At 42.9% G+C, this 144179-nt stretch overlaps 5 protein-coding genes and 1 pseudogene across 8 annotated transcripts in view; 5 read left to right on the forward strand and 1 right to left on the reverse strand.

The window, feature by feature from the left end:
* Positions 1-173, forward strand: part of LOC114427221 (interferon-inducible GTPase 5-like) — a 2591-nt gene extending 2418 nt beyond the window's left edge. The window contains exon 3 of the mRNA XM_028395120.1: positions 1-173. This exon is cut by the window's left edge and continues 764 nt beyond it. The gene's annotated coding sequence lies outside the window, so the exon portion shown is untranslated.
* A 6577-nt stretch (positions 174-6750) lies between these two features.
* On the forward strand, positions 6751-9200 carry LOC114427220 (tripartite motif-containing protein 16-like). Its single transcript, XM_028395119.1, has 2 exons — positions 6751-6987; positions 7427-9200. The coding sequence occupies exon 2, from the start codon at positions 7479-7481 to the stop codon at positions 9147-9149; it is 1671 nt and encodes a 556-aa protein (XP_028250920.1). The 5' UTR covers positions 6751-6987; positions 7427-7478; the 3' UTR covers positions 9150-9200.
* Positions 9201-17215: 8015 nt separating this feature from the next.
* On the forward strand, positions 17216-25191 carry LOC114427854 (interferon-inducible GTPase 5-like; annotated as a pseudogene).
* Positions 25192-32781: 7590 nt separating this feature from the next.
* LOC114427065 (interferon-inducible GTPase 1-like) lies at positions 32782-40247 on the forward strand. The gene is made up of 4 exons (XM_028394814.1): positions 32782-32919; positions 33154-33288; positions 38014-38506; positions 39024-40247. The coding sequence occupies exons 1-4, from the start codon at positions 32890-32892 to the stop codon at positions 39116-39118; spliced, it is 753 nt and encodes a 250-aa protein (XP_028250615.1). The 5' UTR covers positions 32782-32889; the 3' UTR covers positions 39119-40247.
* On the reverse strand, positions 40145-114286 carry LOC114427064 (disheveled-associated activator of morphogenesis 2-like). Of its 4 annotated transcripts, none has more exons than XM_028394810.1 (26): positions 114126-114286; positions 85523-85808; positions 77325-77414; positions 70164-70238; positions 66725-66819; positions 59624-59957; positions 58894-59004; positions 58433-58536; positions 57853-57919; positions 57654-57771; positions 57424-57562; positions 55222-55280; positions 54934-55118; positions 54391-54693; positions 54022-54129; positions 52582-52611; positions 50913-51019; positions 49961-50045; positions 49776-49882; positions 48966-49054; positions 47374-47542; positions 46931-47038; positions 46783-46843; positions 46432-46563; positions 43699-43869; positions 43393-43605 (listed from the first exon to the last, which is right to left on the reverse strand). In XM_028394810.1, the coding sequence occupies exons 2-26, from the start codon at positions 85688-85690 to the stop codon at positions 43393-43395; spliced, it is 3228 nt and encodes a 1075-aa protein (XP_028250611.1). In that variant the 5' UTR covers positions 85691-85808; positions 114126-114286. The 4 variants fall into 4 exon arrangements, with proteins under 4 accessions (XP_028250613.1, XP_028250611.1, XP_028250612.1 ...); XM_028394811.1 differs by lacking the exon at positions 114126-114286 and adding an exon at positions 96599-96835; XM_028394812.1 differs by lacking the exon at positions 114126-114286 and having other exon boundaries at positions 40145-43605; positions 85523-85690.
* Positions 114287-125574: 11288 nt separating this feature from the next.
* The window catches only part of LOC114427672 (kinesin-like protein KIF6), a 21063-nt gene continuing 2458 nt past the window's right edge, over positions 125575-144179 (forward strand). The window contains 12 exon segments of the mRNA XM_028395856.1: positions 125575-125658; positions 127124-127212; positions 128117-128191; positions 131206-131243; positions 131246-131352; positions 131432-131541; positions 133110-133155; positions 133157-133240; positions 136873-137079; positions 137863-138006; positions 138168-138254; positions 143098-143201. Of these exon segments, the coding sequence (XP_028251657.1) occupies positions 125575-125658; positions 127124-127212; positions 128117-128191; positions 131206-131243; positions 131246-131352; positions 131432-131541; positions 133110-133155; positions 133157-133240; positions 136873-137079; positions 137863-138006; positions 138168-138254; positions 143098-143201 (1175 nt within the window).

Consider the following 144179-nt stretch of genomic DNA (forward strand, 5'->3'; position numbering starts at 1 on the left):
CTATGATTCATGTGTAAAATGTGGAACATACTGAGTATTGTTGTGATGCTTTTTCTATGTCTTCATTTGGCTTTCACATGCACCATATTGATGATGATACTTTTCTTCTTGCTCTTCCTGTACCTTGCATTGTTAAGAAAAAAACAATAAACAATCAATTGTAAATGAAAAAAGCACGGGAGCATTACAACAACTACTTACAGCTCTGCTAGCCAATGAAGCATTCACCACTTAAGAGACAGAGACAGAGCTTGGAAGTGGAACTGTAAACTTCATCACTACATCCTGTAGCAAAACATTTGCGACCCCTTATCCTTATTAGCCTGGTAGTTGGCAAAACCAGCACAGCAGGTTAGCTAATGCTATTGTCGGACTTCTACAATGAGAGGGGCGCAACAGCTGCTCTGGTCTAAAGACAGCCCCTCATTGGCATATTAGGAATGAAAATAAATACAAAACAGTGAGAAATAAAAACTATTTGGAAATAAATGTCTAAATTAGTAAATACATGAATACAGCGAACATACAGCTTTCCATAGTAAACAACCTGCACTACAATATGGGTTAAAGCTCAGATTTAAGAGTTTAAACGGTCTCATATACTAGCTGATTAACTGGAAAGACGGAGCAGAAGTCAGAAAACAGAACTAAGGTCACTAACAATTATTTCTATATCAATTAATCTATGGACTAATTTATTGATTAATCAGTTAATCGAAATGTTTAATTGTCCACAAAAACAACAAAAAACCTCAGCATGAAGAAAAAGTGCATAACAGTATCAGCACAGCACAGCACAAACTGGTGATGCAAAATGCAAAAGACCAAAGTCTTACATGGCTTTGCCTGCAACTGAAAGAAACAGAGAAAACAAATAATTAACATTTGATGAGACTGGAGAAAAAAAGTCTAATTAAATTATCAGACATTCTTTTAGGCACACTTTTCATAGTGTACATGTCAGGGTTTCAGGTTTTTTGTTTTGTGTTTTGGTTTTGCTTGTGTTATTTCCTGTTTCCTGTATTTTGGCATTTCCTGTTTTGTTGTTCACTGACTCTCCCCTCGTTTCAGGTGTCTTGACTTCCCCCTCCTTGTGTTCTCCCTCCTCCTCCCGGTGATTACCTGCTCCTCCATCATGTGTCCCACCTGTGTCCAATTGTTCTCCCTGATCCCTTTGTACCCTTTGGTATTTAGTCTGTCCTCCCTGCACTCGGTGCTAGTCACTTTGGGATTGTGCTTGTGCCTTGCCAGCCTTAACTTCAGAGATCTCCTGGTGACTAAGCCTTGCTTTGGTTTTGTATTATTGTGAATCTATGCTAAGAACTTTTTTCCACGCTTCGTGTGATCCTTAGTTTGTTGGTATTTTTGGTTTTTGCCCTGCAAGTGTAGTAAAATAAAAGACTGTTTGCTTTACCTGCACTGCTCTCTGCATCTGTGTCCACACTGAAACACAACCCTGACAGTACATGCATTTGTTAATTGTATGCATTCAAAGCAATGCTTCAGCTGCAGCAATCAAACTTGTTAGCTTATGTACTTGTACTAATAATAATAAATCATTATAAATGCTTGTGCCAGCGTCCAGCTTTAACAGGAGGTTTAGTAACTTTTGTTTCATTTTCTCATATTTTCATTGTTGCTCTTTCATAGGTAGGTTGTCACACCACAAATGCTTGGTAAGGTTTTGGAAAGGATGATGATTTGCATAAATTCTCAATTTTCAGAGTCACCCAGAAGACCAGCATTCACATGAGCACAATGCGTCACTCAGGTAGTCTGTGTTGCTTTCTATTTATCACTCATCAGAATAGATGATGTTGCACCTTCTGGCCTATAAAAGGGTAAAGGATGGTTGTACTGGCCATCATCATGACATGGAGCACATCTAATAACTGATAACCCTCAATTGGGCTGAGGTTGGCTTCAGTCACTGTCTTGAAATAGATTAACCTATAATATGAAAATTATAATGTATGATATACAGTACCTCTGACAAGAGAAGATCTGCGTATCCTTCTCGTTCCTGAGGTTCATGTGTGATCCACCGAATGATGGCCTCAAACACAGCTGCCTCCTGTCTCACATTGAGGTCGTCACTGCTGATGATGTCAATGACATCCTGGGCCGAGAGCTGCAGGAACTCTTCGCCGAAAGCCACTTCCTCAAAGTGACTGAGGACATAGTGGAAAGCCTTGAGGTGCAGTTCAGGGACGTGGTAGTTTTTTGTGAACTGCCAGATGCCGGTGCAGTTGTGTGGGCAGAGCGTCTTTTCAAAAAAGTTGCAGCATATTTGCACCAGCTTCACTATATTAAGGCAATCAGCTTCCATGAAAAGTCTCCGTGCATTGGACTCTGTCACGTTAACAGAGCCGGTGTATGCAAACTCAAGGATGAGCTCCATCATGTCTGAGGAGAGGTCAGGAATACTGTAGACTTTCTTGTCAGCTTCAGACGAACGTGTGAAGAGAACTCTGAAAGACACAGAAAAAGTTCCACAACATTATACACCACTTTGATGCATTTCAGTTTTTAAACAGACACTAAAATTAGTCACTAAGTCACTGGTGGAGTTGGGTTACTTTATTCAACAGTCTAGTTAAAGATCTAAATCTGATTGCTGTAACATTATATAATTCACTGATGACTTCTAAACTATACATCAAGTTTAAGTTTAAGATAATAATTATATAACTAGACACACCAGCTCACGCATATCCCTAAACTGTGGACGGGCCGGCTTTGTTTTTGCCTTGAAAGTTATTGAGAGTTAGAGAGTGTGAAAATGCCCTCTGAGTGATGTCATTGGAGGACACTGAACCCTTGTTGTGTTAATTAGAGCTCAATGAAATGATGAGTAGGAGAAAAAAACAGAATGAGATTGCAGACTGTAAACCAACCTGGTCAAATGTATAAAGAATTATTAGTTTGGTTGCCACAGCAAGTTTGTTTTTACCAAAAAACAAACTCTGCTGTCACCATGGTAACAGCAGAGGAGACCTCAAAAATCCCCTGCCATTTGAAGATGGAGCTGAAAGTAGCATCAGTCTGTCACCATGGTAACAGAAGAGGAGACCTCAAAAGTCCCCGGCCATTTGAAGACGGAGCTGAATTTCCAAATTCTGTATGCAAGTTTTGAAGACCAAGATGTTGGAAGTATTTTAAGCTTCGAATGGTTTCTCCATCTTGTAATTTGTAGGAGGAGTAGCATTTTGCAGAAGACATGGAAAATGTTTAATATCTTTAATATAATATTTGCAGTTATTATTGACGGTTTCCGGGAATGTCCTGAATGAGCTGAATCTGTTGATGTTTGAATGGTTTGAATCGGCCCATGCATTCTGAAGATATGCTGAGCCAAAGAACGTACAGAATAATAATAATAATAACCAGTAATTCAGAGAAGGAACAAAGAAAAGTGTGACAAGGGTCAATGTGTGGGTCCTATAACTTGCTTGTATACCCAGTCGATCACTATCAATAGTAAAGAAACAATAAATATGAGCAGCAAAGAGAAAAATGCTGTGCTCAGATTACTGAGTTGAGCTCCCTTGCTGTGATGCAGGAAGACTTTTGATGTGAGTAAACATATCAAACACACTCAGACGAACCACCACAACATCTGAAAGACTTCAGAAGACAGGTCAGGAGCCAGAGACATTTTGGACTTCTCTCAAAAATGTTGTGGCCGCGGCATTCTTCTTCTATAAAAGGCAGGTAAGGTGAATCCAAAAGGAGGGACAGAAGCCAGGTTGTTGTAATACTTTACATGAGTTCTCTTTATGTAAATCTTAAAACAATATTATAAACCAACCCAAGGGAGGGAACCACAGAGCTAGTCACAAAGGCCAAGTCGTTGTCATAACTTTAGCAAAATATTCATATTCTGTTTAGGCTTGTGAAAATGTAATTTGTCAGTGGCTAAGAAACAAGATTGTGATCAGTAATATGTGGCCAATTCCCAGTGTTTGTAATAAGGTTAGTATAAATACCAACACTAGTATACGAGACTGGTGCATGAGTACTGTAGTGTTCCCTTGTGAATGAATAGTAATTTTCACAGTGCTGTTCACAAGCAGTGTGTCCCAAGAGAAACGTAGCCTAAAAACCTGGCTTACCCTCCTTTCTCACTGGCCTCAATTTCTTTGCTCCCACACACATGCATTCCCAAGGCTTTCCTTGTGAACAGCTACAAGGTCTGGAAGATCACGATAAACACAGCCACTAAACTGGATCAGCCAGAGCTACTACAACCCATATTTGCTTTAACCTTCTCGCCTTTCTTATCCTCAAGGATGTTCCTTATCTCATCAAGGATAAAGACTTCTCCACCTTTTCAAGAGTAAATTAACTGATCAGTCAATAAACTGTTTTGACATATCTCAAAGGCTGATTTAAAGTCATACTGTATCTACTTTATCCACTTATTACTCATTAGTTAGGTAAGATAAAGCTAAATTAAAAGACCTGTTGTCAGTCTGTGCAGTCTTGTGAGTTAGCAAAGCTGAGACAATGTTTTGCAAATTAAAAATTGCAATACTCATATACATGACATTTCAAGCAATTAGCTGACATTTGTCCGAAGCGATGAGTGAGCCAGCAGCATTGGTTCACTGATTTCCTCATGATGAGAGTGAAATTAGCTGCAGCTTGAATTTAGTGAGGCCAATTCATTAGTGATGACTGTGGGTTCATTCTGGTGATCTTAGTCTGTGTAAATTGGGCACCCTGCACATTGTTGTTGTTAAAGGGGCATTATGACAATACAGTATCATTAAGAAAAACACTGCTATCCTATATATGATCAATAAATTAATATTGGAAATCTGTTTTGCTTAGAAGGAATTCTGGGAAGCCTTTGCAGTTCCCATTCAGAAAACAATATTTATTTCATTATGGTGCATTCAAGGGCACTGGCACAAATTCATTTTGATTCCAAATGGAGTGCACGGTAATGTAGCATCCATTCAGGAACAGAATGTTTTTCATGATGTGGGGGTTTTGCAGAACTGCTCAAACATGAATATCCATCTAAATAAGCACGCTTAATAGACACACACAACCTGCACAAACACATGCAAACAAATGTCAAAACCAATTGCACATCTACCGTAGGACTGAAGGACTGGAAATGGTAGCTGTGATGAATAATGCACAGGCCTTACAAATAGGTGAGGACTGATTTAAATGTATTACTTGTTGAATTTTTGTCCAAGAGGCTTATTTTCTTGTCACAAGGCGATACATCAGTGTACCGAGTTTCAGGTCTGTAGCACTTGCGGTGAATATTTTCACACTTTAGGGGGGGCTGTAGAGCCATGCTCAGGCCCTAATTACTCCCCCATGAGACCTCCCTCTGAGCACTAAATGCAGTATACCCACAACCACTTATGGCCAACTAGTCAAGTCTGTGTCATGGGGCAGACTGAGAAAGTGAAGAGAAAGGCTGCTAAATGGATGATAACAAATGGTAAAGAAAAATTCCCCATTATTATTTATTTTATAAAAATAATAGAAGGCTTGTACACTAGAATTAATGTGTGATAACTGTGTGATGGTGCAGGCTGTGGGCATCATGTGTAGAGAGAGGCTGCTAAATGATCATAATAAAAGGCAATTAGAATAGAATAGAATAGAATAGAAAATACTTTATTCATCCCAAGCTGGGAAATTTCACTGTTGCAGCAGCAATAAACAGTCACTCAAGCATACCAAAAAATAAAAAAATATACCTCTAATGGTAAAAATTAAACAGTATAAACATCATTTACAGCAAGATAAAAAAATAAACATAGGTGCAGAACCATGTCTCCAATCGGATTGTGCAGTTTGGTGTGAAATGATATGATATACAAGAACAACAGTGTGCAATTTGAAAATCTTGTGCAAAACCTGTTCCTTACAGCAGTGAGTCTGTGTTATCTCTGGCACAGAGATGAGGTGTTTTACAGTCTTACGGCATGAGGCAGGAAAGATTTCTTGTAGCGTTCTGTGTGACAACGAAGCTGTCTGACTCTTTTGGAAAAGACGCTCCGTTGTCTGTCCGGTACAGGGAGGAGAGTGTGGTCAGGGTTATCCAGGTGCTCCTCTCCACCACTGCTTCAAATGTCTCTTGTCTGCAGCCAATGACAGAGCCAGCCTTCCTGATTAGTTTTTCAGTCTATGAATCATATTTATCTGACAGATTTCACTTTGTTCATGCTAACGATGTTTCTTCCACAGGTAAAAGGGCTAATCATGGTGTTCCACAGGGTTCTGTACTCTTCTGCCTCCCAGTGGTTGTACTGTGTATGACACCTTGCTGCACTGAAGCCTCTGTTTACTGTGAAGTTGTGGATGTAAATACATGTTGTGTGTTTGACCATCAACAGACCAGACACCGACTGAATGAGGCCGAGATGTTCCGTTATGTTCAGATGTTGACTGTTGCCATGATAACTAAATCTGAACATAGACATGTCCCAACATGTCTGTGACCCCCCCCCCTTCTAAAGACACCGGTTCACTTGCTCATTCGTTCACGTCTTATCAGGCACATTTTGTGGAGACTGAGTGAATAATGATCAGCTGACATGTTCTTTTATCAAAGGCCATGAGGAGGCTGGATCAGTGTGTTGGACCTCCTTCTTGAAAGAGGCGCCTGCGGAGCTGCGCCCTCTGTACTCCACGGGCTTCCGTAGTTCCCTCCGTCACGTGGAACCTTTGCAGGAAGTGACAGCAGCTGAACGTGCTGCAGTAAAAGGCCGCTCTCCAGTGTCCATACTGGAATTAAAATGTTTTAGATTGTTCGCGTTTATATATGAATGTAACCGTGTTGCATGTACTTCATCACAAAATGTTTGTTTTGTGATTTTTGACGTCATCAACAGCGCGACGGTTCTCAATCAGGTCGTCAGCAGACCTCTTTATCGCGCCTTTTCTTCATTTCTCTGCGGTCAAAGAAGAGTAAGAGGACTCGGACAGTGAAGCTGTTGCTGCTACAAGTGCTCTGTAAGTTCACCACTTTGTTCACATGTTAGCTACAGTTGGACCAATCCATTATTCACGTTCTTACCCGAGTTTATCACGATGTATTTATGACTTATTGATTATGAAAAAGCTGAACTCTGCAGCATGTTCTGACTGTTTGTATTGTCAGTAACAGAGGAGTCAGACTCTGCAGCAGCTGGAGGCGGTTACACTTCCTTTATTTTGTCCCTTTACTAACTGACAATGAAACATGAAAAGAAATAGCGTGTAGTTCTGATCTTGCTGGGCTTCCGTAGTTCCCTCCCTCACAGGTAGCTTGTGCAGGGAGCTGATGGCAGCTAAATGTGGTACATTACTGTGAACTGAGGGTCAGAACTTCCCACACTGTTCCAGGTGCACCAGGTTAAATTCTACATCATGACTCACTGAAATAATCGATTTATTCTGCTGTCTTCTGCAGGTGCTGGTTTAAGTACAGTTCTTCATCTGTGTCCCTGCTATCAAGAGCTGACATGAACCACAACAGTGTTTGTCTGGAGCGGGAAGCTTTCTGCTGCTCCATCTGTCTGGATCTACTGAAGGATCCGGTGACGATTCCCTGTGGACACAGCTACTGCATGAACTGTATTCAAAGCCACTGGAACAGAGAGGACGAGAGAAGAATCCACAGCTGCCCTCAGTGCAGGAAGACTTTCACACCGAGGCCTGTCCTGGTGAAAAACACCATGTTAGCACATTTAGTGGAGCAGCTGAAGAAGGCTGGACTCCAAGCTGCTCCCGCTGATCACTGCTATGCTGGACCTGAAGATGTGGCCTGTGATGTCTGCACTGGAAGAAAACTGAAAGCCTTCAAATCCTGCATGCAGTGTTTGGCTTCATACTGTAAGAAACACCTGCAGCTTCATTATGATGTGCCTCGACTGAAGAAACACAAGCTGGTGGAGCCCTCCAAGAACCTCCAGGACAACATCTGCTCTCGTCATGATGAGGTGATGAAGATGTTCTGCCGCACTGATCAGCAGTCTGTCTGTTATCTCTGCTCTGTGGATGGACATAAAGGCCACGACATAGTCTCAGCTGCAGCAGAGAGGACTGAGAGGCAGAGAGAGCTCCAGGAGAGTCTGCAACAAATCCTGCAGAGAGTCCAGGACAGAGAGGGAGATGTGAAGCTGCTCCAACAGCAGGTGGAGGCCATCAGTCGCTCTGCTGATAAAACAGTGGAGAACAGTGAGAAAATCTTCACTGAGCTGATCCGTCTGATCCAGAAAAGAAGCTCTGATGTGAAGCAGCAGGTCAGATCCCAGCAGGAAGCTGAAGTGAGTCGAGTCAGAGAGCGTCAGGAGGAGCTGGAGCAGGAGATCACTGAGCTGAAGAGGAAAGCTGCTGAGCTGGAACAGCTCTCACAGACAGAGGACCACAACCACTTTGTACACAACTACCGCTCACTGTCAGCACTCAATGAGTCCACACACTCATCCAGCATCAACATCCGTCCTCTGAGGTACTTTGAGGATGTGACAGCAGCTGTGTCAGAGCTCAGAGACAAACTACAGGACACTCTGAGACAGACGTGGACAAATGTCTCACTGACTGAGGTGGATGTTTTACTGTCAGAACCAGAGCCACAGACCAGAGCTGGATTCCTACAGTATTCATGTGAACTCACACTGGATCCAAACACAGCATACATACAGCTGAAACTATCAGAGGGGAACAGAAAAGTAACATGTGTGACACGACCACAGCCTTATTTTGATCATCCAGACAGATTCACTGACAAGTTTCAGGTCCTGAGTAGAGAGAGTCTGAGTGGACGTTGTTACTGGGAGGTGGAGTGTGGAAGAGAACGGTTAGTTTTTGTAGCAGTCACATACAAGAGTATCAACAGTGAAGGGAGCTATAAAGAATGTCTATTTGGACAAAATGACAAGTCCTGGGCTTTATATTGTTACCCAAGCGGGTACGGATTTTGTCACAACAACATCTACAAAGAGGTCCCAGTTTCTCGTTCCTCCAGAGTAGGAGTGTACCTTGATCACAGAGCAGGTATTCTCTCCTTCTACCGTGTCTCTGAAACCATGACTCTCCTCCACAGAGTCCAGACCACATTCACTGAGCCCCTCTATGCTGGAATTATGATTTATCATACTGGATCCTCATGTGAGTTGTTGAGAGTGAAGTAGAACAGATCAATCATAGAGGTCATGAGTGAATAAAGGATTGTTTCATCATTATTCCATGTGTCAGTCTCACAGTCATTGTTTTAGGGGCACTTCTGCCCCCTAGTGGTTGTACTGTGTATGACAACTTGCTGCACTGAAGCCTCTGTTTACTGTGCAGCTGTGGATGTAAATACATGTTGTGTGTTTGACCATCAACAGACCAGACACTGACTGAATGAGACCTTGTACCTGCAGTTGAAAGAACATCAATAGTATCAATATATAATGTAACATTAAGAGATTTTTTTACTTTTTTATTTTGTCAACTACAATGTTTTCAGTGAGGTCATCACTGGGCGTTGCTAACAACACAATCGCTATTTTGCTTCACGTCATTGAAGAGCTTGAAGCAGGTCAGCTGGACTTGTTAAGGATCCTTGAAGCTCCTCTGCTCCTCCAAGCAGCTTCATTAGTTCTTTGGTGGGGGTGGTGTTTTGGTGGGGAAACGTGATTTATGTGGTGGAGGACCTCAGTGGGTGGCTCTGGGTCTAATGAAAATGACCTGGATGGCTGAGAATACTGTGATTTTATTAAAAGTTATTTTTGTTCGTTTCTTTGGGGACCTTTTTCATTTTCCATACGGACTAATGTACTTTAGTTTGTTTATGGATGGACCGTCATTACCTGCGCACTAAAACATAAGGAAGAGATGGATGACGCTGTGAAGTCTGTTGCTGTTTTGGAGGAGATACATTTGGCAGATGACCCTCGTTGAAAGGCTCTCTCATAGACTTCAATGTTAAATGGCTTTTGAATTTTTTTTTAATATTTTGAAAACGAAACATATTTGAACAAATCTGAATACAAGTTTAATAGCCCTCGAAAAGCTGAACAGAGTGATGTTTGAACGGTTTCTGTAGCTCAAAGCATGTGGAACTAGTTACATGTCAAAGTTGAAGGTGGTTTTGAAGGCTCCTCCATAGACTCCCATGTTAAAAACGACGCATAAATTGCTTAATATTTGAAAAACTATAATTTTTTTAAAAAAAAACTTGTTGACCCAGAATGTCCTCTGTGAGATGAACATTTTGTGTCAATTATTAGTTTCATTGCTGCAGCAAGCTATCACTGTCTGTTATTATTACTGTTGCGTGCACCAGGCAGCTCTTACTGGTAAGAATGATTAAGGCTACATACTACATTTCATCCTGCCGTGCAGGAACATCATTGATTTATGATTAAGGCTTCTCTGGACTGTATAAACAGGATGTACGGTGTCTGCCTCTTACACTGGGCCCAGGTGCTTTCGCATCAATTTTGATGATATTGTCTGGTTGTTGACAAACAATGTTGTGTATTTACCCCTCAAAAGCAATCTGCAGTCCCCTCTGCCTGGCTCTTTCAGGTACTCCACTAGTTTTCCAAAAGTTGTCCATAAATACCTTTGGGATATCTGTGCTAGTGTTGCTGAGGAGGGCAGGGTTTTCTGTAAGGTCAACTGTGCTTTTGAGCTCGAGATTCACCTGAAGCAGAGCTACAAAACAGGACACATGTTAAGGTGAAACACAGTATTTTGTATTCACATTTAAAAACAAACAGTGGTCTGTAAAGTTTTTTTTGTTTTTGGCGAAACGTTTATGGCAAATAGTTTCCGATGATGTCATTGACGGCTGTCGCCAACTGCTCATATGTGGCTGTTTTCACAAATGTGCTCTCAGTGCACAGCTGGTGGCCCTCTGTTGTAAAGGAAAAGGAAAGTGTGGTATCTTCATTGTTTGTCTTTTAAAAATAGAATTTTTAGCTTTAGTGAACCTCGGCTGATCCCTCTGGAGTAAGCAGAGGTGGATGTTTGCAGTTTTTCTTTCAAGGCCTGGGGACAATCCTACCGTTTCCAAAGGTTTGTTGTGACAATCTGTAAAATGTTGGAGTCGTCCTTATTACACTCTGATTTCTCCAGCAGATTTTGAGTAGTCTGCACCGCCTGCCTGTCCACCTTTCAGCATGTCTTTGAACTCAGCACTGACATACTGAGAACCTGAGATGACAACATCAGGAATAACATGCCTGAAAAACATGTCTTTTATAATGGCAACCATGACACTGATTCTAGTGGTGTCTCTCGGTTTGGGGACTTCAGGGAACTTTCAGCAGGTCTTGCTACATTGCAAACATACTCATGTATGTTGTGAGTTTGAATAGCCTGATAACCCTCCCTCTGCTCTGCTGCCAGGCAAAGGTAATAATCTCTTCAGAGAAATAACATTTCACATATGCCATTAGAACCACGGATATAAGATAAGATAAGATAAGATAAGATAAAACTTTATTAATCCCAAAGGAAATTCTTGTGCCAGAGGTATTAAGTTACATTAAATGCAGTTAAGTACAGAGTATAAGTATAAGTGTCACTATAATCCAAAAAGAGTACAGTACGCGGTATGAGCACAATATATGATACATGGATACAATATGGAGATGTAAGGTGCTAAGTAAACATAATATAGGAATGACAGTGATGCCTGACATGATTATCTAGCGCTTCTCCCTACAGAAAGGGGAGGAGTTATACAGTCTGATGGCCACTGGCAGGAAGGACCTCCTGTGGCGTTCTGTGCTGCTCCTCTGTAGTCTCAGTCTACCACTGAATGTGCTCCTGTAGGACAGCAGTGTGTCGTGCAGGGGGTGAGACGTGTTGTTACGAATACTGAGGAGTTTCCTCAGTATCCTCCTCTCCGTCACCTCCACCACAGACTCCAGCTCCACTCCCAGCACCGAGCCAGCCTTCCTAATGAGCTTGTTGAGTCTGTTGGTGTCGGCCGCCTTCATCCTGCTGCCCCAGCACACTACAGCGTAGAAGATGACGCTGGAGACCACCGAGTGGTAAAACATCTGCAGCATGGTCTGGCAGACGTTAAAGGACCTGAGTCTCCTCAGTAGATACAGGCGACTCTGTCCCTTCTTGTATATTGCCTCTGCGTTTGTGGACCAGTCCAGTTTGTGGTCAATGTGGACACCCAGGTATTTGTAGCTGTCCACAATGTCCACGTTGGTACCCTTGATGCTGACCGGGTTAGGGAGTGTCTGGTGCTTCCTGAAGTCCACCACCAGCTCTCTTGTCTTTGTGACATTCAGCTGCAGGTGGTTCTGTCCGCACCACTCCACAAAGCTGTCCACCACACTCATATACTCCGCCTCCCGACCTCTGCTGGTACAGCCCACAATGGCAGAGTCATCCGAGAACTTCTGCAGGTGGCAGGACTGTGAGCAGTGTCTGAAGTCCGATGTATAGAGTGTGAACAGGAATGGAGACAGTACCGTGCCCTGGGGTGCCCCCGTGCTGCTCACTATCGTGTCCGAGACGGTGTTCCTCAGCCTCACAAATTGTGGTCGACCTGTAAGATAGTTAGTGATCCAGGTGACCAGTGGGGTCTCTACCTGCATGTCCAGGAGCTTCCTATTCAAACGGGCAGGCTGCACGGTGTTAAACGCACTGGAAAAATCAAAGAACATGATTCTAACAGTGTTACCTGCCTCCTCCAAGTAGGTGTGTGCTCTGTGCAGCAGGTAGATGATGGCGTCCTCCACTCCAATACGGGGCTGGTAAGCAAACGGCAGGGTGTCCAGCGATGGTTCCACAACAGCACGCAGGTGTTTCAGGACCAGCCTCTCCAGAGACTTCATCACATGTGAAGTCAGAGCAACTGGTCTGTAGTCGCTGGGTGTGCTTGGATGTTTGGTCTTGGGCACAGGAACAAGGCATGTTGTCTTCCACAGGGCAGGGACGGTCATCAGGCTCAGACTCAGGGAGAAGATGTGCTGGAAGACCCCACACAGCTGTGTGGCACAGTCCCTGAGTACTCTGGGGCTGAGTCCGTCCGGTCCTGCAGCTTTTCCCGGTCGTAGTCGACTGAAATCCCTCCTCACATCTTCTGTGGTGATGGCAACTGTGGACACAGAAGAGCAGAGAGAGAGATCTGATGGGGGAGGGTGGGGGGTTGTTAATGGAAGGTGGGGTAAGGGGGGCAGGGTGATGTTATTGATGGGAAGGTGAAACTGGTTAGTATGGTTAGGGGGAGGGGGAGGAGGAGGTACATTGTTGTTATAGACAGGTGTTAATGGTGCATCACAGGGAGGGGGAGGGTGGTCAGGGAGTGGACTATCAAACCTGTTGAAAAACAGGTTCAGCTGGTTGGCCTCCTGCAGATCTCCATCCATCAGCTGGTCGGAGATCCTATTGTGGCCGGTGATGGTTCGCATGCCACTCCATACCTCCCTCAAGTTGTTCCGGGCAAGTTGGCTCTCCAGCTTCCTCCTGTAGCTCTCCTTGCCCTCTCCAATCTTCTCCTTCACCTCTGCCTGGGCCCTCCTCATCTCCTCTCTGTCTCCACTCAAGAAGGCTGTCTTCTTTCTGTTGAGTGATGCCTTGATGTCCTTTGTCACCCATGGTTTATTGTTTGGAAAGCAGCGTATTGACCTGGTGGGGATTAGAGAATCTGTACAAAAATTAAAATATTCTGTGATACAGTCTGTGAGTGTGTCTACATCTTCACCGTGAGTGTCACAGAACACATCCCAGTCAGTCACCTCAAAACATCCCTGCAGGGTCTCCAGGGCTTCCGGTGTCCACCTCCGTACAGTTTTGGTGGTCACCGGCTGCCGCTGTACTTCTGGTATATACTGGGGTTTGAGGTGGACTAGGCTATGGTCTGATCTGCCCAAGGGAGGGAGAGCTATGGAGCTGTATGCCTCTTTAACATTAGCATACAGTAAATCTAGAGTTTTATTTTCTCTTGTTTTACAGTCCACAAACTGCTTGAAAGTGGGCAGAGTTGATTTCAGATTAACATGGTTAAAATCGCCAGAAATCGCTATGAAGGCATTAGGGTGCTGGGTCTGAAGCCTCGCGGTCACAGAGCTGATGACGTCAGTAGCCCGCGACGCCTCAGCCGAGGGAGCAATGTAAACAACGAGTACAATGGCGTGAGAGAACTCTCTGGGCAAATAATACGGACGTAGACTCACCGCTAGCAGTTCAATGTCCGGGCTGCACACACGCTCCTTTACCGTAACGTGTCCCGGGCTGCACCACCGGTTATATATTAAAAATATCAAACATTTCCCACCTTTAAATTGCCTTCTGGAAAATGCTACTCCTCCTACAAATTTCAAGATAGAGAAACCATTCAAAGCTTAAAATACTTCAAATATCTTGGTCTTCAAAACTTGTATACAGAATTTGGAAATTCAGCTCCATCTTCAAATGGCAGGTGATTAAAGATGAAGTGGTTTTTGACGTCTCTTCTGAGTTTAACATTAGTGTGTATTGGGTGGAACGTTGGGAGCCAGAGTGGGCCGAATCTTCAGCAGAGTGGAGAGAGGCTGAGGAGATGCCTAAAAAAATCTCTAACCTGTGCTCAGGCCTGAACCTTCCATCTAACTGGGATCATTTTTATATCGGTTCGAAGGAACACTCGTTAGCTTTCTGACGGTGTGACTCTTAAAACTGAACACCAGACCGTTTTGCCCTGACAGCCAGCTGTTCGAGGAGAGTGCCGGTCAATCTTCCATTAAGACATAATGTAAAACCAAAAACCAGGAACCTTTTTGTGACGGTCCTATACTTCCTCATCTGTGTGTCCCTCCTTTGAACACTTCTGGTAGGTGCTAAACTCTAACCAATGCCACAAAATCTAATCTTTAAAAATAGGAACCTAGTAGAATGTCCTGTTGACTTGTGCCCTTATTGGTCAATGCATAAGGCACCTTGACCCTACATTTTTACTACATCAGAATCAGAATGTCAGGGTTCGTCTCAGGAGGAGGACACAGATGCAGCACACAGTGTGGTTAGCTTGCTAGGAGTCTTTATTCAAAGCCACACGGACAACAGAGCAAAGACCAGAACACAAAAACACACTTGAAGTGGTAACTCAGGCTAAAAGTCAAAAACTTAAACTAACTTAGCATGGTACATAACGTGGCAAGATAACAAAAGTAAAACAAGAAATCTAAATCAGACTAGAACCTAATCTGAGCTTAGTGCAAAATGAAACCAAAAAACAGGCAAAAGGCCCAACGAGATCATAACATGGCACGGCAAACATGAGATGAACAAGGCATTGCATTACACCTGGAGTCATGGCAGGGACAATCCCTCAGAAGAGCCGAGGACAGGAACAAACCCTCAACAGAGACAAGACGAACTAGCACCCGGTGCAAGGAAGACACAGACTAAATACATGGGACCAGGGAAGACAACGAGACACAGGTGGCACACATTAGGGCAGGTAATCACACAAGGAGGAAAACCACAGGAAGTAAAGCACAAGACAAAGCACAAGGACAGGACTATCAAAATAAAACAGGAAACACGAGACAAACACCCCAAGGACAAACACCCCAAGGACAAAGACTAAGGAGCTAAACAAAAACCCAGAGAAACTAAACACAAGCCCACAACTACCAGGATAACAACAATAAGTGAGCACAAGATAAAACAGTAACTCAAAACAAGGAAAACAAAACACAGGGTCATGACACAGAATCAGAATCGTGTTTAGTAAAAACAAAGTAAACAATGTAATCTAAAAATAAGGTAATACAATGACATATCAGACAGATCATACAGATCATACACTTAATGATTAAGTAATCCCAACAAATAATAGCTTATGTATTCTCTATTGTTTGGATGATAATGATGATGAACGAATGATAAACTGAAATGTGAATGTTACAGTCAAAGCTTACCATCTGCAGTGTTGCACCAACCACTGTACTTCCTGTTGGTGTAACTAATGTGGTTGTTTCTGTTAGTAACATGGCTTATTTTGTTTCTCAGTCACAGCACAATCACCTGTAGTGCTTGCATGTTTTAGATGATCAGAAGTTCAGTGATAGCAGTCATACTGTTGAAGATTAATGAAGGATTATTTGCACTCACTACTCACTTAAATATTATTAGTCTGTGTTTTGTACACTGGCTGTATATCTAAACAACAATGAAGTGTGGCTCTGTCTAAGTGTTAAGTCTTTTTAAAGGATCACAACTGGAGAGTGACTGAAGTTCAATGATGATCTATTCCACAAGAGAATGCAGCAGCACAATAAAGTGTAGTGGATGCATCATTTTCCAACATCCTCATCATTTATGAATGGATGTTATTATTTTAAGGGGTCTTCTAAGATCACTTTCTGTCCTTGTGTGCAGGTTAGTGTGTGTTCACTAACTGTTAGCAACATTTTCTAGTTTCTGTCATTAGTTTGTCAATCAATAGATAACAGCTCATTTCCTGTTTGTCTCCACCTTTTGTTGAAGAAGGACTGAAGAACAAATTGAACCACAGATATTGCCAGAGAAGACACCACCCCTGTGTCATTTGCAAACACATTATCAGTCACAAAAGTGAAACTATTGTTTCAAACCAGACGAACCCACTGCTGTGGAAGGACTCATAAGTTTGGATCCAGGCGAGTATTATCATGGAATTTACTGATTTTACACATACGGCCTCAATATTTGATGAATTTGTTCTGATGATAAAATTAAGACCACTCACACTGTTTTATGAATTAAAGTGCAATTGACAGGCAGTCTGATTATGGTATATTTGAGTTTGTTTCTGTGTCTTCGGTGCCCTGTGTTTAACATGCACACAGAGGTGAAGCAGCTGATAGCTGACGTCTGTCTGTCTGACCTTATGTGGCAAAAATTAACCATGACCCAACACTGTGGACTGAAGTTACCTGTTTTAACTTGGCCTGTATTTTACTATTACCGGTACTATTAATAGTCCATCCCACTAGGGGTTAGATTGTTAATTCCTTTACCACAGTATCAGGTCATTAACAAATTTACAGACACAATGTTGATGAAGATTCTCAGTCATTCAGGTCGTTTTTATTCAGAAGGTTGAAGACAGGCATCTGGACTTGTAGAGTTTCCTTGAAGACATTTTGCTGATCCACCAAGCAGCTTCATCCGTTCTACAATGTATCAGGCAGGACATTAAGGACGACTGTCTGCTATGTCATGAAAGGAAATGATTATGTTTACCTCTGTTTTACTGCAGATATTAGTTCTCATCATGGAGGCTGAAACTGATGCTGAAATTAGACAAATACTGCAGAACAGTGATCAAAGCCTGGCTGCTGCAGAGATCAATGAAGTTTTGGAAAGGCAGAACAACATTTCACTCAACATTGCCATCACTGGAGAGACTGGCTCTAGTAAATTTCACCTTTGTTAATGCCTTTAGAGGCATAAATGATGAAGATGATGGAGCTGCACTCACTGGTTGTAAGGAAACTACCAAAGAGGTTACAGCATACCCCCATCCAAACTATCCTAACGTGACCTTCTGGGATCTCCCTGGTATCGGTACCACCAACTTTCCAGCTAAAAAATACAAAAAGAAAGTTGGACTGGAGAAGTTTGACTTCTTCATCATAATTTCAGCTAACCGCTTCACAGAAAATGATGTCAAACTCGCTCAGGAGATCAAGAAGATGAAGAAAAACTATTCACACTCGCACGCACACCTACAGGCAATTTAGAGTGACCAATTGACCTAACATTCTAAAAACGTGCTTGTTAGAATAGAATATTCTAAGAAGCGCAACTTTAGAATTGGTCACTCTAAAGAATGAGGGAGGAAGCTGGAGAAAACCCATGCATACTTTGTCCGCTCAAAGATCGACAGTGATTTAGATAATGAAAAGAAACGCAGGACCAACTTCAACAGAGAGAAGACTCTGACAGACATCAGAAACAACTGCATTGAAGGCAAGTTTTCTGTTTTCATATTTAATCTTATTAGTAACTGTTAACTGTTGGAGCCAGATTAATTTAGAATTTACTTAAATATGTTTACAATCAGAATTTATGTTGCTACTGATTAAATTATGATTTGAATTATTTTTATAGATAAAATTCACTGATTGTATAGAATGAATGGATCGCTCCTCCCTGGCAATCAGCTCTAAAACACCTGCAGACAGGTGGGGCAAGGTGTGTGTAGGAGAAGGAAGTCAGGAGGAGGAGAGATACGGTTTTGTTACCGCAATTTGATTTAATTAGTTCTTATTTTTAATTACTTTTTGTGAAGGACAACTACGGAGAAAATCATTTTTTGTTAATAAAAGAGACAAGAAAAGCTGTGGATCTCTGCAAGTCACAAACCTCCTCCAAACAAAGGGCCATCCACTGGCCGTAACAGACACTCCACTCATGTTTTTGTCAACTAGAGTGAAAGTTATTATTAATGAATGATTGTAAGTGTTGTATTTTGTCCTTTTTGTATAACACAGGTCTTAAAGATGCAGGTCTGGAGTCTCCACAGGTCTTCCTGGTGTCCAGCTTTGAGCTCCATGAGTATTTCAATCAGGAGAGACTAGATGTTCAGATGGGAAAGAATTTATTGAAATACAGTGAATGAATGAATTAAATGTGCTTTGGCGTTCTAGACCCCGATGCGATGACCGACATCCGAAGGGGGAAAGGACAGGAGATGAGGCCGCTTAGGCAGGAATCCCCCGGGTCTAGACCTGGTGGCGGTGGTGAAGGAGCAGAAGAGCAGGGGATGAGAGGCCTTGTCCTGATGAGGAGCTGGTGGAGCTTGGGGTGGAGGAGGGTTGCCGAGATCGATTCGAAAGACAGCTGGGGAGGAGACGGGGAGATTTTTAAATGAATTGCTGAGCGGTGATTGGGCAGGAGAGGAGCGAGGGAGTTGCTCTCTATTACCCAGCTGATTAGGTGAGAGGCAGAAAAGAGCAAAGGGGCGAGGGAGCAGGCGGGACAGGAGTGAGGAGGACGAGAGGGAAGCGGTTGGAGGGAAGTGATGAAAGAGAGGAAATAGTCTTCCTGATTGAACTTGCGCTAAGAGCTTCATTTCAATCAGGAGAGACTAGATGTTCAGATGGGAAAGAATTTATTGAAATACAGTGAATGAATGAATTAAATGTGCTTTGGCGTTCTAGACCCCGATGCGATGACCGACATCCGAAGGGGGAAAGGACAGGAGATGAGGCCGCTTAGGCAGGAATCCCCCCAAAAGAATTAGAAGCAGACGGAGGAAAAGAATTGATACTTACAATACTCGTGGCTCTAAATGAGAACCGGGGAGAGAGAGAGAACATGGTTAGAGACAACACAGAAGGATGATTAAACCTGCCAGTAAAGCAGGAGAGAGCTGTGTGAACGTAAGTAGGGTAAAGTGTAGGGGAGCAAGGCCTGCGGGCAGCCCGGGGCCGAGGCAAGGGTTGTGATCTGGGCGGATTGGAGCCCGCTGGCCGTGACGATAAGGGGTTATGAGAAACGGAGCCCACTGGCTATGACCTTAGGGGATAGGGTAGCGATCGAAGCCCACTGGCTGTGAGAGTGAGGATATGAGAAACGAGCCCACTGGCTGAGACATTAGGGGGTGAGTTAGCAATCGGGGCCCACTGGCTGTGAGAGTGAGGATATGAGAAACGAGCCCACTGGCTGAGACATAAGGGGGTGAGTTAGCAATCGGGGCCCACTGGCTGTGAGAGTGAGGATATGAGAAACGAGCCCACTGGCTGAGACATAAGGGGGTGAGTTAGCAATCGGGGCCCACTGGCTGTGAGAGTGAGGATATGAGAAACGAGCCCACTGGCTGAGACATAAGGGGGTGAGTTAGCAATCGGGGCCCACTGGCTGTGAGAGTGAGGATATGAGAAACGAGCCCACTGGCTGAGACATAAGGGGGCGTGTTAGCAATCGGGGCCCACTGGCTGAGAGAGTGAGGATATGAGAAGCGAGCCCACTGGCTGAGACGTTAGGGGGTGTGTTTCGCAATCGGGGCCCGCTGCTGTGAGAGTGAGGATATGAGAAGCGAGCCCACTGCTGAGACATTAGGTGAGTTTAGCAATCGGGACCCACTGGCTATGAAAATGAGCATGTGATTAGCAAAACGCAGCCCACTGGCTATGAGAAATGGGGGTATGATTAGCGAACTGAAGCCCACTGCTGGGAAAATAGGGTTATGATTAGCAAACTGAAGCCCACTGGCTGCTAGAATGGGGTTATGATTAGCAACTGTCGCCCTCTGGCTGTGCAAATGGGGATATGCGAGCGGGCGAGATAGAATTGCGACCAGCCTGATGGCTGCGAAGGGGGGGCAGGAGGGTGCATACTTCGGCCGCAGCTGATGGAGAGAGAGAGCTCCAGCATAACGGGACGGCGTGCTTCGCCAAACCACCACCACCAGTAGATGAAGAGGAAAAGAGGAACTCACCAGGGACGGAGAGATCTTTGAACCGCGAGGATGTGATTAGTGTCTGGGCGGATGTAGGATGCGAAGGCTGAGGAGGACCATCTGCCCAGTAGTTGCAGGGATGATGGAGGAATACCTTGAGCTGCCGCTGACATTGTTGCTCCTATTCTAAATGAATGACCTGAATAATGCTTGGGGGATAATTGAGATCTGACGAGCAGCTGTTTGAAGTGGGCAGAAAACCAATTTCTGGACAGAGGGAGGTTACCCGGGACGAGGAGAAGGGGAGCTTGAGAATCTGTATGGGGGCGGACCCGTAAATAACGGACCATGGATATGAATGGACAGAAGGGTGAGTCGGTGCGGGCTACGATCACGGAGCAAGCGCCGCTGCATTTGGTATGTTTCAGAGTCAGCTTATAGTGATCGGGATAAAACACTAGGTCTGAGAAGGTTACGTCTACTGAGGGATCGAAAGAGAGGGAGGCTGTGGAGAATTCGCCTATTCTGAGAAACCCATAGAAAGCTAGGAGGCAGGTAGCTTCCAGAAGGGAGTCGATGTAGGGAGTGAATACGCCTGATCTGATGGAGGAAACCAGTTTGTGCAGGAGAGAGAGGGTTAGCGGTCGCCTGCTATCTATGGGGGGAGGAGAGGTCTTTGATATACCTTTAAGTAACAGTTTCACTGAGGGGTTAGTGAAAAAACCTGGAGAGGATGGATCGAAGCATCTAACGTTGAACTGAATGCCAGATAGCAGAGATTTAATGTATGGTAATTTGAAATGGCGAACCTCCAAGCAATAACAAATGAAGGCACAGATAGTGTTAATTAGAACGGGTTTGAGGGGGACATGGACAGATAAACAGAAAGAGGCAAAAATTTTCCAGGCAAAATCATAAGATTTCAGAGTGGATGAAGCTAGACCTTTCCTCATGTAAAAGCTAGCAGAATTTAAATAGTGGTTGAGGGGATCGGAGTTTAGGATAAGGCTAGAAGGTGGAAAGGAGGGACCGGGACCGGTTGGGAGTTGGCTTCGGGGCAGATACTCCGGAATGTCTGAAAATTGAAACGAGACAGAGAGTCGGCAAGTGAGTTAAAGTGACCGGGCACGTGACGAGCTGTGACGATGAAGTTGTGACTGACCGAGGACCAAGTGATGCTTCTCATAAAAGGCATGATTTCTTTTGATGAGGAGCGCCCTTTGTTAATTATTTCGGTGACCGCTTGGTTATCGCAGAGAACGGAGATACGTTTGCGCCGCCAGAAGTGACCCCAGATGTGGCAAGCGGCTGCAATGGGGTAAATTTCGAACAGCGCCGAGGAGGCGGGGAATTTTGAAAATTGCGAGGGCCAGCTGCTTGCGAACCACTGGCCGTGGAAAAACCCCCCAAAACCTACGGATGGTGCGGCGTCTGTGAACAGCCTGAGAGAGTCGGAAGATTGAACTACGTCATCGTAAAAAAAAGAGACACCGTTCCAATGCTCTAGCAGGCTGGACCAGAAGCGCAGATCTGAGCGACAGCCCTCGTCCAGTGACACGCAGTCATGCAGGTTAGGGACCGAAGAAGCTGTGTCTAGGAGACGGGAGATGAAAGAGCGGCCCTGTGGGATGACGCGCGTGGCGTAATTTAAGTGACCCAGGAGGGAGAGTAGCTGCTGTTTGGTGATTAGGTGTTTACGGCAGAAGGATTTGGAGATATCGCGGATACGATCTAACTTCTCAGATGGGAGAGACGCTTTCATTTCGACCGTGTCTAGCATAATGCCGAGGAACTCCAGGCGGGTTTTCGGGCCGAGAGTTTTTTCCTCGGACAGCGGAACGCCTAGGTGGCTAAAGCAGGCTTTTAGCTTTAACAGGGACGAACCCGTGCCGTCCTGGGGGGGATCTATGAGGAGAAAATCGTCCAACAGGTGGATCACGGAGGGAATTCTGATTTTGTTCAGCAAGATCCAGCACAACGCCTCCGACACGAGATTGAATATAGCGGGGCTGCTTCTGCATCCGAAGGTGAGACGAACAGCGAAGTAGAATTTTTTGTCCCACTTAATGCCCAAAAGATTCCACTGCGAAGGGTGAACGGGGACGATTTTGAATGCGTCGGTAATGTCGGCTTTGGAAAGCCAAGCGCCCTGCCCCGAAAGCTTAATGAGTTTTATGGCGTTATCTACCGAGGCATAATGCAGGGAAAAGGGGTCGGGTGGAATCATGCTGTTCACGCTGGCGAAGGAGCCGGAGCGGGGTGCGGACAGATCGAAGATTAATCTCTTTTTTCCGGAGTATTTACGAGTGGCTACGCCGATGGGGCTTGTACGAAAGGGATAGAAGGGGGGGGGAGTTAAAGGGACCCACTATATAGCCTTTGCTTAATTCCTTCTCCAACAACTGGATGACTACAGCCTTATCAGTAAGAGCGGATTGAAGGTTTTTTGCCACGTACGAGATTGAGAGGGGAGCGAGAACTCCGATTTGAAAACCTTGAGAGAGACCAGAGAGCAGGTGATCGACGAACACAGAGTCTGGATGGGAAGACAATTCTGCCGCTAGGCGAGAAATGTTTATTGGTGTGGAAGGGTGGCTTTTCAGAATGTCTTTGAAGCTCTCCGGTTTTGCAGCAGCGGAGGAATCCGAGCCGGTGGACGGCGGGGGCACACGGACCTGGGGTGCGCATCCTTGCATGTGCTGCAGATGTGGAGGAAATGACAGCCGGGGTGAGTACAGACGTTTTCGTTGAAATTATTGCATATGGGCATGTTGTTAAGATAGTGAACCTGACGGCCTTGTTTGTCCGAAGCAGGGCGGACGGGGGCCGGATGCAGGGAGCGGGAGGCAGAGGGGTGAAAAGGCACTGAGGGACACAGGATGGCTGTGTGGCCGGGGGTACCGCAGGAATTACACGAAATCATTTGCGAGCCGCCGACGACCATCACCAGTAGCTCGGTGTCCAGGACGGACCAGTCCAGGCGGGTATTGAAGTGGGAGATGTGGAGCGCTGCCTTGCTTGAGAATGCCTTGTGATAATGGTAGAATATGTTTTTCCCGTATTTGATGTGGAGGTCTGCAATAATAGCCAGATAGTAATCCAATTCTGTGCGCCTGTCGGGGAAGACTGAGCAGATGACGTCACGAAACACCCCAAAAGCCACCACGAACTGCCCCATCGTCAGATCATTATTGAGCCGGGGATCGGCTGATTTCAGGATGGCCGTGAAATTTTCTCCGGAAGCCACTGATTTTTCGCATAGCGGGGAAGGAAGAATGAGGCTCACCAGATTAATGTCCCTGCCCTGCAGGATTTTTGCCCTCAGGCACGGAGAAATATTGGCAGAATGAGATATAAATGGCCTACCCAGAGAAGGAGCGGGCCGGGCTGAAGCCAGAGTGTGAGCGGAGGAGGCTGGTGGAGGTGAGCGGGGGGTGGCGGCGGCTGACTGGATGGCGGAGAGTGGAGGAGGCCGAGCGGCTGGAACGGCCGGGATGATTGGTGAGGGAGAGATATGCGCTCCTTCTAGCGCCTGCAGGCGGAGGTCGATGGAGTGAAGGGATGAGGACAGGTGTTGGAGCGTGGTGATCAGCGCATTTGAGGGCGAGGGAGGAGGGGCAGCAGCAGCTGCGGGAGCGGCGATGGCAGCCGAGGGACGTTGACGTTTAGCCCGAGGGGCAGAGGTGGAGGCCGGCTTTTTCCCCTTTTTTCGACCGCGAGCGGTCGCCGGAGGCGCTGGGGCAGGGGAGTCGGAATCAGGTTGTGGAGGGGGAGACTGCTCGGAGAGAGCAGGAGAGGCGACTAACAGCAACAGACCTTGAAGCTGGGAGTTGGAGAGGTCGGGAGCGGGATTGATGCCGGCCTCCCGCAGGGTGGAGCGGCGGGAGCTGCGGCGTAGAATCACCGGTTCGTGATCTGAGAGATCCTCGGGGACGAAGTCCGATTCGGCTGGGGGTGCTCTGCGAGCGGAATGGGCCATGATAATCGAAAAGGCGAATGATAGAACGTGGCTGACATTTGCCGAGATCGATTCGAAAGACAGCTGGGGAGGAGACGGGGAGATTTTTAAATGAATTGCTGAGCGGTGATTGGGCAGGAGAGGAGCGAGGGAGTTGCTCTCTATTACCCAGCTGATTAGGTGAGAGGCAGAAAAGAGCAAAGGGGCGAGGGAGCAGGCGGGACAGGAGTGAGGAGGACGAGAGGGAAGCGGTTGGAGGGAAGTGATGAAAGAGAGGAAATAGTCTTCCTGATTGAACTTGCGCTAAGAGCTTCATGACTTCTCTCTGCTACAGGAGACATTAGAGAAAGAACTTCCTGAACACAAGAGGAACGCTCTGCTGATGACCACACCCATCACCAGCCTGGAGATCATTGAGAGAAAGAAAAATGCTTTTAAGTCTCAAATTAAATACTATGCTGTTGCATCTGCAGCTGGAGCAGCTGTTCCTGTTCCTGGTCTTTCTATTGCTGTTGATGTAGGCATACTGATTGCTGCTATCACACAGTATGTACATGGGTTTGGCCTTGATATTCCAACAATGAAGAGGCTTGCTGACAGAACACGTATGTCATATGATGATCTGCGTGATGTCATTGTTTCACCACTGGCTGCAGCAGAAATAACTAAGGAGCTAATATTGAAGGTGCTGGCCACTCTGTCAGGCACAGCTTTTTTAATGGCAGCAGAGGAAGGGTCCAGGTTCATTCCATTTATTGGAATTCCTGTAGCAGCGGCTCTCTCTTCTTTCACAACCAGCAGAGTTCTGAATTACATCCTCAACATGCTCGCTGAAGATGCACAGAGAGTCTTTAAAAAGGCCTTTTCACAGTTGACTTTACTTTAACAAAAATTTGTTGTCTCAGAAAAAAATTACCTTATAATTAAAACTAAATCCTAGTAAAGATAAAAGAAGGCTTAAGGTAAAAAACTGTGGAGAGGAGGACTTAGGAGGACTTAACTGTATACAGTAAATTCTTCTGTCGTTTTGTATGTAGTGTTTGTGCAACTTTGTGTTGGTTGGGGATGGGAATGGGATGTACACTGTGTACATTGTTTTTGTGGGAAAAATAAAATAAAGTGTTACCGTGTATTTTCATGTTCTGAGTATAAAAACAATATTCTCAAATATTTTACAACACACTTATGTATGTATGTACTGTCTGTTGTCAGTGTAACACTGAACCAAAAAACCAAGTCATTGGAAAACACTCCACCAAACTCCACTCCGTTTTACACTTAGCACTTCAGTGTTCAGCTGGTTCTTATAGATGTCTAATCATATGATGGTTTGTGTGTGTCATTTGAAAACATAAACCCATTTTGAGAAGAAATAACATTGTTTAGAATGTAATGTTTCATTTTGCAGGAGAATTGAGGGGTTTTGCCTATAGTGTGTGTTATTTTTGAATGTGTGTAAACAATTGAGAAAAACTGTAAACATTTGTGAGTCTGTAACAAACGTAATGAGAGTTTGCTGACCTCTGGTGGTTTCTGTGGAGAACAAGTTTACAGTTTTTATATTTGGATATAGTGGTTTGTTCTGTCATCACTGTTCACTTAGATATTACTAATACACAGGGTCGGCCCAAGCCTTTATGGGGCCCTAAGCAAAAATTTCACCTGGGCATCAGATGCTTCATCATCCTATAGGCTGCACTGTGTGCACGCTACTGAATGTGTAATATCATCAAAAATAGAAAATAAATATATTTTATCATGGACTTTTGGTGTTAGGGAGTTAGGAAACCGTCTACTGGAGGGAGACAGAGACAGGGTTTGTGTTTTAATGGTACCTTATATTATGGACTTTGCAGACAAACAAACAGACATGAAACAAAGAATCTGAATGGCCATTTCAAGTTGTTATCAATTTCAACATTACATGGTTACAATCGAAGTGATTGTACCTTGAATGTTATTCATTCAACTTCACTCATCTCTCCCAATGTCCATATGAAACAGTGTGGAAGTTGTCTGTGTGGAGAAGGACGTGGCCTCTCCTACCAGCCTAGCTTGGAAAGGGGACTCCTCAGGCTTGAGGTGGAAAAGTCTTTTCCCATCTTGAGTTGAGATGAATTGAGTTCAGGCTCTAGGCCTTATCAGTAGCTCGCCATCAAAACCTGGCCTGGATGAGACACAGGGCCAGGGTTTCAGTGTGCACACAAATAACAGTAATTATTACTAGCTGCATTAAATACATTTGATACAATGATTGAAGGAGTGAGAGCTCTTACCGTTAATACAAGATCATCAAACAATCCATATGCAGTCTCGTCTTTATTTACGTTTAGTTTTATTTTGAAAGTCCATGTTTCCACCTGTGTTTTACTTCCTTGTTTCCCGCCTTTAGGATTGCTTGCCCTGCCCTGATGTGACTCACCTGTGTCTTGTTACCCTTCTGTATTTAAGTCCTGTGCTCCCCTTTGTTCTTGTTAGTCCGTCCATGGCGTGTTCCTGTGTGTGACAGCTCAGATCATAGAACATCACACCATCAATTATCACACCTATGCAGACGACACAGCTTTATATATCAGTGTCATCACATGACTACAGTCCCTTACACTCACTAAGTAAGTGTACTCAACAAATCAGTGAGTGGATGAGCCAGATCTTTCTCCAGCTCAATGCTGACAAAACAGAGATGATTGTTTTTTGCCCCAAAAATGAAAGAGCTAAGATCGGTGCTTACCTTGACTCCATGTCACTGAAGTTCACAGACCAAGCCAGAAATCTGAAACCTGAATTTTAACACCCACGTAAAAGCCATTACTAAGTCTGCCTATTACCACCTGAAAAACATTGCTAGGATCAAGGGCTTTCTGTCCAAACAAGACACAGAAAAACTTATTCATGCATTTATTTTCAGTAGGCTAGATTATTGTAACGGCATCCTCACAGGTCTGTAAAAAATCAATCAGGCAGCTGCAGCTGGTCCAAAAATGCTGCTGAGAGTATGTTGATGAAGATTCTCAGTCATCCAGGTCATCATACGGGAAGATTGAAGCAAGGCATCTGGACTTGTAGAGTTTTCTTGAAGACGTTTCACTGCTCATCCAAGCAGCTTCATCAGTTCTAACTGTTTGGTGGGGAAACATGGTTTATATGTGATTACAGACCTCAGTGGGTGGGTCTGGGTTTGTTTTTATGTTGCCCTGTGATGGACTGGTGACCTGTCCAGGGTGTACCCACCTCACCAGTAGTTAGCTGGGATAGGCTCCAGGCCCCCGTGACACTGCTCTGTGTGTGTGTTGTCGGGGGGCACAAACATGATCCACTGAGAAGTTTCCCTCTCACCCTCTGACCTCTCCTCTACTCTCCTTAGTCTGGCTCATACTGGGTAATATCATCTCATAATCTGTGTTTACTGTCTTCCTGGTAGTTTTGTGCCTCGCTCTCTCTCTCTTTGCAGGTCTCAAGACCTGCATACTGACCTGCAGTCCGGCCCCTGATCTCTCCTGTGCTCATTGACTTTATTAGCCCCTGCTGCTCATCTTTGCTTTGATTACTATCAAATTACCATTACTACTTATGGACTGACGATATATAGATATCCATTATAATATAATCACTGTTTCATCTTGCTGTCATGTTTGCTCTGTACTGTATCATGTTTGCTGCATGTTTGCTCCTCTCTCTCTCTCTCTCTCCTTCATCCTCTCTGTCCTGTCTCCCTCTTCTTCTCCTCCTCTACCCGGCCGACTAGCAGCAGGACTGGTTCCTCCTTAAGTAGACGGGTCCTGCTCAAGCTTTCTTCCTCTTAAGTTTTTCCTTGCCACAGTGCTCTTAGGGGGTTCAGGCTCTGGGTCTCATGCTCTGAGTTTCTGTGAAGCGCTTTGAGACAATTTCTGATTGTAAAATGCGCTATATAAATAAAATTGAATTGAATTGAATTGAATTGAATGCACACAAACTGAAATCATCAATTTGACATTCATGCTGCTGTTCATGGAAGAAAGATGTATCCCACATGATGTGTGTTTAGTTGTGCCAAAAAGAGATAGAGACAACACACACACAGACATGCCTTTATTTAGCCTAAAACAATAAGTACTACAACAGAGCTGAACATATTCATACTCCAGTGTTACATTTTCTTTAGAAATTAAAGTTTATTAATTTCATTACTTAGATCCATGCCCCTGGATGGTAACTGGCCTCTCATCTTTATTTTCATACATTTTGTTACACTGAACGACAATTTGGAGGAAAGGGGATATGAATGACCCATGATCCTCTGTTAGATTAACAACAGAATATGTGCTTCCAGCTATTAAATTTAAGCCTGACATTCAATCATTTTGGTCTGTCTCTATAAATAAAGATTTGCTTCTTCGACTGATTAACACATAAATGTGTTGACCATATATAGCCTGTATATAGTCTCTAACTTGTACCAAGGTCTATGTGCTGTTCTGTGCTGTAGGTGATCCATGCACTGTGTATTTTAGCACGAATATACTGTATGTTTTACCTCTGTTAGCACTCAAAGCGCTTACATTGAGATGCATTATTCATTCACACCACATTCACACAGTGGTAAACTACCAGTGGTAGCCCCTGGGGGAGACTGACAGAGAGGTGGCTGCCAAGGTGCGCCTACGGCCTCTCTGACCACCGCCATACACATTCATACAATGCGGCAATGGGTAAAGTGCCTTGCTTGCTAAAGAGCTGGACAACCCTGCTCTACTGAGCCACTGCTGCCCATGAGACCTTGGAGAATAAGTTTCCTGGATATAAGAAGAACGCTCTGCTCATTGCCATGCCAACCATCAACCCAGAGAAAAAGAAAGAAGCTTTCCATTCCCAAATTGGTTGCTGGTTGAAGTTGTCACTTAAAGTTTTCTGATGACTGCAGTTGTTGGGTGTATGTGGTAGACTGGAGGAGAAGTACAGGAGGCTGGTGGACAGATTTGTGGAGTGGGCTGGAGGGAATCACCTACTGCTTAACCAGAGCGATGGTGATTGACTTCAGGAGGAAGGGAACAGCATCGCTGCCCCTTTGCATCTTGGGTAAGGATGTACAAGTATCTGTGAGGGACCATCGAGAGCAGACTCAGCCGGAAGACTGTACCATGTACAAGAAGGCCTGCCACAACTTTCGTCATTTTGAATTCTTACCTTTTCCTCCTTTTAGATGCCACTGAGATCAGGAGAGACTAAGGTGATTGAATGAAAAATATTTTTTTGAAATACAAATAACATATAAAATGTGCTTTGGCGTTCTAAACCCCGATGCAATGACCAACATCCAAAAACGGAGGAAAGGGCAGGACGTGAGGCCACTTTATCAGGAATCCCCCAGGTCTAGACCTGGTGGTGGTGAAGGAGCTGGAGAGGTGGGAATAGGAGACCTGCACTGTTGACCAAAACATTTAAATGTATTTGCTGAGCTGTGATCGGGCAGGAGAGGGACAGATCGACAGCTGATTGGTGGGGGAGGTGCTCTAAATTAACCACCTGATTAAAGTAAGAGGTTAGACTGAGAGGGGATATGCGAGAAGAGAGATAGCGCGTGTGGAGGATGAAGAGGGAGAGATCGGAGTGGCGGTTGGAAAATGATGAAGATGAGTGGTAGTCTTCCTGATTGAACTTGCGCTAAGAGCTTCATAACAGAAATATACCTGGAATAATACCAGAAGAATGGCTGCCTGTTTAATTAGTCTTAGAAACACAAAAACTATGCACTTGCAGCACCAAAGTTATATCAAGCGGTAGCTTGGAAACTTACACAACACATAACAGTTGGCGAAGGGTCAAATTTGTGACGGCGCCACAGCCACTGCTGCGTTTTTGATAACTTTTGGTCCCCAACAGTGGTGGAACTTAACATTTTGTACTTCGTTACTGTACTGAATGTGACGGAGCTCAGGAGGGAAGGGGAAAACTATTTAGGGTGCTAACAATGCCACCTGGGGAGGCGAGGGCCTCAACCCAGGAAATAAGAAAAGGACACATGCAGGTTCGAATCATACGCAGGGCAAGGATCGGGTACCACAAAAAAAAAACAAAATTATTTAATTACAGAAATCAAGAGTAAGATCCATAGACCATGTTTAAAAATAATTATAAAATATGTTGCCAGTTCAGCGAGATGGGTTGGGATGGCCCCGCAAAATAAAATACTGACAAGGCTGTGGCTCACCAGGGGCAGAGGAACAAATCAATAAGGGATCAAACTTCACACCCGTGGCACTACACTCCAAATGGAAAATCGTGAAGAAAACCCACCACCAGGGAAGGGGGACCACCACCGCTGGGCCACAGCTCCTGTACAACACACAAATAAAATTAATCACAGACCACAGGAACAACAACCACATCGACAAAATAGCAACACAGCAGCGCCCATCCACACTCACACACAAATAACCCCAAAATAAAGACAATAAAATTAACCCAAAACAGCAATCCAAACACTCAGCAACTCAGATTTATGCAGGTGTGGATGCGGCTATAAACTTGCTGGCCCAGAATCCACGAACGAGGACCAATAAGCAGTGGCGGTTCTACATTGAATTACTCCCCGGGCAAGACCCCCCAGGACCAGAACAGCAGCACCCGTCGGTGCAAGGATGAAGCAGAGGGGGAGGAAATCCACACCACGCTGTGCAGCCACACTGAGCTCTGGTGCGCCAGTCCCGCCACCACCACTGCAGCAGATCAGAACACCGTCAGCACAGGGAGATCTCATTAATTACAGGAGTGTGACAACTCACCACACCAATGCCACAGGTGGAACCAAGGCAAAAGAGGACCGCAACCCCCGCCGCACACACGCTGCCACCATACACTCTACAAAAAGTCATGCGGCATTGAAGTTCATCTCGGTAACCAAACATAACTCACATGACTCGTATGCCGTTCGAAGCACTCAACTGCTTCAAACGTCACTGAAGTGGTTCAAACGTCACTAGTCACGTGACCGAGGCAAGCCTCGGCACAGTGGTTCGAAACAATTGCTTCATGAGCTACCGTGCATGTGTCGGAGCCTCGGGTGTCAGAGGACCATCCTTAACTATAATTACCTTTAATTTAACACTGTCTTCAACATAACACTACACAGATCAATTCAACTTTATGACCACACTTTTACAGTGTCAATCAACATGCTTAAAGTGTCTTTATGAAATTTACCAACACCTGTGTGTCAGTACTTCACCAAACTGGAAGCATAAGATGCAAGACTGCAAGAGGTCCACCTCAGTCTGCATAGCCACATAGGTGGGGAGGGGGCCTTAGCTCAACCACCCAGACCTTCACCTGCCTTACTATTAGCAAAAACACATATATACCCCCCCTAACTGCGCTCCTCACTGATGGTGCAAATCATGACGTGTGTCTTGTGGATCTGTCTTCATCACTCACAGTGTTTTAGTTAAGGTTACTTGAGGCTGATGAGGTTAATACTTCCTTCATTAGAACGTTTTATTAACTTTGTAAGTATATATTTGGTGTGTGAGTACTTTTACTTTTAATACTTTAAGTACATTTAAAAGTAAGAACTTAAGACTTAAGTAGGATTGTTGATGTAGCACTTCTACTTTTACTTGAGTATATATATTGCTGGGTATTTGTACTTTTACTTAAGTAACAAGCTTCAGTACTTCCTCCACCACTGGTCCCAACTCCTTAAGGGCAAGCACACAAATTTTCAGCTTGATGGGACATTTCCCCTAGGAGGAGTTTGCAAAAGTTAAAAAAAGCAAAACATAAACTGACTGTCTATGTAGGGACAAAATGTACTGAGGATTCAAAACATTCAAAACTAACATGGTGACTTTAGCTTTACCCAACTGCTGTAGCTAGTTAGCCTGCAACATCGCATGAAATATTCATAAATATATAAACAGTATTTCAATCATGACAGACTCACTGTCATTCTGAACAGAGTGCAACAATCACTCATCATTTTCCAACATCCACATTTATGAATAGCTTCAGTTATTTTAATGTGTCTTCTTTGACAGTCTTCTTAGACCAGGGGTGTCCAAACTTTTTGGCTCAGGGGCCACATTGGTGTAAAAACAACAAATTGTCATGGCATGAATTTTACATGCTGGCAACCGGGAGATTGCTTTTTTATATTTTATATTTATTTTGTTTTTTTTTCACTATGCATTGTTGATCTAAAAACGGTCTGACTTGGATACATGACGGTTAAAATAAATAAATAAATTGAATGCAATTTTTTTACAGTGCATTGTGTCATGTTCTGCGTCCAGATACCCGATTGGCCAGTGTCAATCAAACTCCTCCCGTCCCGTGTCTCCTGTAGTGCAGAATGCGTACTGAAAACAGGTTTTGATCTTTGGTTTCATTCTATAATACTGGACCTAATTTTCTATGAAGGTTTGAACTCTGACAGTGTTTAATAAACAAGAGAGAAAAGTGTGAGAATGTTACTGCCTGTCTGAGAAAAGTGTATGTAGTGAGTTATTTTACAGCCTTAAAACATCGATAATATCTGTAAAACAACAAAGCTGACTACTTCACGGATTTCGGGTTATTTTTGGAACTTAACCCCCGCGATAAACGAAAGATGAAACAGATCTCAGCTGCAGTGAATCAGGTCTGTCTCAAGGTCCTAATGCGCAAGATGTCACGCAAGTGGGAGTCACTTAGTCTTTGAGTTTGCTGCCATCTTGTTGTGAAATATTAATTTGCTTTTTTAAACTCGTGTATTTTATACTGTGGACAACAGCGGACCACATATTATTGATTTTATGACGGAGGCTTCTGGCCAGTGAAAATATATGAATATGGACTTGGACACGTCTGTCTTAGACTTCCTTTCTAACCACAGATATTGCCAGAGAATGCCACCGCCCCGGTGTCATTTGCAGGTTATTGGCCACAAAGTGAAACTACTTTCAAACCAGACGAGCCCACTGCTGTGGAAGGACTCATAAGTTTGGATCCAGGCGAGTGTTTTAAGAAGGTAAATTACAAGCTAACATTTTTATATTTATTATTATTTTACACATACCGATGGGTTACATTATAACCTTGGTTCTCTGAGTGGAGAGACTATCTCTCCACCCTACATATTCCATATGTACAGGGAGCTGGAGAGATAGTCTCGACACGAAAGAGAACGTATTATCCGGACTATAAGTCGCACCAGCCAAAAAGGACACAGGCTTCCCTGAAAGCCTACTTTGAGAACTTTAGGGGGCAGCGCCAATAAGTCAAATAAAAGTTTCCAGTAAGAAATAACAGTGAATAACCTACGACGGCGTATTAGGGCCAATGTAAGAAAAAAAAATACTGACCCGGAAGAGGAGGGGGGGGCAATATTCTGAGATTTAAAGTCGTAAATTTACGAGAAAAAAAGTCGTAGATTTACGAGAAAAAAACTCGTAAATTTACGAGAAAAAAAGTCGTAGATTTACGAGAAAAAAACTCAGAAATTTGCATCTGTTTTTCCTGGTCATGGAATTATGTCGCGTTTCCATACATGCATACATGCACACGGTTTATGTACAGTTTACATATGTGTAAACTGGATAAAAAGCAACTGTTTAAAGTTTTTAGTTTTTATCACGGTGTTGTGAGAGTTGTAGGCCTATATGCCTTATAATAGGAAGGCAGTGAGTACGTGTGTGCTTACCTGTGTGTGAGTGTGCAGGATACAGGACAGCGTGTTTGTGTAGGAGTGGAAGAGAAGATGACTTGTTAGCTTGAGAGAGGGGCGATTTATTAACAAGAAGTATATGTACAGCGTAAAGAATATGAGAACAAAGCTGCCGCCCTGCAAGGACATGAAAGTGCTCTGGTCCTTCAGCTGTTTGTGACGGTGGGGGTTAACCACGAGCACCGTAGCTCGTCCTCTGTGCTCCCTGACTATGGTCGGGAGGTTGAAGCAGGAAAGGTTATCCACGGTGCTGTCTTCTTCACAGCATTGTCACAACTTGATGAGCTTTTCCACGGCGACCGTGACAGCATGCAGCGTGTCTCCAGATTTGCGACTTTATAGCCTAATGTCAGAGAATATCTGAGGTCTTCCCGTAAATTTGCGAGTTTTTTTCTCGTAAATCTACGACTTTTTTTCTCGTAAATTTACGACTTTAAATCTCAGAATATTGCCCCCCCTCCTCTTCCGGGTCAGTATTTTTTTTTCTTACATTGGCCCTAATACGCCGTCGTAGAATAACAGTGTATAACAGGGGTATGCAGAACAATGCACCTTCCGGCTGAGATAACAGTCCGCTACGCGTCTATTATTGTGTTCAGAGCCGCTTTTCAGATGTGTAGACGACTCAGCTAGTTAGTGGAGATACTTCTCTTGTCTTCAGAAGACATTTGATCTTTTGTATCTTTGATACACCACGTCAGAGTAGAGAAGATTGAAGCAAGGCGTCTGGACTTGTAGTTTTCTAGAAGACGTTTCGCTGCTCATCCAAGCAGCTTCATCAGTTCTAACTGTTTGGTGGGAAACATGGTTTATATGTGGTTACAGACCTATGTGGGTGGGTCTGGGTAAAACTTAAAAAACTTAAAAACAATAGCACTAAATGTTTCCATACTTACCTGTGATGTTCTGGCTGACTGGGCCAGGTGTGTCTAACGACTGGCTAACAACTATGAGACTGCCGGAGGGGGACTGGTTGACAGCCCTTTGTTCTTACTGTGAGTATGTGCAAACTTCCTGGGAATGGATGGAATCACTGCATTGTATGTGGTAGAAAGATGATGTCTGAGGCCACCACCTCTGTTAAGGGAAGGTTTTTCCAGATTAACATAGATGGCTTCCTTAACTCCTCTTTCATACCACCTTTCCTCCCTGTCTAAAATGTGAACATTGTTGTCCTCAAAGGAGTGTCCTTTGTCTTTGAGGTGGAGGTGAACAGCTGACAGCTGGTAGGTAACACACCACATCACATCCACAACTCTCAGGACTTTGTGAACAAGGTGGAGAAGATCCTAATGGACCCAGATGACACCATGGTCTCATTTGATGTCACCTCCTTGTTCACTTGCATCCCTACATCAGAAGCCACAGAGATGGTAAGGACGTGCCTCACACATGACAGCACACTCAAGGAGAGAACCAACCTAACACCAGACCACATCTGTGACCTGCTGGACCTCTGCCTGACCACCACTTATTTCCAGTACAATGGGAACTTTTACAGACAGAAGCACGGCTGTGCGATGGGATCACCTGTGTCTCCTATTGTGGCCAACCTCTACATGGAAGAAGTGGAGAGAAGAGCCCTGAGTTCCTTTCGTGGAACCACCTCCACCCACTGGTTTAGATATGTGGATGACACCTGGGTTAAAATCAAGACCAACGAAGTGGAACGGTTCACAGAACACATCGACGCAGTGGATAACAACATCAAGTTCACTCGGGAGGACACCAAGGACAACAATCTGGCCTTCTTGGACTGCACAGTACATATTGAGGAGGACAGGAGCCTCAATGTGGAAGTGTACAGGAAACCCACACACACGGACCAGTACCTGTTGTTTGATTCACACCACCCACTGGAACACAAACTGGGAGTCATCAGGACCCTGCAGCACAGAGCACAAACTGTACCAACCAGCTCAGAGGGGAAGAAGAAGGAGCAACACCACATCAAGAAGGCCCTGCAAACTTGTGGCTACCCGAAGTGGGCACTCATCAAAGCCACAAAAACAAGACCCCCCAACAACAAGAAGAAGGACGACACCAGGCGGAGAAAGAACATCTCCATTCCATATGTGTCAGGAGTATCAGAGAAACTCCGCAGGATCTTCAACAACCATGACATCCTGGTCCATTTCAAACCGATGACAACACTGAGACAGAAACTGGTTCACCCGAAGGATAAGATTCCCAGGGAGAAACACAGCAATGTGATATATGCAGTCCAGTGCAGTGAGGGATGCTCTGATCTGTACATTGGAGAAACTAAACAACCACTCCACAGAAGAATGGCTCAACACAGGAGAGCCACCTCCTCAGGACAAGACTCAGCTGTTCACCTCCACCTCAAAGACAAAGGACAACAACATTCACATTTTAGACAGGGAGGAAAGGTGGTATGAAAGAGGAGTCAAGGAAGCCATCTATGTTAAGCTGGAAAAACCTTCCCTTAACAGAGGTGGTGGCCTCAGACATCATCTTTCTACCACATACAATGCAGTGATTCCATCCATTCCCAGGAAGTTTACACATACTCACAGCAAGAACAAAGGGCTGTCAACCAGTCCCCCTCCGGCAGTTTCATAGTCGTTAGCCAGTCATTAGACACACCTGGCCCAGTCAGCCAGAACATCACAGGTAAGTATGGAAACATTTAGTGCTATTGTTTATTTAGGTTTTACCCAGACCCACCCTCATAGGTCTGTAACCACATATAAACCATGTTTCCCCACCAAACAGTTAGAACTGATGAAGCTGCTTGGATGAGCAATGAAACGTCTTCAAGAAAACTCTACAAGTCCAGACGCCTTGCTTCAATCTTCTCTACGTATGATGACCTGGATGACTGAGAATCAGTCAGAGGCACAAGGCTCTACAATTGGATATTTGATCCCCTTGTGATATCGCTCGATGGTCCGATTGGACAATGACTTGCCCGTAGAATAATACAGCCAGTCTACATCACACAGAAGTGTCTGAAGTGTCCTCTTTTCCAATAAAAAACTTACTTTCCTGATATATTAGCGACATATGCTCTCATGTCGTATACAACATGGTCAACTCCGATAATAAAGATAATAATAATAAATAAACTATTGCCCCAAATTATAGGGGGGCTTTGGATTATTTTAGGGAGGCTGCAGCCCCCCTTTAATAGGGCTAGCGACGTCCACGTCACCGGACCTGCAGTTTACTCCCTCGGTGTCGCCAGCAGCAGTGGCCGACCATCTCCCAGCTTAGCAGCGCTCAGCTACAGGGCAGAGACGGAAAGTACGGAAGAATAAGAAAGAAACATAGAAGAAAGAGGGTGAAGAACAAGAGTTAACTAATTATATAAAATAAAAATTAACTGAAAAACAGTGCAACGTAGGGCACTAAAGGGGTGGCGCCCGTGGCAGTGCCACAGGCTGCCACAGGTGATTTAAGTGGGGAAAATTAAAGCATCCGGTGCTGATGAATGGGGAAGCAAACAGTTTTTTGACTGTATGAAGATTGCTTTGTGAATGGTATTATTTTGTTGTTATGAAGTTGAAACTTTATTTTATTTAATCTGAGTCAAGAGTTAATAAACCGATATTATTTTACGGCAAGATAGAATCCCGTTTCATTCATTCAAATACACGTCAAACAAACATTGGGCATCAGCCGGTAGCTGCATGTATTGGACGTAGTAGCTACAGTGAACATTTGAATGCAGTCTGAATATGGTATATTTGAGTTTGTATCTGTGTCTTTGGTTCACTGATTAGCATGCACACAGAGGTGAGTCAGTGGATAGCTGAGGTCTGTCTGACCTTATAGGAAAAATGACCATGATCCAACACTGTGGACTGAGTGTTTTCATTTGACCCTGTACTTTATTTTGAAACAGACTACTAATTGTTCGGTCCACTAAGAGTTCAATTGTTATTCCACAGTATCAGATCATCAACAAAGGGGCATGATGTGTCATATGTGCAGGACATTAAAGGATGACTGTCTGCTATGTCATGAAAGGAAATGATTATGTTTACCTCTGTTTTACTGCAGATATTAGTTCTCATCATGGAGGCTGTAACTGAACTGATACTGCAGAACAACACTCAACTCAACATCACTGTCATTGGAGTCTCTGGCGCTGGTAAATCCACCTTTGTTAATGCCTTCAGAGGCATAAATGATGGAGATGATGGAGCTGCACTCACTGGTTGTAAGGAAAACAGCAAAGAGGCTATAGCATACTTCCATCCAAACTATCCTAATGTGACCTTCTGGGATCTCCCTGGTATCGGCACCACCAACATTCCAGCTAAAAAATACAAAAAGAAAGTTGGACTGGAGAAGTTTGACTTCATCATAATTTCAGCTAACCGCTTCACAGAAAATGATGTCAGACTTGCTCAGGAGATTCAGAAGATGGGGAAGAGGTTCTACTTTGTCCGCTCAAAGATCGACAGTGATTTATATAATGAGAAAAAGAGTAGAAAGAGCAACTTCAACAAAGAGAAGACTCTGACAGACATCAAGGAGGACTGCATTAAAGGTGAGCTTTCTGTACTTAATGTTATTCTAACATTACAATGCAGTTCAATGCATAATGTTACAGTGGGGGTGCTGAGGGTCCCTAACTCTAAATAAAGGATGTATCCAAAGTACAGTTGATTTACTGTTGGCTAACATTAAATATTATCAACACAGAAAAACATACTAAGATGACTTATTGCTGCTGTCTGCATCGTCACACCTGACACAGCTCCCTGTCTGATAGAAGTCAGTTTATTATCTGAACACACTCATGCAGATTTAAGTCTGACAAGAAGAACTGTCGTGTAACTATGTGATCTTACAAATCAAACAAACTGCTGAACAGACAAATTTACTATCAGCTCACAAACTGTTACTGTGTATCATAATGGAATTTTCTTTTTTTGTTTACATATTTAAAACTGCATATTTGGGCTGTATTTTACAGTTGTTGTTCTGCTCGTTAGTCTGAAAGTCATTATTAATGACAACAATGATAAAGTCTGAGTTGTATTTTGACCTTTTTTCTAACGCAGGTCTTCAAGATGCAGGTTTGAGTCTCCCCAGGTCTTCCTGGTGTCCAGCTTTGAGCTCCATGAGTATGACTTCTCTCTGCTACAGGAGACATTAGAGACAGAACTTCCTGAACACAAGAGGAACGCTCTGCTGATGACCACACCCATCACCAGCCTGGAGATCATTGCTAAACAGAAAAAAGCTTTTAAGTCCAAAATTAAATACTATGCTGCTGCATCTGCAGCTGGAGCAGCTGTTGCTGTTCCTGGTCTTTCTATTGCTGCTGATGTAGGCATACTGATTGCTGCTGTCACACAGTATGTACATGGGTTTGGCCTTGATATTCCAACAATGAAGAGGGTTGCTGCCAGAACAGGTGTGTCATATGATGATCTGCTTGCTGTCATTGTTTCACCACTGGCTGCAGCAGAAGTCACTCCTACACTTCTCCTCAGAGTGATGGCCTCACTAGCAGGCACAGCTGCATTAATGGCAGCAGAGGAAAGATCCAGGTTCATTCCAATAATTGGAATCCCAATAGCAATGGGCCTCTCTTATATCACAATATACAGAGTTCTGAGTCACATCCTCGACATACTTGCTGAGGATTCAGAGAGAGTCTTTAGAAAGGCTTTTGGTTTTGGTTCAGTGTGATAAATCATATTTTTTCTGCTTTGTATTTTAACCAATATGTGTTCATAGTTGATCAGTGTGTCAGGGGGCCTCAGCAGGTCTCTGTTTCTCTTTCAGTGCAGAAACAACAGAGGAACTTCTTACAGCTTAAAACATTAAAACTTCCCTTCTTCATTTGAACATACAAAGAAATGTTATCCTATTATTCATGTGCAAAATGTTAAAACTCTGTTGAATATTGTTGTTCTGCCTTTTCTATGTCTTTGTAACAGCTTTGCTTCACTACCAGTAATATAGTTTTTGTCTGTCCAAGCCTGTAAAACAAGTTATTGATTGCTTCCCTCTAGTGGTCACAGTGAGGAATGACAACAGATATAATTATTATTTCCACAATGATGTTATAACATTTATGACTTGTTTTCCACATGGTAACATATTGATTGTTGCTCTTCTTCTACATGCACACACATGGACTTTACTTTTATTGTGAAGAAGAAAAAAAACAATGTATTGTAACGGACAAAGGTTTATTGTAACCCTACAAAAGACACAGGGTGAGAAAAATAAAATTATAGAAATGAAAAAAGGTTTCTCATCCTTATACAAGTCTCAGGACTATCCATCATACACGGACCAGTTTAATCATTATTCATATTTTTTTAATATAACATTTTGTCGTAATGCTGTGTGTACATACAAAATATAGCAAACTAAATAAGGCAAATAAATAGAGGTACAATTTACAGGAAAATGGAACATTCCTCAATGTTTTAATCTTTTTTTTTTAATCTTATCTCAAACATCAAGAATGGTGTACAAAATGCTTTTTTTTTCCAACTGTACATCTTTCGGTGGAGGATACTTATTCTTTTTTTTTCCAACCATAAAAATACTGACTCCTCACACAATGATACGAGCTCAAAGAACGGGTGCAACTTTTTAATCAGGCAGTACAAACTGTGGTGTAACGGGTGTGGGTCGATTCTGCAGGCAATGTTAAAGGATAAAGTCATAAACACGTCACACTTTGTGCACCCTTCTGTAGGCATGCAGGTCAACGCCATGTGCATGAAATGACAGAAATGTGGTGGTGATAGAAAATACAACCCCCATCCACCCCCCCACCCTTCCCTCCATCTTTTTTCTTTATTTTTTTTCTTGGTGACACAGGCTGTGGAAGATACACTTCCTGTCACCTCTCTGACATCCTTCACTTGCCCCCCCCACCTCTCTCTTTCTTCCACACACCATGTTTATTTTTTTTTTTATTTGCACCACACTTTCTTTGCACCCTTTTTCATTTCGCGAGGTGCCCAAGCCATCAAAAATGTCGCCGCTAATGGAAATGTCCCATCTTAAAAGTGCATTGAACAAGCTACTCATGTTTCTCTTATTTTCCATCTTTACACTCCAAAATCAGCCAGTCAATGGCCAAAAATAAAACATCCAAAACATGTAATAACACAAACACATATTAATACTGACAATGTTGCAATACCCCTCAGTAGGCCAATAGCCTGCACTACAATATGGGTTAAAGCTCGAATTTAGGAGTTTAAAGGGTCTGATATACTAACTGATTAACTGGAAAGACGAAGGAGCAGAAGTCAGGAAATAGAATAGCTCAAATGTACAAGAGATGCTGGTTGAAAAATATTTAATCATATGTCATCATCCTCCTTTTTACTGAATTGATTTGGTTAGCTGGTTAACCTCTGAGCTGTGGGTCTCATGTCAGCTTCTCTCTGCTTCAGGGGAGAAGTTAAAAGAATAAAGCCGATGAAGGATACATTAAAGCTAAGAGGATGCACAGGTGACAGGCCAAACCGCTCTGATACTTATCTACCTTCATGCTTATTTAGGAGATGGTGAGTGAGGAAGTGTCAGCTCTAAATCAAAGTGAACTGCACTATGAGGAGCCACCAGATGGCGCTAGTTAGCCTGATTGCAAAGCCAGAAATATGGTGTGAAAACAGGATCAGAGGCACTTAAAGGTGAACGTTTAAACACAAAGCCAGAATGTGGACAAGAGTTTGAGATACGTGTGGGCCAGTTCTTATTCGGGCTTTCTAATCTTACTGTATATAACAACAAGTGCTCATTGAGTCAAGTGCAGTGGGAATAAATTCAACCAGATTAAATGAGAAGTAATGAGAATACATCACAACATTCCTCCTAATGAAGTCCTGCACTGCATGTGTGGCCCTTCACATACGTGGAATGAACACAACCAAACACTAATTGGACGATGCCACATTATTTCATGTGATTCATGCCGTGTTTTGCTGGCTAATAATGGAGTGTCAGCCAATCAGCTTCTGTGTCTCCCGAAGTTCTGACAACCACTTCCTGTTTGTTCATCTGAACACAACTCTATGTGAATGGAGCTGGATCATTCTTAGACTTTGAATATACATATATACATCTACAAAAATCCTGGTAGAAAATGAGGTGGGCATCATTTTGTTGGTATGGCAACAGGGTCTGTAAACATCTGAGAGAAGCTGCAAGGAGAGATGAAAGTATGGATGATGTTAAAGAACCCTAACATGTCTACACCATTCTGTAAGTGCCTTGTTGTACACTTGACATTACATTAGATCTGACACATTGTGCGGTCTGATCTCACAATGTCATATGTAAGAAAAATGATGTAGTCAAAAGCACCAGTTAAACTCAGAGTGAAACATCCTCAGCCAGTTAGTACCTGTGCCTTTAAGTCCTTCCTTCATGTAAAGGTCATCAGAGAAGACAGAGGACGCTTCTGAGAGTGAAGTCTGTCTGAAAAGCTACAGTGCAAAAAAGACAGCACAGGTGCGAAAAGTATAAGCTATTATCTCTTTTACATAAAGCGCAAAATGTATAGAAATTCACTTCAACAGCAATGTGAACTTGCAACACTGACAAATAATGCATTGCGTGTACAAAATCCCAAAATGCCAAAACATAAAAAAACCTCTTTGCAATTAGCTTGTCTGCATCTAAATATAAATATATATCAACGCCTAATTGCAGTATGTTTGTATGAATACATTTACATGTGTTTGCTCTTTGCTATGGCACTGCCCAATGCCAGAACATGTCAGAGTGAAGGGTGAGGCCTGACCCATGTGGCACCGTGCACCCTCTGTGGGAATGCTTGTGAGAACGTTGGGATGAATCTTCCCGTCTTCCTCCTTTATTCAAAAGCCTACAAACATGTGCTTGACTGCAGGACCCCCCCTTCTTCTTCTTCTTCTTCTTCTTCTGGGGTTATTACATCTGCCTGGTCCAGTCTTCTTTCTCTTGGCCTCGTGTCTATGTACAGTGCGACTGGCTGATCCCAAATGTGTGTGTGTTTTTTGTTTTTTTTTTAGAACCGACAGGACCTTCTGTAGCACCAGGAGCTTGACAGAGGAGTGGCGAAGGGGAAACGGGAGCAAAACAGCGGGCTGATTCTGTTTTGTGAGAACCTTGAGCACAGTGTTAAAAGGATGACGTGGGATAATGTGTCACAGTGGTCTGTCCGTCCAATCCCGCTTGTCCAACTCAGGAGCTCATTCAACGTCCAGGACAAATGGGCTGGCTGTGGAAGAGGAGAGCTTTGCATCCTTCAAGACGGCACAGCTGTCCACATGTCCAGTCTGGCCATTATGTACACCCCCCTCCAATGTCAGCCATCGCTGTTCCAGAACCTGGATTAAAGGTGTTATACATCTATGCCATGGCAGTATTTAGGTGTCTGGTCTTATTTTTGTTTCCATTCCTTTTCCTGACCTAGTAGTTGACCTTGGTGACGGCCCTTTCCCGACCGCCACCTTCCACTAGCTGGTTGACAGAGCGCTTGCGATTACGCTTGAACTTGTTTAGGTCCTTATCGAAGACCTCGCCGGAGCGCAAAGCTGAGACCAGGTCGTCGAACTCCCCGCCCACCTCGTCTGAGGCGCCGCTCTTCTTGGCCCGCCGTTCCCGCTCCCGCTGCTCCTTGAGCTATAGAGGGAGGGGGGAGGACATGAAAATCACGTTGAAAACATTAAAACGTCGGTTCGAAACTAAAATTCAATTGCTGTTTCGGCGTCTCACCATGGCCTCCATCCGTGCCCTTCTCTCCTCCTCGTCTTTGCGTCGCTGCATGTTCTCCAGGTCTTGCCTTGCTTCACTAAACGACTGTAAGAAGGTGTCGAAGATCCCAAAGAATTCATCAGGCTGCATCCTCCTTTCTTCCTCCCCAAAGTGCTTCAGAGATTTGGCAAACTGCACAGAACATGACATTTGAATACATGAAATAACAGAAAGGCTGACAAATATGGCTGAAAAAAGCTCATCCATTACTGCATGATCTTTTATAGACAGGTAGGCATGCTTCATGCTTCAAAACTGCAACCACACGCACACACAAGTAGGAGGATGGTTGTGATTTGACCACCGTATGTCCACCCTGTTTGGTTCAAGCTGTTCAGTGCTCTGTGCCAGAACGATGCCTGCAGCCAATCCTGCCCTGCATGCCTACACACTCAGCAGAAGTATACTGTTATTATCCATCTGACATCAGCAGACATCAGTGTTTTACCTTCACTTTTTTGAGATGATAACACTTGATTATATTATTTCAACTTGACAATTCACACTCAGCATCTTTTCAGGCTTAAAGTTAACACAAACACTGGTAGATGAAGTGTTCAGACATACAGTAGCAGTTTTTGCCCATAAACACTACGCTGACATGAACCTCATTAAGTTAATATGGTGAAACAAACACTGTCTTACTACTACTTTTTTTCTTGAAAGCAGGTGCCTACCTCATCCAGATGAAGCATGCTAACGATGAGCTTCCGAGCCAAAGCAGTGACTCATGATGCTAAAAAGCTCTGTAGAGCTGAGTGGAGGTAACAAGAAGGGCAGTGATCTTAAACAGAGATAGATGGACCTGGTTTGGGACACATTATTCATTAGCTTTTAGCTTAATATTAGCCCAATCCCAGCCAGGTCTGCCATCTTTTAAAGTCCCTGCAAACAATTCTGTTGTGTTGTGAGTTTCTGCTTGTACAAATAAATTTGCTGGCATGTCCCAATACAAACCAAAACTACATAGTCAGTTGGAAGGGGTGTACTGTACTACTCTGAGTGACAGGAAATATCAGGTCACTCTGGTTTACATGAGCTGAACATGGTCCTACTGTTGTGATAAAACAGAGTTGGGGTTCGCTATTTTCTGAGGATGCAAAACCATCCTGTCATTATGGTACTGGTCTCCACAGCAACCCCACCATCATCTCTCTCTCTCCTAGTAATTATGTGTCTGGTCAAATTGGTTTCCTCTCATCCCCTCGGGTCTGTGCTAAATGAGTAAACACAGACACACACACACACAGAATAAAGTGGAGGAGTCACAGAGATGTAACTCATCTCACACACACTGCCATGCCAGTGAGAGGCTAACAATCATTGTGTGGTGTTGATGACGATTTGATGTATCCTTAATATGTGACTGTGACTTTTACTAGCTCTGATATGTCTGTGGTCACAGTCTGTTATGTGCCATTAGCTAAAGGTCTTTAAGTTAGCCGACGCCTTGCTGAACATACATTTTCAAAGACTACATTGACGACCAGTACCCACAATTCTGCTTTTTCCCCCTGTGCTGTTCTGTTCTTGCTGTTGAAAGTGAATTTAATACTCTCCCTGCTCATTGGTGTGGGGGTGTGTTGTTAAGCATAAACCCAAACAATCCCTCTGAATAAGAGAAAATCCCTCCTCTCCTCTGGAAACCTCTGTCCCAATGACCTTGGACAACTGTAATCCTTTGTAATACATGTAGTAGTGTCTACTCCACTGAGCATGTGTGTGTCTCTTTTAACACACACACACACATTTATATCTGTTGCCATGGAGCTTTATGAGCCTCAGCGGGCTGCCTGCTCTGTTTAGTCATCCTCTACCTTCTTGAGGACCAAGTGCACGCCTACACTTCCATATTTGTATTCCACTGAAAACCGAGCCCTGAGTCAATGTGTCAGTCTCCCCACTTACCAACCTCACACACACACACACACACACATATAGACCGACACAGCTGTGTGTTTAGAGTCTGGGCTGCTGAACACAGGTCCTTTTGTTTTACAGCAGTAACTGCTGCCTTCTGTTCTTTTTTCTCTGACGTCCTAACTGGTGCTTTTTCCCTCCAATTTTTTTCACCGACCTCCTCCTTAAATAAATAATTAGGCAAAGCAGAGGGCGCAGTTTGAAACCTGAAGGCCTGTCCTTCTTTCTTTTACTCTACCTTTCTTACAATCTGAGTCTGCAGCATCACTGTCAGTTATTTTGGTGCAGTAAGTATATCTGCACTGAAAGCTTCCACTGTGTCAGCAACAGGATGCTAAATGTACAACACAGCACAGAAGGCCTGCAAATGAAATAACACGTTCGTATAAATCTTTTCAACACAGGATTACTTTGGGATTCCCACAGTCCCACTGATATCATCAGCTCACATACACCCGACCATACATCAATGCACAAGCCAGCAAGGTTCATTTGTCTCAGGCCTGTGGATTTAAAGCTCTAATTTAAAGAGACAAACACAAAGAGAAGATGTGTGTGTGTGTGTGGGGGGGGGGGGGGTCCAAGGTAATCTTTCAATGTTGGGTTTCACTGGCTCTGCTGAAGTCATCCCACAGGAGTAAGAGAGATGAACGGAGGTTTCACAGTTCCTCCCCTCAGCCTTCAGTCCATCGGTCTGACATGAGGTCTTGGCACGGTTGATGATGCCAAAGCCACCCACATGATGCAGAAACAAATGGTTAAACAATTACGTACCTTGTCCTTGGCTTCACTCAGCTGGTCCTCCAGTTCAGAGAAGCTGAAGCCCGCCACAGTGATAAAGTCCCCGATCACAGCCACAAACTTATCCCCACGTTCCCTCGTCCTGCTCTGCTGGTAGTGCAGCTCCTGTAGGAGAGACGACAGACCAGAGGTGTTCAAAGTGAAGACTTCACATCACCTCAGCTGTCTGTATTTAGGCCCTTATTTCTGTTGTCCCATGTGACAGTACGTGGAACATTACCAGCCTTTAAACACCTCACCCCACTGTCCATCTCCGCACTGCACACACACACATAATTACAGACAGGAGAAGAACCAAAGGGAGGGAGTGTGGTAAAAACTCACCGCTTCCAGAGCCTTCAGTCCACTTTTGATATTGTGAACTTCTTTTTCTAACTCTGCCAAGCTGAAAGTAGAAGAAAACAGAAAATTTGCATTTCCAATATTTTTTTTACCCCGCTCAGAGCTATATGGTGAAAAGTTGAGCACTCACTTGACTTTGGCAGCCTCTGGCACACTGCAGAGGTCCTCCTGGATGTGCAGCGTGTCTGGGTAGTTCTTCTCAAAGATCATGATCAAGTAGTGCAACATTGTGATGTTCCTATTGAATCACAGGTCAACGCATAAAGTCAGAATGAAGATACCGTAATAGACATTACTACAAATGTTGGACATTTTCCTTAAAATATATATATATTAAGTAGATTTTAATCATTTTTTTGTTTTCCTATTTTTCAGTTGCTATGCAAGTCATAGCAAAAGGTAGAGCAGAAAACAACTTAATATGTAAGTAAGTACGTATGAGAAGGATTTGTTTGGGTTTGCAGTAGAGCCGACTCAGTGAATGAACACGTGTGCGAGTTACAATGGCTGACGTCATGATGTTTTTTAAATAGTGTGTTAAACTGACGTCCACAGTCCTCGATCCCGGCCTACCTGTCTATGCTGGACTTTGTGTCAACGATCTTATTGAGGCTGGAGACCTTGAATCCGTAGGCATTCCCTCTCTGGCCTTTGTTCATAAAGTTGCCAAAAGCCAGCACCACCTCCAGGACCTGAGTCAGACGTTTGCTTCGGACCACCTCCCTGGACGCATTCAGGATGGCTGGAGGAAAATGGAGAGAAAGAGAGAGAGGCAGCTGGAGAGATCTTATAGTTGGCGACTGATATGTTTGCACTTTCAGCCTTTCATGTTACATAACGGTCTGGCCTTGGACAACTCTCTTGTGTTTCTTCACTCACATAGAAACTCAGAGTCTCTCATCCTTTCCTACATTGTTAACATCTTTCATGATGTGAGTGATCAATACTTCCCACAACAACTGGGCAGCCTGGTGGGGAAACCCGTCAACTCCTTCCATCCATCCATAAAACAGCATGGGGAAGGGAATATTCCAAACACTGCCTGTTCCTTTCCCCCCTGAGATCAGGCTTGTCTGGCAGAGTGCAGGTGGTTCCCCTTCTCCACAGAGGAAACCTCAGTGTGAATGTGAAAATCATTAACAATATCCATACTGTTATTGTTACAGCTTGTTCTGCTGTGATACAGCATGGGAACCATTCTTCTGGCAGAGCACTGCTGGATGCAGAGAGCCTTTTAAAATGGTTCTCTTGAACAAGCTGGGTGGTCTAGGGAAGTGCAGTCTCATCTAGAGTATATGACAAAGTAACATGAATAATAAAAAGGGATGAGAACTTTATTACGGGCATAGATGAACAGTGCGGTCTGGGAATATTTGGATTCAACGGGGATCCTGGAGGTTTGGACCCACTCTCTCTGGATTATTCCTCAGCTTGAACAGTCCTGGCTTTGGGTTATGTATGTCAGCAGACGCATTTTATTTGATCTCAGACTAAACTCTGCAGCGCACACACAAGGCTGATCTTTGATTCAAATAAAGCACTGCTGGTAAAAATGACATGACGTGTTCATCAAAGCCTAGAAAAGCATCCAGGCCAGCAGAGAGGCGTCTTTCAAGTCTCGAACAGACGCTATGACAGCTCGGCCGTGACACAAACACGTCTGTGGAGTCTTTTTCCTCAGTCTGTGAAGCAAGCTGTGGTGTTTACAAGAGATGTGCTCCCTTCTTGGAGTGGGCCAGCTTTCCAAAACAGCCTCCCTAGTAACCTGGATGCTGGCTTGTAGGTGGCTCACGTGCACAGGGATCGTGATGGATTGTGACATATATATAGTTGTTTCTAGATTCGCAGAATGTGACTTCATGCTCTAAAAACAAACTAGTTCTTTGGCTCTATTTCTGTAACATGACTATGTGCTGAGTGCAGTATCAGGACAGTTTGGGTGACTGAATTTTAGCAATATTATAGGCTAATACTGTCCACAAACAGTTAACAAACACATTAACCACCTTGTCTGCAGCTCTACATACAATCTTTAAAAATAGGTCACAATATATAAATAAATAACTTCTATGAACGACTTTCCCTAAACATCTGGCCCCTTTTATAGAGCGGTTCAACTGTGATTCCTACACAGTTTAATGGCCTCTGAGGTGTTTTGTCCTTACCTTCAACTTTAGGCTTGGTTTCAGCTAGACGCTCTGCGAACTTCTTCTTGAAGAACAGAGCCTGCAGTCTCTGCTGGTAGTGGTCGATCCTAACAAGATGTTAAAAGAAAGAACAAAAAAAAACACACAGAGTGAGGTAAGTTACATTTGTCTCCCTAGGGGAGTGTAAGTTCAAAGCTAAAAGTCACCCAATTGTACAAAACTCCCTCTCTCAGTTTTCACTGGCCTTTGCATCCAATATGCTCCCATCAAGCTGGAGGGTTGACAAATGGGCACATTAAACTTGCCACAAGTACACAGGAGGAGGATATGGGAATTTTCAAAGAGGGGCCGGGGATATTAAATCACAAATAAGGGAAATAACTAAATCCCAGATGTATTTCTTAAGACCACAGGAGATGTGGTCAAAAGTAAAGAAAGTGGACAGGGTAATATTTCACTGATGGAGGCTTAATTATGTTGTACAAACAGTGTAGATTCTGAGAAGGGATGAAACACAGAAAAAAAGACTTTAAAACATCGATGCTGTCTGAAGTGTCTGCAGTTTTCAAAACACAGTCACAACTTTTTCAAAGCTGAATGATGAATCATGCAAGTCTGAGGTCTTGTTTTTGACACCACCCTCCCCCCATACGGCTACCAAGGTTAATCTTTTGTAACACAGTCCTTGTGCCTTTAAAATATCAGGATCTGTTAAGGAAATGAGTGGAGTGAACCCGAGCACATTCATCAGTGTTCTAGTTTCATAGGGAAACTAGGGACACCACATGCAGCCTCCTGAATTAGAGGCAACATTGCAGTTGAGAGTACCTGCTCATTTCAAAGAGGAAGCGGTCAGCACGGGCCATCCTCTCCAGCTCATGCTTGTGCTCCTCCAACAGATCTATGTCACTTTTCTCTGGGACGAACTTTAGCAGCTGCAAAGACAACATGTATCAGAATATTAATGCTGATATCTGTGGAGAAACATCCCATGTACACATCATAAATCTTACCTGCTCCAGCATATCTTTGGCTAACTCTTCTCTCTCATCCATCTCTAGGATGGCCCTTCTGATTTCTTCATTGCTCATTTTTAACCTACAAAAAACATTAATGTTGTTAAATATAGTTCATTTTCACATTACAAACACCCAATTTACTGCGCGTAAACACTGGACCAGTGTCAACCTTGCAGGAGCCCTGTCAGCTGTTTTCTGTGCATCTGATCTGTGCTACATGTGCTGTGCTGTGATCAATAGGCGCATTTTTAGTCTGTCTGCATCAAAGCCTTATTGAGCAACCGATGACCCCATTTGGATCCAGTTTGTGCCCCCGGGGTCATCTGTGACACAGAAGTGAGTTCAGGGAGCATGCCGCTGTTTTGTCAGACACACAAATGGCTCAGGAAGCCAAGTTATTGATCTGTTGAGAGGAGGGGGGAGGTCAGGATTCAAATCCTCTAAAGAGCTTTGGATCATTGCTGTTAGGAGACACACACATGGTAAGCATATTGTGGAGTGGATTTCTTAAATGATGACAATTGATTCTGGATCAGATGTAATGGGACTCACAGCCTCTTGGGAAGGGGGGGGGGGTCAAATATATGTGTGTAAACTGAATGTGTGAGACTGATTTTTAATAATGGACAAAATCCCTGTTGATATCTGAACATCTTACATAACTCCTCATGTGTGTATTGCTTTCTGTCTGATACAGTATGACTCAGCGCCCCCCCCCCAATCCCCCTTTAAAAAATAAGTACACATGAAAATTCAATTACACTGACAGATGCCCCTGTGTGTCCATTAAAACACATCCTGCCGCTAGATCGCCTCAAGCATCTCTAACCCCTGACCCCACAGACAGTACTTGTTCCACTATGGTCCATACCCAGGCTGTCTCTTTAAGAGTAGTAAACCAGTTAGCAGAGCAGCTGCTTTCTGGTAATGTGATGAAGTTTCTTACTTTGAAAGCAGGATAACACAATTCTGTGCACGTCTGCCGTCAATGACTGAAAGCTCTTTGACCTTCCGCGTGCTGACATATATGTCATCCATGGAGCCCGTCTCTTTCTGTTGACAGATCAGGATAGAGAGAGAGATTAGATTTGCAACATAGCGTTAAAATAAAACGTCTCACATTTTTTTATCTTGTTGAGAGACGACCCCTTCTGAGAATTTAACAATGTGTTAATTTAGACCAGATTAAAAAAAAAAAAAAAAAAAAGAAGCAAGGCCAGTGGTTGTTTAGTCATTTCCACTGCCACGTTAAATCAAACTCTCTGACCTGTTTTTGCAAGTATCATGCATCAATTCATAAAGACCTTATCATCATAAAGCATTGGAAAGGTATATGAAAACACATGACAAAAAAGAAACTTCCCAACTAGGTCTGGGTAGAGGTTTTGGTGAGTCATCACTGCAAACATACAGCAGGCAGACCTATAAACCTCTGAGTAGCAGGAAACATGGTTGAAATCTTGATTCAAGCCAGTCAGATATTTTTGTAAGCTTCACACAAATGCAGTTTTAAAATCCACCGGGGGGGAGGAAAGAGTGCACGTCTGAGAAAAGCTGGTCGGGGCTGCATGTTAAACACATTCTATTTATGGTCCGAGTGGGTTTCCTGCCTGCGAGGGAGCGTTCTTTTTGAGGTATGACATATGTAAAACAGATGCAGCTTGTTAAAAAAAAGTGACGTTTTTCCATGCCCGTGTTGACCCACGGTGCCTGGCAGTGGACTGAGGTTGGCACTAGGTTAGGGGGACAACTCCCATTCACTGCAATCTGCCAAGCCCCTCTCTGCCTGTGTCGTCCGTTTTACCAGCTTGTGTGCAGCATGTGCACTCAGCTCACTCTAACTGGAAATGAAGCCCTTCATCTTTCAGTTATTCAGTGACAGAGGTTGAAATGTGAGCAGAAGCTCTTTAACGTGCGAGGTGCTGCACTTAAATTCATTTTCTTTTCTTTAGATCGTGATGATGAATTATGACAATTACAGAAATGAAGTTGATGATGGTAATTATATGCTTATCAATACAGAAAACTGATTCATGTGGCACTGCCTTTTGGGGATTTAAAAGCTCTGCTAAATTGTCTACAGCTAACAAGCTATACCTCCTTCTACAGCACCAATCAGAATATAATGTCTAATAATAATATATATAATATTATCATTCATTTCTGACCATGTGATGGATATGCATACAAAATGCACCCGATTTTTGTACTAAGATGCACAAGTGTGCTTCATGTGGTTTGCTCTTGTCTGTATGGATGTTCCCCTGATTTTTTTGTCTTCGTGGGCAATCACTGTAGGTTGCACGTATTGAGGAGTAATGTGAGGAACGCCCATCTGTATATTTTGCAATTATGAAACACCAAAAAAGAGAAGCTTCCTAGACGTAAATCCACTTGTGTGTATGGTACGCAGATTTTATCAGCAACACAGCAACACACATGTGTTTGTGGTGTCCACAGCTGTCCCTGTATGTGATCGTATTCTTTCACATCTCTGGTGACAACAAGTGCCTATTGCAGAAGTGATGCTAATGAAAACCAAAACAATCGTCCCGTCTTGCTGCTGCGCTGCAGAAGAAAAGGTGAAGGAGCAAGTGAATAAAGCTTGAACTCACCTGTTTGAAGGATTGGTTAGTGAGCAGGTCCTGCCCAGGCAGTCGGAGAGTGCAGAGAGACAACAACAAAAAAACATTGAAAACACATGCAAGGATTAGCACTTCAAGCAGAAAAAAGGTGGTGGCTAAAGCAAAGAACTACAACTATGCACACTACAAGCTGAAGCTGGGAAGCCCTCTATGAGAAAAAAACAAACAAAACAAGAATCAGCTACTTTCCGAGTTATCGTGGGCTCATGAAGTGAGTACTGGAGGCTGAAATGCCTCTGTGCTGCATAGGTTTTTTACAGTTTGGTTTGTGTCTTCTTAAAGTGGCCATGATTGTTAGAATGTATTATTTCAACTGCATCTACCTCTGTCTAGACATGGAAAAACAAGGCCATGAAAAATGACTGTGGTAACTAATCCTACAGAGGGCAAATGTAAACAAGAGCCCATTATGAAAGAAAGAGCAATGACAAGCTTAAAAAAGGCAATTATGCCATGTATAAACATTGCAATGTTGTCCAGTCGAATTGAAAGTCTCTTGCAAAATGGAACCGAGTTGTCAAAGCCAGGAAGATCTTGGGTTTTTAATGTGGCTATATCCATAGAGATCTGCATTTAACCGTTGGCCCGTGCCAATAAAAACCTGCTCTGTATAAATACATGCCCACAGTAAATCACTGTCAGCAATGACCTCAAATGACCCGTTTCTCTTTAATAAAAGCTTGCTGTCAGAGGACTTTTAAGCAGGTCTGTAAATTTCATTCGAAAAGAATGCAACAATGGTAATGCCCTAAAAAAACACTATGTATTGGCCTTTAAAGAGTCACTTTAAACTGTGATGACTAACAACTAATTAGGGTGCATTAACATTCCACTTCAACCCATTAAAAGTTGTTAAATTTACGCAATTGCACCCAATATTATCACATGACAAGTGGTGTGCAATTAGTCTGTAGCACAGAGGGAAGTAATTGCTATGCACTGTATGGTGAAGCACACATGCTGCAATTATCCCATTAGTTAGTCCATGCTTCGACATGATTTAGTGAATAGCCTCTTTATTTTAGTCCTCTAGCTTCAGTAAAAAAGTTTCCTGTATCGTGACTTCTCATGACTTCAATGCTGTTTCCTCTGATTCATAAGCCCAGGAAAACCCAGTCAGTCCCCCCCCCCCGCCCCCTCCTGTTCTCACATAAATGCTCTGCAGACACTGGTGCAAAGCTGGAGCTCTGTGGCATCTTCTACAATGAGGCATTCAGCAGTGAACAGCTGCTCATGTTAGCCTGAAGCTGGACTCTCAAGAGTCCTCTTAAAAACATCCCAAACCCCTCATCCCGTCATATACACTTTCACTAATACACACAGTTCAAGAGTCAACTCTACTTGTACATTTAATGCCAAAACACACACACACACACACTCATTGTGGCCAACTGGCTAACAAATTCAAACCTGCTGTCTCTGATACGCTGAAAACATCTTCTCTATATCCTTGAGGTCAAGAATCTTGAAAGCTCTCAGGTCGTCTATGTCGTTCCAGATGGTGCCATTGATCATATTCTGAAACAGGGCAGTGGAACAAAGGATTGATACACTGATGAACAGATGTTTTAAAGTTGTTGAAACACAAGTGCAATGAAAGCAGGGGGTCATGGACATTACACAGGAGCCTAAGTAAACTTTCTATTTTGATTCAACAAGTGTAACTGCTGCTAAAAGTGAACATAGCTCAGCGAGTGCAGTGATTAATTAACACACTCTCACCCAGTCAGATCATTGTCATTGTCAATAGTCAAACATTCTCTCTCAGTGCTCTCTCACCTCTCCAAGTTTGGCCCAGTTGAAGGACTTTAGCGGATGCGAGGGTTGAGGGATGGACTTGGAGCGTAAGGTGCTCACTGAGTTGAACAACGAGGGAATGGGGGGCGGTGGAGCTCCGAAAACAGGAGGCGCCCCTGGCGGTGGAGGAGGCGCTCCGGGTGGAGGAGGTGGTGGTGGAGGAGGTGGGCAGCTAAATGGTAAAGGAGGCGGTGGAGGAGGGAAGCCACCCATCATAGGTGGTGGAGGTGGAGCTGCAGGGCCACCAGGAGGTGGAGGAGGTGGCGGGAAAGATGTGCTGCCACCCTGAAGAACCAAAGGAAAAACATTTTTTTTTCCCCAATTTAGCTTCATTTGCTGGGCATTAAACATTGAATTTAATTTAATTTATTTTTAATTTTTTAATTTAATTAATTTTAATTTAATCTCACACTATTGAAAAAACTCATTTTAACACACTTTTAATCAGGCAAAAAAAGCAAGATGATCAATACTATAAAAATCAATTAGGTCTTAGCTACATGGATACAAAGCAGCTCTGCTTACAGCTATGTCACTGATGCGTGTCGACAGGTCCAGCACTTGTTCCCTTGCTGAGCGCAGCTCCACAGTCTCTCGCTGTAGTTTGTCCTTCATCTTGTTCAGAGTCTTCATCATCTCATCCTTCTCATGGGTCTTGGTATCACACTCACGCTCTTTTCTCTCCAGTTTAGCTAGCAGCTCCGCATGATCTGAACGTAAACAACGAAGGGGAAACAAATAATGAGAATAAAGTGCATTACAGTTACAGCTATTATATGTATATACATTGATGATGCACGGCAGCAGCCTCACCTTTCCTGAACTTCTCTGCCTGGTCTCGCCACTGTTTTACCTCATTTTCATTGACCAACCTATGAAGCAGGTAGACAAACAAAACAAAAATAAACACACAAAACAAAGTGCAGTGTGGTGAAGAATGGTAGTGGGTCAACAAAAGTTAAGCCAGGACATTTGAGGGATATTTAATCAGCGGATCAGATTATTTCTTGGCTTCCTTGTTGTGAGAGGGATTCAGATTTATTGCCAGCATTGACTGGGTTTGCTGTCAAGCTTCATAGTACAACATTAGTGCTGAACATAAATCCTGCAGGGCAGAAATCAGTTATAAACTCTGGTTCAGTCTGAGGCGGGGGTTAAACTGATTAATGACCAGCTATACAAGAGAGTAAGTAAAACAGAACGCAAATAGGAGGTACAAACATAAATAATAAAAAATATAAGGAATTACTATTTAGATGAAAAATAGAGTGAAACCTTGAAAGTCGCTGGAAGCCTTGGCTAGAGTTGAGAGAATAGACAGTGTCACTATGCACACAATATAAACAACTGATTAAAAGAAGTGACAAGGAAGGTGCTGAAGTATGAGGCCAAATTAACTTCACTGTGATAATGAGTCGCACCAAAACGCTTGTAATCAATTCGCACTAGGAAATCCACAAGGCAATTTAAAAGCAAATTGGTCATTAATCAATTTTCTTGTGCTCGTGAACAGATCTGTCTGAGCTTGATTACAAAGTCAGTGCTGCTTTAATTGCAGCTCAAGCAATTCTCCACGGATTCAACACTCCAATCACTGTGTGTGTGTGTGTGTGTGGCATGACTGTAGAAAAATTTGTTTTTGTAATAGGAGTGTTAATTTTGGGCCAGACGCACATGTGAGTAGTCAGAGCCGTCGTCATGGTGACCGTAGATGATGAATGACTCTGAATTCCAGTTGTTTTAACAGTTGTTTTAGCGTGCCTCTCAACCCCCCTCACCCCGTAAGCCGTCACGGCACGAGCCATAGGTTTTCACCCCTGTTAACCGTCGGGGGCCCCGGCACGCCGCCAACACAATGAAGGGAATCTCCGTTTGTGCACTCCAGGCACAATTTAATCTCAGAGAGTTTATGGAAACACAATAAGACGTTGGCAGGGACGTAGAGAGGGGTCGGGTTTGACCGCTGTCAAGGATCTGCAATGGACAGTAATGAACACTTTCTGTACGCTGTAGGAAAAAATTTCACTCATTTGTGCTGATTGCACAAACAATGGTGGCTGAATTAGTGAACAAAGCGGGCGCTAGCGGAGGGCCAAGTTTTTACCACGCTACATGTTTTATGGTGCTTTCACTGCTGAGACTAAACACATTCATCATTGATCGTATGCTTGGTTTAAACATAACAAACAGGAGGAGAAGAAAGATGGAGAAAGAAAAGACTGACAGCACGTCAGAAGAAGAGAAACGGGGGAATCGCACACTGATGCACACTGCAGGGCATGGACAAAACCCTTGAATGCCATCTTTTAACGCCGCCTATTCTCCACTGCACCACACACTTTGATTTCTAGACGCAAATCCAGATTAGTTTTAAAACACAGGAAAATCCAAAACCACAGAAAAATACCATCCAATATCTGTGATCATCTGGAAAAGAATATGGAAAAACTCTAGGCTGTTGCTATGACAACAGATGCAGATCTACTTCTGAGTGGTTGTTTTTTTCCTTCTAGAATTATCTGCGTCGTCTCCAAGAGCCTGCTTGGCTGCATCTAAACATGGCTGACTTGGCCGGCCAGCATTCTTAATGCGATTAGAACAATTTCCTTTTGATCTCTAGTTTCCGCCTTCATGCCAATCCGCGCTCAGTGCGAAGCTTCCTCTGATTCAGCCTACAACCCCCTGCTGCCACCTACACATCACCCCACCTTCCTGTGCAATCACATCGCCCCGCTCCCATCACTAGCACAACAGCATAACACAAACAGCCAGTTCAGGCGCTAGCAACCATGTCACCATCATTCTAAGATAAAAGCACATAATCGTTGCTGATATCAGGCTTTGATCTGAGCTGGAAGTGATGCCGATTAGATGCATTAAAGGCAAGACTTTTCCATAAATCATAAAGTGTTTACAACTTTGGAGGATAAGGCTTTTAAAAAGGCATTGAGGATGTACCAGAAGCACTTAAAGTAACTGATGATCTGCCCAGTAAATGTGTGTATCTTCACTTACATGCGAATGATGCTCTTAACGCTGAAGTTGTCCAGAGGAGCAATGTCAGGGTCCTCTCCCTTGTCGTCCTGTAGGACTATCTGCTGGAGAATCCTGTCTAAAAGCTGCCAGTGCTGCAGACTGCAACCTCCCCGCTTATCTGGGTATGAAGTCAAAGTGTGATATGGTAAATCCCTTATAAACTTTTTTCAAAGCTAGCCAAGGTGTAAATTTGTAATAGGTGTGCTCACAGGGCATCTGCAGGCAGTGTTGGAGGATGGAGAGGAGGTGTGGGTAGGAGTCCGAGTGGCTCAGTTTCTTCTTGATCACCTCAAACATGGCACCAGCACTCTTTGTATCTACATGGGTCTGGTAAGACACAAAAGAAAGAAGCATTCTTGAATGGCTGCTGAGAACAGAGTCGCAACCTGACAGCAATAACTCACTCACCATATCAAATCTTTTGGCCAGCTCCGAGTCGTCCTCATTCCGCACCATCTCAAAGAAGTCCAAATGCCTGAACAGAGAGAAAAAACAGTCCAAGTGTTAACCCCGTTATGTGGACGCACGTTATTGAATTTTTGGATGATGTAAACACACATTTTTTCCCATCCAGCTGCAGAGAATAACAAGCTTTTCCTGAACGGCTGATAAAGTTTGTAGTGTTTGCCACTTGGCTGAGAGCTATACTTGTGAATAACAACACTGTTATCCACCTCTGACACACCAAAATCCACAAAAACCCACACCACAGACATCACCAGTGTGATGACATCACACATTGTACATTAATCAGCATCAATTTATCAGCATCTATCTTATTGCCGATATTTCTTTTACCATCTGCCGATACTGATGTCTCAATAACATCCCATTTTTTTTAATTGTTTTTTAACAGCTTTGGAATAATGTTGGTTTGTTGTTTGAAGTAGGAAAACTCCATATGTTCTATGTTATTGTTCAACTACTGAATTACAAAAATAAAATACTTGATTCAGTTACTTTCAAATTAACAGAAAGGATTACTCACCGATCCAAAGTGGCGTTTTCATGCTCTCTGAGCTTGTCGATGACCGGCTGAATGCCCAGCATCAGGAACTCGTACCTTAGATGGAGGCGGAACTCCAAGTTGTCCTAGAAATAAAACAGAAAATAACAAGTGAGGACATAAAACTGCTGCCACAAGCAGCATTAAAGGGAAATCACATACATCACAGGCTAAATGTCTAGCATGCATTTACTGCACTAAGTTGGAAATATAGTCAGCTGGGAATGAACATACACTATACTTGACATGTTATGATATGTACTGTGGTAACATGCTAGGATAAGCTTAGAGGCTGCTAGCAGTAGCTTTCAATTTATCATACAAACAAATCAAATTCAGGTAAACATTCCTAATTTCAACATGGTTGATGAAACTATTTACTATGACTGATGAGTAAAAACTGTTTTCTGTGACTGTTGCAGGGCATAGATGTACATGCAGACCTCTCCAGCTCCAGCATTGAGCACAGCGTTGATGAAGGACATGATGGCCGTCTTTAAGTTGACCTCATCTCTGTAGCGGCCTGTGCTTTTGTCCAGCTCATTCAGCAGTGTCTGCATAGTCAGAATGGTAAGGACAGTTAGTCAGCAAGAAAAACACATTTCAGAGCTACAGTAGAATGTGACTTCATTTATCTCAACTACGTTCACACCACAGTGAAGCGAGCCGGGTAACACAGCATCACTGTTCTCGGCTCTCACACCCTGCGCTGCCTTCTAAACTGACCCTTGACATACTTCAACACCTTAATCATAACTCAAACCAACATTAAAAGGCCTCATATGTTCTGAATCACTCAGCCCCTGTGGTGTTAGTTTAGCTTGATGGTGGCATGATTTACCACAAACCCCTAGGGGATGTGTGAGATGTGGCTTGTTGACTCAGTCCTGCTAGTGACTAAAACACTACACATACGCTGACCTCCATAACTCTCAGTGTCCTCACCTGCCTTCAACACAGCTTGTGTGTTGACCTAACCCGAGGCCGTCTGAGGAACTTTAGCTGCAGTCTCCAACTTATCAGACTGACCACAAGTTGATTTATTTACCCTAAAATATTTTGTCTGCCCCACGTCTCCTAAAAGAGCTCTCTAAATATTTATATACCAGGCGCACAATTCAAAGTACATGACAGTCTGCCTTAGCCTCAAATTCTTTCCTAAAGATCTCGTACCTGAAAACGGGTCCTCTCAGCTGCATATTTCTGGTAGTGTGCCATAGCCTGCAGCACCTTCTTGTGCCCATCAGGCACCAAGCAGACTGCACCAAGAATCTCCAGCACCGCCACTTTGGTCTTGATGTTCTCCGTCCGCAAACTCTGAGAGATGGTGTTGATGCTTTGCGGGTGGGCCAGGACATGTGCTCGGCCCTGCGAGTTGTTCATCAGGGCCTTGATGCATCCGATGACGGAGGTGTGGACGCGGCTCTCTGATGTCTCGTAGTCCATGCTTCGCAGGAAGTTGAGGAGGCAGGTGAGGCCGTCCAGCTCGATGAAGCGAGTGACGAACCTGATGTTAGAAAGAGCAGAAACTCAGTGCCACAGATTCTGACACTTCACACCAGTACCTCCTCACCAGATGCCAACTGGTCTGAAGCACCTGTGGTTCACCACAAGCACACAATTTGAAGTCTAGAAGGATTGTTTGTGATTTATGAATAAACAAATGATCTAAACACCTGATGCACCTCCTCACTAACGTGCGCACCATATTTTGTTCCCGTTGGCGACTTGTTGGTGAGACTGCAATGGCTGTATAATCTTAAAATCTTAATACATCTGCAGACACACAGAGCTCCCGATGGTGGAACGACCTGAGCACCATCAGGGTAGGAACGTCCCTCTCCATTTTCAAGTGCTCCTTTAAGAAGCTCTTGAAAACTCTCTCTTCCTTGAATCCCTCCTTTCTTAAATGTGTACCACTTCAAACAGATGCTTAGTTTCACTTCTTCTCCTGCCACACCTGCTCCCACTGACATTTACTTACACCTGTATAGCTTCTTCTTCCTCCCATTTCAATTGCACTACTAGGAGTTCCCCTTGGCATTTCAGTGCAACAGATTCCACCAGGAGTCTATTGTTGTATTCATGACTTCTTATTTAAACGCATCATACAGATTCTATATGTAGCCAAAGGAAGAATTTTGTTGTAAGTTTTCAAAAATACTTCAGCTCTTCTGCAGCAGAAATACATCCCATAACCCGATTTACAGTCACGAATAACACAGACGTCACACAGCCTCACTTAAGTACTCAAGCTCTCCCAAACACAAATTGGTTATCAAAACACTCAAGTAAAATTTCACAGTCCAAGTTCTGCCAACCTCCCGCTGACAGCCCTCATTAGCTGAACTAATTAGAAAGCAGCCAGCCATTAACCTCTCTGGGAGAGACAGCAGACCTTGTGAGTGACAGGGAGGACATGTAAACACAGAGGGATGTCACATCCAGCAAACTCAGTGTGGGCTGTATGGTAAATGACCTTCCCACTCACTGAAATTCCTGATAGGGCTCATAAATTATTGCAAACAAATGAGGGTTTGTGAGAAGGAGAGAGAGGAAAGAGAGGAGACAAGGACACGAGAGAAAGATGGAGTCAGAAAGTGAAAGGAAAAACAAGGGGAGAGAGGCTGAGAGTTGAGATTTATCGCTACTCTTTGTAACAGATACATTGTTTTGACACTGTTAGAAGTATGCGGTCCAAGTTCCTTCCCCCTCCTACTGCTGGCTTGGCTCAAGGAGATGTGGAAAAAACACAATGCAAAAAAATGTAAATCATCTAATTATTATCCTATACACAGAGGCCAGGGCTCTTCCTCTCCTCGCACACCATCAATCCCACAATCTAGCAGGATCCTGCATGAGCGCACACACAAACTTTACCTGGCATGACCACTAAATCTCTCAAAGATGTATAATCCTCTCATCTCCAGCAGTGCCTGGATGAGATCAACAAGATCATACCACATGCATGCATGAATATCATCGCCCTTTCCATTCAATGCGTAGAAATCACACACACACATACACACAAAACCTCTCAGCACACAATACGCTTCTTGTTTGAGAAGCCTATAGACGCGATCTGCACTCAGCACCAAGGTGGTGAGGAATAAATCCAATATATTAGATATGACTTGATACAGATGTAACACAGACACTGGAACTGGAGCAAGGCAGAACTGATCCAACTGATTCATTTTATATCAGTGACACGTCTTTGGCCGGCAGCAGGATCCAATGATAGCCAGTCTCTGAAATGAGGGGGGCCACCTCAGAGAGAGAGAGAGAGAGAGAGAGGGGTTTCATACTGGAAGAGAAATTAAGCTGAACATCCTCGTGATTAATGTATGGAAAGCAGAGGGTGAAAGATGTTGTTCTTGGAGTCCGGGTTCAAAAGGGTGGATGAGATTCAAGGCTTTGCTCGCTGCCTGTTTCGATTCACTCTGCTTATTTGCCAAAAACACACACACGCACGAAAGCAGTGAACGCACCATAAACCTGCATACAGGGGAAGTAGAGGGGCAGATGTGTATGTGCCGTTAACAAAACCTAGTGAGCTGACATCAAAAAATTCTCTCCTCCTCGTCCTCCACTTGAATCAATAGATTCCCGCTCCTCTGACTTCAGAGTCCTCTCTTGTCTTCTCCTATCCACTGACATTCACGCTCAGCCGACTGCTGTGCAACTTTGGAACAACCACAGAATACTTTAAAACCCGCTGGGGTTCATGACAGCGAGAGCTTCACAACTGCTGCATACGATATAAGCAGATCACTGAGGCTGAGCCAAACACACACACACACATTCAAATCTGCAGACTGACAGAAAGAAAGAAGTGAGGGGTATGAGAGGTAGCAAAGAAAAAAAAGAGGGGGCACTGTAATGTTAGGTTAGCTGCAGATGAAATTATAAATAAGATATGAGATGTTTGTTGAAAAAAAAGCATAAAAACCTCTGAACCAGAATCAGACGATATTCTAAATGAGCAGGACGGTGTGGAAAACTAATCCAGATGTTCAAGTTTAATTTCAGCACTTGTGTCCAACCAAATGGATTTTGTCTGTCTTGGATCTGTCCCTCCAAGCCCGATGCTTCCACACGCACAGACTCGTCATCACGAGCCCCTTTCTACCACTCTTTATTTAATCAGCGCTGCCACAAACTCATCTCATCCAGGCGCAGGGACACACACACATGGACTCGTCTACAATAAAAAGGTCAGGATGTGAATGGGAGCCCAGGAGGTTCTTCAGAGGTGCCGATTAGAGAGAGCAGAGCGAGGTGTCTGCAGAGAAGTCATACGATATCAACGCGGCTCTCACTCCAATAAATTTTACTTGATGTGAGGCCCAGGGTATAAACTGTGGTAAAATAAGGACATAAAACACAAAAAGACAATAAAATCCACATCTGTCATATATATAGTATATCACAGCATGGACAGGAGGACTGGGTTTACTTGTAAATCCACAGGGAGTAGTCCAGTGGGCCATGTGTCCATTACGCTACACTCCTGCAATACAGTCGGACAAAAAGGGGATTGAATATGAAGCTCATTGTGCTACATCTACTCACAAGGCAGACCATCTACAGGTCCATATACAGCACTCACGGCAATTCCAATAAACACAACATTAGACGAGTTTCCCTTTAACCCACATAATCCTAGCAACAAAAATAGCTTTGTGTGTGTCTCTTTAAACAGGGACCACTCTACTCCAAGTACCAGCGCTGTATAATCTTTTTCCACTCTCCATCTGTTTGTTACCATAATAACACAAACCTTTCTCCTCCTGCCAGTATCATCCACCTGGCCCACATTTTCTCCTTAACTGCTGAGTACCAAGGGGGTGAGAAATCTGCAAACACATCTCTCCATCCAAGCTGCTTTGACTGTGTAATAGTCTGCTCCCCCACTAACCCATTTTGTAATATATAAAAACAGATATAAACTTCTCTCTCTGAACCTCTGAGAGATGTGGTGGCAAAATGTTTTGTGGGATAATATTTGCGTGTGTTGGTAGCGAAACTTCCAAAGAGATATTGACTCAGTAAAGCCTTAGTAGAGCAAGTCAATATTCTTGCTGGACGAGATTTCCAGAAACCATGTCCGGAGCACCGTCTTGGGAAGCATTGCACTGCTCTGCTGACATGAATTTGGGACATGCAGTGCATTCTGGTCCAGGACGGCCTCGCTGACCCTCTTCGTTTCCTGCCCTCCGGCAGCGATTGATGGGCGTCACATCTTGGATGCAAGAACGCACACACACACAGGACGCTCATCCTCACGGACATAAACATCAGGGCAGATGTGCGAGTGACTCGAAAAGTCAACAGTGTTATGTAAGCGCACTTAACTGCATAGTTAAAATACCACCGATGAGTACAAATATTTGGAAGCTGAAGTGAAACATACACCAGGCTGCACATATTTTACTTCACGACATTTGTGTTTGCCTATCGGCCCCCTCATGCCCACTTGAGTTGAGGTTTGCCTTTACGTGAGCAAATACACAACCTCAGCGTGCTACTTCAAGCTCCATTTGACAGCTGGTAAACAAAGCAATAACAATTGGCAGAGAACCCGAGATAAGCTGCAAATTTTAGTGCAAGAAAAATTCAGCCTCCTTTTTTTTATAGCCGTTTAGAATTAATCACAATTATATTTGAAATAAGACATCTGGGCCATTAAATGATCACAACTATTAAAAACAGTTTCTGGTAAATGGGAAATTAAGTGCAGCATCACTCACAGCAGGAACACGGCGGCCTGCTGTCTCTGCTCACTTCGAGACCCTGTTTGATACAGTCCAGTTGTTCTGTAATGGAATGCTGTGATTTTATGTTTGTGGTACCAATGCTGTTGCCATCTTGCCTATTTCAGCACACACTTGCCATCTGACAAAAGACAACAGGGCTAACACAGTCGAGTAAACGCACAACAGTGAAGTCACGCTTGAGAAGGGACACATGCGACATGCAATTTAGTTGACTGTTAGCAGACTGTTCTTTTCTGTAATCCACTGCAAAATTCTTCATTCAATTACACACCAGGAATCTGATGTTTAAAATCTGTTCTTTACTGTAAATTAATATACAACAAGACAGTGAGAGAGGGCAATAAGATGAGAATGAAGAAGAAGAAGAAGAAGAAGAAGAAACAGAGGAGGAGGAGGAGAACGATGACGGAGAAGTAGTAGAAGTAGTAGAAAGAGACATGTGTCTGACTGCTGTCGCCCTGCAGAGTGGGCTGAAGGCAACAAGGCCACCTCTTCACAACCAGATCCAGCTGACTCTCAGGAAGAGGGGCCGTTTCAGGCTGCCATCCAAAGGCAGGCATGAATCAAAGCTGAATCCAGACAGACACCACCATGTTTTACAGATGCAGCCATAAAAAAAACAGAACACAAACACACAAAGGGGGAATGAACTGATGAAGCTGGTGCTTAAAACGTCAACTGACACAACACACATCACAGCGCTTTTTGTCCTAGCCTCACATTTGTCACAAAGGCCAGACTTGGCAGGATATCAACACTCTGCCTCGGCTGTCCCTGAACAGCCATATTCTGTGGGACGCACCTGCTCCCTACGTCACTCCTACAACATCTGTGTGTTAACGAGCAATAACTCCACATGGGTGCAGGTGCATTACTGAATAGTGCTGATTAAGTCATTACAATCACACAAATGAAACACACCTGAACGTAACAAGAGCAAAGAAGATGAGTGATGACCTGGAGAATCCCTTCTTTGCCCCTGCTGCACGTGCTGGTACTGATCTGAACAAACTGCAGGATTCTCATAGGTCACTTAAATTACAGTTTCTTAATTAAGCCTTGTGCAACACAACATCTCACACACAGCATACTGCTGTATTCATGATTAGAATTTAAAGGAAACATGTTTCAGTGTTTTCTATTGTCTTTAAACAGCCAGTATCAGTTGAGCTGCACTCAGTGAGCCCATCTGGAACGTCAGTGTATTTGTGTGGTAAATCAGATTTAATGAACGTAAACTGTCATTTAAATACAACTCATGGGGGTTAGCGACAACAAATGGGCAGATGTGTTTTATTATTTCTGTTAAAGTCAATGTATCTTTGTTCTAAATATATATAATAATAATATTAGAGTTAATAATGACATATAAACTAAAGACTGGTGGCTTTTGTTGCAAGTTATCCTCCTTAGTAATTGGATTATATGAAATTGATTTTTATGATGGATTTTATTGCCGTTTAGCCATCTAAACATCTCTATAATCATCTGGTAGAGCTTTCTAGACAGCTGTCAGCTGTTCGGACATAAGTGCAAAACTGTGCATGCAATAGTTTTTAGTACAACGTCATTATAAACTATGGAAGAGCCATATTTTGGTGAATGCTTCACCCAGTTGTATGCACAATCACTCACACATCTCACAACAGTTCTCAGCAGCCATAGAAGGGGCTCACCTGCCATTAAGAGCTACTTGGGGATATGTATTGTGTTCAATGTTGTCAAACTGGCAACCAGACTATTAGTGGACAGGCTAGATCTACTTTCCTTGCAGATTAGCAGACCATGGCAATCTGATTTGTGCATTTCAGGATGAGACAGCTTCAGTTGTTATATTTATACAACATAAATTTTGATGACTGTGACTTCCTGTTTTCTGTCTAGACTAAAAGTGCCATCTCTTACTTGTTTTTTTTAGACACCCACACATGCGTACATAGAGCAAACACAACAGTACACACACACTTGGTCTACAGACACACTCTCAGAACCCAGACGTGACCCAGACATCAAAGCTGCCCTGACGTTTAGTCACTCTGCACATTAGGTTTGTCATAGTTCCTCATAGAGAAAACTCAACACCCCCCACTCCGGTCCAGACCACTGCATCATATAACTGGCACGGGCTGATGGACAGCTCCAAAGAAGCTGCTGACGGGGGTGAGAGGGAGTCGGTTTAGATTAGCGGGCTACCCAACATCTTTGTGGTGATGCCCACAAATCATCTTGAGTGATGCTAAGATCTAAAAATATCTTTAATTGCTTGCATTTTAGGTGGAAGCAATTATAGGATCATTTGCCATGACAAGAGGCTGACCTTATGGAGAGCAAATCCTTCCTGTTGCATGTTACATTATTAAGTGGAACTAATAAGGGTGGCATTACCTCAACGAGTCAAATTGAAGGAATGCCTGACTTGAATGGAAGCCAGGCAGTGCAGGGCTCAGTGGCCTCTGCTGCAGAGGAAAAGGTCAGAGAGAGGAGATTCACTCACCTCATTGGCTGAGTTCGAAGTGCTGTCTTCAGATCTTCCACCACCTTGTTCCTCATTTCCATTTCCTCCTCATCAAAGGCGAACAAGGTCTGCATCTGCAGGTGTAGTGAGAAATATAGATGGAGTCGTTTTCCACTATGGGTCAACAAAAGAATGTTAATCTTAATTTGCCTTCTCTTACAAGTAAGTGTGTTTGTTTCAATTAGCCCCAGCATTGGGGCCTCATTAGGAAGCTAATGTTTCAAGCAGCACAAATCAATCAGACTGTATATTTTCCCCTCTTTTGGTGTCATATTCCTTTAGGAGAACTGTTTGAACCTACACAACCTGCCAACGTAAGTCATGCAGACAATTAGCTCTAATCAAGCTCACGACAAATACAGCAATTCTTTTAAAAAACTGTGGTGTTAATGCATTTCTGCATCACTTAAAAGCTTTCGTCAGCAACATCAAAGAGCTGCTCTGCTCCCATTAGTCAGGGCCACAGGGCTTCTGTTGAGTCTCTCCAGGCTTTTTCCGTGGCAGCTCACTGCCAAGTACTAAGGTTCAAACAGTGTGTATTACAGCAGTGAAGTGAGCTAGTGCTGCCCATTAACCCTCAAAGCCTTAAAACAAAACAAAAAAAGAATAAATAAATGAAAAAAACCTTTTTGTTTGTACAAATCTGAATCTAAAAAACTAAAAGAATTAAACAGTTAATAATTTATCTACAGCTTATGGAGCGCCTAGTTAATTTCTTTTCCCCAGGATTAGTTACACTTGGGGCACTTATTACAAAATATTATTCATACTCATTAAAGTTTATATTAATTTTTGCAAAATCAGAGAAAAGAAATGCTAATTCTAATAGTTCTTGTTTATAGTGTATGTCTTGTTTTGTCAGGGCTACATTGTGCAGACTAAGAAGATGTTTTCTAAAAGATTTTCCACCTTTAAGCCTTCATTCAGGTTACAGCTGCTTGCAAATAGGAAAGAATTAAAAAAAAGCTCAGTGTGCACCTGGATACTGCCACATAGCTAACTCTAGCCTGACCTCATGTTTGACTATCCAACAACAGCCCCGGTCTGTCCAGTGTGTGAAAGTGTTTAATCTAGAAACAGTGCAGTCAAAACATCCATCGTATCGACTTAGCCTCAAGTCCAGATGGTTCAGGGAAACCTGCGCCAAGAAGCAAAGTCTCTGGCTCCTGTTGCTCTAAGCGAATATGTTAGTAGTCAATGGGAAGTTGGACACAACAAGCGTTGGGGAGAGTGAATGATTTGGTCGTGCTGCGAGCCAGTTCACCGTGTCAATGAGTCTAGCCAAATGGCTCCATCCTACATCTGCTCTTTGTAAGCCCATCGGTACCTGTGGCCAACAAGCACATAAGGATATCATTACAGGCAGTTGGTAAACCAGCAGACGGTACTTCCCTAAATCCTTATAATGGGAACTGCCCCCCAGAGCCGGGACTATGCCTTTAAGCTAGTCATCAGAGCATCGTTAACACGGTGATGAGTGCTACTCATCAAAACCCTTATTTGAACCACATGGATAAGTGATGCAAAAAGAATTAATTGAATTTAAAAGAAGATTGTATTAAGGGTTTTTTGCAGGATCTCTACCATTTACACAATAAAGATGCGGAGGAAAAAACTGCCGGCTAGATTGACCTGTAAAACTAAATGTATTTATGTGTGTTGCTATTGACTATAAAGTTATAGCTGATGGTGAAAAGCAGCAAAGATAAATGTGGCCTCAGGACTGCAGTTCTGGAAATGAAGGCGTATTAACCTTCCCTGATGAAGACAAAAGCCAGGTGCTACTAGTGGGTCTTACAGGGTTTATGCCTTGTGTGAAAGGGGTAATGGAAGACTTTCCATCTGCAGAAACCTCTGAGTTTAACACACTAGCTTGGACACAGCAGGACTAAAGAAACTCTTGTCAAAATCATAAGGTCATTTTGAATTATTTGCCAAAGTACAACCTGCTCCAGGCTGCGACATGACTTTATGAATGAACATTGAACGTTGCTGGTTGTACAGTAATCTCTCCGGGAGGCAGAAAAGCGAAAATGAGATCATCCAATAACTCAGCTACTGTGGAAGGGCCGTCCCTGATGAGCTCGCCAAGGAGCCAAGATATGAAGTCATGGTCGGAGCAAAATGTTACAACGCTGAAGATGCAGTGTGGCTGGGAGTGATAGTAGAAATGAAAAGAAGACTAGGGAGGGAATTAACCTGAGTTATAGTGAATAATGGAGGCTGAAACAGGGCTTGAACAAGAGGCTGCTTGTGCAAAAATAAACGTAATAAAGAGTCATAAAATCTCTAATAGAATTTCATTTACTTCTAATTGCTTTAGAGGTTTTTATTCTTTCTCGAAAACGTCTGGAACAAGTGAAACCACTGGAAGAAAAATAAACACTTTAGGACTGAAACGTAACTCTGACACCTATAAGCACAGAGGCACTGCTTACAGACCTGCTAGATTTTCAAATACTTAGCAACTCACAAATCAGCACTCTCTCCTTGCTGCTTCAAACACTGTTTGTGTGAGCGTGTCTGCGCCGCAGCGAGATCGTTTCTGCAGACTTCGAGTCTAAGCTCAGGTATCGTTCAGGAGCGGTTCCTGAGAGGAGCCGGTAAACACAAACAGCTGGAAAAAATAGCAACCTTTAACATGGGTTGTTGCTACATGCGTGTATTTGCCAGAATAACAAACAACGCAGCAATAAACAGATATTAAATGCCATTAGTTTTTGGCTCTGTGTTTATGGTGGTAAGTTATGGTTGAGCAGTTTATCTGATCTGTGGCCTGGAAAGGCTTGTAAATGTATTAAATGTTTGGCTTAGATGAAGAAAAAGAAAAAAAAACAGAAAAAGGAATGCTGAGAAATCCATGCCTGCCCCCTTACTAGTCTCTAAATTTCATGCTTACTTGTCGTCCTTTAAGAGCCGCTCTCAAACTGTCATCTTTTATGATCTGTAAACACTTGGGAGCCAACTTGTCGTCCACACAAGGACTCGAGGTCAGAGGTCACCGGCACCAGTGGCCAAGTGTATCAAGCAATATAACATCACTTACAACTTAAAATGACACTGTGCGCTCACAGTCTGTGATGGTATCATGCTGTTTTTATTGGCAACCATACCAGGCTTAGAAATAATGAATATTGTCATCCTGGCTACGCTCCGGGTCTCTGACAGTCATTCCCACTGACTGAACTGTTGAGTGTCTAAACTGCCTGTTTGTCATCACAGTGTGTGTGTGTGTGTGTGTGCATGGGGTCACAGAGAAGGAATGCGGTCATGTGAATATAAGAAGCAGTCAGCAGGGAGACGATAAAAAAGCCAGCAGATAAAGAATGACAGAGTGAACGGTGACCTCTTAAGGGCAGCAGTCAGATGTCTGAATCGAACGTTGCATTAGAAGTGGGCAGAGGTGAGAATGACTTACAGCCGCCATGGAGTTAATGCGGTCGATGTAGTAGTCGGGCCAGCTGGTGGCCAGCTTGTTGGGGTCCTCTTGCTCCTGCACAGGGAACACAAAGAGAGTCTCAGCCAAACACATTATCACTTTTCAAATGTTATGTTACAGCAGTGATGATTTACGAGTCAGTAAACAGCGCGTGTTGAAACGCACTTCACTTCTGACCATTGATGCAAACATTAAGCGTGTTTACTCTTGCTCCTTCACTTGCTCAGGCTTTGGATGGCAGCCAGTTGGCTTGACTGACTACAGTAACATATCTTGACAACTACTACTGAGGTTTGCAAGGAGCCTGATAAGGACACTCAGAAGCTAGAAGTGGACGCAATCACAGTCAACTGGTGGTTATTTCCAGTTCATTTATGAAGCTTGACCTTGGTTTCGTCTTTGTTATGAGGATATTTAGCTATAGCCAATTAGCTGGAAGTGGAAAAATCCATTATGCCATCATTTTCCGCTGTAGGGTTTTCTAAAAGCAGTTATATAGCCATACCTCTGACATCATCCACCTGTGTCCCCATTTATGTATGCAGCTGGATGGATAAGAAGAAGGCTCGTAAATGATGTAGCCGTTCCTTGTTGTGATAGAAACAGCCATCACAGAGCACAAAACCAGACTAGATTGTAACCCTCAGATGATATTTGTGGTGACCTTTCTGATTTGTTACAGAGAAACATCCAGAAAGGTTGGAACTGTTTAAAGAGAGCAGGAATTACAAAAAACACCTAAAATTAAAATGAATTGACTGATTGAAGCCTCACAACTCTCACAAGAGCTGAGGCAGCTTAAAGCGTTTGGTACAAATAAATAAATCAATGAATCATGAAGGAAATCTACTTTAAAACTGTTGCTAGGTGATCAGGTTTTTTTGTGGCCTTCAACTTTTTTTTTTTACCACGCTTCCCTCTTCATGCTCCCTACCTTCGTTTTCTTACCTCTACTTCCACATGAAGACATAAACAGACCTGGCAGTTCAGACGCTAATAACCGGGTCACGACTATTCACATGTCTTAGCCTTTATTGCACAGAGAAAGCAAAAGAGGCAGGAAAAGTGCCTCTAGGAAGGAAGTGCGCTGCACAATGGGGTTTTTTTCAGCTCTGTCTGAGATCAATTTGTCCGGGCCAATCCGGGGAAGCGTGATGCCACGAGCAACAGAGGCACGGGGGAATACATAGACCGTGTTTCTCATTCACATCTGGTCTTGTTTAGCTCGGGCTCAGAGCACTGGTGGAGCTTTATTGTTGTTCTTGTTACTGTGTGCATGCCAATGACAGTTGGAAAGTTACAGTATACCACGTTCATTCAGGCTGCCTGTGATTTAAGTACATTTTAAATCTCTGCATATGTCAAAAATGTGCCGTTTCATTAGACTAAAAAAAAAAGCTATTTTTTTATTTTTAAATGTGGTGAAGAGGCAGGGCTGTGACTTTGCTTTGTTCTTGGTTTGTCATTTATTGAGTGCTAATGCTACATTAGAGACACAGTTGTGGGGTTCAGATTACTGAACTACAACCTGCATGAAGCTGGAGGAAAGAAATAAAACAAACCAGCGCACAACTTTAGAAAAAGCACGTTATAAAACCGTACTGCTTTGCCAGTAGATTCTCTGTCAGTTTATCTTTTAACTATGTGCACTTTCATTTACTTCAAGGACATCTGTGCTGCAGTGAGAGCTCGTGAGTTACCTCTGTGTCCCTTTCTGGATTGGAAAATCAGTATTTTACACTACCCTGTTCTTCCATATATAAACTAGTGCCTCAGTATTTGCATGGTAGCAATGCAGTTAGAAGCAATTAGCTTCCTGTTGATTAAGCCACACTTACTCATAAATCACACACACATACAGAAGTAGCTTTTGAGTAGACATTTGTTCCCGTAATGACCGCTGTTTCTGATCTCTGGCATCGACAAGCTAAAGAGCAAAAACAAAAAGGCCACTGTACCACTCAGCCTGTGTTTTTTTAGCCGACCTGGTCATTACCGCTGTGCTGCCGACACGCTCGGGACGCGATGCCAGACAGATCCTGACGCTGAGATCAACCCCCCCCCCCCCAAACATGTCAACATGTCATTGAGTCCAATCCTACATTTATTTTGGCACTTTCACGAGGGGGAGTTAAGTACTGTGATTTTCATCATGTTTTGGGACAAATGAAAAGTGATGACAGCAAGATTTGGGGCTTTGTAGACATATCAGTCTATACACTTCCTTAATTTTGTGCCTTTTTAATGGAATTTGTGAAGTTTGATCAAACCATTCTGAGACTTAATCACAGTTGATGACGGGTATTAAAGTTCCGTGATAAGAAGCCAGACTTGTTACAAATAAGAAGGCACTAACAGCAGCTGTTTGCTTGAACGTGGTTATTACATTACATATATGTATAAAAGTGACCTCTTGTGGGAGAAAACATTCCTGTCGCGTGCTCAGCCGCAGAAGTTTAAGGTCAATCCCGTCATTCTGTTGCAGCAATTACACACTTTACACTACACATTCCTCATGTCTGGTGACATTAAATATGATTTACAGTCCTGCTTGCAGCAAAAGAAAAGGACAGGAATCCCCATGTGCATATCAGGTATATGTATCTGTAAGGTGTACCTCTTGTTACAACCATCAGTTGGAGAATATATAGTTTCTCTGAAGACCCAAATACCTGACTAAAGCCAGCATTCGGGAATATTTCCCTGGCTGTTTGGCAGACTATTGTGTTTGCAAAGGCACCTGTTGAAAGAAAAGATGAAATTACATATGTTAGCTTTCCTGCTGTCATGTAACAAGCCTCCTAAAAGCTTTCACTGACAATGATAATTGAGTTCACAGATTGCAGGAATCATATACCCTTCAAGTCAGGCCTTCAGGAACAACAGGGGGTAGAATTCCAAATACTCAATTGGCCACAGTTGAACCCAAAGCACTTTGAAGCATCAGGGGAAGTTTCAACAGTTTAACTCAAGGTACAGCCAAATAGAGCCATGCTACATGCCGCTGTCCTGAGGACACACATATTAGCACAACAGCCTCATTTTACAGCCATTTTCTCTTCTGGCTCCTGCAGCCGACTTGGCACATTCAAGTATTCTGGGCCCTTGGATCTATACAATGGCTCTGACAGACACGCTAACATGTTTCCATGAGGTCTCCAGTTTCTCTGGCGATAGGACTGCTTGTAGAGCGCCTCACGCTGTCTGTTCCCATGTGCTCAGAGAGGCCCGGGGGGACCCTCGGCTGTAGCGCGGGGACTCTAATGAGCAGTCCAAAAAATCCTGACAGCCCCAGCAGCCAGCACTTTACTGAATGAAATACCCTTTAAGGAAACATCACTTCATAGACAAAAAAGGAATAAACCCCAAAAGAAAAAAAAACATTGCTATTCAGCTGATCTGAAACAACTAATTGATGAATAATCTGTAACTCTTTTGCCAATTGGTCACGTCTTTTCATGGATCACTGAAAATCTTTGATTTACAAGATTTTTTCCAGTGTGCTAGGTACTTACAGACAATGCACCTGGCAGTCTGGACCAATCAGAGTCCTTCAAGGAAGCACTGGCACTTAACGGTGTGTTTTGGGTGTGATGACACAGCCTATGAGTAACAGCACAACTTATCTACCCTCACATGTATAATAATTCTTAAACATGCCAAGTGCATGGAAGCAATTCATCACAATGTAACTGTAGTACAGCAGAGGAAGCATCACTGTACGTGCATTAGCATATTGTTGCTGTTATTGGGAGACACTGCTAGTCGTTAAAGTCAATACTTTTCCCGTATTCTTTACTCCAGCTGTCACCACAATATATTCCTGCCCGTGGAATGAGGTGGATTGTCCGACATTCCAGAGAGCCAATCTGTCCGTGGGGAATATTTATCTATGGAAGCTGGGATATAAAGTCTCACCTAGAGAGTCAGGAAATGGACAGGATATTGAATTCTGAAACATTATGTAACAGTTTGCTGTTTTACAGGTAGCTGACGTTAAAAGTGAGTTTGAGTTGTAATCTTTGCCTGGGGTCACATTAAGTGATGGAGATTATGCACATGTGGCTAATAATTGAAAACATGAGGCGCTGCTGCTTTAGGAGATGGAAATGGTAGCATCGGGCAGGCTGTGTGAAGTTATGGCAGAGCATCTGAGATGAGGATAACGTGAGGATGATGGCAGCATATAGAAAATCCTACTTTAATGGAAATTTTAGGACAATAGGTAGTGGATCAATGCTAGTTTGGACAATGTGTGATAACAGGCTAAAAACACAGTACATATGTGTGTGTGTGTGTCGGTGCAGCACAACTAATAGGAGTCAGGAGATCCTGTTTCGCTCAGCACTGAATGATTCTCAGGAGCTATTAGATGTTACATAGTGTTCTCTACCTGGGGGCTGCTGGATGCAAGTCATGCTTGAAAAAACAAGTACACACATACACACACACAAAATCGCCCTCACTTGGAGGCAGGAATTTGATACTCTCCTACAGACGTACTTATGCCTTCTACGCATGTGTCTGACCATCAATCTTAGCAAAAATGAAGCCCTCAGTACTCTGCGTGTTTCTCACATAAACATACACACACCGCTAGCTGTAGCTGACTGGGTGGTGGAGATCAGAGGTGCAGATATGCTTGGCTTATGTAAAGCCCTACAGCATCGACAACATGTTCTTATTAGTCATGGTACACAGAGACTATGTTTACACTCACTATTTCTGAATGGTATTAGCTGGAAATAAACCAGCTAATACTTTAAAACAAAATTACTCAATGTTAAACCTGAGCTTTTTTTGTTATATTTTAACATAACACGATTCTTACCTAGGACAGTAAACATACAGTCACATTTTTCTTGTTCTTGTGGACAAGACAAGACAGGTCCAAATCTTGAAAGAGACGGAACACACTGAGCCACATTCTAATGGCACACGTTTTTTAGCATCTTTTCTCAAACAGCTAATTTTAGCTCTGTGTTAGCAAGCTAGTGTATTTAGCTCAGATACTTGCAAACATAACATTACTGTTAACGCCAACTGAACATATACCTGTGCACATTATTGGGCTCTCCATACTAATGCAAGGTAGGGCTAAGCTTCGCTAAGACATTATTTTTGCTAAGATAATGGTGAAACAAGGCTTCTGTGTGATGGTGGCACTCTAAACGTCATATGTTATATCAGCTGTGACACTGAACTTTATCTGGTCACGCTGAATATGTATGTCCGTATGTCTGTATATGTCTGTATATCATACTGTTCCATGATAGGCTGCCTGAACAGGCATGTGCTAAAGTGGAACTGCCACTTAAAAAGTTAAAAGGTTTGTATTAAATGATTTATTATACAGATAAACAAAGTTAGTTTGTCTTTTTGTTGCGCTCTGACCGGCTCCCTCCAACTGTTATCTAACCACAACAACTGGAGCCATCGCTTGGCTGGAGGAAACAAGGGAAGCAGTGTTTGCCCCTGACAGGAATGGCTGAGGGAAATTCTGCTGTCCTCTGCTCGCAATTCAAATCACTGTCATGCTTTAATTCTCAGCAACAGAGGGCACTACTGTCTGGTATGTCTGGATTACTAGCATGCACACGTTTTCCACTGAATATGTTTGTATGGGTGAGTGCATGTGAGGGCAGTCTTCCTGTCTGCATTTTCATACACACACATGCAGGTTATTATATGATATTGCACCCCAGTTCTTTTCTCTCTCTCCGTAAAACACCAACTGTATCCATGAATGAGGGGCTTGTTTGGATATTCTCTGGCTTTCCGCTGTTACCTCGGTTTTTGCTCCACGTTCCCTGGCCTGGACACACGGCTGTTTTTTTTTTTTTTTTAACCTTAACTTCACAGAGGAAATGATTTCTGACTGGGAGAGATGGGGGGAGGAATGACAAACGAATATATCCTACCCCTGAACCCGGCTTAGGCGCGCACTACATTTGGGTTCCAGTGTGCCTGTGCTGTTGCCAAAATTTTGTTTCCACTACTTTCTGCTACACTACAGCACGGCGAGTCCTCATAAATGTCTCTGTGGTTACTTCAGTGAGATATTGAATAACTGATATTGGAGTATCATTAAACTAGCATCTTTTATGTGGGTTCACAAAAATAAATGAACATTGAGCCAACAATTCAATCTCACTTGACAATATGCAGTGTATTCAAAGTGCATAAGCAAAATGAAAAGATTGTTATCTCCGCCTTTTGTGTTATTTTTGCCTGCGTTCCATTTCATTGTAAACTGTTGTGGTGCTCCAGCTTCCATCTTCGCCTTGACATCCCTCTAAACACATCACAATTCCACCCCTCTTCCTTTTCCTAGTAACCCAATACCGGCCCGAGTATTTACACATGCAGGTGCACACACACACATACACACTGTGTGTGTTTACCCCTTTTAAAAAGGTTGTCAGAGCATATCACATCAGCTAAGTTGAGCCTGCATGCTTTGGGAATTGGAAGGAGTGGTCTGATCCTAACCCCGCTTCCAACATAAAAAAAGAAACCTTCAGCCAAAATAACAAATCAGGGAAGAGGCACAGGGGAGGGTTTATGACTATTTATTCAATTTACTTTTGAGCAAGGAAGTGGGGGTTGAAATCTTTTTTTTTTTTTTTCTCTGAGCACAATGTCATTTCCTAGTGGATATTTGACCACAAAGTGAGGCCAAGAGTTGTGTGGAGAGACACGCTGAAGGGTATGAGGAGAGATGTTTTGGCGTGAGGAGAGGGGTGAAAGAGAGGGCTAACCAGAATGTACTAGTGTTCACATGGTATGATGACAATTGTTAAGCAGCTCGAGGAAATTACTTGTTCCAACATGGGGAGGGAGATTTGGGCGATTGAGGCGTTGGAAGTACATTTGTGTACAAAACTGCACGTACCACAGCCTGCAAAAAAACTGCATAATATGTAGCTGGCGTAATATGTGCATACATTTACGTCAATGCAGAAATGAGAAGCTGGAAAGCAGGCTGACTGTGTGGTTGAGCTGATTCAAAATGCTAAGAGGGACGCCTTCAATAACATTCATTGCTGACAGTTTAGCTCTAAACTGTGGGTTCAGGCAGCCAGTCAACAGAAAGCAAGCCAGAGATCGAAGCTGATGTACAAACGGAGGCCAACTCACCTTCTTCTTGCTGCAGTAGATCTGCCATTTCTTTTCATCGGGCAGAGCAAACATGGCCTCCCTGTTCTTGTCGGTCAGGTCCAGCTCATCCTGCAAAAACAAGACAGTATTCACTTTTCACACCACTGCACTGAACAATTACATTTACACCAGATCAAGCACTGTTTTGATAAAGCAGGGCAATTGTGACAATACAGTAGCACTTTATCTATGGTTATCTCTATGGAAACAGCACAATCATAGCAAGAAGTAGAGACAACTCAAACATGTTTTTTGTATAGTACAGCCCATTAAAGTGACAAAAAACAAAAGAAAAACAATGTAATTCCTTAAATATTGAAATATTGATATTGACAAAAATGGAATCAGTATAACATTTAGCTGAATTTTTATCATGTGACTTATGTGACAGTCCTAATTTTTTTTAATTTTGATTCTTAGTAAATGTTATTTGTGAAACTAGCTATGAGTGGAGAAATGTTATCAATTTTGCCATAACCAACATGTGTAAAATAAAGCACCTCACAAGCCCTGTTCTTTGATTAGCATTTTAGCTCTGACTGCTGATCAGTGGACGAGCAGAGTTTACACAGTCACATTTAATTGTTCAGCCTTCCCACTGTCTGACTGTCTCCACTGACTACAGAGGAGTGTTTTAATATTCACCCTGCTGCTCTGCTCAATTCTTCAGCTTAGCACAAGGAGCCTCCTGCACCTTTTGAAATGCATATGAGCCCAGGAAATGAGTCTCTGTGCGCCGAGGGAAGAGAAGTAAAGTCTTGGAAAGGAGAGATGGATAAATCAGGGTTGAAGGAAAGGAGTCAGGACACAGAAAGAGAGCTGCAGTGACAGAAAAAGAGAAAGGAGCCAGGGTTAGGGTCCCCCTCAGGCTATAGGGCTGTGGAAATGGACTGCCACAAAACAACAGAAGAGAGGGATGAGAGGCTACTGCGCAAGGGCTTTGTGCTCAAGCTCAAACTAATCTCATCATAATGGTTTTGCCACCATGACGTCAACCACAAGTGGCGGGTCTCTTGTGCCCCCCCAAGTGTGAGGATGGCCACTGGTGGCAGAGGTGGGGCCCCCTTTAAAGCTGGCCAGTAGATCCACAGGGTTTGTTTTGATCCATTTGGACTGTGGTGGCCCACATTCCAAAGATTTGACACTATGAAGAATGACATCATCTCTCACCCGGTCCTTTGAATGGGATAACCAGCAGCAGCATTATTGTGGTTTTGTGAAAAAGGAAGGAAAAAATCTGAAGGGTGTGAATTTCAAGGGGGTCTAATACAGACAGAAACCACAAAGAAGCTTTAGAATGTTTGGTCATTCACACCCACACTGATCATCAAGGCTTTACTCTGTGCAATCTGCTGTTATTTGTGTCCCTGTAAGATCTCTGTGTGAGTTAAGCAGGGAAAAAAAATTGCCATCATGTGGTCACTAAACATCTTCCTCTGACTCTCTGTCCTTCAATCTTTACAGATTTTGGTTCTGACTTGGACCACAGTCCTCTCTCTCTCGCTCTCTCTCCACATCCCTGGGCTTAGCAGCCAGCTCGTCTCTGGCCTGCAGCCTGATCGCCGGGTCAAAACCCTTCTGTCCAAAGCTGCTGCTCTTTGGACGAGCTAATACTGGAAGCTGGGAGAGGAAAAAAAATCAGTGAGAAAGAGACCCCTGGATTTAAACCAGATGGGAGCTGAGCCATCTGATCTCTATGCTACTCTGTGTTCTCCCTCCTGCTACTCCTCAAGCCTCTTAATTTAAGGTCTTATATGGAGTGGAGCTATGTGAGAGCAGCATATAAAATGTGTGTGTGGCATGTGCATTGTACAGTGTAAAAAGGCAGGCTGGCTCTCCCACAAGTTTTTTAAGAAGAAAAGGTGTAATAGAATAACGCAAAAGTCAAGTAGAGGAAAAACAGGAAAGGAGCGAATGTACTGTTACATGTTACTGTCAGGTTCAAAAGGAAAAAGGCAGATGAAGTTGGGGATGAGGACACTGGGTGGGTGGAGGAATGTTCATGTCATGCCAGCCAGAGTATGTTCAACTTTCCAGTTATGCAACCATTTTCTTCCACCTCCATCACCTTAAAAACGTGCTCCCAAAACCACATCCGCATCACGTGGCCTCTCCTCATGACTGTAGCAACACCCAAAAAACATGCAGTCCTGCTTTTATTCTTCCAAAACATAACCGAGGCACTTTCCACTTTGCTGATGTGCCCCAGCCTTCCTACAGGAGCAGGTTCCAGTCAGGAATTCACCTAAACCAAAGCTAATATTATTTCACCTGCTGCCTGAGAAGAGGAAAATACATACCTAAGGTCTCGGAAGCCTTTCTTTCATATTTAGTCCAGAACTGACAAATGAATCATGTTACAAATTTAAATAAGAGGTCACAGGTTTGAGATCTGACTGTCATGTTCGCAGCAGACGGACTGACCTGCTCTGTCACTCAATTTCCTGTTTCTAAAGGCTGGTGGCCTTCTCAAATGTGCTATGATAATACAACGGATATGGGTGAGAGTCGAAGTGCTCAGAGAGTTTCAATTTAAAGCATCTTTTCTGAATAAAGTTTAGCTTCCAATATAATTTTGAATGAAATCCTCAAAAAGTCATTACTGAATCTTGACAATGATTTCACAGGATAAGTAGTTTCTCTCAATTCAGGGGTCCTTGCTGTGACTGTGTGAATTGTGCTCAGGTGAATCCTGTTTGCTTTAATGATCCTTGAGATGTGTCTGGGTCATTAGGTGAGACAGACACATGTATACCTTCCCACAGTTCACCTAACCATGAAATGCAAAACACTCTCTGTAAACTCCCTATGACAAAACCATGCTCCAGCATAGACCAGAGCAAGGCTGTGAAGCCATTTTTAAAGATTTGAGCGCTCCCAGGAGAATACAGGCCTTAGTAGCTGTGAATACAAGAAATGTAAAACCTCCAGGATTTCTCATCAATATATACTGGAGAAATTCTGAGCAGTATTCCTTCTGTCTGACCTACACTGATCATCTGTAACACTCAGAACACAGGGAAGGGAAGTGAACTTCACCTGTCACAGTTATAGGGTTATGACAGTGGGTGGGATATATTTGGCAACATGTAAATATGTTAGAAGCAAGAAAATTGACAAGTTGAAGAACCCAAACCATTTCTGCAGCTATTGAGAGACCAGGAGCTCAATGCAGACCAGGAACACCCCGTTCCTGGTATGAACAGGGTCAATTACTCATTGATGGCTCCAAATGGTAAACCACTGCATTGCTGAAGAGCACACCACTGCTATGAAGAAGTAACTGTTGTTATAGGCATTTTTCATATTAGAGTAGCAATTACCAGGTAATGAGCATCATTCCTAAAGCACGGTGGTGGTAGTACCATGCAATAAGGAAGAGGTCTTGTTCCATAGTGCAAGGACCACAGACAGGGAAAGGGCTCATGTACATGAGACATCATATCACACTGTCCCATAATAATAAACAAACCTTTGAAACACCAACCTCTCAGAGTAGGAATGATGCACATCTGTTATAAAAGTGCGACCTACAGAGAGCAAATACTAGATGTTCTGTATATATTTATATTAACAGGGATTACGAGGATGAAGATATCTTGAAACATGTGCCACCAATCATGGCTTAAACAGCTAGATGCATTAAATGTATTTGTATGACATAACTGGAGTTAGATGATACAACATGTCTGTAAGAGACTTATAAATATTTATCTGTACCATATGTACAGGGTGTAAAGGACAGCAGAGGGACAAGCTGTAATGAAACACTGGATTTAAGTCCCACCTGCCAGTGTGGGAGAATATAAAAATCTGTTTAGATTATGCACCCACCCCATAAGATGACTTGTTAAGTGAGACAAAAATGGACTGAGGGAAGTTGAAAAATTGGGTGTGTTGCGACAACTGATGGAAGATGTGTGAGGTTCCACCTAACTGGGAAATGTATGGTCCAAGAATGACATCCTGTCTCATGCATGTGTCTCTATGAAGTGGCATTTCCAGAGTGGATATGAATGTCTTTACCTCATGTGAAGTCTTACAGACTGAGAGGGTCCAGTGTAACACAGACACACATGCACAAACACACTGTATATGTATCCTACAACAGTGTCTAGGCGAGACAGTAAGGCAGAGAAAAGACATGCAAGATGGCAGGAAATCATATGAGGCCTCAAGAGGACCCACAGGAAGCTGTAGCTGCCATTATTGACCCAAACAGGAGTTTGCTTGTGTGTATGTGTGTGTGAGCCTCTCAAGTACTCCTGTAGTTGGTTTTTTTTGTTTTTGCACAAGGCAAAGATATAAAATTTGTGCAAAAAACTACCATTCACCACAACTGATGAAAAGGTCAACAATCAACCTTTTCATCTTAAAATATAGTAAAAATAGTTTTTGGCCACACTGCTTTTCTTCACAAACCCACACACACTCTGAACCCGTTCCACTTAGCAGCATTTTACATGACTCATAGTATCCGGTCTTTGATGAGTCAGTGAGTAGCTGTTGCTAGCCTACAGCCTCTCCCCTCGTCCAAACAAGGCTTCCATGATAAGGCCAGTTCAGGAACAGCAGACGTAGGAAGTATTTGAAAATGGGAAGAAGGGAAAGGAAACGGAAAGGAAAGAGGGTGCATCCCAGGGCGTACACTGGGAAGGAAAGTCACTCCCAATAGCCTGGAGAGAGAACATTTCCATTCTCTTCGGTTATGCAACGCAACTGCGTCCGGCTCGAGTCACACTGAATGGAACATTAGCAGAGGATTTAAGTCTTAAAAGTTTTCCTGGAAACACAAATGCAAAGGCTAATTTTACCATTGCAAAATTTACATGTGCAATCATATTTAGAGTGGACACACAGAAGCAGTGACTGGCACCGGACAGCTGGACAAGTGCATACAGAGGTCAGATTAAAACTGTCCCAAATAACAAAAGAGAAAGAAGGAATGAGGCTCCCACACAGAAAGACAGAAAAGGAGGACAGGGAGAACACACACACTAATCTGATCTGATGTCTGACCGTATTGTATTTGCCAGATGTTGGCCTAGTAGACCTGATTTCGATGTGCCAGTATGACTTGTACTGTACACTCTATCCTCTCTCATACCAACTCACTGCAGATGCTTTTCCATTTTAGTAAATTGAGTAACAATGTAACACTAAAGGACACCATTTAATTGCATACAAAAAGAATAATACAATACAGATGCTAAACTTGGCAGCTTGCATTCTTTAGTCTGCAGTGGCACGGTGCTGTAGCATTTAGGCCCTTGTAAATGCGTCGACACATTGGGACCACATGCCAACCTTTCCACAGTAAATGTTCATTGTTATCTGTTGAAACTTGTAAATACCAGCGAAGTTGTCCCCAAACAACCTCACACTTGGTTTCTCTTTGTGGAAAGACAAAGTTTTAATTTTAACAAAAGGAGAACAGAGTTTAGCTAAATGTGAAAGCAATTTCTCATGTGATGATAAAATGGCATTTAGCAGGGAATTGCACTGATAAACAAAAATAAAGCGGCCCTCACTGTGCTGCCAAACTTCACACATGGCTTCTACTGTATATCAACTATGCATGCAAGGGCTTGTGGAGAGACATTTTTTCACAACACTGCATATTTGCAATCAAGAAATACTGCAGCCAGCTGCAAATCTGTAGTTTGTGATCTATTAGTCCCTTTGATGTGGTCTCGTGTCCAAATCAGTGGCGATTGCTTCCAGGTCCATTTGCATGGTTTTGTGGATGCTTTCATACAGCTTTGGAAGCAGATCTGCTCTTCGCCAGGAGGAGTTCTTTTGCATTTAGCAGGCCAAGGTTTACTCAAGAGAACCAAGGATGGCTCACACACATGCTTGCTCTGCAATATTAGTTTTGTGAGCTTCAGACCGTGGACGATATGTCATCTCTGCTACGTTTCTAATTCCATGCACCTGCAATCTAAATAAAGCAAGAGTTTGGTGAAGCTTGTTGCAGCAGGTGTGGAAAGTGTGGATCTGGTAAGTTATGTCTTTTGACAAGGACAATGATTAAAACACTGTACATGTGAGTTCATCACCATAGTAACCTATTCCACAAGAGGACATACACATCACATTCTGACTCCATTTGAAATTCTGTGAAATAGCAAATCTCGTCCGTTTCTCCACAGTGTCAGCTTAAGTTCTAACAGTGTAAGCTGAGTGTGCACTGTGCAGTCTCCAGACACAGTAGAAGACCCCATTATAGATGTGAAGACACACATGGAGGTGGTTTACTCCTCCGTTTGGCCCAGATATGTCGCTCCCACTCTACAGTCTCCGCTGAGTCTCATTCTCCTCCTCTGGAAAGGCTTTCATAACAATAATCCCTGTCTCCCGTTGCCATGGAAACACACTGTGTTATGTTATTCTTTATGTTTTTTTATTTCCTCCCCTGTAGTAAAGCTTCTTGCCTCCCCTCATCATGTCTCTGCAAAGCAGCGAGTCCAGGATGACTGTCTCCTAGCGGTCTGGTTGTGTAGATTTTTGGACGACTGGTCAAATCTGTGTCAGCATGCCTGCGGCAGGATCAGTAAAACAGATGTAGACAACCAATAGCTTGTCCAGATGACCGTTGTTAGGTAGAGTCAGGTTGGTCATCCAGTCTAAGCAGACATGAATTAAACTGTCACAGGTTGAGTGATCATCTATCTGGAACATCACTTTCAAGCTTTCAAGTAATGGGTTTGACTTTCTAAGTGCTGCATTCAAGGTTGGAAGACACAGAGATTAACCCAAAGACAAAACATTCACACCTATGAATGACACCGTCTTAAGAATAATGTATTCACAACATGTGGACGGGCCTGTATTCCATGAGAAAAACCTAAATCCTCTCTCTCCCCTGGGTTGAAAAGCTGCACGCTTCTAAAATCAGGGACGGATCCTTCTGCTCTGCTTCCACTTCAGCTCATGCATCATGTGTCTGCTTCAGCGTAAGCTCGAATATTTACCCCAAAATAAGCTGTGGGTCATTCAGTCCTCTCAACCATGAGGACTGCCGTGATTTGGCTAAGCGCTCCCATATGACGGGCATGTTTTTATTTTATCCCGTTTTCTTCAAGTCATGTAAGGCCATGTAAGGCATCAAGTGTGTCAGATAGCAACCTGTTGATCCTCCAGAGCTTTACTTATGATACAGCTGTGAGGGCAATGGGTCACTCCACTCTGTGAATGCAGATTGAGGCAATTAATGCCTTGATTGCTACAATCTTAACTTTACATTTTCTTCAATCAAGCCAATAAATATGCTTCGGCTACTAATAGCTTGCGCATTACCCATGATTATACAAGGAGCCCAAGCTACAAATTTAGGGTCAAATCTGGTCAGTTAGCTGAAAAAAAGAGCCACCATTGGGAAAACATCTGCCTTGATAACAGTGAATAATTTCCTATCATAAATGGAATTTCACTTAATCTCTTGAAATGAATTTGACAGTGGAGTGATATATCCTGCAGGCAGTGGAGTTTAGTGTTCCCAAAGACTCAACACTGCCAGGAGCAGTCCTGTAGCCATGCTGCTCAACACACAGAGACAGAAGCAGGAAATCTGAGGCTGAAGGAAGAATGACAGACGTTCTGAGAAGGAGACAGACCAAGACAAAGAGACAGAAACAGCAAAGCCCTGTTCTTCCAGCAAAGCCAGAGCCCGTCTGCATGGCAGCTGAAATCCACATCACTCTCTCCATTTTGACAGCTGTGCCCTGATCCCCTCTCCACACCATGGGCACATGTCAGCACCGCTATCCCCAGTCTGGCACCGTTACAGACCAACAACAATTTGTGCACATGATGAGGACTGCAGAGAAAGGGTGGGCTGTGTGTATCAGAGAGGATAAGATTCTGAGTTTGTGGACAGTGGAGGCTAAAGCACAATCTCTGCAAGATTCTCTTCCAATTCCTGTCTCTTTTGAGATAATGAGCAACATGTAAACTAAAACATTCAGGCTGCACGGCATCAAAGCAAACACACAAATCCAGGAATTATCATCATTTTGAAAATGTGTGTCCCAACCTTACAGGAATTATTAGGTGCAGACTTTCCAATGAAATTGAAACTGCTAAAATCAAACATGTACTTGCAATCAGTGAACAAAATGCCCGGCTAATAGTGTGGCTCCACTGCAATCACTCTTACAATTTGATAAAATACTCACCACCAGTTCGGAGAAACGTGCATGCAGCTCCTCGGCAGGGGGCATGGGGGCGCTGAACTCCAACAGCTGCAACGGCACGCTGTCCTTCAGGTTGATCTCCGGTGGCTCGGTGCTCCCGAAGCAGCAGAGGAAGCCCAGGCCCGGCCGCGTCCTCTTCCTGGGGGGCATGATGGCCGCGGTGACACAGGTGGCAGTGGTGGACCAGGAAGGTAGAGGAAGAGGGGGCCTGAGGGGTTAGGGAGGGGGAGTGGAGAGGAGGACGAGGCTGCTATCTAGGGGGCATGATCTGGAAGAGATAAGAGAGATGGAGAAAGGTTACCGAACATGTTGTGTATCAAACACATTCTGACAGGCAGTTTCCACAATCTATTTCCAGTCAACATTTGGCCTCGGTTCATGGAGGTCTCATACTGGTCTACACACCCTGTGCCTGGTTGATGTTTCCTCGGAAAGAAATTATTTGTAGTGCACAGGAAGTGAAGCAATTTATGTTTCCAGTTCCCTTGGTTTGTTTGGAATAAATACAGGAAGACATACGAGTAGCAACAGCCACCACAGGCAAACAAACCATTGAATGGTGAATTTCTCCTGTAGGGGGCCTAATAAAGGATTAACTTAATGCCACCTACAGAAACTGCAAATCAAAGTACTAGAAATGCATTGATACATACTCCACCCAATCTTTCTCTCCTTATTTTGTCCTCCCTTTATTGTGTCTATATAAGAACATGTGCCAGGGTGGAGACATTCTTGCTGTGTGGTAGCAGGAGCTGCCATCATATCCTCATCTTGACATTGCCTGCTCCTACACCCCAACAAAGCACCCGCTTGTCCATGCAGTACAATGGTGGATGTGCAACGTGCAAGTTGTTTGTGAAGACTTGCACTGAGAGCTGCCCCAGCAGTACCCTCCCTCCAGACACAAACTATGTGTATGCATACACATAGACAGTGAATGACAACCACTACAACATGAGCCTGGGACTGAATAGGGCTAAGACACCCTGGAGGATTTCCTCAATGCTACAAAAAGGATATGGGTGGTCTTCACTGTATGAATAATACACTCCTTACACTATATTATGTCCTATCAGACCCCCACACACATCGACACAATGCGAGCAAACACCCACAACAACTCCCACAGTTGCCAAAGCTCGTCTTTATGCAACAGTTTACTGCATTTGTGAATGAATGGACCTCAGGACTGTTATGCAAATACCTTGGACACGCAGATATATTTGACCAGAAAATCAATTTTGGAGCCACTTGTGTGAAATACAATAAGGAACTAACCAGCCTTTTTATATTTGTACATAACCTAACAACATTAAGTAATGGCTCAAACCTGCACCCATCTGTTTAATATGGCAGTGAAACTTTATGACTTCACAAGCGGCCACAATCTACTATATCTTGACTGAGCACGACTCCGCGCCATCACTCTCTCTCACATGCATTCTGCATAGGCGTTCTCACTGCGCCGTCTAAAATTAGCCGGATGGTAAATTCTTTATGAATGCGCTGGGCCCATGACAGGAGCTTAAAGGGGAGAAAATGAACAGAGAAAACACCACATTTCCATTTTGCCTTTTTCGTCTTTTGCTCTTTTTTGCTTTTTCCGCCTCCTTGAATCTGCCATCCCTCACAAGGCAGGGAGAGAGACGTGCATGGCTACAAATGAACTGGGGGCTATTTTAAATAAAAAGCAACCAAAATTTGCTTTGGTTTGGTGAAAATAGAAATGCTTGTGCAACCACCAGTGGGCTTGTCTTCTGAGGAGTGCTGCATTTTAAATTACTCTGTATAATAATCTTCAAATATGGAAGCTGTTTCAAAGTCATTGCATCAGTGTCCTGAGCGTTACTTATACCATGTGTGGCATCTTGTATATGTGAACGGTACATATGATACTGCACCCACATGAGGGTGTTATACCAAGGTGACAATTCCCGAAAACTCCCCATCAGGCCAGGACTGGCCTATGTAACTCTAGGACAAAAATCAACTGTAGGGTTGTATTCACACTATGTAAATCCCATTCCTAATCCTGTTGCCTTTGACTGACACTGCAAATTGGTAATGGCACTTTCATCAAAATTACATTTAATCATGATCATGGTGATGCTAGGATGCTAACCAGCTACCCCAGGACTGTGCCTATAAGACAGGAAGAAGTATTGCTGCAGTTTTTGTGGCTAAAGCTCTAAATAAATAGGAACTAGAAATGGATGAATTAAAAGAGATTGTTTGTAGGCTAGTGTAGAAAATGACATGCCATTTACAATATCCACTCACTGGCATTAGGCAAGAGGGACTCAAGGCCTACCTCGAGCAGACAGTATGCAGCTCATCCAGCAGATCATCATGCTGGGTAATTGTTGAATGATGTCTATAATGCCTATAATTGAACCTTTAATAGGTGAAGGCTGTGAAAATTAAAGACTGTTGAAGTCAACATTCTTAGGCCCATTAAGAATAATATGAAAGCAGATTTTCAAGTAGCTGATGTAGACACATTACATTAACTTTGTATCAAGCCAGATATGGTGATGGAATGCTGACCTAAATTGCATGGGTGTACTGCTATATGGGTTTGGAGTATTCACTGTGGTGAGTGAGTAGGGAAAAGGAAACAGAACAGCCCTTTACAACAGTAAGACGACAGAATTTAAAAAGCCCACTTCAGGGAGATAAATCATGGAGATTCTTTCCATACATTTACACTTGAAACAGCTCTGCCTCGGACTATTAACAGTGACAGTGCTTCATCGTTTTTATTGCCATAAGATATTAGTATGAGCCTGTGCCAAATCTTTATGGTGGTGAGTTAGTTATCGTTGCTGTGGACAGCTGGTGGAGTCTAATGGAAAAGAGGCCGCTCTACGGGGGTTTTAAAGCCCTTCAGCAGAATACACAACTTAAACCTCCTGTCCAGTGTCTCTCTGTGTGTGTCTGTATCTATCTTCACTCTCCCACTGAGCCCCACGTGCAGCCAGTTCTCACTCAACACCAGTTCTGCTGGCCTGCTTCCAGCCTATGCCCAGGGAAATCAGACCAAGGAATCCAAAAACATACATTATATAGGTTACACTGAGAAAACAGTAAGTATTGTTTATACTGGAAAATATAGGGAACCGAGAATCTGGACAAGATTATTTGTGTAACCTTTAGGACTCTCTGTATGGAGGAGTCAGCACACAAACACAATACAAATCGACCATGTCCGCTGCCATATGTGACCTGAAAGCCCCTCTCATCTCCCAGCTTTTTATATCCTCACTCCGTCCCTCTGCCACTGTCATCTCCTATTATTCCTCTTTTTCAGACTGAATAGAGTGACATTTCTCTCCATCAGCCCCCCCTCTGACAGTAACATCTGTCATGTTTCCTTGCCACTGCTCACCACTCTTTCCTTCTTTAATCCCTACTATCTACTTCTCTATTCTTTCCTTCACAATGCTTTGCTTTTCTGAGAAGCTGCTTTACAGTACCTCTGCCCTCTAAATACATGTATATTGTCCTAAGAGACAGAGATGAAGAAATGCTTTACATAGCTTAGTAAGCAATGGAGGTTTTGAATCACTCAATCTGCAAAAGAATCAAATGTATGTTAAACCTCTAAATATAGAAATATAGGATTTATGGAGATTTGCAAGCTAGAAAGCTGGTTGCACTGAGCATGCCTACTTAGAACATATAAATGCAAATATACATTTTTTTCTGCGAGGATAGGCAGACAAGCTGTTTCTGTCTTTATGCTTAGTTTCTCAAACTATTTGTTTATTATTTCTGTTTGTGTCACATTTTCATAACCTAAACATGTATTTTGGTCCATCACTGAAAGTGTTAAAGCTTTAAGATTGTGTAAAAATAGAATATCTTTCACACACACATACACAGCAAGTAGAAAGTATGACAGATATTCTGTTAATATTATGAGCCTCTGCGATGTGTGTGCAAGAGCCATACAATCACGTTTCAAAATTCAGACACACCCACTCAAGATTCGGATGTAAGCACATGCAGGATTTGCATACTCACACACCGAGAACCCTGAGACAGAAGCCTGTTGGCCGCTCTGTATTTAAAGGGTCTGCAGAGCAGAGGGAGAGAGATGAGAAGGAGATGAGGGAGGCAGGGAGTAAGGGAGATACTGCTGCCACTTCTCATTCAGCCCACTACCTCATCGCTTCATCCGAAGCACCGGGAAGTAGGTCAGTGGAGGAGGAGGGGGTGGCAGTGAGGAGAGACAGGCTGCTGCCGCTGCTGCTGCTGCTGCTGGTGTGTGTGTGTGTGTGTGCAAGTTTGTGTGCAGGCTACAGAGTGAAGAAGAGGTACATGCAGAGATCAGTCGCTCAAACATCTGTGCCTGCATAATTTCAATTCTCTCCCCCAGCATCTGCCACACAAAACAGCGCTCAGACAGAAATCAAGTCCCTGACAAAACATACTCAAAAAATCTCTGTGTTTCAGTCTTCACATGTTGCCCTTCTTCCTAATTAAACAACAGAAGCAGGCTCCTGCACCTTCTCCTTCATTTTCATACCGTTCTTTCCATCATCACACTACATCTACATCTACATACACCTTACTTTACCACTAAAGAACAGCCCTCATCAACCATTGTTAAATTGGAAGTCAAGGGTACTCTAGCATAAGAGGAAAAACAAAGTCACAATAAAATGGGTGGAAACAATAATAGGCAAGCAGAAATGAAAGACACCATACTTTAAAGAGGCACTGAATAAAAGATCAGAAGCAAGTCTGTGGCACACACTTTTTGCACACATTGTTTCTAGGTCCCACAAATGAGGACCATTCCTCAGGGGTGCTGGGCCATGGATGAGGAGGAGGAGGAGGGCACATGCAAGCTTACGTAAGATCCCGTTACCAGAAATGGGGGAGCAGTGCCACACTGGCACAGACAGGAGCAAGATGTCAAGATTCTGTGAAGATTAGGAAAGTGGCATCATGCAGATGGCAAGGGTTCGGTGTGCAACCGTCAACGATAATGCTCTTTCATGATGTGGTGACACCTATAACACCTCCCTGTAACCTTCCCTGCTCAGTGTCTATTTTCTATTGTCCAGATTGATTCTCACAGTAGCATGATGCAACATGATGCCCAAGCCAGCTTTCCTACTGCTCTTCCTAGGGGATTCCCAAGGGATCCTAAACCAGCTGGGAGATATAATCCTTCAAGTAAGCCCTGGGTTAGTCTTAGGTCCTTCACCCAGCTGGCTATGCCTAGTAGACCTCTAAAGAGATGCCCAGGGGACATCATTATCAGGTACCCCTCTGGCTCATATATGTGTGTAGTGGGGCAGCAGTTCTACCCTGAGCTTTTCCTGGAACCAATCTTCCCACTTGATCTTGGAGAATTAGACCACTAACCCTATGGGGTCTGGTACATCAAGAGCTCTTCCAAATTGCTTAGCTTCCTTTTTCCTTCTAAGGCATTGTAGAGCAACTGCATCGCTGCAGAGGCTGCACCAAACCAGTTACTTTCCCCCAACATATCGGGAAATTTTGAGGTGCCGCTCCAAACTGCATCATACTGCGCCTGAAAGTGTTCAAGTGAATGCTGGAGGCCCTTGTGCATTGCTGCAAAGATAACATTGTCCACAAAGAGGAGAAATGAGGGTAAACACAGACAACAAGGTCTTACTTGTGTTGTGTCGGTACGTCTGTATGTCCACATATTTGTAGAGTAGTCATGGTTTAGTATTGGTATGTGCAAATTGCATGTGTCCTTTGACGTGGAAGTGAACTACTAGCACTCATTAATTTGACATGAAGTTGCTATTCACCCCAGCGATTGAATCCATTGAAGCCATGCCACTCTTTGGGGTGTTGTTGCCCCAGACATGCCCTCTCCAGTGTGTCCTGTCTTCCTTTTCTACTGTCTGCCTGTCTGCTCAATGACTAATGGACCTAACCCTTCAATTCCAACCCCACCCCCACCACTACAAAAACCACTGGCTGCAAGCCAAGTCACCTGGGACACCGAAAATTCTTTTTCACATGGATCCCATCGGCTCTGAGGCCCACACACAGCCATGTATCTGCCTCAGGGAGGCCATGTAAGCACCGCACATCTTTCCCAGCCACACTATAGTACAAATGAGTACAATTAGAGCAACATACAGCCATGTAAACCACACACCACCACAACATAGGCACACATATACAAACACACTGTTTGTTCTTTCTCACAACCAAGATTAAAGTCTTCCTATTTGTGCATCACTTCCGCAATTAAATAAGATTTAGCAGCATGGGTGGTCAAATTTATAGAAAGAAATGAAGATATGTGATTGATGTGAAGCAACTGGCTAGACTAATGGACAAGATTTGCCTGTGACCAAAATAATGTCACAAATGACTCTACATTAGGGTCCACCACACTCACTGTGACATGAATTCCTAAGGCATGACATCACCCAGCTACTCTTGCACAGATCGTCATGGTTAGCAGTGAACTACAGCCTCATGTAACGAATGACCAGACCTGACAGTGGAGGAACTGCCATTATTTCACGGCACATTTGCGTGCGCTGCATTCCTGCTCTTGTTCTGAAAGCCCACATTCATGTTAGAGGGCCTGGTGCTTTCATGAGAGGCTGTACACCGAGTAGTTTTCTCATGTGTGGACGTAGACAATGGGCCAGGTGATTAGCTTTGGACAATTCTGTGGGGGGCCTGACAGGGTACAGAGAGATGGATCTCTGGGTTGCAGCACTGCAGCTCATTTAATCTTCAAGGGGACAGGTATTTTTAGCCATGACAACATGCAGAACTATTTTTGGCCTCTCTGCTTAGCATGGCAAACAAGCTAATGCAAGATACATGTTAAATGCCAAGACATTAAAGGCTCTATCCACAAAAGCCCACCAAGGGTCTAAATGCTATGGGTTATCTGTGCCCTATGCCTACGTGCATCTTCCAGGAAAACAGAATCAGGAGATCAGGAGCCCACCCTTTCCTTCACCCCTCTACTCTTCTCACTCATTCCTCCTTTGCTTATGTTCTCCCTCAATCACTTCCTTTCAGCCTTGAAATCAGATAGAGGAAGCTGCAAGGGGGAAACGGCAGCTGAAAAGTTATTCAGCTGTTGGACTGGGAGCTGTGTCGCCAGGACATAGTCTGGGACAAGACCATCCGAGTCAGTGGCAAAACCTGACACAATACTTCTGAAACATGACAATGGCCTTTGAGCACATAAGGGTTTCATAAGTGCCTAACATTAAACAATAACAAGAGAACAATATTAAGAAGGTGTGGCTGAGTCATTTGTATCGGGCTGCCATACAGTATAGAACAAGAACTATACATAAGGAGGAAAAGCTTAATTGCCTCCACTTAAATTGCCACAATTATTATTAATTACTTTAATCGCTTGCGGTTAATGGTGTTGCTTAAATATTTCCAGACAGTCTCCAAGGCAAATGTAATTTAGACAGAGAGACATTTTTCATTTTCTTTTGTTTACAAACAGCTCTTGTTAGACAGCCAATGGAGGGATGGTGTAATTATATGCATCTGCCTCAAGTTTGCACAATACGGGAAATGAAAGTAGCAGTTGCATCTCTCTCTACAAGCTGTTTAAACTGCTCTGATACCCACATTGCCATTTATACCCATCATTCCACTGCCATCCAGGAATCTAGATTTACACCATCTTTCAATATCATATCATAAATCGGCAACTCATGGGCCAACATATGGGAATTCTCAGAGGTCTTATTGGCTCATAGCCTTATTGAAAACAAACATATAAGCGCTGTTGGTTTTAACAAGGCCATGAGGTACAGTAACCCAGCTCACCCATTAAAAGGAAATGTCTGTACTAAACCACTGGAAAAAAGAGAAGGAGGGAGAGATTTTTCCGATCCTCCAGGGATGTCATTAATAGCCATTTCATTTAGTTTGATTCATTAAAAAATGCCATTTCCTGATTTAAGGAACATTCATAATAGCGCAGACCACATGAAGTACCAGGGGGTTGTTACCACTTTAGAGACAGTTTGTTCCTTTGATCAAACTCCCCTCCTGAGCACCCAACCATGCACAGTTGCATTTTGAAGCAAATTATTATAAACATTATAAACGCCTTCATAGAAGCCACGAACCACAGACACGAGCTGAAAAAAGAACCCATACAGAAGGATGGGTGCAGACCAAAGACATTGCTGTTCCACCTCACTCAAGAGTGCATTCTAAAGGTCATCCACGTGTTGCACAAGGAAAGTCCGTCAGCCACTTGTTGCGTGGGATTCTAACAATGCAGATGTTAATGTTGGCTCAGGCTGGATATCACGGAGAGAGACGAACAGAAGCGGTGTTGACCCAGTTCTGCACTGGCCAACAGGGTACATCTCTGCTCATCAAATAGACTGGATCACTGGGATGACTATGCTATTAATAATGGGAATGAGAAGAAAGTCGGCCACGCAACATTCCACAGGCCCCAACATTCCCACATATTAAACAGGGCTCAAAATGAAATCCAATACTTGGCATCCCTTTTCCTTGAACCCCAAAGCGCTGTCCTGCCGTGTCAAATCACTTTCTTATTTCATCTGGGAGGAACGCGCCAGAGTCACAAGCTCCCCGTCTAACTAAAGACATGTTATTATTATATGTGGAGGGGAAAAAACTGGCACAAGTACAACCTCAGAGCTGGTTACCATGACTCTCAAGAGGGAAAGGATGCCGGATTTCCCAGAGACTCCATGTTCTCAAACACCCCAGAGTCTTGTCTTTATTGAGGGAACAAGCATTGGGCCAGCGCGCTCATCCAAATAATACAGATGTTTGACAAGATCCAGTTTTTCTAAGTGGCGGAACACCACACTTGTGCTAACCCTGGTTAGCTCAGCAGTTCTCAGAAGATGTGCATACATCACCTTGCCATTGTTTGACTTCTCATTCTTTGCACCACAGTCTGAATAGCTCCTGCTCATGCTTCGGTGAAAGGTCAACAGCTGCAACATAGAGGACAGAGGGCTTCTGGGTAATGTCTGGAATGCTCTTCGGGGACAGTTATAGCCAGCCAGATAGGGAGAGCCCTCTGAAGTGACCAGCGTTTTTTAAAATAGCCTGCGGTAATACTGCACTGAATTGAAGCACTGTAAAGAGGAGATATGCTTACACATCATAAGCCCCAGAAAGTGTGTCACTGGCACAAATACAATAGTGCCATTTGACACACATGGTGTGGGGACTTCCAATGAAGGAGAGAGAGGGGACTTTTGTCCCTCCCTACTGTAACTACTCGGCTGTAAATACAACATGAAGATGATCCCATGCAAAAGATCAGATAGTTGAATTTAAGCAGCTTTACAGCCTTCATCTCCTTTTCTCTCAGTCCCAATCCTAATGAGCAGACCATTGAACCACCAGTCAACAGCAGGGCCGCAGCGATAAAAAGCCGGCCGTCACTTTACTAACTCTCCTTTGCACTCCCTCTAATCCTGAGAGAGCAGTTCATGCATCCGTAATGGTCGATAAAATATGAAAAGCCCTGAGAGCGCTGACGGCAGCAGCAGAAGCAGTGGGTATGTATGTGCGCTATGTGTGAGTCCAGAACTTTCGTTAATGCCCTCCCAACATGATGAATCTTTTAATGATGTCACTCTGCTTGCCCCCTGGTGCACGTGAATGTAGGAGGATTTCCAGCAGACTGGAGAGTAACCCTTTAATGTGGTGGAAATGGATACTATCTTGTTCACAATGTAAAAAGACATCAAAGAAAACACACATGGCCCTTTAACTGCTGAAATGAGTTTTGCCTCTGGTTCATCAACCTTCAAACGTTAGCCACTCAAAGAAAGTAATTACTTAAATGTTGCAGGAATAATGTTTGTCTCATGCTTTTTCATATTGCCATCATCTCCTACATAAGCTTGCTCTCTAGTGAAATGCTCACACATGCTGTTTGGAATAGATAAACTATAAGCCTAGGTAGCAGGCATCCCTAATCAATTTCATAGGTGGAAATTTGGAAGGCTCACCCATAAACTTTCATCACTGAGCTTTTGACACACGTGAAGGATTTACAGCTAAGTTGACAGCCTCTCAGCCAGGACAAGCAAGGCTTCCACAGGGGAAAGGAGGCTTTACAAATTTCCCAATGAGAAAGTTGGGAGATTAAGACAGGGTGTTTATGTTGGTCTGAAGTGTCACAGGGTTCTGGCTTCCCTTGAGGGCAGGATAGTTTATTAAATATACTCTCCAGCCTCTAGTTTAATACTGTGCTTGCTAGAAGGAGATGTGGAATGTCTGGCTGCCAGGCCGGTACTAGCACCAAAGGGCTGGAAGTGTGATTGATGAACATGTGTGATCAGCCCTCGTCTAGGACCCGAAATAGGTCCGTACCCACTACATATGACACTGTCCCATCCTCCTTCCATTTCTGAAATGCCTGACTTCATGTGGAGTAATAGGCATCACATGACAACTTCTACTAAACCAAATGTGGACATCAATCTTCTCCACAGCAGTAATAATAGTGAACCCCAAATCATGCATGAAGTGAAACAGCTCTCACAAGAATCTCAGCTTAAACTGAATCCAAGACTACCACCAGTATGCCAAAAGCCTTGCTTATACAATGCACCAGCACAGATGGGGGCTCAGCAAGACATTCTGTCAGCACCAGGAGAAAGAGCCCAAACATGAAGACCATGTACGTTTCATAACCCAGCATTTGCTGCTGTTTATGACCTATAAAGCCACTGTAGTGGAAAAAGAACTGTAAAATATTGTCCATCACTCCAAACACAACAGCACAGAATGTGGAAACTTTATCAAAAGGGAGGCCGGAGGCCTTCCTACCCATCAGCTTCTTCTTTTCTTAGCTTTCTACTGTCTTAATGTTTATTTTACTGGCTGCAGTAGTCCATGTTTCCCTGGCTGGATTTAGCAGTGGGATGGTGCATGGACAAACACATTTAATCTGTAGCCTGTGCATGCAGCCTCCTAGTGGGTGAGCAGTACTACACTGTATTACTCACAATGACCGGGAAGGGTTACAAGTATCAGTATCAAGATCGAGTATCTGATACTTACCTACTTCAGACAGGCTGCGCTAAGAGATTAACTGTCCCTATGTCACGTCTTTAGCAAAGAAAAAAAAAGCTTCTCCACAAAAGCAGGGTTAAAAGAAAAAATTAAATCATTCCTGCAGCCAACTCTTTGTGCCTTTTGGAGTGTGAGCTTCGTGGTTAAATTCCATGCCTGTGCTGAGTTTGACCGAAGCCGCTGCGTTTTGTGTGCTTCTGAGGCGAGCTCTGGATTTCAGCTGACTGTGCTGGGAGCTGTTGACATTGTCCCCAGTCTCTCTCTCATTCTCTCCCGCCCTCCCTCTCTCTCTCTCTCTCTCTCTCTCTCCTCTCTCTCTCTCTGTCTGTGGATCACACATCTCCCCTGCCCTCTGCTCCCCTCCCCATTTCTGGATTCCAGCTCGAGCATATGACAGCCTCCATGTGGATGTCAGTTAGATGGATTTTCTATGAGTGTAAAAGCACGTATGTTCGATATGCATGCATGTATGTGTGTGTGTGTTCCTATTGTGAGAGGGCAAGATGAAAGGAAATGACCCTTGGCAGCCTGTGCTTCCCATCACTGCCCACAATCCTATCTCCACCCAATGCATTCCCTCCCTGAGCAGATTGTGGATGGAGGGATATCACACACCGCCCAAAGAAAAGCCCTTTTCCTGTTGCGTCTTCTCATCGCTAACACATGCATAAAAGTGCACACGCCCACGCACACACAACCCACCCAAATATCTATTAGAAAGCCCCCCTGATACACAGGATTTCCTTGAGATCCAATCAGCGTTCATTGAGAAGGTGAGACAGGATGCTCGGATATACAAAGCTCTGTTGACCTTGTCAAGTTCACACCATTAGCTCAGCCAAATGTAATATGTAGAAGGAAGGGGGGTCAGCTGGGGGGACATGCCATAGACGGTGCTGTGAAGCAGAGTTCACACATGTTAGTGCGATAATATGAGGTCAGTAAGTGCACACATTGTACATCATCCACCATTGCAACATCTACAACAGACTGGGACTGTAGGACACATTTGACGGCTTTTCGACTTAGAAATCGATTCAAATGCTTTTAATTGATTTTATGTTTTCAAACTTATCTTTCTCTAGACTGAGTGTCTGCTACACAAGCCAACGTGATCGCTTGTCCATAATATTGACTTGTACATATAGCACTAGGATAAGAGAGTCAAAGTCACTTTAAGTATTACAATTTAGTTATTACAGGCTTTGCACTTACCATCAAGTTAATCCAAGCAGTGGACTGACTATTTGTGCTGTAAACCTGTTTATTTCTGCAATAAACTTGGACATTTTAACATAAAGATCTATAAGGGTTGACCTCTGGTGCCTCGGGTGGCAGTGTGAGGAACTGCAGCTTCTGTCACTGCAGATAAAAAGTACTTATTCACTGAAATGTGATGCATAGCTTATAAAGTAAATGCAATACAACCACCCGTACTTGGTCAAACTGGTATTTACCTCCTCCTACACAGACTACAGCAGAGAAAAGGGGCAGTCGTACTACCATTTGTCATCTTTCTCTAGGGACAGAAGAAGATGACACTAAGTTGCCGGCGGTAAAGCCTGGGTGCATTCCTGAGCGAGCCCTGGGGAGTGCACATTAACCCAACTCTGAGACAGAACCAGCTCGTAGAATCTCCATGCTAACCACTTCCTCTTCTGCCTTTTTCTTACTCCATAGGTTTGCATCTACTCTGTTTCTCTCTAGGGCAATGTTGGCATCCCAAAAACAAGAAAGGAAGCCCTGAGGAATAGGCCAAGCATCAGCTCCAGCCTAGCTAAGTGCACTTCAATTACTCCTGTATCATCCATCACATCCTGGTAATTGACGCAAATGGACTGGGTTTGGCATGCCTGTGATAAACATGCCCCCCTAAAATAAGGGGGACAAAGGAATCCAACAAACCCACGGGCCCATCTGTGCTCCTGTTCTTCTCTGATGTTGTGTTTGTTTCCACTTGTCTTGGACAGCGTTTTACAGAAAGACAGAAAATGAGAGGTTAGACACTCGCCTGCTACTCCACATTGTCACTCTGTGTGCCAAGGAGATGACCGCAGATCGTGGCTTCTACAGACTTGGCTTTGGTGAACTTGCACTGCCCCCCTAGGCAATTCCTTTTAAATGCAAGCGAGGTTGGTGTTTACCCACAGTGAAATGGCAAATGTCATGACTGATAAACCAGCAGCAAAGTATGTGGAGTGCGAGGTAGGGTGCTTTTGTCTCTGTAGATGTGTGCGGTGAAATAACAGACAGTTCCAGACAGTCTGCCAGTCACTTGTCAGTCAGTCGAGTGAAGCCTGCTTCCTCCACAGAACATTCCCTGCAGTGAAAATCTTGGCTCTAGGTATCATATTGACCAAAAGGTGAACTGAATTTTGGACTGGAAGAAGTGGGTCACCCAAGGTGGTCTCATAAACCACGGTTTCTCCTTGAGTACCTCCCATGTGGAGCAGCAGTCAAACCTGATAACAGCTGGAGGAGAGGCTGTAAAAAAGGTGTTTAGAACTGCAGATATTGGCACCTGAAGGAGTCTTTCACTGAGGAAAAGTGGAGAGACAGGGCCTGCTCTGATCCAACTGCTGCCAGAGCTAACATGGCAAACATTCCTGTTTTACGATGTGTTGTTTCTTAATGTATTATTTAGGCTGTCTTCTGACCATTCAAGTTTGTTTAAGCAAGAAATTTCTAGTGACAGCACTTTGCACACAAACATTTCTTTCACGCCCGCACAGAGATAAATTGCCATAGAGAAAAATACCGCTACCCTTGACAGCATAAATATGAGGGAACATTTTTATACATCGCCTAATTGTATGTTAGCTATAAATCATAGTAGCGGTGAACACGACACTATCCATCTTTCAAAAGCCTCCACATCAGCAGTAAACCATGAATCTAATAGTCCCTATATTCTTCTGATGACATTCCTTCCTGCCCTTATTATTTACACCCTTCCTGTACCACTTTCTACAACACACTTATTTATCCTTTTAAAACCTCTTTTACCAGGATTACCAGTCATTTTGTACAGAGAGTTTTTTGTGATTTGCCAAAAAATAAAAGTACTGGGCATCTGAATAGCTCTTTTGTCTGAGAGGCAGACTGGGCAGGGTCAAAGGTCACTCAACTGCCTGTTTCCACAGAACCTCGTGTGTCTGCCTGGACATGTGCCAGCGAAATGCTGTCATGTTTGGACAATAGTCCCGCTTTCCGCTGACTGACTCATGACAGCTTCATCACGCTAACTGATGATGTAATAATTTCATCTTCAGGCATGAATAATACCAACACCAGTATTATGTTGGTTAATTTAAAATAAGATCATTTACTAGTGTGACCATGTAAAAACGTGGCAGCAGCCACCTGTAGAAACATGAGATGCAAAGTACAAAAGGCCCACATAAAACCGGACCATTGTTGTAATTTCTTCTCTGTGACAATAAATCCAGGTGTGTGTGAAGTATAAAAGGCATAATAAAGAACGCAAAAGAAAGACCTCTGCTCTTTTCTCCAGATGCTTTCATTCAAACGCATGGTTTATATATTCCAGTTGTGATTATATTGGCAACATGGGGCCTTCTCTTCACAGAGCTTAGACTTCAGTTGTACAACTGACGTTACAATATATCACAATTTCTTATCCCGTCATTCAAAACAATAATCTTCTTTTGAACAGAGTGAGACCCTTCTCCACTGACCACAGAATGAACCCAAGACTAAGTCCTCCACCTGAGCTATTCCAGGTGCAAATATGTGTCTCTTAGAATTCATTCAAAACGGCATAAATCTAGATTTTCTACATCCCTCAAATGCATTGCACAGATCAGTCTGTTTAATCCAACCCTAACCTCTGCAGTCTCGGGAGGTGCCCAGTTTGAAATGACACCACACATGGTCACAGTATCTCCATAAAAACATCTGGGAGTCATCTGTTCTGCTAAAGGAGGCCCCCTGTGAACAGGTGCGTGTCTGTATCCATGGCCTCGTGGCCTTTTTCTTGACCCTTGACCTCTAGTTATGGGTGGGGAACTCTTTGAACTCGGTGGCACCAGCAGACACAGACAGTGCAGTCTGAACAGCCAAGGTCACATTACCTTAGACTGGGGGGTAAACCTGCAAAAACTGCAGTTTAAAAACACACAATAGGCTGTGTGGATGGAGCAGATTAGGTAGTGCCATGCTGTGTATAACACACTTGTAATTATTCATTTGTATAATTCTACAACAGAAAAAAAGCTGCAACTAACCAAACTTTAAAATCCAGAGTGACCAAAAAAAGCTCTCTCAAAAGATTTTATCATGACCAGAGGAAATGGATTTCCTAAAAATAGCATGCCAAATCTGCCCTCAAACTGTTTGGTCTGGGCTGACCATAACCGGTCCAACACAACCGGCTAAACCCACAGTTTATTCTGAGCTACACTGCTGAATAAAAACATTTTTTCTTATTGCTACTTTCTCCCTCTTAGTAAATGTAATGCTTGGAATGGTGATTTAGCTGGGTGTTGCACTATAGTGCAGTGAAAACTTAGGAGCTCCCCAAGGATGACAGAATCATAACAAACACTTCCTGTTTATCTCCACAGTAGGTTAGAACAGTCTGTTCTGAGTCACTGTTCATTCCAACACAAATAGTTCTTATCAAATCTTTATGTTTTATAAAGTCATTTTTAACAATGAGAGGGAACATTTTAAGAATGAAACTGTTGCATGGAGAAGAAAAAAAAAAAAAGTCTCACAAAACCAAATACCAGTTGACCTTTGACCGGCCAGCAGCATCACTCAAACACACGTGCCTCATGTTCCATCCAACCACACAGTGAGTGGTTGGATATATGGTGGGAAGGGTCAGACACGTTGTTACACTGATTTACTATCACCCCAAGTTAAGCAGCCCTTTGCAACATCCTGATCCCCAGCTGAGCTGTGGCGCCCTAAGAGTTCTGTTCTGTGTTATCACATGGACTATACTGTTGCTCACTTAAGGAACACGGTGAGACAAAGGGTTGATAAGAAGCTCAGTTTTAGAGCTTGGCCAGGTTCTTCAGCTGATAAGTAACACTCACCCTTGTCTGCAGGAAGCTATCAAGCATATATGTACACAAACCGAGTGAGAGCAGATTACACCCAAGCTAAAATGATAAGATTGTCATTCTTTCCCTCTATGTCAAAGTGCACAAAGAGATATCACACCAATCTTCCCACCCTCCACATCTGCTGTATAAACTGTGTGAACATTTAAATACAAGAATAAAACAAGAAAATCATGTTAGATATTAAGAACAGAAAGATCAAGATCAAGCTCTCATTACTTTTTAATTTGAATATAATCTGAAATTGCAACGAGGGAGAATAAATGCACGAGATGATGTGTTCGTCACAGCACATTATGTAAATACACAAACTATTGCACCATGCTGTGTCGAGAGAGGTGGTGGAGAGTGTTGCTGAGGGGCTCCATTGTGTGCAGATTAACCGCAAGAGGGGTAAAAGTGATGGTGTTGATTAAAGCCAGCTGAGCCCAGGGCAGGCTCCTGTAGTGGCAGACACCCGCCCCCAGCGACGCGTGGCCCCCGAAATCCATATGGCTTCTTGTTGACACACATTGACAAGATGTTCATTTTTTTTGTGCTGAACGCACACACAACCAACCAGACACCCACAATGATTGTGAAACCAAAGCGATCAACTAGGGTTATAGGAACGCAACCTCAGGGAGGAAACGCTTGTGCTCATCATCTGTAACTTAACCGCTCTGGTATGAGGAACACATGCATTGCTACACTGATTAGTAGTTCCCATTGATTCTATTAATTCCTCATGATCTGAAGTTAATCCTGGTTTGCAACTTAAAAGGCTAATTCAGACTGACAGGAGGCTTCAACTGACCCTGACCAATCGCATACATAAAAAAATACACACCTCGTAGAGTGGATCACAAACACGCTTATCAGGATTGCATGGCTGCAAAGGGCCAGTGGACCAGCTTTATCTGTGGTGTTACATTCTTCTCAGTCTCATAACTTTTAGTGTAAACATTTCCTACGAAATCTGGAAGGCCTTCAAGAAAAGACATGTTGGTTCTATTTGGAAGTATATCTGTGGATGCTCTCATTCATCCAGGTCATAGTCATTTCCGAGAGTTTAAATCGAGGCAACATTTTTTTTTTTTTGAAGACGTTTCGCCACTTCCCCAAGTGGCTTCTTCAGTTCTGCGCAGCAACATCTAAAGAAAACATCTAAATGTATTTTTTCAACAAGACTTGGATAGATGACATCATGGAAGATCTATCTTTATTCACAGTTGTTAACATACACATAAATATACCATGCCTGACCTCTTAGATCAGTGTGCACTCTAGATCGGACATCACAGCATCCAGTTTATAAGCATCACTCACTATGTATACCGTATTTATTTAAATGTAGTCCAGATGTTTTCTTGTTTCAAAAATGAATAGCATTGTTGAAATATGAGTGTGACACCATTGTCCCACTCTCTGACCTCCACAGGATGGAAACCTGCAGCGATAAAAAAAAAAAAATTGAAAAATAACCCCGTAGTACAAATCTGGCTTAATCACATCTGCTCTGGCGGCGCACAATCAACACACATTGTTCCGATTAGATGCTATTTAAGTTAAATGGTCAAGTTGGGCCTGGAATTGTTGTCCCATTGCACGGTGCAAGAAAAATGTGGGTCAGCATTTTTTCCCCTTGCAGCTTTTCCTCTTGTTTCCTTCACAGAACAATGAGTCTGACTTTTTTTTTCCTCTCCTCCTACAGAAGGACTGGCATTATTATGACCACAACAGTCAGTGCGGAGCACACGGACAATCAACCTGCCTATCCTGTTGCGAGACACAGGCCGTGATATGAGGTAGAACTCAGTGACCTTTTAGACACAGTCCAAGGCAGCCATTTATATATGGATGGACATTGATTTGTGAGAATGTGATGAAAAGAAGCAGATCAATCTGAGAACAGGGGGAAAAAGGACATCACCTGTCAGCAGGCTGCTGTCTGAGTGGCAGTGTTCCACGGGGGAGCTGAAATTGCTTACTCGGCTTCGGCCTAGTCTTCCAGTTTTACCAGAAACAACGGTGGGAAGAGAAAGAAAGAAAGGAGAGGTGTCTATAGCTGTTGTATGTCACCACATACCAAGGCTAAAAATACACTGCTGGCAAATGATTATATTTGAACAGTTTAAGTTTTCTAAAAGAAAAAAAAATATGAGAAGTCTGGTAAGTGTACTGCACAGCACTGGGCCGGATCCAAAAAGCATCACACAGATTTATGACCAGTGTCTGTTTTAATACTCTGTCAACTATGTTTTAAGCAAAATTATACGTGTGTTTGTGTGAGAGAGAATGAAATGTACAATACACGAATGAATCACAGCGGGGCTTCTTCCCTCCATTCTGTTTCACAGGTCAGGGCCAGTAACTACTTTTCCTCTTCCTCAAGCTCTTGAATGGAATGTCAGGAAAGCCAGGTCATGACAGGGTGTGTAGGGTGTGGGTTCATTCATGTGGGCTTGTGTAACATGACTTGCTGAACTAAATTCTAATTTCTTTAAATTCTCTCTGTAAAATGTAGTCTGGAAGCTCTTACAAAAAAAAAAATCCAAATGACGGCTTTCATTTGCCTATGTGGCTCCTGCTCCCCACTGAGGACTGAGGGAATGTCATCCAACGGGGTGGGAGATAAAGAATGCACAAGATTTCCTGCCTCACGGCACTTGCCTTCCCCAAACATCGTGGGGTTTATGTACTGCGGCTTGTTGTCAAGGCAACCTGGCAGTGCGTCTGGGCGCAGCACAAGAGCATAGTGATCCAAGGAAAGGAAAGAGTGAGGGAAGTAGTCAGGGAAGCTTTAGCAAAGGGACAAATATGATTTATAAATCAAACTATAGCAGACATTACTTTCATCTTTGAGCATTTTGACTTCTCCTGCATTACAAATTGCTCGCAATCATGACAAATAATGGTGAATTGGCTTACCAGGAGGTCCCAAAACAACACACCCACCTCACTTGCTATTGGAAAATCTCATTTAATGCTCATTAACTAATTGGATTGAAGTCATAATTCCATAATAGTTCATCCAACACACAGCTAAATTTGTGTTCAAAATGTCACTCCCTCACACTCTTTGTATCCTACAGCCACTTGACTTAAAAATCACATCTACCCTAATAGCCTTGATCACTCTGCCGGTTAATTGTGCATTTAAAGGATTTTGTTTGCCAGAACGGCAGGGTGGGGGGTTGGGTGTGCAAAAGCTGATATAGCAGCATGTATGTCTGCACCAAGGGTCCAGTTTGTCTGCCTAATACCTTTAATCCAAACCCCCACTGCTGCTCGATGTGGTTAAGGGCACCGCTGCCAACACTGACCCTTCCTCCTTCTCTCTTTCACCTTTATCTCTCATTCTCCTCACACTACATGGCACAGCTAATCCCTGCCACACTGGGACACTGTGGCAGTAAGTGGACTTGCGTCACTGCCTCAAGAAACATTACAGGCTGTAATAAAAGTCCAGAGACACAGAGAGAAAATACATCAGTAGATTTGATGCAGGCCAAATGACTGTGTGCCTGAACGAGTCAGATGGTTTGGCATGAAGAGCACTGGCTTATGGGTTATCTCTCCATCAATCCACTGCTGACAGGATGGACATTTCAACACACATGTGCACATGGACTCACATCGACATCTGCGTGTCTCTCACATAAACACGTTGTTTGCCACCGTTACCCTTTAAATGCGCATTAGTAACGGGAAAATTGCACATTAGCACATGTTGCATCACCACAAAAGAGAAGAATTTAAAGGGGTGGGAGGGGGGAATACAAAGTCTCACGTGTCTGACAAACGAGTGCACCATGACACATAAACAAATATACACAATCCCTAATAAATATGAGGCACATAGATAGAGATGCATCCCAAAAATAACCTCCTTTCCATGGTTGCTAGGACATGCTTGGGTCATTTGAGTTTCCCCTACTGGCTCCTGTCGTTTGTTTACCCCACACTTCCTGAATGCTGAGGGCAGATAGTCTCCCAGTGTACACAAGTGGAAGGAGAAGAAAAACAGCACACTGCTCCGAGAGGTTGCTGCACGATGGAGAAGGAGAAGGAGAAGGAGGGGGAGTCGGTTTCTTAGTAACCGGGGGAACAGCACAAAGGGGGTCACCTGATGTCCACATGTGATATTTACCACGGGGGAGTGATGGACTGTATATCAGAGGAGGATGACATCTGTTTTAACTGGCTTCCTCTCCATCTGCAAAACTATAAAAGGAAAGACAGATTCTACATGAGAACCTGTGTTTTTCATCAGTTTTGATCAGGGAGATGAGAAGATGTTCCTTCAGGTAGTTAACTTTCTGAACCCCAAGCAGTTTTTTGGACACTTTTCATTCATGTCATAGTTTTAGTCACTGTGGGTCACTTTCAGTATGAAGTATGAAGTCCTGCACCTCTATGGACACTGGACAACCATGGCTGTTGGATTTTTAAAACCATAAATTGTAATGATGTAATGATGATTATTGATTATTTGTTTTGTATAAATTGCAATAAATATGCAAGACTTTTTCAAGTCTCCACAGGTGTTCCCAAGCAAGGAAAGCAACAGGGAGCTATATATATATATATATATATATATATATATATATATATATATATATATATATTTGCAGTGTTAAACTCAAATCAACACATCAACTGTAGAAAACCTGCAGATCAGCAGGAATATTTGTTGAATTTTTGTCACAGACACATACATTATAAGGGATTCTGCAAAGTTGTGAGGATACGTGCAGATTTGTTTTGCTTTCTACAGCATCCTTTTAGCGTGATGATGATGATGATGATGATTTTATTTTCATTCTTTGATAAAGATGTATAGAATAAAGTGTTTTCCCCAACAGAACCAATTCTGCTATACTTTCTATGAAGCATTCAGATCCATGAGGTTCCAAGGTTTAGGATGCACAAACTGTAAAACACCAAAGAACAGGTTAAGAGGGGAAGTCAGCTTTAGTGGTACAGGTGAATGTCAGATTAACAAAAGAGGGAAAAGGGGACGCCTGGTAGTAGTTACAGATGATGGAGAACACCCACAGAATCTTAAATCTGGAAAAAGGACACAGTTTATAACATAGCACAAATAAACGCCTTGCCTTTCAACAGTCCATTTGAAGTGCACTGCCAGGGCAAACCTGTGCGAGATCAATCTGCTCTCCGGAGGGATAAAAGCAAAAGGCCCCATTTCAACGAGGCTCTCCAGAGACAGAACCCTATTCATTCCACCTCTGAATGCTTTAGTTGTTGCCAACCACGCGGTTTGTCACTTGGCGAAAGGGAGTTTTTGAAAAGAGCTTGCCAGGAATGAAGGATCTATGGCTCGACTGCACTGTTCAGATTGTGTTTGTCTGTTTAGTTACTCGATAGCAAAAAAGACAAAACCGTTTTTTTGGGATCCTGAACCGCATCTGCTCATCTATCTCAAAGCTCAAACACAATGAAATAGCAGTTAGCTCGGATGATGCATTAGGGCCTGGGAGAAAGCAGTAAAAATGCCTGTCACAGCTTTCTGTTCGACTTAAGAGCTTTGAAGTTCACAATAAAGCCATTACATGATTGGAAAGATATGCATGGGAAGATGAAGCCAAATTTAGTAATCCAAAGCAAGAATTATGATAGTGTTGGGCCTATAAAATGTTTTACTGTTTAGTAATGGCCTTTGCTTTAAAAGAAGTGAGATCACTAGGGAGGTTACTGTATGTCTGAACCACTTTTTTCTTTCTCAGGTCAAACTATTTAAGGTTGTGTAGCTTCCAAACTATGCAGGTGACGATATGAATAGCAAAATGGATTAAAGGGGATGCAGGGAAAGTGAATGGGAAGCACCATGTCATGTTTATAAAAATCTAAAACACTAAACTATCAGTAAATAAAAATCTGGCAAAGGGATTTCTTTGCCAGATTTTTATTTACTGATAGTTTAGTGTTTTATCTTGTTTTTATTTTAGAACACTGTTTATGATTTTATTAGGTTTTATGTTTGTGTGATTTATGGCATGTGCAGCACTTTGTAACTCAGTTTTTCAAAGTGCTATACAAATAAAATGTATTATTATCATTTGTCAAAGTAAAATTGATTACAGTTGGTAATGTAGCTGAGGGTGGAGGTGGGAGAAGCAGAAATTATAAGCTATGTATACACACACATGCAAGCCACTGTAGAACTGGGAGACACAAAATCAGTATTTCAGGAAAATCCCATGAAGCAAATGTGAAAATAAAACCAAATTGCAAATTGTTTCCAACGGCAACTGAATGCATTAAATGAAAACTAAAAATTACAATCTAAATATACAAAGCCACAGACCTACTTTAATGAGGTAATTCCCTCAGCCAAATGACATATACTCTACATGAACCAGAGCAAGTCTCATTAACAAAACTGCAACTCAAAGCTATAAACTTTACATATCTCAGGTTCAATATCCAACATTGGAGCCAGAACATATTCTGCATGGGTAGCCAAAGTAAACCCGCCACAGCCTGGCCCCTTCTCAAAATTCTGTGTCACATCAAGATCCATGTCTCCATCTCAGCCCCAAGTGATTTATTGGTGCAGAGCTCATTTTGCCAGACTTCTTCATCACTGTACTGAAAAGCCTAAAGTATCACCCCAACCTGAAAAGATGGACTAGCTTAGATGAGCGTTGTGGGACAAAGAAAAAGAATTTAGGGGCTGCTGAGAGAGCTCCAGAGCAGAGAGTTAGAGTTCTAAGCATGGAGGACCCCAAGGGAAAAGCCGGTGCAGAGAGCGAGGGACTCTCACGGACAGTCGAGAAATTTTCCCACAACCAAACAAAAACAGCGGGGCAGCGGAGGGGGACCCTCGTCTGACGTGAAGAAGGAGGGAGGCAGGGAGGGAAAGAGGAGAAGATCTGATAGTTACAATAACACAACCCAAAGATGCTAGCCTATATCTCTGGTAAAGAGGCCCCTCTGTTTTGTAAAGGATATCCAGTGATCCAAGTAAGGACCCACCAATCCTCCCAAGGATGTTTAACCTGTGCATAACCTTAAGCACATTTTGAAAACCTTGAAGGCTGGCATTGGCCTTCACCAGATGATTTGGCCATGGCCACACAGTTCATTGGTAAATGACCTCATTAAGGTAATCTGTTTTCAGCACTATCGACCACTACAAATACCATCTGCTAAGCATTAAATGGAGTGTCAAGCTACTGAGGACATCTGGATTGTTAGTGTTGAAGAGTTTAGGCTAATTTAGAGCCGTTTTGATCCTGGGAACAACAACACAAGATAAAAACTCAAGAACTGAAACTCCAGGCTGAATGACTTCATGGAGAGTCTACTCAGCCTTCAAGCAGAGGAAACTCTAAGCTTTAGGAGGAACAGACAGATATTGAATCCCTTTAGCTGTCAAGAAAATTTAATTTAAAGCACATAATGACAAGCTCTTTGTAAACATAATTTCCTAGAGGGCCAGGCCAGCAGTAAGATAAGGTCAGAGGTCAAAGGCCACCTCAACAAAAGCATAGGTTGAAACCTCCAATGCAAAGACCAACACAACTCAGTAATATTACATAGTTCTAGTTAAGCATACACCCAATGTAGCAGTCAAGTTTCCTCCCGCTGACTCTGACCAAAGCCAAACTCACCACTCTTCTGCTGTGTGATTGATGCCTTTCTACTGAAAATCTAAAGGTTACATCTTGAGAAAATGTGGCATGCAAGCCTCCTTTTGATTGCAAAAAAAAGTCCTCAGACTTCCTTTTATAGAAGTGTAGCCCCTAGAGCGGGATATCATGGCCATTATAAATAAGAGGATGGAATGCAGAAGGGGAAAAAATAAACATCCAAACTACTCCGTTATCTGCACCCAGCTGTGCAGTTTAGAGGCTGATCCTCGGAGATGATGTCACGCTGGCATTGCATTACTGTTAAAATAGTGTTCCTATAATTTGGCGTGGATACTAATTCATTCAAGAAAAGGCCTCAGATTAAATTCACGACTTGCCAAGAATTTTAAGGATGTTTGAATGAGTACCCACCAAGCCGTTACCAAAGAGAATTATGGAGTAACACCTCCAGGTGTCACTCGTCAAACATCATTTCAGAGGCAGAATAAACCTGAGATGCAGAGGTGAGTGGAAACCTGCAGCCAAGAGAATACGGTGGGGCTGACGCACTGGAGGTTTGATAAACGATTCCATATGCGCTCCAGATCCCAAGTGAAAGAACTGCTTTGTGTTCAGTGAGGTAGCACGCGCATAGGTCCCAAGTGGACTCCCCCTCCCCTCCTTTTCCTTCCATCTACTGACAAAACCTATCTGGCCCTTTTCTTGGTAGCACAGGATAATATTAGCCTAGCAAGAGGGGCAAGAGAAAGAGGGGGTTTGGATGCCCGAATCTCAACCCTCCTTCCTACAGCCTATTTTGACGGGAGCTAATTGCCTGTGACTACATAGAGACAGTGGACCGAAACAACTGCAGCATTAAGTTGGACGTCTGAGGGGCGAAAGGGGGCAGAGGGTAAAGGGGACTGAGGTTTGGACCAAGGAGGGAGAGGTATCTGGGGGGAGGGAGCTGTCAGGGAGTGAAGAAATATTAGGATATTCTCAACCTCTATTAGCCCCAGTGCTAAATCACTCCCACTCATGGGGAAATAATCCTTCAAGACATTAAAGAGGCAATCTTACGTGAGCACCTGCTCCCTTTGCATTTAGCCCCGATATGATTGAAGAACTAATCATCCAACCATCATGCAAAAATACAACATTTATTGTGGCCTCCATAGAAACAGAACAATGACTGGTGAAATCGAGACTTAAATTGCCTTTAATTTATACCACTAGTGGAAACATGTCTAATCAGGTAGTCAAGGAAGCAGGCTACTGTTTCCAAAAACACCAGAGCACAAAGCCTGGCTAACAACATCAATGTGCAGATCTTTAACTACATTAGGCGCCTATTGTATAATTCATAGGTGAGCTTTTAATTAACCACATGACTTTGCAACCTTCTATATTTACATTTGGAGGATGTGGGTGTCTGTAGTGAGTGGACTTAGGGACAGATTGAGGAGGGGGGAAACAGTGGAAATATGTGCACTGTTTTGTTTTAACAGATCCTACTAGACAAGGAGGTTTTCTCCGTCAAAGACAAGCTATGACACATGAACCCATGTTGTTTTCTCTGACCAATTATGAAAAACGGATTCACACAGTAGCTCCACTTCTAGGTTTAATCAGACCTATGCACAAGAATTAGCCAAAAAAACAGAAAGAGAAAGTAAACTACTGATGTAAGATACCAGCAGATTTACATTAAGATCATATCATAGCACTCCTTTACACTTGGGTAACCCCAATGCTGACCTGATGCCAGGGATCTCTGGCACCAGTGGAGCATTCCTGCTATGCTGTAGTTCCAATCAAACGCAGGTTCTTCACTGCAGAGAACAGCCCCACTACTGTACAGGAGAAACAGACCAGAGCCTGTTGCAACCATTCATCAGCAAAGCCTTGAACACCAAGCCTCAGAGGCAAGGTCCTGTTATAGAAAAAAGCTGGAATAAGGTGATTTCTTGAGGTAAATGAGAAAGAATTGGATGCCATGGAAGTTTTTACACAAAGCAAAAATCTAGTAACCATTTGTGTGCAGGCACTGGATGTGTCCCATTCTTTATTAACACATGTATACCTCCAAGTGTACTGGTATAAAAAACGTGGTTACCCCTGCTGTGAAAACAAATCTGTGAATGAAACCATCACATTTACTCACAAATGAAGGTGCTATTAAAGTAAAGGACCACTTGTGACTGAGAACTGGGACAAGAGGAAGGGAGGGAGCAGGGGGTACAACAGACGCAACACTGTGTCTGGTATAGGATTATGCTCTCACAGCTAATTACTCCCAGACTCCTTAGCTCTGAGCCAGAGACTCTGCACAGATACAGTAAGCCGGCATGCTGCCTGCATAGCCACCACACAAAGAGAGTGGGCCAGAGCCGAGGCTGGCACAGGGGCAGTTATGCATGCGCTGTGACTGATGAGTGTGTGAGTGATGAGTGAAGAGTAAAGAAGGAAAAGACGGGCCTGCTGCTGGCAGTGTTCGGGACAAAAGTTTAATGAGGCAAGGCTAGGATGAAGCCATCGACTTGGAAAGCTTGTTGATAAAGTGTAAAGGTGCAAGAGCCACACAGGCGGGTGTGTGAGCTTACTAGATGATGTGATAACCAGTATTTGTTACATGCTGATTTATTGAATGTTACATTTGGATAAGACATAGAGTGGACCCAGTACATCTCACAAATCAGTCAACAGGCTACAGATGTGACAATAAAGACACAGAGAAGTCATGAAACGCACCCTCCCTGGACCAAGCTCCTTCAGCTTGGCTCGGTTCCTGACTGCCACACCAGTCTCTCACCTTACAGCAGCAACTGCCAACCAAAACATCTGGCCCTGTCAGGAGTGAGTAAACCTCTGCCTCAGCTGCTGATCAGGAACAATGGTCCTGTCTTCCCCCTTATCCGTTTCTACAGAAATCATGTGTGGCCTCCTCACTAGTCCTCAAGCATTCTACTCATCCTTCCACCTACAGACATAAACCCACACAAGTCCTGTACCACATGCTCAGTCAGCAGCAGGGGTAGAGCCAGAAGCAGAACACCTCAGCCCAGTGGCCCTGTTGCTCTTGGATGTTGGACATATTTTTCTTCCCTCTGAAAACACACACAGGTAGCTCTGCTCTACAGTCAAAACAGTGGACCTAAAAATATTTCAGGCACAGCTTCCCTTGTATGAATTGAGCATAAACAGATAAACATTTCTGTTTTAGATATGATATTCTACATGCATCCACAGCTGAAGAAAAAAGCTTACAGCACATTAAATGCTCAGTGGACTGCAGCTCTACTTAGAGACATACAACTCGCTATAGATCCGGGCTTTTCAATAAATCCATCCTTCACTGACATCCATTAACACAGGTCTGTGGGCAGCCTATGATGCCTGTATGCATTTGTTAAAAATTCCTTCAGCAGCCTTAAATGGAAAAATCCTACAAGCCACTTACTGACCCGATAGGTTAGCATGATTAAAATGTATTTTCTATATCATAATCCTCCCCGATCCTTGCACCCTTAATAGTCTTTTCCCCTTTATATATTTATTTCTTATGTCTCTGAACCGGTGCCAAACAAGTTGAGGATCACTGTGGCTTTGCCTGACGCTGCCGAGCAGCATAATCTTGATCCAGTAGAAAGAATGTAGCAAATGTTAAGAACTCCTTAGGCAAAGCTCTTCAAGTGAGGAGGAGGAGGAGGAGGAGGGTATCATTTTGCACTTAGCATGGTGCTGTGCTTGTAAAGCCTCAACCACTGGCCAGGAGGACCCAATGCTGCATCACTGCCAGATGTTCAGATTAAACCGCTCTTGATGCCTGCCCATCCTATGAAATGACAAGCAGTGCAGCCTCCGAGGAGGCACGGATGCAACAGAGAGGAGAGGAAGTGGAATTAACTTTTATCCTCTATTCATTTTCAGACATTCAAAGTAAAAACCCGTCATTATTGTCCAGATGAATTTCTGATATTGAGACGGCCCATTAGTGAGGTGCTGAGACATGTTTTCTATTACAGTAATATTTTCACATGCGGATGTAAAACAGAAACTGAAACGTTGCTGCAGCCAAATTAAGCACAGGACACTGACAAACGTTGCACACCTTTTCCTCCTTTATAATAATAATTAAAATGTTGTAGACTGTTATGACATGATGACAGGAATAATCTCTGCTCATCATGTGTTATGAATAGACATTTGTTTTGTAGGTAAATGCCGTGATGACACAGCAGTTGAGGTGGCGCAGCGCCCTCTATGGATGTCTCCAGAAAATTACGCAAGCCCGTTTAGCCCATTGAACGCACAGCCTGATAATATCGAGGTCAAATGCACTGAGCATCAAATGAAAGCTCAGTATAGTTCATTATTAGAAAATAAAACGGAATGACATCAGAAAATAATCATATGATTTGTATAAAAAATGACAGACAGATAATAGGAGGAGGAAGACTGTCATGCGCAAAACTGCACAAATTAACCTATACGCATCCAATGGCGGCCAATAAGGTGTTATAAATGATAGGAAATGGGAGGAATATTGAGCCATTAATCTTTATTTTAACCCTTTAATATGAATGCACCGAGGACACTCAGGTGCTGGATCTTTATTAGCACAACAGCAAGCAGAAAAAGCTCCTTTTCCTCGATCCTCTATCTTATTATTATGCGCCTGAATCTTATTATTTAAAAAAGCATTTTTTAAAAAAAAACGATCCATCGCAGCCGACGCTGTCACGCTCCCCATCATGCCCGTCAAACATTTTCCAGCCGATGGCAGCCTTTGCTTCCAACAACCATCACACCGCAGCTTCAAGAGACAAACCGTAAACTTACCTCGCAGATTCGTCACGGAGAATCAGTCACTGCGCGATAATAATAATCCGTAGTTGTTGTCACTTAGGTTAATGTGACCCAAATCACTTTTGAGTGCGAGGCTGAACGTATACGGAGAGAGCCGATGCCCTGTCTTGACTGTGCGAGGCTGTTCATTCAGCTGAATGATAGTGGAGTGAAGGGGACTGACAAGTCGGTCAAAACAGCAGCACCACGCCTCCCCTTAAAGCCACCGCGCTCTGCGTGTGCGTGTGTGTGTGCGAGAGAGGGGGAGAGACAGAGAGAGAGAGAGAGAGAGGTGACCAAAATGTACAAGATCAGTTTCACTTTATTAATTATGAATTATGTTCAAACTGCCAGTTTAACACCCCATTGGGAAAGCCTGTAGCACACCGATACATTTTATTACTACAAATCCTACCACAGCTATAAACATATATATTTATACTGTATTTTTTTGATACATATTGTATGTGCTGCAGATTTCATGTGTCAATTCAGTTTCCCAAAGTTCTGCTGCCCTCAGCTGCTAAGCATTTAATCCTCTGAAATATGAAGAAACAGTATGACTGGTTCCGTTTTGATCTCCTCACAGCCTGTAATCCGTCATTAATTGCACATTCTGGGCATCCGCTTTGACCTGGGCTCAAACATGCACATCAATACTTATATTATGCTGTTTGAGAATGAAAACAAGTCCTGCTGTGGTGTTTTAGGCAGAGCGTGTGAGGTAATTCCGCAGCGAGAAATTATCAGTAAACAGTTTGAGTGGGTAATCGAACTCCTTGCAAGGCCGTAGTTTTTGTACTCATGACGTGTAAGGTCACTGAGACTCACAGACTGAATGTCTGTCAGGAAGACGTGTTAAGGGCATGAAAAAAAATATGTTTGGAGTCTGGAGTCATAAGGCTTGTCCAAGGCCATGTTTTCTGTCAACATATGAAGATGACGACTTTATAATTCAACAACACACATGAAGTGTAATCTTTTTAAAAGGGCATGCCCAGGAAGCTTACCTCACTTGATAAAACACCCACAGATTTCCTTAAGAGGCTCAAAAACCATCACCATGGAGCTGAGACAGGCAGGTTGAGCAATTTCCCTCTGGAATTAATAAAGTACTTCTGATTCTGATTCTGATTAACACTCTGGCAGATTGAGTTGCATCCTGAGAAATGTAGGACCTGTTGTTTTCAGAGGGATTATATTTTGACTAAGACTTAAACCATTGGTGTTTGAGTAGGGAGTTTGGCTCAAAGAGACAGTGGCATTGCCAGCATAATCCTTCCTTTTCTGCATCTCAAGAAAACGGCACCAGCAAAGTAAGAAAATGTTTTCATCAACTTGACATCATCCACAGCAGATACTCACAATGTTTTATAGAACTTTAAAAGGCGAAAATGCTAATAATCACCAAGCTATTAAACAATATAAAATAAATAAATAAATAAATGTATGTATGTCTCATTTTGGAGATCTGAGAAGTATTTCCATACTTGGTTGTGTTCTGTTAGCGGCATGTGCAAACAGTTAAAGATATTTCCTTAATTTGCTACTTGTCTATTTCTGAAGCTGCAGTGCAGTGATGTGTGTCGGTCACCATATAATGGCAGTCCAGCCCAATCCAGTTAAAAAAATGGAGCTTCTTATGCTTTTTGTATTGAGTAAATATTCAACTGAAATGTTCCCAGGATTGTGTAAATATGACAGGCTCTGCCAGCACTGTGGGTGTCATAATGAAAGTACAAACACAGTCGCTACCTGCAATGTTTGGCAATTCATTGCCTAATACAACTTTGTACCATAAGAACGGTAATAAGTCAATATACCCTGTCCTCAACATTTTTCCTTTGCTCTAACCTCATATAGAATGACACACCTGTGTGGTTTCACTTTCTTAAAGACCAAAATGTGTCATATTTTTAACATGGTGTGTCTTTCAGGAGTAGAACAGACAGAGTGGAGCTGTCCGGTAGCTCGGCGGCTTGGCCTGTCAAAGCCAGGATGACATTATCCAGTGGAAGCGAGTGATTCAACCCCTGGGAGAAAAGCAAGCTCAAGGCCTCAATTAATCTCCTCAATTTGGCAAAACTGGGGGGGGGGGGTCAAATCTATAATCCAGAGAGGATAGTATATCATAGAAGGGTTAGCTTCATGTCAGATAATGACACTCAGCCAGTAAATTTAACCTTAGCCTTTTAGCCCTACCACTAAAGTCAGTCAACTAGACCTGGCCATATGTGAACACATAAGTCATGAGACTTACCCGTTATATTGTTTGGAACACAAATACAAGACATAATAATATATATTTATCCCAACATGTCACAGTGAGCAGTGTCTTTAGTGACGCCACCACAAATAAAGTATTTTTCCAGTAAAGCCAGTGAGTAGGGGATATCTGTCCAAGACTCTACACTGTGACCTCAGGGAGAACTTTGAAGAATAGATCCAGGAACAGCTATTGCTAAATGTGCATTTGAAATACTGTTCTTTTTTTTCTCATGCTGTCCAGCCAGACGGATCCAGCACAGCAAATAAAGCCAAAACTAACAGATTTAGTTACAGGAGGATTCTCAGAGCGTCTGTCAGACAGGAGCCAGCTTGTTTGTAGACACTTTTTGATTTGACAAGGCTGCTGATGTGAAAAGGTCCAGTCGACACCTTTTCTCTCAGGGGTGTCTGATGGAACAGAAACAATGTTAACTGAATTCACACATGTCCTTTTTTTAGATGCACAGTGCAACTTCAAGACACACAATCTGAGTGTAGACAATAAAAAGTCAGGGATCAGCAAAAAAAAAAAAAAAACTTGCAGCAGCAGCTACAAACAAACATCAGTATCTTGACCTTCACCAAGCTTATGTTTAGACATTTTATCTGAATCTAAATAAAAATAAACGTCATTGCCATTTTATCTTTATGGAACATTTCCATTCACACTGTGGTTTGCAAGTGCATAATGTGGTGGCACTCAGGACGGAGGAATGCTTGTCACATGTAGCTCCTGGGATAAAATGCCTTGGTGCCCTTGAACAGAGGAGCACTTAGCTCAAATTGTCTGAGGAACAAACAGGCTAAGTAAATGACTGAAGTGCAAGTGGTGAAAATTACTCACACATTTAGATGTGTGAGTGGTGATGGAACATAAAAGGGGAGTCACCATGAGGACAATGACTTCATGCATGCAGAATGACATATTTGCATATAAATCTGAGTGTTTCTGTCCCCACTAGTGTCAGTGTCATAATTGTAGAGATAAAAATGTGGAGAATCTGGTCACACAACTGATTTCTGAGCTACAATTAAAACCAGAGGCACCTTGTTTGGAACAAACAAAAATTTAATTCACTCCAGACAAACGCCAGGGCCGGCCTAAGGCATATGCGAAATATGCGGTCGCTTAGGGCCCCCAAGAGCACCAAAAGTCTGTGATAAAATATATATTTTGAAAAATAACATTGATTAATACAAACAAGATGATATTACACATTCAGTAGCATGTATTACACACAGTGCAGCCTGATGCTGAGGTGGTGGTATGAAATTTTGCTTAGGGCCCCATAAAGGCTTGGGCCGGCCCTGCAAAACGTTATCTTAATTGGTGAGGTCTTAAACACTGTGCTCCCATATTGGCCTTCTCACAGTTCCTTCAGTATCCATCTAATCTGCATAGGCTGTGGAAATGCCTTGGTGTACAAATCCAGCATAAATGTCATCTTATCATTGGTTTCCTAGAAAAACACATGGATCAGCAGGCTGAATTGCAACACTGAACTCCTAATTTAGGATTGAACAGCCTGGACTAGCATTGGTCCAGATTCTAGGTGTCAACTGCATCTGATCAGGGCACTACAGCAGAAGAGATTCCTTATATTTAGATCTGTACCACTGTACGACACTTTTTAACTTCTGCCCTTTCTACCAGAGAAATATCACTTTTCCATGCCCATGACATGTGCAGGTGAATTGCTACAGATGGATCACAGAATATGGTGTGACAATGAAGATGTGGGATGGAGAGCTAAGCTTGGATGTAAGAGAGCAACTAATAGCAGTCCACTTTGAATAGCTCACTAATACAAAGCTACACATGGAAAGAAATCTTTCTTCTAACTCTTGACACAATTGAAATGTGCAATGTGTATGATTTTCATACTAATCAAGTAGTTTTGCTCCCTAAAAGCAACTAAACAGCAACTAAAAGCACAAAACATGACCCTGTAAAAACTGAAGCTGAAGTCTAAAGAAAAGACAGCAGTTAAAACTCATACCTTCACTGTTCTTTCATGTTAACTTACTCAAATTAAAGGTGAAACTTTTTGCAGCCTGATTTACAAGAATTTTATATAACTCTCTGGACAGTAATGTTTTTGCTGTGTTTGGAAACTATGATAGTTAATAGTTGAATAGAATTCAAGGCAACGGTCCTTCCCAAATAAATGCAATGATTTGTGTAAAACACTGAAACAACACTGTCACCTCTCTCCCATTGAACTGCATGATCTCCTTGCACAAATATCCAATCTATGTTTTATAACTTCTCTCTTGTTGGAGGTGAAAGACAAAAGGAGAAACTGCAGCACATTTAGTCCTGTTGGATATTAGCTTTCACCATGTAAGGATGCTAAGTCGTCCATATGATCCCTCCCTCTCTGCCTCCTCCTTCCTCCGTCCTTCAACTTCTCATTTTTGTCCCTCTCTTGCTCCTCTTCTCTTCGTGCGCTGTCATAACTACTGTACAAAATGAGACAATCAATAAGGTGGCTGTCTGTTCTATTTCTGTGTTGTCTCCTTTCATTTCCTGGCTGTCCCTTAAAAGCTCCCTGAAAAGCAGTGGAGTTTCTATCTCTGCATGTTCATGTTAAAAAGAAATTGTGCGTTTGTGCTTTCACCTATGAGTTTAACAGCAATAAAATAAATAAATCACAAACACTGATGGCAGAAACAGTCATTCTGCCCCCGGGGTGACTGACAAACAAAACAACATGAAGCAGCGCTCTCAGCCGCACTCTCTTCTGACTGATGGTGACACATACTGCTTATCAATACACAAACCTGTTGTTGCTGTGGAAATATCCTCAATGACCCCCCCCCCCCCCCCCCCCAACACCCCCCCCCCCCAGCCCCCCCTCCTAACAAATGTTAAACATGTTAAACTTGCAGCATTATGTAACCAAGGGGTCAACAGCACAAAGCAATCCAAACACATCATTGGCATGGTGAAGCATTCAAAACCACAGTGTGGTTTTTATCATGCATCCAATCGATCTCTGCTGCACTTATAAGCAGAAATCTTTTGGCTGATATGTTAAGAGCATAGACTGGCCTCCTCTGATGTGACACATCACGGGGGTTGGCCAGCGGTAACAGTGACATAACACGGCTTATTGTGCGAGGAATGGCATGCATCAACAGTAGCCCGACGTGCACAGCCGTCAATAGGACTTTTAAAGTTTTCAGCACTGCAAGGTATTTCATTGTAACTGTACCGCGCTGCAGAGGCAGAGGAATTTGGATGCTAGAAGCCTCCACACCAGCTGGAATTCAGCAAACGTACGGGGGGGCTCTGATGTCAAATTCCCACTCAGCTCTGTACTGTTAGTCAGAAAGCATTCCCACAATTCTTACATAACGCTGAATGTGTGCTGAGGCATCACCTGGACCTTGTTTTGTGCTGGGAAGTGCATTTGGAAAGTTGATGAAAAGGGTGGAGAAAGGGAATTTACTGTAGAATATCTGAAGTTTCTTCTTTTAGCCACTTCATTCCAGCTGCAAATATTCACTGGTGCTCTTTTAACCCTCATATCTATTTATATTCTTTCCATTCCTTTACAGTACTCCCTATCCATATCATAATAAAATGCCTATTTTCATTGTACACATAATGCTCTCTGTCCTTTCTTGCACCTCCTCTTTGCCAGACAGTTGAGAAGTCAAGATGTGGGCTCTCTCTAACCCAAGTTTGTTCTATTTATACTGTGCAGTTGGAGCGGTTACCGCTGCGTTTAGAGCTCCAGAGTTCGGAGGGGAGGGATTAAATCCACCCACTTTCCCCACCGCCAGGCCAGCAGGACCGCCCATGCTCTGCGCCTTGCCCCACCGTCCAAACTCCTGACCGCATGCAGCTGGGATGGAGAGATGGAGTGGGTGGAAGGAACGGACAAAAAGGAGGAGCGGGAACAGAGACGGGCACTTACTGTATGAGGTGTATGAAAAAGAATAGGAAGAACAGCCAAGGTGTGTGTGTGTGTGTGTGTTTGGTCATTTGGTGATTTTGGTCATAAGTGAAATACAGCCTTTTCCATGAGTGCAAATTGAGAAACAATCTTTGCCCCCCCCCCCCCCCCAAAAAAACAAAAAAACAACTGTGCACAAATGTTGGAGGAGTTAAAGAAGGAAAGAATAATGACTTTAGAGAAATGTTAAGCTGTTAAAGTTCCGGATGAATTCCAGTTGTCTAAAGTCAGAGGAAAGAGAGGTTTGCTGGGCTGCAGTAAATGAAAACTCTTGGACATAATGTCCATTATGCAACAATGGCCTAAAAATTCCCCTCTTGCTAAAAATGCCAAGCACGAGAGTTGCTATAAAAGGAAAAGGTATGCATCAGATTTTCCACACAGATGGATCAGCTACATGTCAGTGGTCACTTCAGTGCCCTTTGATAAGTATCAAGTGGTTATCTGGAGACAATCAAAAACAGCATTTATACTTTGAATTTGCATTTAGTTTATAGACAACGTAATGATATTCTGCCTCCAATAAAACAACAAGCAACATCCCCAAACAAGTATATAGTTTCCCACTTCCCCGGCTTCATACTGACAGAAAACCAAACACGCTGACAGATCCAAAAAAAAAAAAATCTAAATGTCACCCTGTCCATGACTTCTTGCTCATCCCACAATATTGCTGGTCTTTTTGTCTTGGAGTTTCATATACAGTATTTCAGGAATGCAGACTGAAGTCTGATATGCATGGGCCAAGCAAGCACAACGGAGGGCAGAAGCCTCAGAGAATAACACATAACCAAAGCCCTAAAGAATTCCCTTGGACACAGCTGCTGACCAGAAAACAGTGTACTAGAAGGGAAAGCAGGAGAGCTGCTGAAACCCCAGACCTAAATAGCATGGACTGCACTGCTGGTGACTGCTGAAGATAGACACGCAGCAATTTGGTTTAAGTGCCATAAAATACTTGTAACTATATTTATAACATCTAATGCTAAAAGTAAAATTCAAGATGTTTACACTGTATATTATTTATTTTATTTTATTATTTTCTGCCATCAGATTCACATATAATGACACTACTAGAATCTATGATACCTTATTCTACATAGCAATTATACATTAATCAAGCAGTGTAATTAAAAAAATGATCCACTGACTTTCCTTAGTTCTACAGTGCATTTTATTGTCTTTTAGATCCTCTCAGTCCCACAATCAATCAGCTTCCTGATAAAGTTGCCAGCTAACATGTAAGCAAAGCTGCTAGCTCCCCTGACAGACACAGACCTACACGCTCACCTCATGAATAAAATCACAACTGCACTCATTTACATATGTAGTGGAGAAAACAGGTGTGCTGGTATAATAACATCTTATATAGCACTGCAACTAAGAGCCAACAAAAGTCATTATATAATAACTACAAATGTAATAAAACACTCAAAGCAACATTTTAAAGCAGGGAAGCACCTTGCTTTCAGACTTAAAATAACAGTACAGCAATACAAAATACACTTGTCAGTGGCGTCCATCGCTGAAACAGAAAAGTGACCTTTTAGGTACATTCCACTCGCAGTTAGTAATTATTTATCTTGAGCTACTGATAATTAAATAGTTTTATTGTCTTTCCCATAATGATGTTAAAATCCTCTATGATGATGATGAACTTTTCCTCAGTTCTGAAATTAACATTTATTAACTTTACTGGTGACACTGGTGTGTGTACATATGTGAATGAAACCACATCTGAAAATACTTTACATAATAAACAGCATGCTCTCAGTGTTTAAAACACGATTTTAGATTCTCTGTGTAATCAAGTATGTGTGTATGTGGATGTGCATATGATGACAGTGACTTATAGTATGAGCAAGGTACCAAGCTTGTCTCTAATCGTCTCTTTGGTCAAAGGAGCATCTTGGCATTTAACCACTAATCCTTTGTGGCCACAATCAGACGGAACTTGGGCAACACACATGTACACAAACACACAAGGTCGCAGAACAACATATCATCCTATGGAATCTATCTAACCTCAGCCACTAAGCCGCTGAGAGGCAGCTACTTAGCTGAAGCATCGTCCTCTGCTGCGCTCTGTAATAACGGCCAAATGGAAACCACTCTGCCTGAAAGTTCCCTCATAAGGGATTGGTTAGCTGTGGAAGGATAAGTGTTTGCAGCTCAGCAGATTGGGTGTGTGCGTTCACAAATAATGTTCTATCAATGCATATACGGAATTATCAGGCGGCCATTTCCAGATGGGAATTAAAAATGTTCACTTCCGGTCAAAGGTTTGGGGTCACTCAGGTGTGCTAACATAATTGCACAATGGTTTCTACATTAGCATAAAAAACACAGTGTTCTCATTTATAAGTAAGCCCACACTTTGGAACAGTAGTGTATCTTGGATAGTTTTGAAAGTTTCTTCTACATGATTGTCAACAGGTTTTGGCACACTGATCCTGTTTGGAATGTCCTCAATTGGTACCAGTTCACAAACAGCAGTCGAACACAAACCAAATCAGGAGAGCGTTCAGTGCACTCCCAGCCAAGGCCTCTGACACCGAGCACACCTTTTTGATTAACTGCCAGGTCGGTGCTTAGAGACAAAGGTGCTGAGTGCTGGCAAAGATGACTGAAAAAACTGGTTTTCGTCTTTGCCTTTAAGGTTATAGACGTTTTGAAATGCGCTGGGTTGAAGCAAGTAGCCTCAACCTTTATCTGTATCAAAACAACTGTACCTCACTCCTTTCAGAGTAGATGAAGCATGTATTCCTGTAAGTTGTGTGTGTGTGTGTGTGTGTGTGTGCATGCTTGCACATGTCAACATGTATAATCATCATCCACAGGACAAAAAAAAAACTGAAACTTACATACTTTTTATTGTCACTTGATCTCCCTGTGAACCCGGTACAGGAATCGAAAAATATGAAATATGCATAACAGGGTGAGGAATTATGGGAAATAAGCAATCATTTATAATCACTTTGCTTTGCCAGTGTGCCTGCATGCAAAACTTTACAGAAATTGTGTGTCGAGTGCAAAGCCGCCTCATCCAGATATGAAGTCTGTTTCCGTGCGTCAGACTCTCACTGGTGCTCCTTCTGGGTGAAACCACAGCTATGTCAGCTAAAGCTAAAGACAACACTTGGACCAAAACAGGATATTACCAAAAAAAAAAAAAAAAAAACGAGCTTGCTAACAAGCCTGGTCCAGTTTTTGCCTACTGTTTACTGCGTGCATTTTTTCCTGTCAAGGAAACAGATTTAACTATTTTGTATAAAGTGGCTGCTTCCTTCTTTAGAGGCGACATATTTGCAGAAGATCTGAGCTTGTGCGGGTTGCCAGTGTGTTCATGGGAAAAAACCTTCCTTCCTTTATATTTATAGAATAGGTGGAAACACAGAAGGTTCACTGTTTGTAATATGGACATGAAAAAACTGATAATACAAAGAGCACATTTTCATTTTATATGCAAAATCAAAAGCCAAGCACATATGCATAAAACACCTCCTTCGCTCTTGGCTATAATGTATTTTTGAAACTTGAACAAACAACTTTTATGATTGTGTTCCTATTCCCTAATTTGATCCACTGTATGTGTTGCATTGTGTTCCAGATGAGCTGCAGACCTCCAGTGTGTCTGCTGCAGGGTGTGTTACACCGCGTGAAGAGGCCTGCTGGCTCTTTGAAGTCGTTTCAGTGCTGCAGGGTTCTGCTAACACAGGTTTTGCTCTCTCATCCATGGCTTTAGAAGTACCTGCTCCGTGGCTGCTTGAGCCAGCAGAGCGCATCGAGACGAGTCTCCAGATGAGGCTACACTTTGCCTATTGCATAACACAAAATGCCCCCAAACATACACAGTCCGACCTGAAGGAATGCACGTTAGACCCATGTGAAACACACTCGTCCGATTGGTTATCCTCACATGATCCTTTCATGAATGCTGATCCCTGTGCAAAGGGGGACTGTGTGTTTGGGTTTTCCTAATAAGTTTGGAACTTTTATGTGATTTCATAACTTATGAAAATGTTTACTTTTTCAATAAGGGCTGTCATGGGACACATTATGACAGACAAGAAATTTCATTCATCATTTTCCTAACTCACAGCAGACACTCCTGTTAAATAAACCCTGCAGTGATACACGTACAAGTTTTAAACAAGAAGCCACACATGCAGTGTTTACTGTGGCACAGGGGAATGCACTGGAACAAACATGATACACACGTTTACCCGGATGCCACCATGGTGTGCAGCTTGGGGGTATAAGGCCTGTTAGGAACTAAATATGAGACATAGGGTTCAGGTGAAATACCAGAAACAGAACAACATGCATAGACTGAAACCAGAGACAGGGTCAAAGCCACCAACAAACCCCAGAGCCACCCCCTCCTACTCAATCACATCCAAACACAAGACATATGGTGCTGCGTAAATCAGCTGGTAAGTGAATTTGTGTTATTTACGAATGACTTGTAGAGAACATGTTGTACTTGATGGATCCTTGTATAAACTCATGTATAAAAACAACAAACTTGTATAACCAGAACGATAACAACTGAATTATAACATGTGTGTGTCATGTGCGTGTAGTACCTCAAATGACTCTGCATTCCAGTAGGTATATATTTGGCCCCTTTAGCTCCATGTCATGCACAAAACACACACAGAAGAACACACAGCTGATCTCTCTCATTTCTCCTTAAACATGTCTTTGTTGACTTGAAAGAATTTTATGCAGTTATAATTATAATATTTTTTGATCTATACCTGCCAAATCAGGCAGTTATTTGCATTGTGAGTAACAGACACTCTTATGTGCTGGGAGTGCCTATTGTGTTAAATACGCTTTTGTCAATATGCTCACTAAATGAGTCATTGAACCTTTAGTGACCTTTGTAGAGAAGCACAATCATCAGAACAAAATAGCACTGGATTTCATGGCACACACACACACACACACACACACACACACCTCTGTGCTGCCTCTGAGTCATACCGTCAGGCTGGCGGAAAGGAGAGAAGCACCCGCTCTTCGGGTCGAGTGATCATCTTCAAAGCATAGACGATCTCTGTTCACCATCGCCTAGCAACCAGAGACAACAGTGGCCGCCATTGCGCTGACATTAATGCTAATGTTAGCCTGCGAGCTAACCAGCTGCAAGGAAAACAAACCAGACTGAACAGCTTCTTTTTTCTTTTTCTTTTGAATTGAAAATGGTGAAACGCACTATACAGATATTTGGCCGCATTAGACCCACCAAGAAAAACACGGCGGTAAGTTTTAACGCTCCACATTTAGTTAAGCAGAAGTAGGCTAATAATACATGTTTGTTTATGTTAGCTAGTGTTAGCTAACTCATAACCTGCTGGTGTACTGTCCTTTAAACGTAATTGTCCTAACTTAGTTCGATATTGTATCGAGAGACAAAGGTAGTTGTTTAATTTTTAGCGTGGGAGAAGAACAGCTGTAACTTTGACATTTATGGTGGCTGCCTTCCATCAAGTGTCAAAATAAATCACTCAAGTGAACAAGAATGTAGCGTATCAGGGCCCTGGAACTGACACGCCTGAACGGAATGAAGGCTTTAAATTAACGTTTTTAATTACACACGTTCTTTTCCTGCTATGACTTGTAAATATACTGTAAAGAAGTTAGTCCATACAGGAGAGATACTAAACATTCAGGAAGGAAAGAATGATCAAAATAAAATGTGTATATTGGCTGCAAGTATTTGTTTGTAATGATTTTACTGAAAAAAAACAATGTTGAGTCAATATATTTTATTTTAGGGGGCAGATTAAAGCGGTTGCAACAAAATCAGGAGGTATAATGGTATCAGGACACTGACCCAGCTAAACGCAACATGGCATAAGACCGTGGCAAATACCAACATTCATTTTGCAATAATGTAAAACGTGGACTCATGTTTACTTGCTATTCTTTGAAGCCTCTTCCTACTGGACCCTCAGGTGGAGTCTGTAAGTTCATTCCCCTCAGAAAAGCCCCTACTAATGTATTAATGTTCTGAGCACAGAAGCTGATGGAAAACATAATCACATTACCTTACGGGTTTCTGTGGCACTTTTAGCCTCAGCTGACAATATCTACTGAAATGAAATGAGCACAGTCATCTCCTCGGGGCCCTTTTTGAGGTTCAGCTCATGTCCGTGAGAAGACGAAAAACAGCGGTAGTCAGAAGGCAATACTGCAGGCAGGTTGACAGTGAAAAACAATCCAATCATTTAGGTCTTATCTTTTATTCCTAAAGCCCCGAGGAACTGTAATTACATCAGTGTCCATTAGAAACATATGCCAGAACATATGCTGAAGCGTAGAAACAGAGGGTGGGGGTGTTTAGACTGACCCAGCCAACCTCACTTTATGTTGTAGAGCTCAGTGGTTTAATGCTCTGCAGTTTTCCTGCTCTCCCCCGAGGCACGGCTTTAGCTTTTGTTATCAGGGTTGAATTCACAGAACTTGCCTTTATTGTACACTGATCGTGATTACCTGCTTAGTTCTGTTGCTTTCCACTGGATAAATATATCATATATAATCCATCTTTGCAGCCTTTGATGTATAGCTTTTATGTTTACATTGGACAGCATTTATTATAACCCATAACAAAACACCATACAAACCTAAGCTACCAGATTTGTCCTGTGATAATAAACATTGTAGTATCCAGGAGGATTTTTATCTCCACACTGGAATAAGTGTAATGTTGTCTCTGGCTCCCTCAGGTGTACTCTGGTGGACAATGAGGAGTCGGCAGGTGGTACTTTGGAGTTTGTGGTACCCAGGGACTTGGCTGATGGCTTTGTTAATAACAAGAGAGAGCGCTACAAATTCAGGTAGAGTAACACAGAATCCCCATACCCCTGTTATATGTTGTACTAAAAATGGCACTCTTATTGCAACTTCGTCTCATAAAAGCAGCAAGAGCATTTCATTAATTATATAATTCATTCATTTTATTGAGAAAGATACCTTCATGCTGTCATCTGTTGTGTCTGTTTAACACTAGTAAATTTAGCTGTATGTTTAAATGCATGCAAATGGCCACCAAAAATATGGCAGATGACCTTATCTGCTCTTGATCTAAATGATATCTAAAGGCCCATATGTCCAAGATTGGCAAAACTATAAAAACAACATATAGAATTTAAGCCCTTGGGTTGCATTAAAAAAAACGTTTCCCATGAATGATTCATCCACCAGTTCTGTCAGTGAAGAGCCAGACCATCTGTTTAATGCTGGTAGTGAGAACTGCTGCCTTATATACCCTCTGGGCAGGGCCCGTGCCACGCTTCCAAGCCCTAAATTCACAGTTAGGGAGTCAGACAGCAGTGGACACCGAGAACCCTTAAAAACCACACAGTCTTATAATAGCCTGTGGAGGTTCCCTCGTGCCCTTATAGAAATAAAATCTCCACATTTAACAGCTTTAATGGGCGGATTCCTCTCACATCTCTCTCATCTTTTCTGTGGGATAAAACATGATGGTTTGAGAGTCCCGCTTTAGAAAACAGAATGACTGAACTCCTCCCTCATCCACTTGGGAAATTAAATACTTGCTGCCTTTTGTGCTTATTCAGATCTGCTGTGGGTAACAGTGCTGAGCCTTGGGTGTTTCAGATAAACCAGTAGTATATGTCTTTACCCTATGTTATGGTAATGAGATTTATAAAGAGTCCGATGTCCTGTTGTGTTTTCCTGTATGTGTCATAGTCGTACCATCTTTCTTCTTCTCTTCAGGTTCCAGAAAGTGTTCGATCAAGCAGTCAAACAAGAAGACATATTTGAAAACATAGCCAAACCAGTTGCAGACAGGTAACCTCTTACTCACACTGTATGAACAATAGGTAGTTATTCCAAACACTTTGCCACCAAACTACAACTGACTGATCACCTGTGCTCGGCAGTGTCCATCCTTTGTGCTGAGGTCAGGCCACACAGGCTCAGCCAGCCTTGTTGACAGGAAGTCAGTAAAGCTCAGCTTTCTTTAAGATGGAAATGGAGGGTGTCTGTGATTTTTGGCATGCATTACATACTAAAACCACTAAGTGGACTGAGCTGGCAGGCGGGATGGCACACTGTGCCATCATGAGTGTGAGAATGGTTTCAAAGCCACAACATAGGCCTATAGTATAGTTGTTCATTCATTTGGATTGTTGTTGTGTCAGTGTCATGTATGACAGAGAACCACATTATTAGACTTACCTGGTCAATGACGCATATCACCATATACACTCTATTCAATTTACTAGAATAAGTGTTAACTTTGGCTTGTTTGTAAATGTTAATCATGGTTTATTATTGATATGGTCATCAGATTGGTTTGATTTGTTGTGTTTTTATCAATCATCGATACAGCATAGCCTTTCAAAAATAAGAATAATAGTATAATTAGATTTCCTTTAATTTCCTATGATCAAATGTTGGTTGCTTTGTTGTTGTGTCGAACAAGGATCTTCCTCTCCTTCTCCTTGCCAAACGTCATCCTCCTGGCTCAGTTTAGCCCCCGCCGTCTCCTCCAGCATTCCACCCAGTCTTTTTAGTCACAACAATGAGGGCTATTTGTGGATTCCTACAAGGGCTTTGAATTATCTTTGCTATTAAGAGACATATAAACAACACAGTGAGATGTCTGGATCGCTTGACTAAGGACAAGAGTGTATTTAACCTGAGTCACTGACTGACTTGGGTATTAGGTTGCCCTCTTCAGCCAACCTTCAACAGTTCTCCCTTTGTTGTGGCAGATGGTAAACATCAGGTTAAAATGTTGCAGTCACAATCAGGCCATATGTTTTAGCATATCAATTTAAGCTTGGCGTCTTTTTGGTCTTTGATATTAGTATAATGTCTAGACAGTCTGGAGGACACAAGCCACCCTGTATAGCCATGACAAATCTGTCTCCTCCATCAGACATTTCTTAGTCCACTGTCACTTCCTTCCCCCCTCTGCACAATGCTTATTAGCACATGGTGATAATTCCTCCAAGTTTAAACCTGTTCAATTCAGTTGCTCCCTTTGTGGCTAAAGTGGCTTGCACAGCACACCACCCTGAGGATGTCCGTTTTTCGGAAGCTAAGCCGTGCTTGGCCTGGATAGTACTTGGATAATTTAACTGTTAAACCCCAAAATGTTGCCTCCAAAGATGACCAGAGCTATAGTCCAATAGCCATCCTAGAGAGAGTATTGACAGGTATCATGAAAGGCAATTTAGCCTGGACAGTTGTCAAGGCCGTGCAGTTTTGGAGACACTTTTAGTTAGAAGTCACTTTGAATTGAGGCAGTTTTGCTGTCACCGCACTATGCGCACAGACGCCTATCCTCTCAACTAGCAATAACTGTCAGGTTGTTGTTTTGGTTGGTACTCTGTCATACTTGGCACACTTCAAGTTCAGCCAAAAGCTCTAACTCGTTTACTTGCACACAAGTCTCTGTCTCTGCTGTGGTGTAACTGAAACCAGTCATTTTAACTCCAACACAGTAGTTTCAAAACAAACCAGCATTAATAGCTCTAGAGAGGAAGAGCCAGTGTAATGATGTTGGCCTGGCAAAGCAAACCATCTATCTGCTTTGTAATCCCATTTCATAAGGCTGTGAAACCTGTAGCCGGAGTTGAAAGAGGGATGGTGGTCTGTTCAGCTTCATTCTTAACAGTAATGCCTCAAAAGATTGAACATACAGCTTCTTATAAAAACATCAGGAAGAACAAGGATCTTATACAGGAAGAGTTGCCAATCTCCAGGAAAGCTGAGGTGTAAACAGGAACAAGCATTGGGAAACGCCCAAGCCTCAATGGCAGCGCCCAGGCCGCATCATTAGTACTGACATTAAGCTAAACACTGAGCCTGTGTCTTTTCTGCCCGCTGCCAATCACTGCTATGACTCACCCTAGATTAAATGGATGCCCAATGGCTGTCCAAGTCAGCCTCACCAACCACCATTTTCATGAGTGGACGTGGTGTTTTATATATACTGACATGCGTTTTTTTTTTTTTTCCTTCCACCCGTCTTATACAGGGTGTGGAATTGAACAGCTCACAGGAAAGGAAACCCACACGCTGCTCAAATACTGGGTCGGCAATTCTATTAGAATAAGTGAAAGGCTTAAGTTTGTTTATAATTCATCTCGAAAAATATAGTGTAAAGATATCATTTTCCTTGCAACTGGCAAGTCAGAGAACACAAAATGTATCCACACCTTTGATCCGAGCTCATGTGTCAGAGGCCTCTCTGTCATTTTACTATTACTTGCTGGTTTGTTTCCAAGACTACAAAACAGAGTTTTTTTAATGCCTATATAATGTACCTTATATTGGAAGCTCATTTCATTCAAACAGAACTAGATACCACTGGTTTCCACTGCCATGTACACATGCTGAAGAACGGCTCTGAGCCAGACCAAAATTTACCGGACCCTGAGTAGTTGAGTGGGCTTCGTGTCACGAGACATTCCTTCCTCACCGGCAGAACTCTGTCGCCATTGCAGCTCTTTGCTCCCTGACATCCCTTTCTGTGGATTTAAATTGTCAGATTCAATTGACTGACTCTTTGTGTCTACTTAGGACTACACTTGACAGTCTCTTGCAGTTTACAGGGCGGCTCTCAGGCTTTATGTAAAAATACGTGATATATCACCATAACATTTACAACATGACAAATCATAAAACCCAAATGAGCTTATCTCTACAATATCAGTTTACAGACACTTTTATTGTGAAAGGTTAAAGGTACTGTTAAATGTTATATTAACAAAATATTTCAGTTATCAGAATGAATAATTTCCCTAAAAATGTTATAAAGATGAGTGTCTATGGTGTGTGTGTCTGTGCAGTGTATTGGATGGCTATAATGGCACCATATTTGCATACGGCCAACGGGCAGTGGGAAGACCTTCACCATCACCGGAGGGCCAGAGCGTTACAGCGATCGTGGTATTATTCCTCGCACCCTCTCCTACCTGTATGAACGCTTCAGCCAGGTCAGCATGACATAAACACCGAGAGGAAAATGCATGCAGTTCAATTTTAGACGATGTGTTGTTATTTTTTTTTTTTTAGGATAGCAGCACAGTTTATACCACACACATCTCCTACCTGGAAATCTACAATGAGATGGGATATGACCTACTGGATTCACAACATGAAGCATCTCGCCTGGAGGATCTACCGTCAGTGTTCTTTTTTTGTTTCCTCAGCGTTCTCTACACTTTTTTACTCCCAAAAAATGTCAACCAGTTCAATTTGGTGTGTACTACACCTTGAACTTATGCACTCTTAAATGATTGTTTCATTTATTTTAAAGCTGCAAAGACCAATGACCACTAAGTTCATTATTCTCCTAAACACTTGTGGTTTTTAGTCAAGTCATATTCAGCCATTTTTCAGCCTGGCTGGGAGTTACTGTGTGGTGAAATATGGAGACTGTAGTATTTACCAACCCACTACGACCTGCCAACTGACATAATGAGACTGTGGGACAGCAATGGATGCGGTCAACCTGGTGGCAGACCCCAACCACTTGAGTGGAGAGCAAGAGGGTCATGTGGAGAAATGGTTTCTTGTGGCCAGTCAGTGTAGCCAGTCAGCTTTTTTTGTGTCCTTGTACCTCTTTTCCCTGCTGATTCCTCGTTTGTCTTTTTTGCTAATTCTTTCGGACAGTCCATCCTTTTAGTGTGTAATTATAAATTCCATCTGTGTGGGCTCTGTCTGTCTATGATCTTTTTTTTCCTTTCCTTGTCTCTTTTTGTCAAACTTGTACTAAAGTAGGCGCGACATCGCCTTTGTGCATCATTTTGGTGTTTGTCCTATATTTTCATGTACCAGTTCCATTTAAGTTTCTTCGCTCCTTTCACAGAGGATCCAGCTCAAGGTTAGATACCCACAAATCACAGTCTTCTGGAAATAGACAGTGCCCGTTGTTACCATGCTGTAGCCACACTTGCTGATTCAAGGAGAAGCTGTGGCCCTGACAAATTTCTCTCTTTGACTGGTCTGCTTCTCTCTGCTTTTATACTGCTTATAGCACCCCTTCTCCCCATTCAATGTTTTACATTGTGTGTGTTTTGTAAAAATAACCAGGACAAACAGTCTAATCACAAGTTTTGGTTTTATCAAACCAACTCAATTACTACATGTGTACAACATAATTATCAGCAGTTTTCTCCAGTCATTCCACCCTCTTTCACATGTCAGTCCAGTAGCTGTGCTGTCACAAACCCTGGTGGATGGAAATCAAGATGATAGTAGTAATTTCAGCCCCATGTGTTACAGCAGGCTGTATGACAGAGTGCCTGGTGTGGGTACAGACCAATCACCTATTTGTTTGTAAAAGCAAATTCTGTCTGTTATCATGTTACAAACCTCCCAGATAGACAAAGCACGTATCAAACCCACACAGTCCTACACATGTGGTTTGCTTATATTTAGAGCTGAGCAGCACCAAGGCGATGGGAGGGAGAGAGATGACATCACTGGCATACTTGTTTATTTTAATTCTTTAATGTTTGTCCTATACTACAGTGTCATGAAGTGGGTTACTTACACACTCACAATAGTAGCTCAATAGTGTCCCTTATTAACCTATAATCCATGTCATGGATGTAGGAGGAAGCTGGAGTACCCAGAGAAAACCTACGCAGGCATGGGGAGAATTTCACACAGAAAGACCCCAGCCAGATCTGAACCAGGAGCCGCTTCATCACCATACCACCCTCACATTGTATTTTTTTTTCTTTAGAAAAGTAATGATCATGGAGGATCCAGACCAGAACATCCATCTCAGGAAACCTGTCTCTGCAGCAGTCAGCGAACGAGGAAGAGGCCCTGAACCTGCTCTTCCTAGGTGACACTAATCGAATGATTGCAGAGGTAAGAAAAAAAAAGCATGCATGAAGTGACTTTCCACTTTTTCACTCAGTCACCATGCAGCATTCTTAGTAAGGATTGTTGACAGCAAGCAGAAATACCACTGACCACTCCCAGGATAAGTGGCATGAAGGGCATTTTTTTTATCCACAAATGCAATATCTATTCTAAAAGGTACCTTAAGACCCTTCTAAAATATTATTTTGGTCCCCTGTGGTCCCTTTTACACGTTTTCCCTGTAAAACCAAGCATTCTCTCTGTAATTTCTGTTTATGTTGTGGTGTTTTTTTCTACAACTCAGTCACCCAGGCTCCACACGCTGATGAGATATGTGGTGGGTCAGCTATTGGGTTGTAACCTGAGGTTTGGAGCACAGGGCTGATCTCACCTTGTTTACTCTTGTTGCTTGTTTTTTAAGTAAATAACAGACAGTAAAAGTGAACTGGATAATCACATTTAAACCAGAGACTAGCTTTTCATTTTTTGACGAGTATGTACGTCAGGTTTGATGTGGCTGGAATCTTCCATGAAACAAAACCAGTGCAGAAATATGGTAGTTGGGGATTCAAGATGGAAATTCTCTGCAGCTCTGAAAGGGATTTAGTACACATCTATTGCAATGTAAGTAACTGCGCTGAACCTAGCTCTTCACCAAAACAATATTGCAGTTGTTTGCACCCAGCGCTCCCAGTGTCTGCTGTAAAACCTTTGGGATATTTCAATGAAAACATGTTCTTGGATGTTACATTTTCAAACACTATGGGGTTACACAGTGAAGCCCAGTGAGCCCACCCACACTTGACTTTTTGATGACTCTTCAGCACAACAAATTCTCTCTTGAGGCTAAAGCAAACAAAGAGCCGTCAACATGGTGAATTTATCACTGCCAGAATCATCCCAGAAGCCCTTGCTCCACCTAGACTTCCAATAAAGTCAGCAGCAATGATCTCTTTCTTCTCTTGCTCCCATAAGGATAAAGTTGACTCCATCCATTCACAGCACACTCAGCAGAACATGAGCTCACTAGCTTTGAGACATGGCAGTCCCCTCCACAGTTTTATTGGATAGGAAATAAAATAAACCTTTCAACTTTCTCACCCTTGCTTGAACTTCATCAGGCAACATTTCTCAGATCTTGTCTTTGCGCCTCTGCTTGGATACATGGATGCACCAAGCAGAGATGCACCACCATTTTCCCCCTCTTCTACCTGCCTCAGACACGAAAGCAAAGCCCGAAGTCAAACTTCATTGTTAAAGTTTTGAATTGGAAGTCTCTTAGTGTTTCACAGTTTGTAGCAGCAGATTGCCTCTTTCTGCTGATCCACTGCATGTGGTCAGTGTGTGGTCCCTGTAAGATCAACATGAGGTCACTTTACTACACAGGAGAGGAAATGACTTCCAGCGACGTTACATTGTCTCAATGTTTTTTTTCCACAGCTAAGACATATTTGATGCCCCTGTGTGGACCGTATCCTCGGCACTACTTGATGTGCCCCTGCCTGTACTTTCTGCTGACTTAATCTTTTGTCCAACCAAACTTAGCCAAACAGTCCCTCGGTGCTCAGTCCTGATAAAAGTCTTGGAAAAAAAAGAACACAATGACACTCAGAGATAAGAGCCAACAGTCATTTCTTATCTATAGGCAGCTTCACATGAAGACTTTTAACTGTCGTGAGATTTTCAGTACTATTCCACTATACACCACCTTTCCTCATCCATCAACATTCAATAACCAATAAGGTGTGTACTGTTAAAAACTTAAATGTAGGCCCTTTAAAGAAGCCTATGGCTACAGTACACCTTTGTTTCCTCTCAGATCTGTAAACAAGTTGCATGACATAGATTGCAGTTGATTCCCTTCCTTGTGACATGTCCTGCTCATTTAGATCAGATCTGGTGGGAGTTCTTGTCACTGCCATTTTCAAGTCTCCATAGATTTTTAATAGGACTTCAGTCTGAGTCTTGCATGGGACACTAAAGGATAGTCAGAGACTTGTCTCAAAGATAACCCAGGCTGTGTCTTTGATTCACTCCTTTGCTGTCTGGATCATGTATCTCCCATAACCATCTCTAATTTCTGACCCTCCTCCCTGTTCCTACAGGGAAGTGCTCCCATAGCATCAGAATCAGAAATAGTTTATTAATCCCAGGGGAAAATTGCTTGCATTCCAGGTGCTCCATGCATACTGCATAGTCTGACCATCCAGTCCCTTTTAACTATCCACTTTCAGTGTTATTTCTTTGGACATACTAGTTTTTTTAGAAAGCTTAATACTGCCACCATTGTGTTTGACTGTCGGAACCTTGTTCTTCTTATACACCTCTCCTGTCTCCAATCAAAGGCAACAAAGAGCTCTAATTTTGTTTCATCTGTCTAAATGGCACACGTCCAGTATGTGTAATCTTTCCCTAGCATACTTTTATACTGCTTTATTCACCAGTGTTATGGCAGTTGTTGTAGGCTCTTTAGACACATCTCTCACTTTTCTTTTTTTTCGTTGCCTCTGCCATTACCTCTGCCAGTCTTGTTCTGCACCATATTTTCATACGACATGCTAATATTTCTGTCTCCAACTGTACAGGTGGAATTCATCACATTAGCAAGGTCATGTTTCCTTAAGTTACCGTCTACAGATCGTGTTTGCTTTCTAAAGTGAGAAAGTGATTTATTGTGAGTTGTATAGTTGAAAAGCTGACATACACACAATAGTTTAGTTTGAAAAGTATTCAAATCTACACAAGTAGCACACCTGCACTATATTTGTCATCCCTGGCCAACAAGGACCACCTCATATTACTTTAAGGGAGAGCCTATATGTGCGGAGTGAAGGGAATTTGGACTGAGGAAAGAGATGACAGCAGTGGGTTAAGATAGTGAAAGATCTGTCATAAGCTGTCAAGACCCTAACAAGCAAGTGTTGGCACATTCACGCCAACAACATGCTAGGGTCAGAGCACCTTTGTGGCATGAATGGCCTAAGTGTGTCCATGATGATGTTTTTAAGCAGAGAGAAAAAGTGAGTCATGTCTGTATCTTTGCTCAATGGCTGTTCCAGGAATCTCATTCACAATAAGAAGCTAATCCAAGTCGAGATGTACTACACATTTATCATCAGGGCAACCCTTCTATTTTAATTAAATGCTGCTATTTACAACCACTACCCTCTGTTTTTGGTTCCAATGCCACGAACAAAATACATAGAAGTGCTGATGCTCAGTAATATTTCAGTAAATGTCCATTTCCTGTGTTTACTCTCTCAGTGTGGGTATCATGAGTAACCCATCCTTTTCTAGTTAATAAAACTTGTTTGTTCAGAGTGACTCATGTTCTATATTTGTCTCCTCCTGGTCTCAACCTGACTTCTGCCGTTTCACTGACCATCTGAAAAGCAGCCTTAGCTTTTGTAAAAGCCACCACCATGTGTTTACCGCTCATCGGTTACACATGGTGCTGCTTTGATCTCCAAACCACTGGGAGCAAGGAAAAACAAGAATCAAAGGAAACGTGTTTTCTGTTGTTTGAATATGGGAAATACCACAGAGAAAGAAAAATGAACCTTTTTTTTGTTTCCACCATGTGTGTTTTAGAATTCGGAATACTCTCACACAAACATAACTCTTTTTGTCTTTCGCAGACTCCCATGAACCAGGCGTCCACTCGTTCCCACTGTATTTTTACAGTGCACCTATGCAGGCGCGAGCCAGGCTCGGCCACAGTGCGCAGATCCAAGCTTCACCTGGTGGACCTGGCTGGATCGGATAGAGTTAGCAAGACTGGTCTGAATGGGCAGCTGCTCACTGAAGCCAAGTTCATCAACCTGTCCCTTCACTACTTAGAACAGGTAGAGACTGCCTGACTTTAATCATAATTTGATTTATGTCAGAAAACCTTGATTTACTTGAGAAACATTTACTGAACAACACACTTAACCCTACTTTGCTCCTGGTGGTTGCACCATTCGTGTAACCCTATTCAACAACTGTACTATTCCACATTATGGCAAAAACTACTCAACAAAGTGCAGAGGAATGGCCATCATAATTTTAAGGCACAGTAAATTGCTAAACTATTACCAAAATTAACACAGGCTACCATGAGGACCAAATAATGAAAGTAATATCCAGGTTTGTTTGAGTTACTTTAGAAATCAGCACCTCCACCTCATTTGACATCAGTGTTTGTCAGGGACCAACTCTACATCAACTGTTTATAGGAAACTGTCGGATTCAGCCCTTCATGACTGAACCACCAAGAATCCACTACTGAGTGAGAAAAGGAGAACTGGTAGAACCAAGACAGCATTGGTGTCAGATTCCTGGCTCTAGTCTTTGTGAACTTGATTGGATGATATTGTCATAGGAATGGAAGGACTTTTCTGATGGGAGTGTTAAAGTTGTGTTTAGAATGGTTTCAGCTTATTGTGTTTTTGAGCAAACAAAAAGTTGATGAAGGGACTCCCTGTAGAGTGTTTCAAATGAATTTTAGGTGATCAGGATGCTGTTGGAGAATATACATAATAGTTTGCAAAATGTTACTAAAAAACATTTTAAACTAATTTAAAATGCTCTAGTGTGTCCAAAGCTTGGACTTGTGCAGGTCTTGTTTTCATTGCTTTCTTCTGTAGGTGATCATCGCGCTGTCGGAGAAGAACCGCTCCCATATTCCTTATAGAAACTCCATGTTAACATCTGTGCTGAGGGACGGCCTCGGAGGCAACTGCATGACCACCATGATCGCCACTATGGCAGTCGACAATTGGAACATTGATGTAAGGATGGACACACAAAGAGGACGTATCTCTGCCAGAAAGGAATATTACAATATTCTGCCCAGAAAAATTTTTATTGTAAAGTAATAAGGAGCATTTGTTTTCTCTGTCGTGCAATGAAGGGAAACGCTGACATATTGTTCTAAATGGTTTTTCCTCAGGAATCCATCTCTACGTGCCGCTTCGCTCAGCGTGTGGCTCTCATCAAGAATGAGGCGATATTGAATGAAGAACTGGATCCTGCCCTGGTGAGCCAGCCAGACACTCACAGTGCTTCACCACTCACTACAAAATACCAAAGCTCAGCCACACAGCCATGCCACAGAAGCATGACTTAATGTGCTGTTTTATTACAGCCAGACCCTCCTCATAGCTTCCAGACCTTAACATTGATCAGAGAATGAAGTGCAGTGAGAATCCAGCTTCTAAATGTAACGAAGTGTAACCCATCATGCGCTTAAGTGTCCTCTTTAGGTTTCCAGCACCAGAATTATATTTTCCAGAAGCAGCTTTTTTACCTTCAGCACATGGACACCCGGCTGTACTGTGATATTTAGACTGCTTGCTATGTCCTGTGTTTTTCTTTTTCTGCATCTGTTTACAGTATTCCAGTCCTGTTTTGGCATATTTTGTCCCAGAATCTCACAGGCACATGAGAATCCATCCAGCTGGAGACTATATGTCTTTACACACATTCATGCAAAGAAGCACAAACTGCATGCATGTGGTCACACGGAGCAGTTCCGGCCCACATGTAGAGCTGAGGACAGAGTCTGTTTACGCTCAGTAATTTTATTTAGTATGGTTACATTTATTTTAGTGACTTTGAGAGAACGCCAGACAAGACTAGAAAAAAACCCACACTTGTGTGTAACCCTCTGCTTTATACTTATCAGTATCACGTTTTCCCCCTTATTGTTGTTCTTCAGGAAGCAGACATGCTAGCTGTTAAAAGGGCCTAGCGGGGTACACACTGTAAGTCATCACAGCTATATTCACTTCCTCTGCTCCCACCCAGCTCAACTGCTACTGTATTACTGCTACTGAGTCTTTGGCTGGCCACTTGCAAACCCTACAGAGGTATTTTTAAGAGAGTCTGCGGCCGACTCAGTAATTGTGACAGTGTCTGGCTGCTCCCAACTGGGTCCGGCACAGTTACAGCTGCAGGCAAATCCAAACTCCATGGGCAAACTTCTTGTCTCTGTTTATGGATTTTTAGTGTGTTTCTTATTTAGTAATTGCTCCTGTCTCTCCCTGGATTTCAGAAGACAAAAAAAGGAAAGCCAGCAGCAGCATAGTGTGCAGATTAGAATGATGTCATTTATTGTGGTTTGAGGTGACAGTGAGGGTTTTTCTAAAGGCATGGCCGTGTATTAGACTTGCTGGCAAATGTGGTAATTGATTAGTTTGCTTTCCACTGTTATATTTTGCATCACCTAGACCACACACTGTCTTTACTGTAGCCTACAGGCTACTAAATGCATTTGCATTAAGCATGCATTAAGCCTGAGCAGCAGGAAACCAGCCAGACCAGACAAAACATTTAACAAGTCTCTCGTGGACAGAGAAAGAATGAGGTGTTGAAAATGACCTGTGATCATAATGAAGTCAGCCACAGCAGTGACCGCCGCACCATATAAGGCTGGCTCACAGAGCACTAAGGTCAGGGTTACTGCTTCATTTAATCCAGGCTAATCATGGCCTGCATTCATCAGGGGAGATTGTTAAATTGTTGGATTTTCACCTAACTTATAGTGAAATTCAAAGGCTGCCGCTCTGGTTAGTGCATACCTGTGAATCAAACAGAAGCCTGATTATCACCAACCAGAGAGACATGTTTAAGAAGCGGGTGTGAACATTCCAGCAGTTAGCTGCTTTCTTTGGGTCCCTCAAAGCATCTAAGATTGGGAGCTAGTGGAGTCCCTTTCTTTGCTAAGCAGTGCCATAACTGGAACACAGGCCATGTGTTATCATTTTGTTGTGCAGGTTAAAAGCCTAGCCTATGTTTAGGGGTAATGGGAAACTATGCCCACTCTCCCATCATAAAAAGAGGCCCCATAATTGCAGCATGTTTGTGAGTGGCATTGTACATTATATTGTACATGTGCATTTAAAGTGTAACCTGTGGTTATACTGCAGTGCTCACAGTTTACAGGATGCATGGTATTTACAATATTCTGTGTGTTTGTCAGCAGTGATATATGTACTCAGTCTCCACACTGACATGGATTTCCATAGGAGATTTGCTGACATCATCAGTCACATGGTCTGAGTCAGTTTTTTTTGTTTTGTTTTTTTAATTCAGAGTGTATGGAAGCCTGCCGTGGCACTGTGGTACCAGTGTGGGCTTGGCGCTCTGAAATAGCATGCACAAATCCGCTGACCAACAAGTGGTGGTCAGCATCTGAGGATGCAGCTGGGAGAATTACATCAGACCAAGGCTTCCAAAAAAACACACACAAAAAAAAAAGATACAAGGGAGCGGCTCCTGGCGGCTATCATATTCAAAGTTAAAACATACGATACGGGGTGGATTAAGGGCAAACGCTTCGTTTCGCTAAGTGGCACATTCCCAAAACCACACAACAGGTCTGCTTCTTCTCAGGAGCATCTTGCGTTGACAGTATCTGACTGCCTGACATTCTCTGGCTTTCCGAGAAGACCATGTTTCTGCTGGAAAAGGCAACGCTGCGCTAGTGTTAGATCACACAGTCTGACCTTTGACCTTGATTTACTTCATACTGACCTTTGGCTTTTTAGCAAGTTTGTGTCAGGAATGTTCTTGTGTGACTATTACACACAGATGCTGTTTTTCTGCTGTATTTGCTCTTTGCCGCCAGCGCAGTTCCAGCCAGTCTGCCTTTTTTTTTAAATGGTGATATTTATGAGAATGTGACAAAAAGAACAATAGCCACTTGTCTTTTTAGTTGGGTTTATGTGCCATTGCATGGTGTCATTTAAGCAGGATTTTTATGACAACTGGTCTGGCTTCCTTTCAATAATTATACAATCCACTGATTTTGGTTTGTGCCCCATTTTCCCTACCATGAACATGAAATTACATGTCTGTGTTTAGCTGTAGACTGTGGATCTCCTACTTTTTGAACGGATTTGGCGAATGTTTAAATGACTTTTTAACATCCTTATTTTTACCTTGTCTGTATGTGGCCCTGTTTTAATTAGTTTTAAGTCAAAATCATTGATTGAACAACAGTTTTTTTACTGTACTATTATTTGTTTAGCAAAAATGAAGCCACAAGGCAAAAAACAAAGTGCCCAATGATTCAATAGCTTGTAGATAGACCTAAAGCAGCTATAACTTAAAGTGATGGTTTCTTGTATGACTTTATCAGTCTCTCACATTGTTGTGTAGGAAGTTTGATCCATTCTTCTTCACAGCATTGTTTCAGTTCATTGAGGTTTTGGGGCATTCACTTATGAATGGACCTCTTAAAGTCCCACCGCAGTGTTTCAGTTGAGGTCTGGACTTTGACTAGACCATTCCAAAACCTTGATTCATTTATTTTTCAGTCATTCTGATGTACTGCCAGACAGATTGCATGGTCTGATCTTGGGGTGAATTATCCAGGACGTCCACTCCTGTGAAGATTGACAGCTGTCTAGAATGTTTTCCACTTGTGAATAATCTTTCTCACAAAGTTGAACTCCAAATAGTTTGAAATGGTTTTATAATTCTTTGCAGATTGATGTGCAGCTACAGTTGCTTCTCTAACACCATTGTTTATGTCTTTCTCTCTCACACACACCTGAATGTTTCAGAGCAGCAAACTGCCCAAACGTCTGTTTGAAATCCATAGGATTTGCTGCTGATGATCAGTTCATCAAGGACTGATCATCAGCAGCACCTGCTGCAGCTCACAATCAAATCCTATGGAAGCAGAAAGTGGAGATGCAGTTTCTTTCTTCCTTATTATAATGGCACAGTGAAAAACGTTACATGTTGTTTAAGGTTGCATTCGCCTCATACTAAAACCTGCTGTGATCAGATATTTTTGTACTATGTTTTTACATAAACATAGGATTAGAGAGGGGGAAAAAAAACTGCTGGCACGCTACTTGTAAATGCACAGCATCACATCAAGGGCATATGTGGGCTGACCTCTAACCTCCTGCTCCTCGGGTGGACCAGGAGATTTAGGATTTAATCTGTCTGAACAGTTTTGCTCATGCTGCTGCATGAACATCAAAGAAATCAATTTGAGAGGCTCAGTTAGTGATAAAGAGAACTTCACATTTCTATTTTATAATAACATGAAACATCTACTTAATCGTTCTGTGTAATGGGACATCTGTTTTGGTCAAATAATTATGATTAAAGCCAGAGTTGTAATAATGTTGTTCTCACAGAGTATCTGCTAGCAAGATGCTAACTAATCCCGTCCTGGATTGACATGAAGCTTCTTAGACTGCCCTCTCTTTGTAGAGACATTTTCATCTCTTATATGCCTTTTTTTGTTTATCAAATCATGTGTTTAGTCACAAAATGTGTTTAGTCACATTATCTCTCATCAATCAGGATTTTTGACATTAATGCACATTCCTGCTGCTGCTGTATTTCTTTCTTTTTTCTTTTTTCTTTCCAAAATTGGCTATCTGAGTTCTATTTAAGAAGCTATGTCTGGGCATGGTGAGAGGGTTTTCTTTTTTTACATACAGTGTAACCAGACCCGGACATTGGTTAGTAACAGCAGCACCAGCCTGTTGGCACACTGTGGAAAGCCTTTACCAAACACGTGTGGACAGACAGCAGCAGAAGGTTTTATGTGTTCCATTTTTCCTTTTTTTTGCCACCATAGCTGTTTAATGCTACTTTATGTTTTGCCTCCTGCATTTTTGTACTTGTCTGGATCCATTTAAGTTTGTCCTCAAAATCCTTTCGCAAGATAAGCCACAAGATCTTTTTCAGTAGGGTTGTCTCATCACTTGGCAGCAGTAAAAAAAAAAAGCCTCCGTCGTGGTTGTGCTGGCTGTTTTTGTTTGGTACTTTGGTAATGTGTCCATTTTTACACATGTATGATCACACATGGGAAACTAAAACCCTGCTTTTGTGTGTGTGTGTGTGTTTTTCAGATGATTACACGTTTGAAAAGGGAGGTGGTGTTATTAAAGGAAGAGCTGGCCATGGTGACGGGGGAGCAGAGAAATGACCAGCTCACTGCAGAGGAGATCCAGAAGTATGTCACAATCTAATACTTTTAATCCAGTCAGCATATCATTGTGATGCAGATGTTAAACTATGAGAGCAAGGACTTTTGTGCAGTATGTATGTATAAATCTTAGTTGAATTGTAGATTGTATTAGTAATGTTTAAACCCACAGATTCCTGGGGAAATATGTCCCATGATTTATAAGTGTTTGGGGTTTGCCTAAAGTACCTACATAACTCATGCTGTTGGCTATGCATCGATGCTGATTTGAAGCTTCATTCACTGAGGCTTAACCAGATGTAATAGAGTTTCCCATGACTGTCCAAGCCAGCGCTGCTTTATTTCTGCTCTTATACTCAAGTGTAAGAGGGACCCAGGCAGTCAGGGCCAGAGTTCAGGCCAGAGGTTCCATGGAGGCCCTGGCAGATCTCCATTCCTGTGCTGATGTATTTCCCGTGCTTTGGCCTCTTTAGTTGGCCTTTTTATGATTTCCTCTCTTACCCGGTGATTATTTCCCCCTGTTTGTGGTCAGTCTCACACTGGGAACCTTTAATGATGTCTGTTGTGACCACATTCGCTGGACATGCTAATTTTTTTATTTTTTTTTGTTGCCGTTTCCTCTCCAGTATTTGCTTTGACTCATCCCCCCATGCTGATTGATTGCACATATCCAGGTTTATTTACTGCCACATCCCCCAAAACATGCTGCTTTTTGACTTTCCAGAGTATTTTACTGTGTTTTATAAAATACAAGCACAAGTTGGATTCATTTTTTATTCTACTTTCAAATCTTGGCATACCAGTTTGAAAGCTGTTTTTTTATTTTCTCTCACATGTTATCAAAGGGCATTCTCCAAAACTTTATATATTATATTATACACAAACCGCTAATGTCTCACAGGACCCTGAAACAAGACCACTACGTTTGTCCTGCATCATGTAAACCTGCCGTGTTTTTTGTTGAGCATGTAATAATAGGAAAACCGCACATTGTTGTGCCTACAT

This window comes from Parambassis ranga, chromosome 22 (genome assembly GCF_900634625.1).
Source record: "Parambassis ranga chromosome 22, fParRan2.1, whole genome shotgun sequence".
Taxonomy (NCBI): Eukaryota; Metazoa; Chordata; class Actinopteri; family Ambassidae; genus Parambassis; species Parambassis ranga.

Coding starts and splice junctions, on each gene's coding strand:
- LOC114427220 (XM_028395119.1), top strand. CDS start 7,479: ATGAACCACAACAGTGTTTGTCTGGAGCGGGAAGCTTTCTGCTGCTCC.
- LOC114427065 (XM_028394814.1), top strand. CDS start 32,890: ATGAAACAGATCTCAGCTGCAGTGAATCAG. Junction 32,920..33,153: donor TCTCAGCTGCAGTGAATCAG/GTCTGTCTCAAG, acceptor TTCTAACCACAG/ATATTGCCAGAGAATGCCAC. Junction 38,507..39,023: donor CAAGGAGGACTGCATTAAAG/GTGAGCTTTCTG, acceptor TTTCTAACGCAG/GTCTTCAAGATGCAGGTTTG.
- LOC114427064 (XM_028394812.1), bottom strand. CDS start 85,690: ATGCCCCCCAGGAAGAGGACGCGGCCGGGCCTGGGCTTCCTCTGCTGC. Junction 77,415..85,522: donor CACGTTTCTCCGAACTGGTG/GTGAGTATTTTA, acceptor TTGTTTTTGCAG/GATGAGCTGGACCTGACCGA. Junction 70,239..77,324: donor TCTACTGCAGCAAGAAGAAG/GTGAGTTGGCCT, acceptor TTCCCTGTGCAG/GAGCAAGAGGACCCCAACAA.